Raw genomic sequence first — 138,280 nt, forward strand, 5'->3', positions numbered from 1 at the left:
TTCTCCTCCCTTACACTGCAATCATTGATTTGTAGACACCAAAGTAATTTTTACTGTGTATTATCTTAATTTTCTAACGATTATGTAACTTTTATAAGCTTTGTTGGTCTATTTTTTTCTGATATTTTTGCAGTTCCAATTTCCCCTTAAAAGGCTTCAAAATGCAGAATTTTACATCATTTTTCCGAAATTTCTTCCGGAGGAGAAACCCTCGGGCTGTAATTTTAGAGTACTAGGGGGCTATCGCCCCCTGCTCGCTATCGCTCGCCAACCCCCGGAACTGCTTACGCAGTTCCCTGTGGATCGCTTCGCGATCCATGCTCGCTTCGCTCGCTCGCTGTATGCCAATACATTAGCCTAGCTAAAATTTTCCGTAAAAATTAAAGTTGGTAATTGCATTTAGGTCACCATCCATTTAACCAATATGAAAATTACGTTCATAATGTTAATTTGTCTGCTTTAGCCAGATTTTCGACAGTTTAACTTTGCTGTATGTAAGATGACTGCCTTGGCAATGTGCACAACTTTACCATTATAGATACAAAAGTGTCTGTCATTGCTTTGGAGAGATTGCACTTGTACCTGTTGGTCCGCGGAAGGTATTTTATTTCCCTTCTACCACCCATTGGAAAACCAATGAAGGCATCCGCCACCTGGGGACGCGCCCTCTAGGGGTTACAGGCTCCCCCGAGGGATGTATTTTCATTATTTACACTCTTATATATTTACATATTTACACTCTTATATATTCTAATCTGAGAAAACTTCCTCATATACACAATTAAAAATGTCCCGTTTGGGAGCCACAACTGACACTGCATTCTTGATAATGCCACATAGAGCTGGCCATGACTAAAAACAGGCTCAGAGAGCACCAAACATATTTTCTCAAACGTTTGTCCTTCTTGTTGTTATTCTGAATCCTTGCCACGTCACGAACAAAAAATGGTTTAACTAAAAACGCGAAAACTCGCCAAGGCTACAATACTAAAACTACTATAACCCTAAACAAATTTGGCGAAACCTTTCAGCTGAGAATAAAAGGAATAAAGTAAATTATTCATTTTGAACTGAACTGTCGTACTGAAGCAGAGAATAGACGACGCTCAAAGCGCAAAACAACATTGCCGATGAACATGATTGTGGAGCAATGTGTGAAGAATGCGAATTTTGTGGTGCTCTTTATTGGCAGAAAGAGCGTAATACTGCAAATAAATATACTAAATGTTGCCATGACGGAAAGGTGCGGTTACCGGCATTGTGTGACGCACCTGATCTGTTGAAGGAACTGCTGACTGAAAATTCCCCAGCCGCTAAAAATTATCGGCAGCGAATCAGAGAATACAACTCTGGAAATGGCTCGTCTTAAATTGGATTCAAGAACGGTTTCCTGCCTTCTTTGAGCTTTTCTTTGCTGATTAAGGTTGAAATGGGCCACAGCCCGACTCAAACTCATCTCAAAAAAAAAAAAAGTTCGTTGAGTATTCTGTGATTCAAGATTTCAAAACAACGTAGAAGTTTGTTTACATGATTTATCGGCGAAGTGTTGCCAACAGAGGTTTAGAAATTCACCCCTTCATTTGCCGGCACGTAAGAGAATTATATATATAGATTACATATCTCACTTAAAGGGAAACCCTGTACTACTCTCCTAATAAAGACCATTCCCCCTCTTAAGGTCAATAAAACATAAAAAAAATTAAAAAAAAAAAGATCGCAGGCAAAACATTGGAATCAGAAGAACGCGGACTCCCCCCCCCCTCCGAAAATATCCCCAAAACACCCAAATAACAATTTTAATGCCCCTCTCATGGGATCACCCATGCAAGAAATTTTGTAATTAGTAATGAGCATGAAAATATTTTCACCCTCGCAACCTCCTTGTTGTATACATCTACAATGGGTAAATAAGTACAGAAATATCTCGCGCCCCTCTGAATTTTCAAGGTTTACGCCCCTCTGAGGGGTCCAGTCCGGCCCTGGTCACATACATACATCCAGACAAACTTTCTGTTTTTTTATTATTAGAGATTTTTCTGTTCTCGTTTGATTTTGGTTGGCGTTTTGCTTTCCGATCTGTCTGAGTGATTTTTTTTTTTTTTTTTTTTTTTTTCAACTGCAGACGAAAATGTTTCCATAAGTATTCTGGATCCCATCCAGTATAATACATGCTCCGTAACCATGAAGAGCACATCCCATTTTTCCAGCCACCCCCTCCACCACCCAAAGAATAACATAAACAAGCGAAGACGTTCGAAACAAAGCCTAATCGCCATTTTCTTGCGATTCAATCTCTCCAAATGGAATTTAAAGCCGCGATCATTTCCGTGTTTCCCTTCCAAACGGCGTGTTCCCCTCTCCCTCTCCCCATTGGTCGGGCGGCGCGGAGGGGCGTGGCTCCCGGGCCCCGCCCACCGGAAGAAAGAAAAAGAGAGTGTCATGGCGGACGGAACGCGGTCTTTTAACCATTACGGACGAGCGGCCACAGATTTATGGGCCTTTTCGCGTGCTGGAAGCACTCTTCCGTTTCTTCGAATTGGAACACATTTATGGAAGGGCCGCCGTGGAATGTTTTCGGGCCATGACACGTTTGTGGAGGAACATTACTCATCCCCGCGCGTGATTTGGATGCGGAGAAAGAACGAAAATCCAGATCCGTTGGAAATGAAAGCCACAAATGAAGGGATCCGATCCCGAAGAATTCAGTGAAACTCCGATTTTACGTTTCTTGAGGGATTGGATTTGAAAAACGTAAAACCCGGGAAGTACATAGAAAGCAAAAATCGAATAAAACAATAAAGGTAGTTTAGATAGCTCTTATGAAATGTTACGCTATGTTATTCAGGAATGAGGTTGTTTCGTTCAGTCTACTACTTTTAGTCACTGAAATTGATTAGAATAAACTTAAAAAAAAAAATTAATTTGAATTTTGACATCTTGAATTCAAATTATGTTTTTTGCAATCACGAGTGTGTGTATGTAGGCGTGTGTGTTTGTGTGTAGGGGGTATGTGTATGTGTGTGTAGGCATGTGTGTTTGTGTCTGTGTGCTGGCATAAGTGTGTGGGTAGGTGTGTGTATGAAAGAGTGTGTGTGTGTGGGGGGGTATGTGTATGTGTGTGTAGTCATATGTGTTCGTGTCTGTGTGCAGGCATGAATGTGTGGGTAGTTGTGTGTATGTGTGTGTGTGTATGTAGGTATCTGTATGTATGCATGAATGTTTGAGTAGTTGTGTGTATGTATGTGTGTATGTTTTTGTGTGTGTATATGTGAGGTGTCTGTATGTATGCGTGTGTGTATGTGTGTATAGGTGTGTGTATGTGTGCGTTGTGTGTGTAGTGTATGTATGCGCGTGTGTGTAGGACATGGATACAACCTGGAGACGGTTTCGCTAGAGGTGCAGCATCGTGAGGAGCCGGTCGACGGCTGCAGAGGGTAGCGGTGGGAAAATAAAATCAAAGGAACGCCAAAAACAGTCAAGTGAGAACAATAAGCAATCGTGATTGCTCAAAAAAAAAACATGGATCGCCAGGTAAAACTTTTTCTTCCAATAAATAATTTTTGTGAAATTTTTTTTAAATGTCCGATTTCGGAAATAAGGCGTGGTCTTCATGACGTCAGAAGTGATGTACTTCGGCGTGCTACTCCATTGGTGAACTGAAAGTTAACGCATTGTTTAAAAAAAAGGTTGCCACTAAACAGGTAATATTAATACCAATCACAATGAGAATTTTGAATGAAGGCTTTTCTGAAGCAAACATGAAATTCTTAGTATTATTGCACTATAACAGAGTTTTCAAACTGAGTGCCGCGGCACCCTGGTGTGCCGTAAGGAAGAGGCGAAGGGGTGCCGCGAAGTGTTCATGTTGTATCAATAAACATGTTAGGTGAGTTGTCAAATAAGGTTAGGTTTTATGGGTAATTTGGTGAAAATGCAAAAGCTGGATTGATATTAATTAGGTTATCTCCTTATCTTAAGAAAGACATTAATGTATTGGAAAGAGTTCAAAGGCGGGATACAAGGCTAATAAATGGACTTTCTCACTTAGGCTACGATTCCAGGCTCTGAAGGCTAAAAATGTACAGTCTTGAGCAAAAGAAGAGACCGAGGGGACATGATTCAGCTGTTTAAACTTACTAAAACGAAAGATGTTACGGGGCTGAAGTTTAGCACTGAAAACAGGACAAGGGGTCATTGTTTTAAGCTATTTAAATCTCAGGCTAACATGGATATTAGGAAAAATGATTATTTTAGCAGGGTAGTGGAACCTCGGAACAGCTTACCGGAAGAGGTGGTCATGAGCAAGAGAGTAGATAGTTTTAAGAGGGCCATTGATCTTCACTGGGGATTGTAAATGGACTAGGACCAGTCTAGCTGGGCCCGGAGCCTGTTGCTGGTCGTCACTTTTGTATTTGTATTAAACTTTAAAGTAGCCTTATTTGGTACAGTTACGCACTTATCTCAAATACTGGAGATGAGGTAGGGTGCCGTAAAAAATCCCAATTCTTCAAAGGGTGCAGCAAGTGGGAAAAGTTTGAGAAGGGAAATTTCCCCATTTTGGGGAAATCTTGTGCTCTCTGGGGAAATTTTGGGAAAATAATTTTGAGGGGAATTCTTTGGGGTCTCGGTTATTTCTTATCTCTCGATCCGCCGCTTGTATTTTTAAAGAAAAAAAAAGAAGAAAAATCAAAAAAGGGGGAGGGGAATTTTATAAGAAAATTTGGTTTTTTTTTTTTCAAGAGACAAAAATATCACAGGAAGTCGATTCATTTTATGCAAATATTAGTGGAAAAATTCTTTTTGAATTTGGGGAATTTTGATAGAAAACATCGCTTTTTGGGGAAAAGTTGGAAGGGAAGTGGGGAAATCTGTATATTTGACCATCTGGCAACACTGTAGAACCCCTGCACTATAATATTTTACCTTTATCTAATGCCAAAATATTGCGCTCTGCGCTGATGGCATCAGTGAATGGCAATTCATCACTTGTGATGTCACGAGCTGAAGCGTGAAAAATAAAATTGAATCTGCGTGCTGATTATAAAATATTTTTTTTTTTTTTAAATACTAAACTTGTCTATACTAAACTTGTTAAATCCATGTTTTTAAGCATGTTCTTTCAGAAAATAAAATACTCCTAAAATTTCAGAAACAACCCAATTGATGAGAAATATACAAGGGAGGGCGATCACCCCTTCCTTGAGGGATCCTGCATTGGAAATTTTTTCGAAATTCAAGTCCTAAAACGCAAGCGTAAGTCATCGTAGATGACGGTGAGGAAAGAAATGGGGTTCAATCTACCCCCCGGAAACTTTTTGGAATTGAAGTCTCAAAAAGGCAATTTTAGATGACCTTTTCCGATGTTCACAGAAATAGTTTGGAGGTCACACCCCGAGCATTTTGCAAAATTTGAGTCTTAAAGACGCGATTCTCGACATCTGAAGTGTTAGAGGAAAGAATGCGTTCAGTGACCTTTTCCTCCGGTAATTTTTCGAAACTGCAGCTCAAAAAGCAGAACTTCAAGACGACTTTCGATGATCTTAAGGAGAGGGAAGGATTTTTGAAACATTCTCCCCAATAATAGAATACCTCTTTCAACGGCAAAGGAAAAGAATAGGTTTGGGGACCTCCTTGGTTAAATCCTGTGTATTTCAGTTGTTTTAGACAAAAATGCGGTGACACCCCCCCCCCCGCAATATGCATAAATCAGCTACAAAGTTAGAAGTAAATACAAATATCAACCTCCCAGGGCGCCCATAAGGGGGGGGGGCAAAGGGGGGCTCAAGCCCCCCCTTAGAATTTAGAACTTCCTTGCTTTTAATACATTTTTCTTTGCAAAAATGTAAAAAAATTTCGTCTTCTGCCGTTAATGAACAAGTTATTAAAAACATCAAATTTTAATAACTCTGATCTGCACAGAAGTTGGTTTCTATGGGGAAAATATCCTGCTAAACCATGGAGAAAATATCTGAGCCCCCCCCCCCTTACAATTTTGCATATGGGCGCTCTTGTCAACCGCCCCCTCCTTGAAAGATTTGAGCCATTGGTTTAAAAATAAATGAAAATTCTAATATTATGCATATAAAAGGGCTGTTTTGATCAAGAAACCCCTTCAGAAGGTATTTTTGATCAAAAATCCTCTTCAGAAGGTATTTTTTATCAACCCCCCCCCCCAGAAGTTTTTTTTGATCAAAACTCCTCCAGAAGGTTTTTTTTAAATCAAAACTCTCCAGAAGGTATTTTTGATCAAAAATCCTCTTCAGAAGGTATTTTTCATCAAAAAAAAACCCCTCCAGAAGGTTTTTTTGATCAAAAACCCTCTTCAGAAGGTATTTTTCATCAAAAAAAAAAACCCTTCAGAAGGTATTTTTGATCAAAAATCCTCTTCGTAAGGTATTTTTCATCAACCCCCCCCCCCCCCAGAAGGTTTTTTTGATCAAAACTCTTCCAGAAGGTTTTTTTTAAATCAAAACACTCTCCAGATGGTATTTTTGATCAAAAATCCTCTTCAGAAGGTATTTTTCATCAAAAAACCCCCCTCCAGAAGATTTTTTTGATCAAAAATCCTCTTCAGAAGGTATTTTTCATCAAACCCCCCCCCCCCTCAGAAGGTATTTTTGATCAAAAATCCTCTTCGTAAGGTATTTTTCATCAAAAAACCCCCTCCAGAAGGTTTTTCTTGATCAAAAATCCTCTTCAGAAGGAATTTTTCCTCAAAAAAAAAAAAAAAAAAAAAAAAAACTAAACCCCTTCAGAAGGTATTTTTGATTAAAAATCCTCTTCGTAAGGTATTTTTCATCAAAAAACCCCTCCAGAAGGTATTTTTGATCAAAAACCTCTTCAGAAGGTATTTTTCATCAAAAAACCCCTCCAGAAGGTTTTTCTTGATCAAAAACCCCCCTCCAGAAGATATTTCTGGCTGCGCTATTGGTATTGATGAAAGCTTTTGGATTCATCTCATTTCACGTAACATAATTGCTGTGAAAATATTATTAACTCACGTGGTCCGCCTGGGATTCGGAAGGGTACCGAGGGGTCCTCAGTAGCGGGGGCAGGTTAAGGCACGGGCACATGATGGGGCACAGGCCCAGGGCACCAATATTCGAGGGGCGACCCATGGCGCTAAAGCTGAAATAAAATGGAGAATTGCACTGTAGCTAGATGCACAAATAAGTCTGGAAAAAATATTTTCTCTTGAAAATTTTGAGTTCTGTCGCAAACCCCCAGATACACCACGATATTATTACATTCAAAAGTTGTATATAGCAGATACTTTTGATATCTGCGTTTCATTGCGATCAGGAAAAATGATCGGCACACCTCACTCATGTATATTTATTGTATACTAGCGGCACCCGCACGGCTTTGCTCGTAGTAGAAAATTAAAAGGTCATTTGGGTCGTCTGCATATTTACAAATAATGGATGATGAATTTTTTGCCAATTTCTATGTTTATTTGCTCGCCCATGTTATGGTAATTCGCTCGGTATTGCTATACTGATGAATTAAATCCACCGATGGTGGCTTAAAATTGGAATAGAAAAAGAACAAAATCGAATGTTCGAAAAATCGCTTCAAGGTGCTCACTCCTATGCTTCGAACTAACTCTGTGCCAAATTTAAAGAAAGTCAGCCGAATGCGGTCTAGGCGCTATGCGTTTAACAGACAAACAGAGATCCAGACTTGCAGCTTTATTATTAGTAACTAGTGATACCCGCACGGCTTTGCCCGTAATAGAAAAATCAAAAGGTCTTTTGGTTCGCCTGTATATTTACAAATAATGTATGGTGAATTTTCTCGGCAGTTGACTTGTACCCATCTTACGGTTCCACGTTATGATCATTTCGTATCTCGCCGATTAGCTTGTGCCCATGTTACGGTTCCACGTTATGATCATTTCGTAATTTACTCGTCCATCTTATGATATTTTTTGTCTTAAAATTGGAATAGAAAAAGAACCACATCGAATTTTCGAAACATCGCTTCGAGGTGCACACCCCCATGCTACATGCTAACTTTGTGCCAAATTTCATGAAAATCGGCCGAACGGTCTAGGCGCTATGCGCGTCACAGACATCCTCCAGACATCCTACAGACATCCTCCGGACAGAGAGACTTTCAGTTTTATTATTAGTAAAGAAGATAAAGAAGATCGCTCGAACACGACCAAATTCAACGTGGTAGTGTTAAATGCGTAAGTATCAAAATATTTCATAACTTTTCGTGGAGACGGGGTGGGGGGGGGGGGGGGAGCAAGTAACGAAGCTAGTATTCAGTAAGTTACCGCCCTATAGCCAGGGCTAAGGCAAAAATACATGAAATATGTGCTGTTTCTGTGTTAGCTACCAGTTTGTTTGGCACTCTTGGCTTCCTTAAGAGGTTTTCCACCTCCAGCTCAGTTAGTCCTATGCCGGGCTGATGAGTGCTAATAAGCACGAAACTGCAGTCCTCGGCTGGAATTGACTGAGCTGGCGGTGTGTTTCATGTAACGAAGCTCGTGCTCAGTGTCCTCCTCAGCCTAGTCAGTACCATAGACTAATAATAAGAGTAGACCGAGCTTCCCCAGACTTGCTAATGAATAAAATGGGTTCATGGATACATCATGTGACTGGTGGAAGGCTCGGCGAAAACTTTGGCGGCATGGTTGCCAGCTGGCAGGATTATCTATAGTTTGGCACTCGGCATGTATTTTAAGACGTAATGTGATTATATTATAATTTTTTCCCCAGGTGCAGAGATGATTGAACTGTTTTTCTTTTAGTTATGCATTATTTTGACATTAGTCATTAGCTTTTGTTCGCAGTTTTCAGTAACTTTATTTTCATTCGGAACTACTACATCAGCGTTTTGGAGTAAACGTAATGGCGTAAACGTTTTGCGTTAACGCAAAAATGTACTCATCGGTATCTCAAATTGAAATTGTAGGTAAAAATCTTACCGTTTGCCGATTCTTCTTGGTCGCTTGCATCTTTTATTGCTTAGAGAGTTATTGAAATTGACTAAAGAAAATGCACAATACTATCTAAACGAAAAACTCACTATATTAACAAAATCTTTACAACTTAGAATAACACATTTACAAATCGGATTCCATAAAAGATCATTCTTCCGTGTTTTCCATTAATTCTATTTATTTTATTTCTCGTGGATGTTGATCGTCTGCTACGATCAACGCCCGCTGTTGCTAGGATATCCACCAGTCACATGGTTTGGTTTATGAGCAGCAAAAGGGTTGCCATAGCTCAGTCTACTCTTATTATTAGTCTATGGTCAGTACCGAAAAGGTTAAGAACCATTGCATTCTACAGTAGAGCCACGGGGTGATTCCTCACCACGAGGAATCTCGAAACATCCTTCCGGATCTCGCCTGAATGAACCGTTTTTGCGCTTCCTGCGAAGAGGGGCTTCGATCGGGTGTGGGGGGAGGGGGCTCATAAATTAAAAATCAATTTCTTCGCGAGGCCATAACGGGGAGTAGGAGCACAGATTATGGCCGCCTTTTGTTTCTCCTCCTATAATGAACCGCTAAGTATTGAGTTAGAGCGCCTCTAATGAGCATCCGCACACCCCCGGTCCGATCCTGCACAGCGCCATTGCGGGCTCTCTCTCTCTCACCATTCTATAACCCCCCCCCCCCCATGCGGACGGATGGATAGAAAGAAAGAAGTGGCTTCCAAATATATTGTAATGCAGGATTCCAAGTACAGTAGACCCTCGTTTTACGCGGGGATTCCTCGTTTTTCCGTTCCACGGAAATGCCGCGTAAATTGAGACCTAATAATAGTGTTACAATTGGAGTTAGGTTCCGTAGATATAAAAAAAATACTTCATTTTAGTGATGACCAGTGGCGCACACAGGAATTTTGCAAGGGGAGGGTCCAAGATCGAAAGTCTCATTTTCATATTATGACCCAATACGTCGTTAAACATATCGACTTGATTTTGTCGATTCGCGTGAACGGAAAACAGTAAACTATTGAATAAATAATTAGCATTTTGTAATGAAATATACTTAAACAAATTACCAGAAAGTGAAATAATTTTACGCTTTTACTTTTCTTATAGTTAAAAAATTGAAGCAGCAAAGCAAATTCATCGTTGTAGAAGCACCAGAAGTTCATAGAATCTCATTTTAATCTATAAATACAAAACTAAAAACATCGTTATTATAATGTGTTCATTTATAATCACCATTCTGCTTCTTTTAGGTCTTTTGTTATACAAAAAGTGCGTAATATTTTTAAAAATCTTTTAGCATAAGGATTTTATTTTGTCATTTATTAAAACTGAAATTATTGTTCGCTTTGTTTGGAAATATTTGACGTACAAAATACATAGAATCGTAATCAATCGGGGAAAAACAACAAGAAATGGGAGGGGTCCGGACCCCCTGGACCCCTCCCTTGTGTGCGCCACTGGTAGGCGCCGCTTAATGTGATTACGGTTAATGTTATCATTCGCTTAATGTTATCAGAATCACGAAGTCCCGGAACACTTGTATGTCAACACACGCTAAAAAAGTCGGATATTGTAATCGGCGTCTTCGTTTATTGTTATCACTTTTTTATAAACTTTCAATTTTTTCCCCCGTTTTTATTCCCCAATTAACAGAAATACATAAGCAAACCCTGACGAGACTAACTTTCTGTGTAGCATTTTGTGGTTTTCAATAGCAGTTCAAATTTTTTCTAGGAATGAAGCTACAGAAAGTTCGCCCCCAGTGACCACAGACTCCCCCTAAGAAAACTTTCTTTTGCACCTAAAAAAAATTCAGTCGCTGGACATGTTGCAGGCATTGATGTAGGACCTCCATTTTTGCCATTGCTTTGTAAACTGTTAAAGAATTGTGTCGAGATTGAAAACAAAGCGCAGTTAAATTAAAATTTAAACATCAAGCAAAACCATGCTGGAAAAGATAGAAAAGCTGAATGTACTTTGAAACTGGTTTACGAATGTGAGGGAAAACGGTCCTATTTTACTTCACCTATTACTATGTGATTAAAAATTGCATAATTTAGCTTTAACTTTTTATAATTCAGATATTTCCATTCTGTTAATTTAATAATTTATAATTTGAAGCTGCGTTCAGTTGAGTCATTGTGATTTTAATTTGAGGTTGCCAAAATAAATGCACCTTAATTGTAAAAAAAAACATTATTTTGTGTCTCCTGGATTCTTTTCGATTATTGTTATCAAATTGTATTTGTCCCAAAGTGATCACATTAAGCGACGCCTACTGTATTATAATGCAGGATTTCTAAGTACAGTAGATCCTCGTTTTACGCGGGGGTTATGTTCTGTACGCTTTTACTGTCAAAGCGAAAACTAAAACAAGAAATAAATATGCAGTCCATTTTTTCAGAAGATACGATGGATGCAGGGGCGAAACAAGAGGGGCCCATGGCCCCTCCCAAAACCTTGTGAGAGTAGGATTTTTTTAAAGAAGAAAACATTAATTTTTAATTGATTTTTTAAACAGCCTTTTCTACATGAAAAATGAAATTTAGGGCTTCGAACTTGGCACGGTTGGAAAGCTCGTGAAAAGTACTTTGAAACACGTTTAACCCGGTTTTACCGTTCGAAAACGCAAACCCGCTAAATTGACTAGAAAAAGCGCTAGAAGCAATTAAAGTTAGTGAGAATTCATTTTTATTTGCTTTTTCACGCGACATAGTTAGCGTGAAGTAATTTCTGGATAATATTATGTGTTGCTATTTCTCTCGTTTAAGCGTAAAGAAATGAAATTCTTGCATTTGTTTTTATTATTGAGGCTTTTTGGGTAACTACGGGCATTTAAAATATTTTCATTTTGATTCTGTTTTTGCGGTTTTAATATTTAAATAAATCATTTTACGGATTGAGGGAGGACTTTCAGTTTCAAAAAAATTACCTTCTTCTCACAATAATACCTGCATTTTCTGTCGCCAGCTACAAATCTCAAGGTGAAACTTTTAATAAAATTGGCGCATTATTACGACGTCCAGTGCTTTCGCATATGCTGCCGCCAGTAGACTTCGTTCATTTCACTGTTGGAAATTTTATATTTAATGGCAAAGGTCATGCCTACTTTTACAAAGAATATTGTTTATATAGAAGTTTTACGTATTAAAAGAATTTTGCCATATCATTTCAACCAGGAAGACTTTCATAATTGTGAAATTGGCGAACTTTATCGAATGGTGTCAAATTTTTGGCGCCAATACCAGCGTGAGAAATATTTTTCGTTTTCATTTGTAAAAATAGAGTAGAGAAATATCTATTTGCAAGGAGCTGACTACGAATGAAGTCCCTCTTTAAGGTGGGGTCATTAAATTAACTGTTCGTGACAAGGGGGAAGAAATAAATGACAAGAGAGACATACAATGGGCAAAATGTGACATCAAGCCTTGTTTTGATAAGAACGTTTATGGGGCATTCCGTGGTATTTTTGACATTATGTAGAGTCCGTAACGTGACCTTTTTTTGCCATAACTTTTTAATTTACCGTTTGATTTGCAAATTATTTTAATTTGCGCTGGTGTGTTGTTAGGAAAAGATCAAAATAAAATAATATGCTAATCAAACAGTAAATTAAAAAGTTATGGCAAAAAAGGTCACGTTACGGACTCTACATAAATGTCAAAAATACCTTGGAATGCCCCTTATTAAAAACAGTATGACATGTGGAAAAGGGAACAGGGGGTACGGTGAAGTGCGAAACTTTGTGACAAAAGGGAGAGGGATCAAAAATTCTGAAAAGCGCGTTAGTCAGTTATCACCTGACTAATGCACTTTTGACACAAACGCGACACAAATCACAAACACGATTATTTAAATAAAATTGCACTATTATTGCTAGGTCCAGTGTTTTTGAATGGACAATTTTTAATGTAGCAAGTAGGATTCGTTCATTTGACTGTTTGAAATTTTATATTTCTAACGGAAGAGGTCAAGGCAACTTACTCAATAATATTAAACTTTTTAGAAGAAATGTTGTTCATGCAGAAGTTTTACGTATAATCTGAGTTTTGCAGCATCATTTCATTCGGGAAGATTTCGATAATTCGAAATTGGCGATCTTTATCCATTGGCGTCAATCTTTTGGCTCCAATACCAGCGCGAAAAAAGTTTTTCCTTTGCGTATGTAAACAAAAGTAGAGAAATATATAGTTTAGGGTTATCAGGGGGCAACATGGTATCCAAAATGAAATTATTCCCGCCAAAAATTTGACGGCCACGCCAATGTCCCAATAACCGAAATATCCCCTTTCTTCATTTATTTTGACATTAACGTACGAAAAGTTTCGATCCTATTGGTTACTTCATATGTTACTCTTATGTTTTTAAACATGCTCTTTCTGAAAAAAAAATACTTTTAAAATTTTGGAAACGACCCCATTATCGGTTGAAACATTCTCCGAGTTTCATTCTGTGACTTAGAAAAACGGGACATTTCAGTGTCCCGTAACTATATGCGCGGGGACAACGGGTCGGGACAGGCTACCCGAAAACTCGATCGTCTGAAACGGGTACATAGGATGGTTACCTTGCATCACTAGCGCAGTCAGAAATACCTTCTGGAGGGGATTTTTGATCAAAATTACTTTCTGTAGGGTGTTTGTGATCAAAATTACCCATTGGAAGGTTTTTTTTTGATCAAAATTACTTTCTGGAGGTTTTTTTTTTTAAATCAAAATTACTGTCTGGAAGGGTTTCTTTTGATCAAAATTACTTTCTGGAGGTTTTTTTTTTAAATCAAAATTACCTTCTGGAAGGGTTTTGTTTGATCAAAATTACCTTCTGGAGGGGTTTTCTTGATCAAAAATAGCTTCTAGAAGGGTTTTTTGATCAAAATTACCTTCTGAAGGGTTTTTGTGATCAAAATTACTCACTGGAAGATTTTTTTGATCAAAATTACTTTCTGTAGTTTTTTTTTAAATCAAAATTACCTTCTGCAGGGGTTTTCTTGATCAAAAATAGCTTCTAGAAGGGTTTTTTGTTCAAAATTACCTTCTGGGGAGTTTTTTTTTTGATCAAAAATAGCTTTTAGAGAGGTTTTTTTGATCAAAAATGCCTTCTGAAAGAGGTTTTTTGATCAAAACAACCCTTTTATATGCAGAAACTACTGTAGTTGAATTTGCATTTATGTTAAAGGCAATGCCTCTGGGGTGATGTTTTCACCCCCAAACTCCCCCCCCCCTTTCGCTGCTCCACCGCCTTGCATCAATCGCCCTTTATAGGATGCAGTGGGTTCTCAGGCTATCGATCCCTCGTGGTCCAAGATGGCGGCGCCGGTAGCGCGTCTTCCGGAGTCCTAAAGCGCCAGAGAGAACATTCGGTATTGAATGATGGGGCCATTTCGATCGCGCTAGATAGGGGGGCTCTGTCAACACATAATGGATCGAGGCGCTCGGGCCGCTGTTTCCTGACACATTAGCGCTACGGGGGGCGGGGCCAGAGCGGGGGGCGGGGCGACCCTCCCCTCCCCCGAGCGACAGAAGAGAGAGAGAGAGAGAGCGTGCGGTTTTCCCTCGGACGAGTGTATCAACGGTTTTAACGCAGGCGACATTAGCCGGATTGATCGCGGGCAGCCAACAAAGGACCGACACCTCGCGCTGACACAGACTGGGAGATTATCACGCAGACCGGTTTTCGCGTTCGAGTTTCAGGGCCGTGCTATCTCCGAGGAGAAAATCTCGTGTTTCGTTCGGCTGAAGATCTTCCGGATCCCTAAGGACTCTAAACAGTGTCGACGAATCACCACCAGAACGTTCTGGGGAGCACGGTAACTGTCAGTTCGAAATTAACCCCGTCCGATTCTGTCGAGGTAAGCAATCCCTATTTTTTTTTCTTCTCGCTGATGTCAGGACGATTCATTAAATCAAGAAAATGCTACTGTCGCATTCTCTCACCCCTTCTTCGACACCAGGTGAGGTTGAACTAGACTGTTGATGGACTGTTAGCAGAACTACAAGCGAGAGCATTTCGAACAGATCATAAAAGTATTATTCCCTTTGTATTGTTTGGTGGTCGACTAGACTTTCTTCGTGCGCACCGGTGTCGATTAAATACTCGACTCGACTTTCTTCGTGCGCACCGGTGTCGATTAAATACTCGACTCGACTTTCTTCGTGCGCACTGGTGTCGATTAAATACTCGACTCGACTTTCTTCGTGCGCACCGGTGTCGATAGAATACTCGACTCGACTTTCTTCGTGCGCACCGGTGTCGATTCGGTAACTCGACTGAGTTTTATGCGTAAACGAAATGAGTGAATCTATCCACGATGAGTGATTGACAGCTTTCGATATTCACAAATTGTATAATTTACGGAGAAGATTCTTTTTTCGGGAGGAACGAAAACACCAACAAGCTCAAGGCATCTGAATAAGCTGGACATAAATCATTTCTTTTTCAGCGAAATGTTCTGAAAGAGCAAAGCGTTATTGATATCTATCTGTTTTTCTTGTTTCGACACCATTAATAGTTCATTGCTTCGGAATGTTAGACTTCGTATCTTCGAGAGTGGATTCGGTTGGACTGCTTTCGACGTGTAGAAGGTTCAAGAGATACATTTCGTTCACCTCGTGAGTTCACAAAATTTGTCATTTTTAAATTAAATTGGCCCTGTTGGACAGAAGTGCAAATGGTGTGTCGTGAAATGAACTGTCAAAAAAGAATGGAACACCTATCGGGAGTAATCTTGCATTTATTAGTAATATGAAAAACTGACATAGCGCTCACAGCCATTTGTGGAAAAAACAAGTGCCTGCTGCATAAACATATACTGAAAAATGGTATCTTCATCGAATGTGTGAATCATAGTCGAGTATTCTACCAAAAATCACCGTCGATTCGTGAACTTGATTCATTAAAAAAAAAAACTTCTCGATCGTTTTGGACAGTTTGGGGAAAGAAGTAACATGCTTCCTACCCTATGAATTCGCTCAGAAAAGAATGAGACGTCTTGTGAAATAATTGGACATTGAAACATTAATACCACTCACTGAAAGTAACCAAAATACACTAAAGTCGAATCGTTTTCGAATCTGTGACTGTTTCGTGAATTCCCTCAGTCTTGTGAAATGATTCGTCGATGAAACATTAGTATAGCTCACAGAAAGTGCACGAACATACACCAAGGTCGAATCTTCTGGTCGGACGAGTACCGGTTTAGTCTACCACTCGCTGACCGGTCGCCATTTTCGGCTTCGGTTCCGCCCGCCCCATGCCGCCGATGGCCGGCGCGAGGGCCGCCGACTCCAAGTCCTTCTGCATCGAGGCCCTGCTGGCCCCCAGGGGGTCCCCCAGGGGCTCGCCGGTGGCCCCCCAGCCCCCGCCCCTGGCCCTTCCCGTCTTTGCGCACCACCCCCTGTACGGGGGCTACGCCGCCGCCCCGGGGCCGCCCGGATTCCACCTGAGCAGCGCCTTTCACCAGCCCCTGGCCGAGGCAGGACTCAAGGCCGGACACTTCGAGTGGCTCGCCCGGACGGGCATGTTCTATCCCCGACCCGGAGACGGAGCAGGTGAGTTTTCTGATAACTCTGCTTTTAATATTTTCGTTAGTCGGAACTCCAGATAATAAGAGCGGGTTTTTTCTTAAAATGAGAAAAAAAAAAAGCAAGTTTTTTCTTTTATTTACCAGATCCAGGGTAAACAATTTTGGCTAATTTTAGCCGTTTTGGCTGTTTTTGATCACACTTGGCTACAAAACATTCAAAAGCGTTTGCCAAACCGATTTATATTTCATTTAATGGTTCTCTCTCTTTCTCTCATACATATATATTGATCAGAAAATTTAAAAAAGAAATTTAAAACAATTTATTATGCGATATCAATAGGTTTTGAAAAATATTAAATAATTTATAGAACAAATAAATAGTGCGCATAAAACACGCGAAATGTTTCATAACTATTTTAGTATGGTTGAAAATTTCCAATACAGTGACCGTCGCTTATTAGAATCAGATTCGTTCTCAGGACATTTGATTTCATATAGCGGATTATTTTATAAACCGGGATACCTATATTTAATAACAGAACTAAAAAAAAAAAAAAAAACTAAGCACTTTTCATAATGCACTCAAAAGGACAAAATAACTTTTCTGAGTAGGAAAGGATATTTTAAGTATTCCTGTTGTTTTCAATTATTCCAAGAAAATGACACCACAAACGAAGAAAAGTGCAGCTCAAGTCATGTAGATAATTTCTTATCATTATCTAGCTTTCAATCATAATTTTGAGTGTTGAAACATGCGTAGTTTTCTGGGAAAGTTTGGTTTGATATGACTTGAGTCGCACTTTTCTTCGTTTGCGGTGTCATTTTCTTGGGATAATTGAAAACTACAGGAATACTTAAAATATCATTTCTGACCCAGAAAAGTTATTTTGTCCTTTTGAGTGCATTATGAAAAGTGCTTAGTATTTTTTTTAAAAAAATCTGTTATTTTATTCTTATTAGTGGAAATATATTTCAGAAATATAATAATGTTACAATGACGAAACTTCACCTTATTTTTTCTCATAAATCCTCCGTACTAAAAGGGAAAAAAACCAATCTATGTGTTTAAAACTTTAAGCGCAGTTGGCACTAACAATTAATCCTTGTTCCTCTCAGGGATTCGTTTTTGTACTAATTGGTGTACTGTAACCATTTAAATATTAAAGGTTTCTCAAACTAATTTATGTTTCAAAACATACAAGTTATTCATCCAATATGTCTCTTTACTTAGCCCTATTATCGATTATTTTCATAGATGAGAGTATTTCATGTTTGCTCCAGAGAAGCCTTGATTCAAAATTTTCATAATGATTACTATTAACATTACTGTTGCAAGGCAACGAAATTTGTACCTATGGGTTTTATATTTAAACATTTAATGAGGAAATGACATGAAATTTTCTGTTTTGAATCCTAACCGAAATAATAGTTTTATTTTAGAACTAGTGGTACCCGCACTGCTTTGCCCGTAATAGAAAATTAAAAGGTCTTTTGGTTCGCCTGTAAATTTACAAATAATGCATGGTGAATTTTCTCGCCAATTGGCTTGTGCCCATGTTACGGTCCCCCGTTATGATCATTTCGTAATTTACTCGTCCGTCTTATGATAATTTTGTACATAAAATTGGAATAGAAAAAGAACCACATCGAATTTTCGAAACATCGCTTCGAGGTGCACACCATCATGCTACAAACTAACTTTGTGCCAAATTTCATGAAAATCGGCTGAACGGTCTAGGCGCTATGCGCGTCACAGAGATCCGGACAGAGAGACTTTCAGCTTTATTATTAGTAAAGATTTTAATTTTTCAGCGTTAAGTTGTACCTTAAGATGAAGCAAATCATTTAGTGAAATCCCGAAGTCTCTGAGTGGTCTAGTTTCTGAGATATAAGCAAAAGCAGGCCTCAGATTTATCCATGATGACAATCAGGCCAAGTATAATAAAAGTGCTTAAAAAACAAAGTTTTCATACGTATTTTGATCAGAAAATTTAAAAAAGAAAATTAAAGCAATTTACTACGCGATATCAATAGGTTTAGAAAAATATTAAATCATTTATAGAAGAAACTAGCAAAAATACCCAGCGTTGTCTGGGTCAGTAATAATTGTGAGAAACAACCGCTACTTTCTTTCGTTTTCTGTTTTAACTGAAAGAACTCAAAACACACCGCTTTGACGTGATTAAGAATCGAGCTTCTTCCTTTCACATAAAGGTAAAATATCAAAAAGTATAAAGAACCAACGAATATTCATTTAAAAAGGAAAGCACGAATTGAAGCACATAAAAATTTGAAGAAATTCCAATATATGAACTAACAAAAACAAAGATCACTAAAAAACAGTGCACTTTATTTAATTAAATAGTACACACGTACAGAAAGGAAAAAAAATTCTCTACTATGTTTCCCTAAGGGTGCAAAAAGTAGAGTTTCCAAATGTTTAAATGACTTTAGACTCATGTTTGCTCCGGAGAAGCCTTGATTCAAAATTTACATTATGATTACTTGTAATATTGCTGTTGTAAGACAACGAATTTTCGAAAAAAATGGTTTAATCTTTAATCATTTGATGTGAAAATGACATGACATTTACTGGTTTCGATCACGACGTTTTTTAACTAAGTTTTTTAGCAATAAATTATAACCTAAGTTGTTCCCTGATAATGTAGCAATCTATGGTGAAAAAATAATTAAAATCCGTCCAGTAGTTTTAAGGTTTACCCCGGACATCCGGACAGAAGTAGCCCTTTATGTATAAAGATAAGGATGCAATTCCTAAGAAAGCAATAAATGTCATGCTTGCTCCAGAGAGGCCTTGATTCAAAATTTACATTATGATTACTTTTAATGTTGCTGTCGTTAGGCAACGAATTTTCGAAACAATGGGTTTAATCTTTAATCATTTGATGTGGAAATGACATGACATTTACTGTTTTCGATCACGACGTTTTTAAACTAAGATTTTTAGCAATAAATTATAGCCTAAGTTGCTCCCTGGTAATGTAGCTATCAATGGCGGAAAAAATGGTTAAAATTCGTCCAGTAGTTTTGAAGTTTACCCCGGACATCCGGACAGGAGTAGCCCTTTATGTATAAAGATAAATGGTGCACATAAAACACCCGAGATGTTTCATAACTATTTTAGTATGGTTTCAGTTGAAGATTTTCAATACAGTGACCGTCGCTTATTAGAATCAGATTCGTTCTCAGGACATTTTATTTCATACTAGTGGCACCCACACGGCTTCGCCCGTAATAGAAAAATTAAAGGTCTTTTGGTTCGCTTGTATATTTACAAATAATGTATGGTGAATTTTCTCGCCAATTGGCTTGTACCGACGTTACGGTTCCACGCTATGATAATTTCGTATCTCGCCAATTGGCTTGTGCCCATGTTACGGTTCCACGTTATGATGATTTCGTAATTTATGATAGTTTTTTTTTTCTTAAAATTTGAATAAAAAAAGAACCACATCGAATTTTCGAAAAATCGCTTCGAGGTGCACACCCCCATGCTACATACTAACTTTGTGCCAAATTTCATGAAAATCGGCCGAACGGTTTAAGCGCTATGCGCGTCACAGACATCCTACGGACATCCTACAGACATCCTACAGACATCCTACAGACATCCTCCGGACAGAGAGACTTACTGCTTTATTATTAGTAAAGAAGATAGTGGATGATTTTATAAACCGGGATACCTACATTTAAAAAAGTGAAAGGTTTTGAAGTTTAAATACTTTAAAAAACGAAATTAATTACGTCAGTTATTTTTGTTTTAAGTATTTCAAATTACAGTTGTTATTTTAACTAAACATGAGTTTTTTTTTTTCTTTTTATAAAACGACGATAGTGATTTTATTAAAGGACGCTTTCAACATGTTTTGGTACTGCAATAGTTCTGTTCTTCCAGATTTGATTTTAAAAAAAAGGCTGGTTTTATAATCCACAGATTTTATTAGTGGTGGGTACTGTATATATAGAGAAAGAGGAACGGCTTTCTTTCGTCTTGGCTATATTTGGCAGGTTTCACAAATCAGTTTGGCTATTTTCGAAGCACCGGTTAGTGAGGGACGATTTTTCAACAAAGGGGAGCTCCATGGAAATGACAACTTTTACAAAAATTCGAGCTTAACTTATAAAATAAAATAAATGAATAAAAAAAAATAATAATATAGCGATTATTCGGTCATTTTATATGAGCTATGCACATTATCTTAATATATAAAAATCTTCTGTGCGGACGTTTGTCACCATAAGGTTTTTAAAGGACTGGACCGATTTTGATCAAACTTTGTGTGTAATTAAGCTGTGGCAATCTTGGCTTCGAAGCGCGATGGATCAAATCGGAAACGTTTTTGTTAATTAATTAGTTAATTTAAACATTGGATGGTCATATCTTCCAAATGATTAATATTTATTTTAACCTATTGTTGAACGAGAATTGAACTAAATATTTAACTCGTTGTCAAAGGACAATAGGAAAGCCAGCTCTGCTTTTTCTAATGAAATTTCTTACTGTGATAATGCCGATTGAGAATAGATAAAACGTAGAGAGAGAGAGAGAGAGTGTGTGAAGCCTTCACACACACACACACACACACACACACACACATACACACACACACACACACACACACATTTCTTGAAAGCGACGATTTTAGGTTCCCGAGATATATTTTAAACTAGTGGTACCCGCACGGCTTTGCCCGTAATAGAAAAATCAAAAGGTCTTTTGGTTCGCCTGCATATTTACAAATAATGTATGGTGAATTTTCTCGCCAGTTGGCTCGTACCCATCTTACGGTTCCACGTTATGATCATTTCGTATCTCGCCAATTGGCTTCTGCCCATGTTACGGTTCCACGTTATGATCATTTCGTAATTTACTCGTCCTTCTTATGATATTTTTTTCTTAAAATTGGAATAGAAAAAGAACCACATCGAATTTTTCAAAAAATCGCGTCGAGGTGCACACCCCCATGCTATATACTAACTTTGTGCGAAATTTCATGAAAATCGGCAGAACGGTCTAGGCGCTATGCGCGTCACAGACATCCTACAGACATCCTCCGGACAGAGAGACTTTCAGCTTTATTATTAGTAACTAGTGGTACCCGCACGGCTTCGCCCGTAATAGAAAAATTAAAAGGTCTGTTGGTTCGCCTGTATTTACAAATAATGTATTGTGAATTTTCTCGCCCATTGGCTTGTGCCCATGTTACGGTTACACGTTATGATAATTTCGTAATTTATGATAGTTTTTTTTTCTTAAAATTGGAATAAAAAAAGAACCACATCGCATTTTCGAAAAATCGCTTCGAGGTGCACACCCCCATGCTACATACTAACTTTGTGTTAAATTTCCTGAAAATCGGCCGAACGGTCTAGGCGCTATGCGCGTCACAGACATCCTACAGACATCCTCCGGACAGAGAGACTTTCAGCTTTATTATTAGTAAAGAAGTACTGGAAGGTTCACGCAAAACGCGTGTTCTGTCGTCGTGGTTGAATCATGTGACCGGATCGGTTCTTTAGGTTTTCCTAACCAAATGATCAGAAAGTACCGCACCTAGCAACATTTGTTTCTCGAATGTTCTCGAATGTTGAGTTTTTTTTTTTTTTTTTTTTTTTTGACCCCGACCACACGAGGATATAAGTGCCTACGAACGTACAAACACCCGAAATATCCATTTTGACATTCCCCCCGAGTCAATTACAACGATAAAGTAAGACAAAACAACGTTAGAAGAAGCACAAATTTGTAAACAAATTTGTTTTGTTTACAAATTTGTGCTTCTTCTAACGTTGTTTTGTCTTACTTTACTGTTCAGCACAAAGGTATTTATTTATCTTAATTACAACGAGTTTTCTCGTGACGTCTGTACGTACGTACGTTTGTGCGTATGTCGCATAACTCAAGAACGGTATGTCCTAGAAAGTTGAAATTCGGTACGTAGACTCTTAGTGGGTTCTAGTTGTGCACCTCCCCTTTTGATTGCATTCGGGTGTTTCTAAAGGGGTCTTTTGCCCCTTTTTGGGGGGAAATCATTGTTAATTTCGATGGATACTCAAGTGGTGTTATCATTTGGCTGACACTTGGCGATATATTGCCAGTCTTTTGGTCGCCAAGTTTTGTCGCCAAGTTGGCGACAAATTTGGTGATTTTTTAAAAAAAAATCTGATTTTAATTTGGCCACTGTTGGTGATATTTAGAGAGTAAACTATTTAATCACATTAAAATTGCCAATAATGGGGAAATGACTTTTAATTGGTTTAAAAGGAAGTCACGTGATGCACACATCAGCTCGTTCTTTTTTGAAAAAAGAAAAAAAGAAAAATTAATTTGAATTTTGACATCTTGAATTCAAATTATGTTTTTCGCAATCACAAGTGTGTGTATGTAGGCGTGTGTGTTTGTGTGTGTGCTGGCATAAGTGTGTGGGTAGTTGTGTATATGAATGTGTGTATGTGTGTGTGTGGGGGGGGGCGGGTATGTGTATGTGTGTGTAGGCATATGTGTTTGTGTCAGTGTGCAGGCATGAATGTGTGGGTAGTTGTGTGTATGTGTGTGTAGGTGTTTGTGTGTGTAGGCATGTGTGTTTGTCTGTGTGCTGGCATAAGTGTGTGGGTAGTTGTGTATATGAATGTGTGTATGTGTGTGGGGGGGGGGGGGCGGGTATGTGTATGTGTGTGTAGGCATATGTGTTTGTGTCAGTGTGCAGGCATGAATGTGTGGGTAGTTGTGTGTATGTGTGTGTAGGTGTTTGTGTGTGTGTGTGTGTAGTTGTGTATGTATGCGCGTGTGTGTAGGACATGGATGCAACCTGGAGACGGCTTTCGCTATAGGAGCAGCATCGTAAGGAGCCGGTCGGCGGTGGTGCTGCGGAGGGTGGCGGTGGGAAAATAAAACGATAGGACATCAAAACAGTCAAATGATAACAATAAGCAATCGTGATTGCTCAAAAATCTAGTTGCACTGTTTACAAGGGAATGATAATACTCAACCTTAAAGATGAAGTATCAAATTTGCCTATTAAAACGTTCAATTCATAATTTTAGATGCATAAATGTTCAATCAAATGTACCTTAATAAATTACCAGTGGTATACAGTGCTTGACGCATAAAAACTAAAAACAGCTCAAGGGAGAGTGTTGTACCCTGAGACACTTTTCACATTTTAATTTTTAACGTCAATTTTTTGAATGAAATTTAAAATCTAAAAGTCACATTAAAATACCCCAACATATTTCTCTGCTTTATATTTCTTACTAGTGGCACCCGCACGACTTCGCCCGTAATAGAAAAATTAAAGGTCTTTTGGTTCGCTTGTATATTTACAAATAATGAATGGTGAATGTTCTCGCCAATTGGCTTGTACCGACGTTACAGTTCCACGTTATGATCATTTCGTAATTTATGATAGTTTTTTTTTCTTAAAATTGGAATAAAAAAAGAACCACATCGAATTTTCGAAAAATCGCTTCGAGGTGCACACCCCCATGCTACATACTAACTTTGTGCCAAATTTCATGAAAATCGGCCGAACGGTTTAGGCGCTATGCGCGTCACAGACATCCAGCCATCCTCCGGACAGAGAGACTTTCAGCTTTATTATTAGTAACTAGTGATACCCGCACGGCTTTGCCCGTAATAGTAAAATCAAAAGGTCTTTTGGTTCGCCTGTACATTTACAAATAATGTATGGTGAATTTTCTCGCCAGTTGGCTTGTACCGACGTTACGGTTCCACGTTTTGATCATTTCGTATCTCGCCAATTGGCTTCTGCCCATGTTACGGTTCCACGTTATGATAATTTCGTAATTTACTCGTCCATCTTATGATATTTTTTTTTCTTAAAATTGGAATAAAAAAAGAACCACATCGAATTTTCGAAACATCGCTTCGAGGTGCACACCCCCATGCTACATACTAACTTTGTGCCAAATTTCATGAAAATCGGCCGAACGGTTTAGGCGCTATGCGCGTCACAGACATCCAGCCATCCTCCGGACAGAGAGACTTTCAGCTTTATTATTAGTAACTAGTGATACCCGCACGGCTTTGCCCGTAATAGTAAAATCAAAAGGTCTTTTGGTTCGCCTGTACATTTACAAATAATGTATGGTGAATTTTCTCGCCAGTTGGCTTGTACCGACGTTACGGTTCCACGTTTTGATCATTTCGTATCTCGCCAATTGGCTTCTGCCCATGTTACGGTTCCACGTTATGATAATTTCGTAATTTACTCGTCCATCTTATGATATTTTTTTTTCTTAAAATTGGAATAAAAAAAGAACCACATCGAATTTTCGAAACATCGCTTCGAGGTGCACACCCCCATGCTACATACTAACTTTGTGCCAAATTTCATGAAAATCGGCCGAACGGTTTAGGCGCTATGCGCGTCACAGACATCCAGCCATCCTCCGGACAGAGAGACTTTCAGCTTTATTATTAGTAACTAGTGATACCCGCACGGCTTTGCCCGTAATAGTAAAATCAAAAGGTCTTTTGGTTCGCCTGTACATTTACAAATAATGTATGGTGAATTTTCTCGCCAGTTGGCTTGTACCGACGTTACGGTTCCACGTTTTGATCATTTCGTATCTCGCCAATTGGCTTCTGCCCATGTTACGGTTCCACGTTATGATAATTTCGTAATTTACTCGTCCATCTTATGATATTTTTTTTTCTTAAAATTGGAATAAAAAAAGAACCACATCGAATTTTCGAAACATCGTTTCGAGGTGCACATCCCCATGCTACATACTAACTTTGTGCCAAATTTCATGAAAATCGGCAGAACGGTTTAGGCGCTATGCGCGTCACAGACATCCAGCCATCCTCCGGACAGAGAGACTTTCAGCTTTATTATTAGTAACTAGTGATACCCGCACGGCTTTGCCCGTAATAGTAAAATCAAAAGGTCTTTTGGTTCGCCTGTACATTTACAAATAATGTATGGTGAATTTTCTCGCCAGTTGGCTTGTACCGACGTTACGGTTCCACGTTTTGATCATTTCGTATCTCGCCAATTGGCTTCTGCCCATGTTACGGTTCCACGTTATGATAATTTCGTAATTTACTCGTCCATCTTATGATATTTTTTTTTCTTAAAATTGGAATAAAAAAAGAACCACATCGAATTTTCGAAACATCGCTTCGAGGTGCACACCCCCATGCTACATACTAACTTTGTGCCAAATTTCATGAAAATCGGCCGAACGGTTTAGGCGATATGCGCGTCACAGACATCCTACAGACATCCTACAGACATCCAGACATCCAGACATCCTCCGGACAGAGAGACTTTCAGCTTTATTATTAGTAAAGAAGATTCAGACAATTTGAAAATAAAGCCATTTAAAGTATAGACAGCCATTTAAATGGCTGTCTTAAACGATGTAAAAGTCAGCCATATAAAGTAAGAGTTCTAAACTGTACCACGGTACAACAACCTGTTTGTACCTTGGGACATATCCTGTCTTACGATGGAAACACATCATGATTCAGGAAATATCCCTATAGTTGAACCAATTTTTTTTTAATAGTAATGAATTCTATGATGAATAAGGAGTAATGAATATTGAAAGAATGAATTATTATCTAACATTAAATGTGTTTTAAAGACTAAACCAGATTAGAACATTGTTCCATGTTCCTAAACATATTTTAATTATTAAGAACTAGTGGTACCCGCACGGCTTTGCCCGTAATAGAAAAATTAAAAGGTCTTTTGATTCGCCTGTATATTTACAAATAATGTATGATGAATTTTCTTGCCAACTGGCTTGTACCCACGTTACGGTTCCACGTTATGATCATTTCGTAATTTACTCGTGCATCTTATGATAGTTTTGTTTTTAAAATTGAAATAGAAAAAGAACTACATCGAATTTTCGAAAAATCACTTCGAGATGCACACCCCCATGCTGCAAACTAACTTTGTGTGAAATTTCATGAAAATGGGTCGAATGGTCTAGGCGCTATGCGCGTCACAGACTTCCTACAGACATCCTCCGGACAGAGAGACTTTGAGCTTTATTATTAGTAACTAGTGATACCCGCACGGCTTTGCCCCTAATAGAAAAATCAAAAGGTCTTTTGGCTCGCCTGTATATTTACAAATAATGTATGGTGAATTTTCTCGCCAGTTGGCTTGTACCCATCTTACGGTTCCACGTTATGATCATTTCGTATCTCGCCAATTGGCTTCTGCCCATGTTACGGTTCCACGTTATGATCATTTTGTAATTGACTCGTCCATCGTATGATTTTTTTTTCTTAAAATTGGAATAGAAAAAGAACCACATCGAATTTTCGAAAAATCGCTCAGAGGTGCACACCCCCATGCTACATACTAACTTTGTGCCAAATTTCATGAAAATCGGCCGAACGGTTTAGGCGCTATGCGCGTCACAGACATCCTACAGACATCCAGACATCCTCCGGACAGAGAGACTTTCAGCTTTATTATTAGTAAAGAAGATAAAGAAGAAGACTACACAATCTTTCTCTATGACAGTAACTTATAATACTTTGATGGACAACTAGCTTCGTCACAAGGGCGATTTTAATGTAGTACTTAATTTCGTGCATTTATTTTTTTCATGAAGCTGTGGTTTACAAATTGATCATAGTTAAGTCATAAAAGTTGAAGGTGAAAATTTTATTAGAAAACTAAAACGTGCTTAAACGGTGCTTGGCTATTTTTTCAAGTTTAATGATTATTGTTTTTCCCTCCACCACACTCTCAGCAGCAAAAGTCAGGTTTTGTCTAATATTTAAATATTTAAAACTGCATAAGTAGATGTAATATATTAAGTGATTGCGTTAAAAAAACAATTGTTTAGTAAACCGAAGCTATGATGTTGTAAAACGGGTCATCCACAAGGGATGTCATGCCTTGAGGAGGAGACGGGCTCATGAAATTATGACAAAGGGAAGAGAGAGGGTGACAGAAAGTGACATCAGACAGTTATTGTGACAATATGCTTATAAGATGTGACATGTGACAAGAGGAGGAGTTAGGTGAAGTGTGACACATTGTGACGAAGGGTGAAGGGGTCAAATATGTTGGGGAAAAAGTGTGACAGCCCATTAGTACTCCTTCAAAACCTCATTTCACTCCTTCAAACCTCCTCCAAAACTCCATTTTATTTCTGAAATTGAGTACGAACCCTGTAAACATATCTTAATTATTAAGGATCATGCACATGTTGTACCTTGGAACGTGTCCTAAGGTACAAAATGTTGGGCTGTCCCGAGGAACAATGACCAAGTGGTTTAAGAAAAACCAAAATGGTGGTCAATCTTAGACGCACTATCATTATTTTCTCATAACCAAAATGTATAAAGTACTTCTCTTTTATAATAAAATAAAATTCAGTTGATTAGTTTTACAATTACAAGGATCGAAAAGGAAATGAAAATGAAGAAAATATTTACTTTGGAGTCATGAAATTTCTTTTCTCTCTCAAAATCGTCAATTTTACTCATTTGATGATGGCACCATTTATGGCTGCTAAAAATAGATTCTTAGAAATTAGCAGTAATCCACTCTCCCCTACACAATAACTCGTAACAAAATAAAAAAATAATTTGAATTTTGACATCTTGAATTCAAATTATGTTTTTCTAAATCACGAGTGTGTGTGTATGTAGGCGTGTGTGTGTGTGGGGGGGGGGTATATGTGTTTGTGTGCAGTGGGTATGTGTGTTTGTGTGCAGGGGTATGTGTGTGTAGGCATTTGTGTTTGTGTGTAGGGGGTATGTGTATGTGTGTAGGCATGCGTGTTTGTGCCTGCGTGCAGGTATGAATGTGTGGGTAGTTGTGTGTATGTTTTTGTGTGTGGGGGGAGGGGGAATGAGTATGTGTGTGTGTAGGCATGAGTGTGTGGGTAGTTGTGTGTAAGTGTGTGTGTATGTGTAGGTGTCTGTATGTGTGTGTATGTGTTTGAGTGTGTGTATGTGTTTGTGTCTGTGCGCAGGCATGAGTGTATGCATGTGTGTGTAGGCGTGTGTGTGTGTATGCGTGTGTGTGTAGGATATGGACGCAACCTGGAGACGGTTTTTGCTAGAGGAGCAGCATCGTGAGGCGGCCGATCGACGGCGGTGCTGCAGAGGGTGCTGGTGGGAAAATAAAATGATAGCACATCAAAACAGTCAAATGAAAGCAATAAACAATCGTGATTGCTCAAAAAAAAAAAAAAAAAAAAAATGAAAATAGTTTTCTTATGGTTATAAGAACTTAGTAATCACTTTAAAATAATAAAGAATTGCAAACACTTGATTACCCACCATGAAACTTACTCTTAAACTTATTATGTTTTTTTCTTTTTTGGGTCAATTTTAAAACCAGAAAAGCTTTTCTTATGACAAAATAAAATTCCGTCAATAAAAATAACTCATTTGGCAAAGACAAGAAGTAAATTGCACTAATAAGATTCTTCGTTTTCATAGCGTGCATTCGAATTCGGGTTTCACATTGCATTTGGTGCGGAACTGCAACTGCCGTGTGAGCTGTGCATGCGTCAACATTTAACACTTCCTACTTTCTGGTTAAACGGATAAGATTTTTGATCAGAGCAGGAAACTGCTGTCGACGGGAGGAATCTGTATATGCAGGAAAGTTTTCCTTTATAAAAAGAAACGTTTCTAAGATTTTTTTAGTGGACATACTACTATGTTAAAATAAAGTTTTTTTTTTCTGATTTCAATGCAACAACACAACTGTGATTTTGAATCAGGCCCCTAAAGAGTTAAGATGATATATTTATGGAAATTCGGTTCAGAATTTAGAGGAGGAAAATGAGTCACTCAAAAACTACATTTTCTGACCTATGAGATGATCGACTCCATGACTTTCACGTTATTAGCAGAACGCTCTTACCAACTGAGTTACTGAGCCTCAAGGGCGCCCATATGTAAAATTGTAAAGGGGCGGGCTCAGATATTTTCCTCATGAATTAGGAGGGTATTTTCTGAATGGAAACCGATTTCAAGACAGATTAGAGGCATTAAAATGTTTAATTTTTAATAACTTATTCATTAATGGCTGGAGAATAAATGTTTTTACATTTTTGCAAAGAAAAAATTACCAAAAGCAAGGAAGTTCTAATTTCAAAGGGGGGGGGGGACGAGCCCCCCTTACCCCCCTATATGGGTGCCCTTCCTGAGCCTCCTTCTTGGGATGCTATGCATCAAACAGAGATGTTATACACTAAAATATTTTTAAAAAGTTATACTGCGACTACCTTGCTGAAATTAATGCCTTATTTCCCGATTTTAAGTACAACAGAACAGTTCAAGGATGGATATAATGGAGGGGCGATGGGGGCGATCGTCCCCTCCTTGAGCCGAGAAGCAAGAAATTTCTTCATGTATATTTTCAATACTGACGTTTTAAAACCGGAATTGAAGTCTTTTAAACGCAATCGTAGCACATCTCTTATTACTCTGGTGGATGGACTGAATTTTCTACGGGAATTTTTTCGAAATTGAAGTTTTGATATCTCAATTTTAGACGATCTTAGATGATATTAGGGATGGGTAAGCGCGAGGGGTTCAGTACACTCTTTCGAAAACTTTTTAGAAACTGGAGTTCCAAAACCGGAATTGAAGTCTTTTAAACGCAATCGTAGCACATCTCTTCTTACTCTGGGGATAGGGACCGGAATTTTCTAAGGGAATTTTTTCGAAATTGAAGTTTTGATATCTGAATTTTAGACGATCTTAGATGATACTAGGGATGAGTAAGCGCGAGGGGTTCAGTACCCTCCTTCGAAAGTTTTTAGAAATTGAAGTTCCAAAGAGTAAAGGGTGAAAAACAATCACCCCCTCCTTGAACATTTTCTGGATCCGCCCTTGGAACAGTTGCTCAAAATTCTGCAATGAGTTTGGATTATTCGTGGAAATGTGGATCGGAATTCTGCGAAGAAGAGAAGTCATTGAAGCGGTCTTTTCTGGCTTAATGGGAATCGAACTCACTACCCTTCACGTTATTAGCACGGCGCTCTAACCAACAGAGCGAGAAGGAATTCGTTTCGGAACGCCATGGATTGAAGCAATGTGTAATAAAAAAAACAGGACAGATCTTTTTTTTTAAAACAAAACAAACAAAATGTGAATCGTCTCTTTATTTTTCGCCGAAAGCGGCGGGGGGGGGGGAGGGGGAACCCTCTCTATAAAATGACAGTTTATTCTTATTAAGTTTGATAAAGTTAGTAATTTATTTCCTATCATTTTTTTAGAGGTTATTTGCAGTGCATTTATGAGTGTAAAACGGTTACTTAATAGGAGTTTTTTTTTTCTTCTTCAAAAATTTATACTGAGCGAAAGATACTCAAACTTACTTTTTAAATTAAAGTAACAGTTTAACCGCTTCAAGTATATTTTATATAAGGTTATAAAATCTTTCTTTCAATCAAAAAAAAAGCATTCAAGAATTAAAAAAAAATCCCCCCCTCCCCCCAAAGGGGAAGGTGGAAAGGTCGAAAATGCATCAAACATAAAAACAAACATTTTTGCACCATTTTTACTGACTGATTTGAATGAAAAAGCATAGTTTACTGACCTTTAGTGACCTGCATGCCGAGGCTTGGGTGTGTATTGTCACTTCCTTGCGAGATCATGTGGCCTGAGAACATAAAACAATGCAATTATAATTCGGAAAAGATATGCCTACTACATTGAAAGATATTAAATCAAATCGAGGTGTATAAGATGGTTGAACGAGCAGAAAAGTATCACATGAAATATTCCACAGTGTTTCGATTAGTGCTAGGTGGACAAAAGTTATATTCAAAATTCTAAACTTTGGTATTGGGATAATGTAAACAATAAACCAAAACATGATACTTAGTTATCTGTTTATGTCAAACTACCTTCTGTCACGTGAGTAATAAGGTTCAGAGGTACGTATCCGTTTGTAATAGAGTAAATCAGTCGAGTTTGAGGCATCATTTCATCACACAAAATTAACTAATTTAATTAATCTACCTGATGGTTAAAGAATGTTAAAAACTTTTTAAAAGATGAACGAAGGATTTTTCGCCTGTTTCAAACCTTTCAAGTGATGATAATGACTTGTACCCATTTGTACCCGGGCTAAATTTTCTGTATATAGTAGCTGTAGCTTTCCCATTATTAATAAGACATACACTGTTAAAAATTTTCCGGAAAATTTACGGTAATTGTTACTGGCATCCATGTTGCCAGTAACTATTACCGTAAAAATCAAATGTTACTGTAAAATTTTACGGTTTCCTCGGTAGACCACAGCAACCAATTGGCGCTGGGATCGCTTATTTTTCAGGTATAAATTACCGTAAAAATCAGCGATGCGTTAAGTCCGCCAGTTTACAGTAACAATTACCAGAAAATCTTCCTGAATTTTTAACAGTGTATCACAGTCAACGCATTCGAGTACAACAGATTTTTTTTTTTACCCAAAGCTTTGGGTGTTTCAATCATTCTTCAAAACAATCCCTACTCGAAAGAAAGTACTACTCTAGAGAAAAAAAATATGTTGTACTCGAGTGTGCTGACTATAAGAAAATTAAGCCCGGGTACAAACGGGTAAAATCATTACCATCACTTGAAAGGTTTTAAATGAGCAAAAACTCCTTCTTTTAGCTTAATTTTTTTTAAAAATATTGTTTAATTATCAGATAGAGCAATTAAATTAGGGAAAAAAAGCACTTACCCGTATAAATAATATCCACCTTGAACAATAAAATCATTTGAAATTAGGAACACTTTGATTTTGTGTGATGAACTTGGCTTTTGTCCAGCTAGCTCGTATTAATCGAAACGCTGTGCATTCGTATAAGATGATTAAATAGTATATCGATTCAATAATAATGAAATCGATTGAACTTGGGAAACCAGGACTCCGGAGGGAAAATGACAGACTCCGGGAATTCCGGGGCCGACGAGAGGCCATGTCAGTCTAGTCGGAAACGAGGGGTCCGGCCCTTGAAAATGCCCAGTTCGGAATTGGAGTGGCATACATTTTATACGTTTTACGCGGAGGGAGGGAGGCTCGCTGACCCATCTGACAAGGGGCTCTCGGCGGCCCTGCAACTCCCGAAATTTAAGTGTTAGACTCCCGACTCGACTCTTTTACCCCAAAATCAGTCAGACTCATAAACTGAAGATCATGGGGGCTACTACAGGTGTCACATGCGGTCTGTGACACCTGTCCAGACCAGCAAATCTGGTTGCCAGCAAATCTCAACCAACAAATCTGGTTCGCTCTTAACTGCCCCTCAGAAGCCGGCCATGAGTTCAGAAACGTGATCGACGCACCTTTTACGAGCAGTGTCACGGGTTCGAGGCCAGCCGGTCGAAGATCCTCCGTGTTCGCTCATGGCGGCTGGGGCACGTTAAACGTACTAAGCCCTCTCAATCCAAATCAAAACCTGGATCAGGGGTTGCTCGTCTCCTGGTCTAGATTAAAAAAAAAAGATGCAGCTGTCTCTCGGGCCACACCCAACCGGTTCAACCGTTGGGAAAACTATTAAACCTTTTTTCAGCCGCTTTACGGAAAGTAGATGGCTCCGCCCCCTGTGCGCTTCGCTCCGAGCACATCATCCCGATCATTAGACGAAAAGATATGAACGAAAAAGGTTTTCGAAAAGCACGAAGTCACAACAGAAACTTTCAAGGACAAAGCTTGACCTTGAAAGAAGTATGGCTGTCTAGCGGCGAAGCAGCGGAAGCGAGTCTAACGAAATACCAAGCGTAGGAAATAATTAAAGCTACTCTTTTTATAGTAAGAAAGTTTCAATTCATTGGTTAGAACCAACTACAGTAGATCTTAAAAAAATCCGAAGGCACGACTATGAAGTTTTAATAAACTGCTCGACAATGGCTGAAGATCTAGATACAATTCTTGCAACAAATAATGACATACAATGACTAAATAAGAGATATTAACTAAGTACATTTATTTTTCACTAGTGGTACCCGCACGGCTTCGCCCGTAATAGCAAATTAAGAGGTCTTTTGGTTCGCCTGTATATTTACAAATGATGTGTAGTGAATTTTCTCGCCAATTGGCTTGTGCCCACGTTACGGTTCCACGTTATGATAATTTCGTATCTCGCCAATGGGCTTGTGCCCATGTTACGGTTCCACGTTATGATAATTTCGTAATTTATTCGTTCATCTTATGATATTTTTTTTTTCTTAAAATTGGAATAGAAAAAGAACCACGTCGAATTTTCGAAAAATCGCTTCGAGGTGCACACCCCCATGCTACATACTAACTTTGTGCCAAATTTCATGAAAATCGGCCGAACGGTCTAGGCGCTATGCGCGTCACAGACATCCTACAGACATCCAGACATCCTCCGGACAGAGAGACTTTCAGCTTTATTATTAGTAAAGATAGAGACGTAGTTTACCACGCAAAATGGTAGGCATTAAAGAGAGTAGGGTAAGAAAAGAATTTCAAAGCAGTGATTTTTTTTAACTAAGTTTTAAATCATTTTCTTCACAGTAATGAATTCAACTTCCGTTGTCTGAAATCGGCGCGCTTTTATGATGTTCATTCCATTTTCCTTGTTCGATGAGTGTACAATACTTCTTTACGGATGCCATACGGTAGTATGAATGTTTTCCTTTCATGTCCGGTAAACAATCAGTTATTAAAGTAAGACAAAACAACGTCAGAAGAAGCACAAATTTGTAAATTACAGCAGACACGTGTTTCGGCCCTTTCATATTTTGAGGAACTATTCTAACTTAGTTAACGATCTCAGTGCCATATTTTTCTAACATTTGGCTCCCATATCTTTAATACTGTCCTTTCCCCATTCCCCCCCCCTTTTTTTTCCTATTCATTTTTATCGATCTTCCTTTGTTTATATTTACCTTTTTGTCTTGATTGACACTCCCCCCCAGTGGCGTAGCTAGACCCGACTTTCGGGGGGGGGGGTTACTTCTTTTATATATATATATATATATATATATATATATATATATATATATATATATATATTATATATAATATATATATATATATATGTATATATATATGTGTGTAATCGCTTGGAATTTTTCCCCTTTCTTCTTTTTTTTTTCTTTCTCTTTTCTTTTTCTCTTTTTTTTGAGACTAACTTTTCGGGGGGGGGGGGGTTTGTCCCCAAAACCCCCCCTTAGCTACGCCCCTGCTCCCCCCCTAATTTTCTTCTATTTATTTTTATTTTTCCTTTTTTCGAATATTTTTTGTTTCTGTTTATTTTATTTCATGGTTTTCCATTCAGCTTTTCCTTTCTTGCGGTTCACGGTTACTGACAATTTCTTTTCTTTTTGTTTAAGCTTCGGCTTAATCTTTGTCCAATGAATTCTTTCCTTCTGGGTTCGTACCTAAGAGAAAGCTCTTGGCCTTTGCTTGCATTCCTATTGGTTCCTGATCGGTTTATAACTTTGTCATTGGTGTTTGGCTAATCCGCTGTTTTTTATCTTTTAAGCTGCATGCTTATCTGTTCTTGGCTTTTGTCGGATGTCTTTTCATCCATAAGCTCATTATTTTTTGCATTGAAAAAGGCGTTCCCTGTAACGCCGAAACACGTGTCTGCTGTAACTTACAAATTTGTGCTTCTTCTAACGTTGTTTTGTCTTACTTTACTGTTCAGCACAAAGGTATTTATTTATCTTAATCAGTTATTACTTCCTTTTACAAACGAGCTGATGTGTGCATCACATGACTTCCTTTTACAAACGAGCTGATGTGTGCATCCACATGACTTCCTTTTACTCCAATTTAATGTCATATTTTCCATTATTGGCAGTTTTAATGTGATTCAATAGTTTACTCTCTAAATATCACCAACAGCGGCCAAATTAAAACCAGATTTAAAAAAAAAATTGCCAAATTTGTCGCCAAGTTGGCGACAAAACTTGGCGACCAAAAAAAAAACGGGCGATATATCGCCAAATCTTCTCCAAATTATAACACCACTTGAGTTTACATCGAAATTAACAATGATTTCCCCCCAAAAAAGGGACAAAAGACCCCCCTTAGGAGCATCCGAATGCAACCAAAAAAAGAGGTGCACAACGAGACCCCACTAGGAGTCTAAGTACCAAATTTCAATTTTCTAGGACATTCCGTTCTTGAGTTATGCGACATACATACGCACATACATACAGACGTAACGAGAAAACGCGTTGTAATTAACTCGGGGGATCGTCAAAATGGATATTTCGGGTGTCTGTACGGTCCTAGGCATATATCCACGTGTGGTCGGGTCGAAAAATAAACTCAACATTCATTCGGGGGTGAGCAAAATGGAAATGAAGGCCGATTTTTGAGTGAAAATTTTTTCGCGAATACATCGAAGTATGAATGTATTCATACTTCGGTACATTCATACCGAATATGTACAAAATAATACTATTCGGTAAACTAATTAATTCACAAAGGGGAGGCATCGCCTCGGCGGCAGAGCATAGGGAGGGGGGGAGGTGCTATGTGGGGGGCTGAACTCCTTCCACGACGATGAAAACTGACGCATGCCACTCGTGACTATACACAAGGTTGTTCAAATGAAAAGGCACCAAACGATACTGTGGGTCCAGAGGAGGACGCATATGTACAAGATTGTACAGTACAGATGTTCTGTACTGTATACATCTTACAGTCGGATCCCGACCTACGCGAGTGATGCGTTCCAAGACTGCTCGCGTAAGTCGAAATTTCGCGTTATAGGAAATTGTTGTGTACATGATTTTTTAATTAACATCCCCAATCACTCTAGACATTTTTAAACACCTTTTAAACTGTTTTAGGCAATTTTTCAACTATTACCGCTATATTACCGTTTCTTACATAAAGAGCTGAATTTTTTTAATGCAATTTAAAAAAAAAAACCCTGCATTATTCAGCATAAAATACTGCTACGATGCACAGAACCAATGATCAATGAGAAAGAGAAACAGAAAAATAAAAAACAATACGGTACGTAAAGTATGTAGTAATAATAAAACACTGCACTGTTAGAGTAGATACAATAAGTTACATTTATAACTTAAAAATTGAAGATGATGATTTATGCTGCGCAATCTGATCGTTATTCTAATATATTGTAACGGATCCGGCGCGACTTCACCTTTCTTGAAATGAAGACACAGTTCTTGATAAAAACACAGGAGCTTTATTTACACTATGTACAGGAGAAATCGTTAACAACTGCTAAAATAATCATCAGCAATTGAGCAAATATCACTCAACACCGTAAACTCAACGGTTACACACGTATTTATTTCCAAGTACGAAAACAACACAGCGAAATGCCTCGCAATAAACAGAGCAAATACGCTCTCAGTTCGAAATCTCAATCGAAACTAAACTCTTTATCCAGCGTAACGGTTTATATACACACCGAAAAGAAATCTCTCAAATATTCCACACGCTTCTGGAAAATAGTAGACCGTTATCAAATTTTATCAATGAACAAAAAGGAAATAGGGGATCGTATACTTTAGCCATATGAAAAGGGGTTGTATATTCATTACGGGAAACTATTTACAGGTTACGTTACTACAATATTTACTATTTACAGGATTTGTAACAATATTTTTAAATACAATAGCTTCGCATTTACTTTTATGACATTTACATCTATGATAACACCCCTCTTTCAGGGTCTCTATAATCTACAATACAAGAGCAGATTCCAATTTCATATTGTTTGCATTTTGCTTAAACATTACTCTGCGAGCTTCATAATAAAACTAAGGCCTGGACTTATACGGATTGCCTTCTCTTGACTTTTAATAATATGTAGGAAAGATTTACTCAAACCTAATAGGGAAGTTGCAACCTATCAAATGTTCATATTTTGGCTATTGGATATTGTTAATTGACCCTCAAAACTAAAAAATTCACCATCGCCGAATTTTAAAACACCGTGCTTGATTTTTAATGAATTTTTAAAAATCCACACGCAAAAGTGCGCGCTTCTGAAACGTCACCAGCCTACGTCACAGGGCGCGAATGGGCAGCCTTCCGCCGAACATCCCTTGTTTTCGCTAGGGACATTTTGAGCGCGCTGATATTTTTATTTTTTAGAAATTCAATCATCCTTTCGAACACACTATGGAGGCCGGATTCGTTGAAGCACAATCTAAGTAATCTTCCTCAAGTAACACCAATGAGATATTCGAATATTTTCGAGAGGATGAGAGGTTTAATGTTCCAGAAACGCGAGGAGTTAAATGCGAGGAGAAAGCCTTTTACGTTTCGTCTTCGAAGTCGAATGCGTGACCTTCGCTTCTCCCCTATCAGAAGAGGGGATGACGTCACTTCCTATGCCATTTGACGTCACAAGAGCTTGAACTTTAAAAATTAATTTTAAAAAAACTACTTATCGTATCGCAAAACTTTTTTCACCTATGGTGTTCATACATGTTACTCTATCATATAAAAATAAAATTGAAAAATCGAAAACTTCCCTATTGTCGTGCTACCTTTGACCCATTTTCTAGTTGTTCAAGTGTATCAAGAATGTTTACCTTTTCTTAAATTGTCGCAATTTTCCCACTACCTTTCACTTTTGGAATAAATAAATGAAAAATGAGGAGTGGTGATATATACACACTAATAAAGCTATGTTTATAGTGTGGTGCGTGGTAACTTGCGTAGTCAGGGATGCTGAAAGCATGAAAGTACATTCACGAACACCGAAATAGTCAATGACAAAACCGAAACGCTTTGTTATTGATTACTAAACATTGCATCACACTCCTTTCCAAATATTTTCGTGCTGGGAGCGAGAAATTCGCTTTAGCTCTAAAATTTGTTGCTCCTGAAAAAGTCGCGTTATAGCCTTTTCGCGTAAATCGGATCGCGTTGTAGCGGGAGTCGACTGTACTTCCTTTTTTGTAAAAGGAAGTAAAAAGGAAGTACTCAACCATCAAACTTCCACCAAACAGGCAATGGCTTCGTTCAAATGTAAAAGCAATTTGCACCCGTCTTACCTAGACGGGCGATTTTCTAGTTTTAAATATTTAGCAAACGAATCTTGATTGTTAATCACAAAATAGTGTCATTTTTTTTCTAAGCGCTTTCAGGGTTGTAGACTTTGAGGGAAAATGATCGACTCTTACTCTTGGAGTTTTATATCTCGGACTCCCGACTCCAACGCCTTGATTTTTCTTTTCACCTCTTCCAACCTGTCGTCTTTTCCATTTTTTTTGAGCAATCACGATTGCTTATTGCTCTCACTTGACTGCAGCTCCTCTGCAGCATCACCGTCGATAGGCTCCTCACGATGCTGCTCCTCTAGCGAAAACCGTGTCCAGGTTGCGTCCATATCCTACACACACACACGCATACATGCACACACCTACACACACATACACACACTCATGCCGGCACACAAACACAAAGCCTACATACACACACACGAACGCCTACACACACACACACACACACACACGAACGCCTACACGCACAGCACTGCATACACAACACTCACACACATGCATACATACACTCACACACACGCACCCACACACATGCGCCTACACAAACACACACGCGCATACATACACACACACACACGCTCGTGATTGCGAAAAAAATAATTTGAATTCAAGATGCCAAAAATTCAAATTAATATAATTTTTTCTGTTTTTAATTTCCGTTTCTTCTCTCTTTGCTTTTGTGTTCGAAGGCGCGTACGAAAACCAAAATTGGAGCTACAGAGCGGTACAGATTTTCAAGGCTACACCAGCTAAAGGGGAAGGGGGGGGGCGCACGTTTCTGCGAAGAGGAAGATGTCTCTGAAAAGAAGGGCTCTCGAGGCAGCAGATTTTTTTTTTTATGCCGTTCGGAGAACCCGTTTCATCGTCAGGTGTAGTGAAGAAAAAAAGGTCACTGATGGGTTTTTAATTCGGGCTCTGGCATCGAGAGGGTCAAAGGGCCTCGTGCGAACACGTGACAGCCATTTTTGGGCACGAAGGGGAGGCATCGCCTCGGCGGCAGGGCATAGGGAGGAGGGGGGGAGGTGCTACGTGGAGGGTCGAACTCCTTCCACGACGATGAAAACTGACGCATGCCACACGTGACTATACAAGGTTGTTCGAATGAAAAGGCACCAAACGATACTGTGGGTCCAGTGGCACACACAGAAATTTTGCAAGGGGAGGGTCCATAGTTAAAAGTCCCATTTTCATATCATACCACAATATGCCGTCAAACATATTGACTTGATTTTATTGATTCTTGAGAACAAAAACAGTAAAAAAGAAATTATTGAATAAATAATTAGCACTAATTAATAAAAAAATATTAATAACATACTTAAATTACCAGAAAGCAAACGAATTTATGCAATGTATTTACTTTTATCATTGTTCATAAATGAAAACAGATGCCCAAATTCAAGTATAAGAAGCATCAAGTCTGAAGAACAAGAAAAATATCATTTTAACCTGTAATTACAAAGCTAAAAACATTATTATTACTCTGTTTTCCTTTACAGCCACCCATAGTTTGCCTCTTTAGGTTTACAAAACACCGTAGAATAAAATTTAGTTTTCTAGTTCATTTTTCGATTTTATTTATAACTTCCGCAGTGTGTGATGGTGACATTGCTTGAATTCTGCAGTACAAAAACACATTAAACGTTCAATATACATAGTACTATTTAAGTATGTTTTTAGCCTTCTCAAAGTCGAGAAAGATCTCTCGCTTGTGCAATTCGTTACAAAAAATGTACACATTTTCTAAAAAAATCTTTTAACAAGAGGATTTTTTTCCCTATTATTAGAACTGAAATTCTTGTTTTCTTTGTTTGGAAATATTTTGTGCATAAAGTACATAGAATCATAATCAGTTGAAATAAGAAAAATGCAAGAGCTATGGGAGGGGTCCGGACCCCCTGGACCCCTACCTTGTGTGCGCCACTGTGTGGGTCCAAAGGAGGACTTGATTCAAACCACGATCCCACTGATTGACTCACCGAAGGTCAGGGTCCGACTAACTAAATGTGAGTCCCAAGGCCCACAATGCTTTGGAGGCCCCCCCCTCTATTCTATTACCTTACTAGTGATACCCGCACGGCTTTGCCCGTAATAGAAAAATCAAAAGGTCTTTTGGTTCGCCCGTATATTTGTATGGTGAATTTTCTCGCCAGTTGGCTTGTACCCATCTTACGGTTCCACGTTATGATCATTTCGTATCTCGCCAATTGGCTTCTGCCCATGTTACGGTTCCACGGTATGATCATTTCGTAATTTACTCGTCCATCTTATGGTATTTTTTTGTTCTTAAAATTGGAATAGAAAAAGAACCACATCGAATTTTCGAAAAATCGCTTCGAGGTGCACACCCCCATGCTACATACTAACTTTGTGCCAAATTTCATGAAAATCGTCCGAACGGTTTAGGCGCTATGCGCGTCACAGACATCCAGACATCCTCCGGACAGAGAGACTTTCAGCTTTATTATTAGTAACTAGGGGTGAAATTTAGGGGTAAACAATATCGAAAGGGGGCTCGGAAACGTTAGTTGTGACGGGCCGCAAAATTTCTGTGAACGTCCCTGCTCATATCATGGGCTGGGTGGTTACAGTATATTTGAAAGTCCCAAATTATTGACCAACATTATAGTCCCAAAGTGATATACTTTGAGGTTACTTCTCAGTTTCGGAAAGGAGGAAAAAGTCACAACTCAGGTGAATAAGGGGACGAATGAGCCACTTTCTTCCAAGAATGCCTTAAACCACAGAAACTTCCGGGCTGTTGAAAAAATACTGTCTCCGTAGGGGTGTTTAAGTTTAAAAAAAAATCCATTTTACTTTGTCCACATCTGAAGTTAAGTCTGAAGGCGCAACATTGTTCAAAATTACTGTGACTCATTTTAAAACGCACTAGACTAAAGAAAAGCAGTTTTACGAAGCCCACCATTGAGAACAAAAAAAAAAAAAAAACTCTGGTATGGTGGAACTCGTACTGAAGATGAATTACATATTAAACCTTCTTCTTTTAGGTGCATATTGCACAGGTTTGTAGGATGAGGATTACAACCAGGGGCGGACTGGATTCTCCAAGAGGGCGCCAACCTTGCCTCGAAAAGGCACACAGGTTCGAGGGCAACTCCCCCCCCCCAAAAAAAAACAACGCAGACGCAAAGGTTTGAGGAGAGGGAAAAAAATAGGTGCACAGGTTTGAGAGCACGAAAAAAAAGAAAAAATAATAAATTAAATAAGATTAAAAATAATGACAAAAAATTGAAGGTGCACAGGTTCGAGGGCGCACAAGCGGGAGGACCCTTCGACATGCGGGCCGATGGGTCGGCGGGCCAGTCCGCCACTGACTACAACTTCGGAATTTCTCCTCCCTTACATATGATATATTTTATTCCATACTAGTGGCACCCGCACGGCTTCGCCCGTAATAGAAAAATTAAAGGTCTTTTGGTTCGCTTGTATATTTACAAATAATGTATGGTGAATTTTCTCGCCAATTGGCTTGTACCGACGTTACAGTTCCACGTTATGATAATTTCGTATCTCGCCAATTGGCTTGTGCCCATGTTACGGTTCCACGTTATGATAATTTCGTAATTTATGATAGTTTTTTTTCTTAAAATTGGAATAAAAAAAGAACCACATCGAATTTTCGAAAAATCGCTTCGAGGTGCACACCCCCATGCTACATGCTAACTTTGTGCCAAATTTCATGAAAATCGGCCGAACGGTTTAAGCGCTATGCGCGTCACAGACATCCTACGGACATCCTCCGGACAGAGAGACTTACTGCTTTATTATTAGTAAAGAAGATAAAGAAGTCAATGCAAAATAATGTTTAACAATATTTTAGAGGTATGTTTTCAATTAATAAATCATTAATTTTCATTATTTTTACAAAAATGCATGATTTTTTAATGCTATGTGATATAAGTTTTTAAAAAATCGGGGCCCCTGAAGATGATGGGGCCCTAGGTCTAGTAGGCCTGCGGTAATCAGGCCCTGCCGAAGGTTTCCTTGTTCCAAGAACTTTTGTGGGTGTGATTTCAAAGTCCTTGAGTTCGCCGTCCGAGTTAAAGTGCTTGACCTTTCTGATCCTTTTTCAAAGGACCAAGCATATGGAAATCGCAGGCAGGCCCGTTATTTAGGGGGGTCAGGAGGGGGCAGTAGACACTCTCTGGTTTTGAGAATTTTATGTAATTACATAAAATTGTTGGAAGTTGGCACGGCTGTTGTTGTTTCTCGATATAATTTCCATTAATTCAATACCATCCCCCCCCCCCCCGATGGAAAAAGCGAAATGATGAGCCTGAACGCAGAGCGACATGTCCGGGCTGCAGGGTGGATGGTCAAGCTGCTAAGTTTTTGAACTTGGCCAGTGCCACATGGGTGACCGTGGAGATGTGCGGACGCGCGTTATCATGGAGCAGAACCACAACCTCAGGCTGTGTTCGGAAACGCCTTCTCAGTCGCACCGCGCGGTGGGGCGGTTATGATAACGATGGAATTTTTCTGGTGAGCCCGTTAGAACATTTGTGTTTCCGAACAATCGTGGCAGTTGTAGTTCGGCAGCAGACGATGCTCCAATCACAAAGAGTGCAAATCTGGAAACAGGATCGGATTGGCCAAGAAATACCACGCGATCTCTCTAACCACGCCGAGACAGCGGTGGGAGCGGTTGCAACTGGGTCGACCGCAGAAGCCGCGTTTACGACACACTTTTCTACTCCGTAAATCCCCGCTACGGCTCCGCAAAAAAACGGATTGAAAAATAGGGAAGTTTTCGATTTTTCAATTCTATTTTTATATGATAGAGTAACATGTATGAACATCATAGGTGAAAAAAATTTTGCGATACGATAAGTAGTTTTTTTTAAATTAATTTTTAAAGTTCAAGCGCTTGTGACGTCAACTGGCATAGGAAGTGACGTCATGCGCTCTTCCGATAGGGGAGAAGCCGAAGGCCACGCATTCGACTTCGAAGACGGAACGTAAAAGGCTTATCTCCTCGCATTTAACTCCTCGCGTTTCTGGAACATTAAACCTCTCATCCTCTCGGAAATGTTCGAATATCATCATTGATGTTACATGAGAAAGATTATTTAGATTGTGCTTTAACGAATCCGGTCTCCATAGTGTGTTCAAAAGGATTATTGAATTTCTAAAAAATAAAAATATCAGCGAGCTCAAAATGTCCGTAGCGAAAACAAGGGATCTTCGGCGGAAGGCTGCCCATTCGCGCCCCGTGACGTAGGCTCGTGACGTTTCGGAAGCGCGTACTTTTGCGCGTGGATTTTTAAAAATTCATTAAAAATCAACCACGGTGTTTTAAAATTCGGCGATGGTGAATTTTTTAGTTTTGAGGGTCAATTAACAATATCCAATAGCCAAAATATGAACATTTAATAGGTTGCAACTTCCCTATAAACCCTTCATTTTCGTAATCATCTGATTTCATATATGCTATCTCGGTGCTAAGGTTAATGGGTTAGGAAAACAGTACTGTATTTTTTACGAAGTATTTTTAATGCACAAAAACATGTTAGTTATTTGTTGCCAGATTATTATACTGTAATTAGAAAGTCGCCCCTCAGGGTATGACGGGTGAAAACGGCTTCTACATTTGTACGAAACTATTTCCTGTTTAGTGATAGTTTGATAGTTGACTTTTTAACCCTAACACCTCGAATTAACCCTGAACTCCAGTAGATAGCGTCAATTTCCTACATGCAATACTTTACCAAAGTACATTATCAAATGATCATGCCGTGGAGCGGAGTTTCATTGTTAAAACTCGCGCGTTACTCGATCATTGGCTATTATATATATGAGGATATACGTGTTGGTAGTGTTACTACATTTAACAAATTGTACAAAATGACAGAAAAATAGATGCTTAAGATAACAGCGCGCATGAATTAACAATACAATATTAATGCGAGGGGTCGGCTTGTTTCTTAGCGCGCATTTTCTTTAATCGTGGTGTCGTTGAATATATATATATATATATATATATATATATATATATATATATATATATATATATATATATATATATATATTATTTCTAATGGGGCTGCGTCAAATGCCTCAGCCTTTTTTTTTAGACCTAGTGCGATTCCTCGATATGGCATCCAGTCTTTCACGTGCCACCACTAAGGCGCGGATGTCAATGGCTCAGTTTCCACCAGATGGAGGCACTTGTGCTCTCTTCGATGCGAAACTGCACTAGGGATGTCACTGAAAATATATCGCTGCTCTATGTATGACGTTTTGCCGATTCTTTTCTTCTGTCAGCAACTTGTCTTCCTTTTTTTGGTCAAAAGTTCTCGCAACAGTTGCGTGTCCCCTTCTCACAAAAATAATATTCGATAAGCCCCCACACATTGGAAACCACCACTTTAAGGAGTATAACTGGGGCTGAGGAGTCGAACTGATTTTAAGGGGAAGGAGTCGGGAAAGTCGAAGGTTTAAAATTTCAAGAGTCGAAGTCGGGGTCATTATAACTCCTACTCCGCAGCCTTGGTATGCATACACACACCACTAGCACAGCCAGAGATACCTTCTGGAGGGGGTTTTTTGATCAAAAATACCTTCTGGAGGGGGTTTTTTGATCAAAAATACCTTCTGGAGGGTTCTTTTAAATCAAAAATATCTTCTGAAGGGATTTTTTTGATCAAAAAACCTTCTGCAGGGTTTTTTTTGATGAAAAATTCCTTTTGGAGGGTTTTTTTTTAAAGATAAAAATACCTTCTGGAGGGGGTTTTTGATCTAAAAACCATCTGAAAGGGATTATTTGATCAGAAATACCTTCTGAAGGGGATTTTTTGATTGAATATACATTCTGGAGGGTTTTTTTTAAAACAAAAATACCTTTTGGAGGTTCTTTTTTTTAAATACAAATACCTTCTGGAGGTGGTTTTTGATCTAAAAACCATCTGAAAGGGATTATTTGATCAGAAATACCTTCTGAAGGGGATTTTTTGATTGAATATACATTCTGGAGGGGTTTTTTTTTTTTTGATCAAACATACCTTCTGGAGGGTTTTTTAAAATCAAAAACACCTTCTGGAGGGGGTTTTTGATCCAAAAACCATCTGAAGGGGATTATTTAATCAAAAATCCTTTCTGAAGCGAATTTTTTGATCAAAAATACCTTGTGAATGGATTTTTTTGACCAAAAATACCTTCTGGAGGGGGTTTTTTGATGAAAAATTCCTTCTGGAGGTTTTTTTTTTTAAATAAAAATACCTTCTGGAGGGGGTTTTTGATCTAAGAACCATCTGAAGGGGATTATTTGATCAAAAATACCTTCTAAAGGGGATTTTTTGTTTGATAATACATTCTGGAGGGAGTTTTTTGATCAAAAATACCTTCTGAAGGGATTTTTTTTCATCAAAACAGCCCTTTCATATGCATAAACTACTGTATTAGAATTTGCATTTTATCTTAAAACCGATGGCTCTGTGGTGTGTTTCCACCCCCCAAAACCCCATCTGAAGGGATCGGTGGAGCACTTTCTCCCAAAGAGCGACTCCAGGATTATTCTGAAGTTAGAACAGATCCGAACGAACCTACTTTTCCGTATTCCGACCATGATAATACAACGGTAATGAAGGCGTGTCAACAAATGAAAGAAACACGGAAATGAAGGGGTAGATATAATCTGACTCTTCCAACCGGATCCGAGTGAAAGTCTTCCCTCCAGAAAGGTCAAGGCGTCCGTTAGAGAAAGGTCAGCTACCAGACACAGGTTGGTGTTCCGTTAGATGCCGAGAACTCAGACTCGGGGATAAGATAACCCAGACTGTTGGGACCGCCATTTTTGGGATCACTTTCAACCTGATGGGACATTTCACCGTGACTTGCGTGACGGTGAATTATCAGTCACACCAGTTTCACCGACAAGATGTTGGTGAAAGGATAGTCAGACTCTGTCATTTCACCAACATCTTGTTTAGACCTTAAGGGGGTCTAAGGACCCTTAACCTTCAAAAGTTTTGACTTTCTGGAAAAAATAAATGTTATGCATTATTCAATTTTGAACAGTTTGATATCTTATTTATTGCCACACGCAAAAAAACTTTTCAAGCTATCCAAAAAAAATGCGTAAACATTCCCCATTGAGATTTATGTTAACAGCAGCTGTTTAAGCCTCATTTTCTCAGGTTGCGTTTTTTCAGGTTTCTCATTTTGCGTGCGTGATATCTCAAAAAGTTTCTAATATATTTCCGTAAAACTTTTAAGACATGTTTGTCTGTTTTATTTTTATGATCTGAACCTAAATTTATATATATATTTTAAAATTTTAATTTATTTTGAAATTTTATAAGTTAATGTCAACATTTTCCAAAATTTTGGGTGAAAAAATATATATATTTTTAATATTAACTTTAATTTTTTAGTTACAATTTAGGTTCAGATCATAAAGATAAATCAGACAAATATGCATGAAAAGTTTTATGGAAATACATAAGAAACACGCACGCAAAACGAGAAACCGCACCTGAGAAAAAGGTAAATCTCTATGGGGAAAGTTTACGCATTTTTAGGATAACTTGAAAAGCTTTTGACGTATGGTAATAAATAAGGTATCAATCACATTGTTCATAATTAAACTATGCATGACATACAGTGGCTCCCAAAAGTGTTCGTACAATTTGAAATTTTTTAGTAAAACCAAAATAACGCGAAACTGAATTCAAATATGAAGTCCAATATTTTTTTACATCATTCCTATGTCATTCTCAATAAAACACTGCAGTTTTTTTTTTAAATACTGACGGATCTTCTTTTTGAAATGAGTCAAAAAACGAAAAGACAGAGGAATAATACGCCACAAAAGTCATCGTACACTCAAATATTTTCGAATGAATTCGTGATTAAAACTATCATATGTCATTTTTTAAAATTATTTTTGCATTGTGTTGACCCTTAAAAATCATTTGGCTTGAATTTTTTGTTAATTTATTCCTTAATATTGTGCTTATTACTTTAAAATGGCTGGTATTCGTAAACAACCACAAACATCATTCGAAATTTGAATTTCTTCCTCATAGTAACGCTAAATTGGTTTGAAATGTCTCTAAATTAGTTATTTTATTCCATTCTATATAGTAAAGTGCTTGATAAAATGCTTTAAAGAAAAGAATTGGACCGAAAATAAGGTAAGAAAAGGTCAATCGGCAAAGTGGACAAAGCGTGATAGGAGATATACAGTTAAAAATTTTATGAAAAATACACATTTGAGTACTGTAAAACTTTCTGCACAGTTGAATGAAAATTTTTACATTTAATTTTCCCCTAAAATTGTCAGCCAAGTTCTCTGATTAGCTCGATTAAATGGGACCACTTCCTACAGAAATTTTCTTGGCCGTGAGAAAAACCTTACGTTTTTCGTCACAAAATCAATGATAAATAAGCTCGAAATGTTGGAAATTACGTCTTACTTTCAGATAAAAATAAATTCAACATTTTTGGTAAAATTATTGTGTAATTGTAAGTAGAAGAAAAAATTAGGAACTTAATCTTAAGAACTTAGTTGGACCGGTTAATCAGGACGGTGATGGTGTTCTTGTGCGAGGGTGCATATCAGCATTAGGACTTGGTAGTTCGGAATTTTTTGATGAAATAATGATCAATGTTATTCGTTTAAATGTTTTAAAAACCAATTTTAAACTATTAGCCAAAAATTTGGTTATCGGAAACAACTTTGTTTTTTTTATCAAGATAACGATAAGAAGCACACGGTTTTCAACGTTTGCGTCTAGTGCCTCAAAAATTGTCCTAAAGTTTAGAAAATATCCCCTCAATCTCCAGATTTGAACTTAATGTAACATATTTAGAAATATCTGAAGTCTAGATTACGAAAATATGGCTTTGAAACGAAAATAAAGCTAGAAACAGTAAAACTCGAAGTGTGGTTGAACACTTACTCAGAAATTACGCAAAAAAAAAAAAAAAAAAAAAAAAAAAAGACACAAAAAAAAAAAAATCAAATATATTCCAAGACGTTTAAAAGGTGTTGTTGATACTGCATGATATTCTACTAAATGGTAACTTAATCAAAAGTTAGATTATTCAATAATATATAGACATTTTTTAAAGTGTACGAAGACTTTTGTGACATAAAATTTCCGACAGTTTTTGGTTTTTTATTTAAAAAAAATTAAGTTTTAATATTTTTTTAAAAAAATGTCACGTAGTTTTGTTGAAAATTGATCATAGATCTTATAATTAAATACCTATTCCGAAATATTAATTCTAACCAATGGAGTGGGTCCTATTTCAGTGAAAGTCGTAGGTGTACGAACACTTTTGGGAGCCACTGTACATTATTTCCAGAAAGTCGAAAATTTTGAAGGTAAAGGGTCCTTAGACCCCTTAATATTTCAATGAAACATGAGTGAGCCCATTTCTACTCCTTACGTTTGGTGCAGAGGTACTCCTGAAGCAGTTATATTTCTCCTGAATAAGTTTGTAAAAATGTAACTTTTTTTTTTTGCATGTGTGTCACGTGCGGTACATCTGAAGTCGACCTCTTGTCTTTGCTGTATTTATGAGTCAATGTTTTTGTTCTATTAATACAGCATTGTCGACGATTTAATTAAAAGTAATACATTTTAAAAAGTAATGAACACATTTTTTGCTTAAGAAACCACGATTACGTTTTTGATTCCTTAAGCAACAAGATAGTGTTCATTACCCTTTTAAATTGATGTTGTGGATTAAATATATGAGGAATCACGTGCGGTACAAAATGACCGTTTTCCGTGAAATAAACCTATATATGTCTGCTTAATACATGTTTTCGCGATCTTTTCTTTTTCTTTTTTTTTTTTGCTTCCATTTACGAAAAAGGAAGTATATTGTATTATAAAAAATTTTCACTGAAAAATCGACCTCAATTTCCATTTTGCTCGCCCCCGAATGAATGTTGAGTTTCTTTTCAACCCGACCACACGTGGATAAGTACCTAAGAACGTATAGACACCCGAAATATCCATTTTGACGACCTCCGAGTTAATTACAACGAGTTTTTCCGTGACGTTCGCATGTATGTGCGTATGCATGTCGCATAACTCAAGAACGGTATGGCCTGGAAAGTTGAAATTTGGCACGTAAACTCCTAGTGAGGTCTAGTTGTGCACCTCTCATTTTGGTTGCATTCGGATGTTTCTAAAGGGGGCTTTTGCCCCTTTTTGGGTAGAAATCATTGTTAATTTCGACGTAAACTCAAGTGGTGCTATAATTTGGCGGACACTTGGCGACATATTGCCAATCTTTTGGTCGCCAAGTTTTGTCGCCAACTTGGTGACAAATTTGGCAATTTTTTTAAAAAATTTGGTTTCAATTTGGCCACTGTTGGTGATATTTAGAGAGTAAACAATTGAATCGCATTAAAATTGCCAATAATGGGGAAATGACATTAAACTGGAGTAAAAGGAAGTCATGTGATGCACAAATCAGCTCGTTTTCCTTCGTTATAACGTCATTCGTGGACCTCCATGGTAAGGAAGAAACTGTAGTCTCTTTATAACGCAGCCGGCTGAAGGCTCGTAGCTATGTTCTGTTGCTCTCTCCATCAGAATAAGCCTCCCCGCGTTCACTGGACGCAGACATATCTCATCCGAAGGTGTCTCTCTATTTATGCATAAAAAACGGCTTTTTTTACTTTCTTCTATATCTAATATATAGAAGAAAGTATTGGATTCGTGCAAATTTTCGAATTTCGAATTTTGACGGATTCGAACGTTTTGAGGTGTGCTGAGTCCATTTCGACTATTTTTGGAAAATGTCTGTCTGTCTGTCTGTGTGTGTGTGTGTGTGTGTCACGTCTGTGTGTGACCAGTTTTTTGTGGCCGCTCTACAGCAAAAACTACCACATGAAACCGAACGAAATTTGGTACACATATGTGCCCCTATGTGAACTTGTGCCCATTGGTTTTTGGCGCGAATCCCTCCAAGGGGGGTGGAGCAATGGGACGTTTTTTGAGTTGCGCGTGCTTGCTATTCCCCAGGAAGTAACTGGCGGAATCAAACAAAATTTGGTCCATGTGTTGCCATTAACAGGAACAGGTGCTGATTCAATTTTGGTGTCAATAACTCAAACGGGGGTTGAGCTATAGAACGTTTTTTGTCGTCCATTGTGACTGCTGTATCTCCAGAAATAATGAACGGAATGAAAGAAAAATTTATCGGCAAGTAGCCCTTAGTGGGTATAAGAGCTGATTTTTTTTCCCTCGGTTTCCTCACACCAAAAAATAAATAAAACAAGCGTCTCGCATAAACCAGTCATTTCCATTACTCGCGATGGGATGTCCGGACAAGTCTGCAGACGAACTCTCTTCGGGGGGGGGGGGGGAGGAGAGAAGAGCAGCGCCAGGGATGGAACAGCGAAACAGGAATGGGAGAAAAAGCGGGGAAAAAAAAAACCAATAACACGCGTATCAGTTTTTTGTAATCGTGGAAGAGACGGGTTTTTCCAATACGCCCACTTTAAAATGGGAAAAGAGAGCTTCATTCCTTCTTCCTTCGGATGGGGGGGGGGGGGGGAGGGGGGTGAATCCATCGATCAGAGACAAGCAAATCAGGACCCGGGTTTGAACACAACAAATGTAACCTGTCCGCTTGTTGGTTCTACCCCGGCATTGACCCGAATAACCGATCAGTTTCGATCCACCTCGCCCAACCAACTTCTTCAAAACGACATTTTGGTGTTCACGCACGCCAAACTTTGACCACTAGCCCTGCATATATATATTAGTGATGTTTCGGATATCCGGAGGAAAATAAAGATCTGTATCCGTATCCGTTACTTTTTTTGACGGATCTTAAACGGATCTTTTCTATTCTAAAATTTTTTTATATAATTGAATAAAAGGCTCTTAACTTCCGTTTAAATTAGGTTTTATTCCCTATTTAAATTTTAAGGTATCATTTCAAAAGCCAACGGCCCCTCTGAGACTTTTTTTTTTAATTTTTAGTTTATTATTAGTTTTTGTTATTGATATGGGGTTTCTGTTTTTCTTCATTTTGGTTTTTCTCGGCATCCTTCAAAAAAAAAGTGAGACAAAAGTCTCTATTTAGTGTTTGTAAAGGTGTTCCCGGCTCTGTTATTCCGTCGGTCGGAGTAATTTGGGTGGAATGGGTCAGCGCTGCATTTATGCTGGAATAAAAGGCGAAAATGCGAAAATTTATTTCTAGCCTATCCAGTAGCAGCTTTACATTCTTGCTCCTGTATCCTGCATCTACCGAGCAAACTAGAAATAATTTTCCACATTCTATCTAAGCATTAATGCTGCGCTAACCCGTTCCTTCCAACCCTCCCTCAATTTTAACGGAGATTTCTTCAAAGAGTAAATCATAGTCTTTATTATATTTTCGCCGTAGATTACATTTTTTTTGTTGAAGAAACAGTGTTATTATAGTAACGGGAATACCTTCCGTAATAAATTTTACATTGGGTAGTTGAATTGGGCAAAAACATTTTGAGATCCGGATCCGTATCCGCGGATCTACTTTTTGGATCTACTTTTTTAACGATCCGGCACATCACTAATATATATATATATATGTTATGTATATATATAAATCCGAAATATGGTAAATGTTGACTCTGGCCGGATAATATCAACATTCACACACCCAAGATATCAGGATGAGTCATCAGTGAAAGTCGACATGCTCCGATTTCGCACGGCGATCTGTGTTAACCGGGGTGGTGCTTTGTGGTACCTCCTCCCCACGTTAAAAGAATTTTTAATGTTTAATGTTAACAAGAAAATCATGCAATTTTCAGAAACAAACTTTTTTTTTATGTTGGGTAACGAAGTTTACGTTAAAATCTTATATAAATAAAAACTGAGCGTATGTATCTATGTATGTAGGTCCAAGCTTCTTCCCCCGACCACCAGTAAACTGACCGTCGAACCAGGTATCGATGGATTCCTCATCTTCCCGTCTTCATGTCTGGCTATTTAACATAATCCGCCGATAAAAATTAGCGAAGATATCAATTAAAAACTATTAATTATGAAGCTTAGATTACGACATATAATCCCTATTTTTGAAGGCTTTCCTCCCTTCAAATTATTATTCAGTTTTTCATCTCAACTTTCTGTAACAATGCGTTCATTATAATTTCTAACGTGAAGAATATCATTGAGTAAAAGATCTGTTGCTAAATATTTTATGGGTCCATGTTATTTTTTTTTTCGCTCATTCTATCAATTTCAATGACTAAAAATAGTTTTTTTGACTGAAGGAAACCACCCCATTGTTGGAGAATTCTATACAACTATGAAATTTACAAAAAATATGGCGAGAGCTATAAAAGCCTCAAGTATTAGGTGGCTAAGACATCTGTATAGATACGCCGATACTTTCCTTACCAAAAGAGTGACTTTCTACAGCAGGAATTCCCAACCTGTGGGTCGCGACTCCCTAGGGGGTCGTGAAGCATTTCTTAGGGGTCGTGAGGTCATCCGTATAGAGTTATAAATTTTCATTGCATAGTTCAAAAATTAAAATACGCAGTTAAAAAGTAGTATTATTTTAGAGCAGCATCAATACTTGAATGGGGTGGCGAATCCAGAAGAGGGGCAATGGAGTTGCAGCGTACCCCACCCCCCATACCAGAAACCAGAGTACATGATCCCCCAACTTCCTTTAAGATTATCTTGTATTTTGGTTTAGGGACTTCCATTCCTATAAACTTTCGCGAAAGAGTCCCGAATTTACCTCAATCTAACATCATCCAAAAACGTCTAAAATTTCGTTTTTGGAACTTTAATTTCGATGAGAGATTCTCTAAAGTCAAAACCTCAATCCTTATCCTGAAAGATGTCCTGTGATTGCGTTTTTAGGACTTAATTTTAGAAATATTCCGGGAAGAGCCCCGAACCAGTTTTGCGAGAAGATTTGACAGACGGGGGAGGGGACATTTCCTATTTCGCGTCATCATGAGTTATACACGCTGTTTATATAGTTGTGCTGTAGTTGACTTAAGTTCGCGCATTTTTGCCGAAGGTCAAGCACATGTAGCTTTCAGCGGAGTTAGGTCCCTAGAGGTAATTATCAATAGTTTAGACCACCGCAAGTTACTTAATAGACCTCACGATACAAACAAACTCTCTCAATGAAATGACAAGGTTGCGAAATGTACCGTATCATAATCATAATAACTAAGTCAATGATAATTAACTAAAAAGTGTCAAATAAAAAATTATTAAACAAAAACAAGAAACCCGACTGCGTAAAAACCAAAAAAACTAGAAAGAAAAATGTATAAGCCCAGTAGTTTAGAATGTTATTAAGTACTACTGAATAACCACACCGTTGAAATAGTTTTATAACCGTACACAGGTAAGACAAATCATAAGTTCAAAAGCAGAATAGAAGGATCAACAGTCGGGGCCCATTCAAATTTTACGGGGTTCCTTGAATCAGAAGGAATGGGCCCCGACTGTTGATCCTTCTATTCTGCTTTTGAACTTATGATTTGTCTTATCTGTGTATGGTTATAAAACTATTTCAACGGTGTAGTTATTCAGTAGTACTTAATAACATTCTAAACTACTGGGCTTATACATTTTTCTTTCTAGTTTTTTTGTCTCAAGCACATTGAGTTAGTATGTAAAATAGCCGCACGCACACACACGCATATATGTATCTGGGGGACACATAGGTTGTTGATTTTGTGAAAAAGGGGTCGCGACGTGAAAAAGGTTAGGAACCATTGTTCTAGAAAATCGAAGGTTGGACGATGTTGAAAAAGACCTCAAGTTAATGGGAGGCAACCGATGGAGGGCCGTGCTGACTAATAGGGTCAGAGTCAGCCTTGGCCTGCAAAAGGCTGTTGTGTTTTTGGAGAAGAAGCTACTAAAACTGAAAGCTATTTCAGATTTTAGTTAAAGTTAGTTCAGAAGTTAGGTTTTCATGTTCCTCTAGTAGTAATGAAAGCCTGTCAAAACGGTTCGATGGTAGAGACGTGAAATGCTGGAGACGCTACGCATGAAAAATATTAATATCGAGCACAAAAAAAACTTCATTTCAAATTAGGATGCTACTTAGGGAACATTGTAAAAATCTGTTCAAAGATACAGTTTTCTTTTGTTGTCCTGGAAGAACGTTAAAGACAGAAATTCTCCCTGGGAACAGAGAATGATAATGACATTCAAGTTCTAATATGAAGCCTCCACATAAATACGTAGTATTTAGCACTGTTTAATATATGTTATTTTATTCTTATTGTATTATATTACCGGGATGTTAGAAGGTGAAGAAATAAATAATCTTCTTTACTAATAATAAAGCACAAAGTTTCTCTGTCTGGATGTGTGTAGGATGTTTGTGACGCGCATAGCGCCTAGACCGTTCGGCCGATTTTCATGAAATTTGGCACAAAGTTAGTTTGTAGCATGAGGGTGTGCACCTTGAAGCGATGTTTCAAAGATTCGATGTGGTTCTTTTTCTATTCCAATTTTAAGAGCGCTTCCCGAGCAAAATTATCATGAGATGGACGAGTAAATTACGGAATTATCATGACGTGGAATGGGAGAGCGAATGAACATACCCAATTGGCGAGAAATTCGTCGTCCATTATTTTTAAATATACAGGCGAACCGAATGATCTTTTAATTTTCAACTACGGGCAAAGCCGTGCGGGTACCACTAGTATATAAATAAAACAAAGAATAGATATGTGTGTATGTTTCTTATACAAATCCAGTTTATGTCGGATCTCGGTCAAAGTTGGCCGTTAGGTACTCGAGCACCGGAGAAGGAACGTAGGGGAATTTTCGAACACCAAAAGTACCGAACAGTTCGAGTTTTAATTTTACGACCCGAAAATGGCCTTTTTTTTCAATTTGAGGGCGAAAAAATGTTTGCAAAAAGTAGAATAAAATATCCATAGAGATCCCTCATTTTTCTGCATCAGATAAAATTTGTTTCAATGTTCCAAGTTAATTAGAACGCAATTTATAACTGTTTTTAACTAATCTCGCGCTAAAATGTAAGTAAGCCTTTAATTAAAAATACATTGTTGATCACGGTCATTGTAGAACAGTGCTTTTGTTAAAATTTGTAACGTGAAGAAAATCGTTGAGTAGAAAGATCAGTTGCCATTTCTTTCTCTCCACTATATATACAAACAAAATTCTGGCTTTTGTTTAGAAGTTTTTCCTACAATCGGGGAATTGAAAAAAATTTCCTTTCTGGTTATTTTACCGTAATTAGTCGGGAAATTTTAGATATTTTTTTTTCGTTCGAGCCTGATTGTTGAACACCCACCACTTGACATAACTTTTGTTTTCGAGGTAGATCAAGCAAAGCCGGGCGACACAGCTATTAATAATAACAATAATAAGGAGAAATAGAAAACGCTTTTCTGAGGTTACAATGAGCCTGGAACAAGGAATTGCACTACAAGGAGTTGCCCGCATAGACGGATATTTGTGTACGAAACTAAACAAAACTCCCTCCATGAAAAATTTCTCGCCACGCCTTTGCGCCAAATGGCGATAAAAACTCTATCCTCGCCAGAAACAACTGATTTTCAAAAGGAGTAACGTTTTTCGGTTAAAGAATAGGAGAATAATTAATTTCGCGTTCTCTCTCTTTTCTTTTTCTTTTTTTTTTTTTTTTCCCAGAGTCGTCTCCCGACATAAAAAAGGTCAGAACAGAGTGGGGATAATTGATTAAGAGGGTTCATTTTTCTTTCTAATTGATTCCAAATTCATTCGAACTTGATTCACGACGTTGAGATCGAGTCACCAGTTTCCCGCCCTTTGTTTCACCCACCCCTCACCCCTCGCATTCTTCGATTGATAAATTAAAACAATTTTTTCGTCTGCATTTTTTTTCTTCTTCTGCTGCACAGACAGACATCGAATATGCAGCCGGGATGTTATTAAAAAGAAGAAATGACAAATAAAAATCTTCAATTGAAGAGAGTTTTTAGGCATTATTTCTTCGATTAAAACCGGTTTATGTTTTGGAATCTGTAAAAAACATTTCTTCGAGGGAAAAGCTTTTTTTTTCATTCTTTATTTTGAAAGGAAAAGAAATTCTATCCTTCACAATGCCCCCCCCCCCCTCCACGACGCGTCTTCGAAGGGTCGAAATGATGTCAAAGATTCGAATCCGCAGAATGGAAGTCAATTGTAATTCTTTATTTTGGCGCCACAAATGAATACATTTGGACAAATCCACTCAGAGGTTTCGTGGGGGGAAGCACCTCCCTTAGAATGCTTGGTTTTAAACCATACACAACGCTAACCCACCCCCATGCGGTGGATAAGACCGCATTAAAAAAAATGGCCCAAAACTTCAAGAGCAGCCATAAAAAAATAGACTTCACAATAAAATTAAAAAATTATATATTTTTTGGATAGGATCCGCAAAAAAAAAAAAAAAAAAAAGAAAAATTAATTTGAATTTTGTCACCTTGAATTCAAACTATGTACTTCGCAATCACGAGTGTGTGTATGTAGGCGTGTGTGATTGTGTGTGAGGGTATGTGTGTTTGTGTGTAGGGGTATGTGTATGTGTGTAGGCATGTGTCTTTGTGTATGTGTGTAGGCATGTGTGTTTTTGTCTGTGTGCAGGCATAAGTGTGTGAGTAGTTGTGTGTATGAATGTGTGTATGTGTGGGGGGTATGTGTATGCGTGTGTAGGCATATGTGTCTGTGTGCAGGCATGAATGTGTGGGTAGTTGTGTGTATGTGTAGGTGTCTGTGTATGCGTGTCTGTATGTATTTGTGTATGTGTGTGTAGGTTTATGCGTGTGTATGTGTGTGTGTAGTTGTGTATGTATGCGCGTGTGTGTAGGACATGAATGCAACCTGGAGAAGGCTTTCGCTATAGGAGCGGCATCGTGAGGAGCCGGTCGACGGTGACGAGGGTGCTGGTGGGAAAATAAAATGATAGCAAGCCAAAACAGTCAAATAAAAGCAATAAGCAATCGTGATTGCTCAAAAAAAAAAAAAAAAAAAAAATCTAACGTTGAAAATTACATTGAAACCTTAGAAAACCATTTTTATTTTTTATCATGTGTGGATTAAAATGGTAGAAAGATTACAGAACTCGATAAGTTTAGGTAGATCAATTAGAAAGAAAACTACCACCATATATCCGTGAGAATTTTATTGATGATTTGCATAGCATGACAAAATTAAATCATAATTCAAAAATTAGAAATGTACAAAGTAGAAAAAAAAATAATAAAATTAACCGATTGGGCAATTTGAGAAATAACTCAGCTACAAATAAACCATGAGCACTTCTAGTCAAACAAAACAAAGAAGTATCATCTTCCTCTTTTGATAACACTGGTAAACAAAGGATTTGTTACCTGAAATATTTATAGTGTTCATATGGCCACAATGAAATAGCAGTTCCATCGAGAATTCATAAATTTCGAATTCAACATCGTGGAACGGAATTCCACGATGTTTCTGATTTTTGTTAAGCCGTTGTAGATTATTTATGCTGCTGTCATCCAAAAAGCTACGAAAAAAGGTGGTGTGAAAAAAAATTTCTTTACATTTGTCTTATTTTCATGTGGAGAAATAAAATGGATTTTTATAAACCAAATATTTTGAAGAATAACGTCCCCCCCCCTCACTTTGTGGCGTCATATCTTCTTTGCTAATAATAAAGCTGAAAGTCTCTCTGTCCGGATCTCTATGTCAAGATCTCTGTGACACGCATAGCGCCTAGACCGTTCTGCCGATTTTCCTGAAATTTGGCACAGAATTAGTGTGCACCTCGAAGCGATTTCCTTAAAATTCGATTTTGTTCTTTTTCTATTCCAATTTTAAGAACATTTTCCCGAGCAAAATTACCATAAGATGGACGAGTCAATGACGAAGTTATCATAACGTGGAACCGTAACATGGACAAGCCAATTCGGCGAGAAAACTCACCATCCATTATTTGTAAATATACAGGCGAACCAAAAGACCTTTTAATTTTCTACTACGTGCAAAGCCGTGCGGGTGCCACTAATCCATAATAAATGCATATTCTAGTAATAATACTCTATCCGCCGCCCGGCCCCAACCCTCTACCGCCTATGGGAAATGTCCAAGGACTGTTTCATCCGGCTTCTCTCCCGGACTGTCCGGTCGCCAACCTTCTCTTCCGGCAACCCTTGGCCAGGTTAAGCGGCCATTGGTTGCCGTTGCTATGGCGTTAATGTCCGCGGACAGATCGTTATGCGGAAGGGCAAACACGGGAGAGGGCAATCGGGGATGGAAGGGCTGACCACGTGGCTGCCCTTTCGCCCCCCGTTGGCGGGATTCCCGCGCGCGAAATAGTTCGTGCAGTGGGAAGGAAATGCAGAATAACTAAATACAGAATAACTTTCTTTCAGCTGTCGGTGATTTGTTGGTGGCATAACCAGAAGACCACTACTTGAAGTTCAGTATGACATTTGATGCATATCTTAACCCAAAACAGTTGATTCTCTTCCTCAATCTCCTTTTTACTTCCTTTTACAAAAAAAGGAAGTATTGTATTCGCGAAAAAATTGTTCACTCAAAAATCGGCCTTCATTTCCATTTTGCTCACCCCCGAATGAATGTTGAGTTTTTTTTTCAACCCGACCACACGTGGATATGTGCCTAGGAACGTACAGACACCTGAAGAATCCATTTTGACGATCTCCGAGTTAATTACGACGAGTTTCCTCGTGACGTCTGTATGTACGTATGTATGTGTGTATGTATGTCGCATAACTCAAGAACGGAATGTCCCAGAAAGTTGACATTTGGTACGTAGACTCCTAGTGGGGTCTAGTTGTGCACCTTCCCTTTTGGTTGCATTCGGATGTTTCAAAAGGGGTTTTTCGGCCTTTTTCGGGGGAAATCATTGTTAATCTCGATGCAAACACAAGTGGTGTTATAATTTGGCGGACACTTGGCGATATATTGCCAGTCTTTTGGTCGCCAAGTTTTGTCGCCAACTTAACGATAAATTTGGCGATTTTTTTTTTAAATCTGTTTTCAATTTGGCCACTGTTGGTGATATTTAGAGAGTAAACTATTGAATCACATTAAAACTGCCAATAATGAGAAAATGACATTAAATTGGAGTAAAAGGAAGTCATGTGATGCACAAATCAGCTCGTTTTTTTTTAACCTTCCAATTGCAAAGTTTAAGCGAGGGTTGATTTCAAGCTGACAGGTGAATAAACATTTAAGGGGTTACATTACCTCAAAAATGATGAAACGATCAAAAAAATTTTTATTGCTTATTTCAAAACTAAAAACTATTCTGAACACAGGGAAAAAGTTTCATCGCTTTAGTTCAAATATTTAAAAAGTTATGAGTGGTTTCAGGCCGTGCTCGCTATGTGTTCTTATGCAAAAGAAAAACTTTAAACTGCTTTTTCTCGATGATGGTTTTTTTGTGTTTTCATGTCATTAGAATCCCTAAGGGTTTTTTTCTATTAAAGATACAGCTATAAAGTAATACTTTTTGCAATTGGGATAACATATTTGACAAAACTGTGCTTTGGAGGAGCATTTCATAAATTACTCAAATGTTTAGAGCATCTTAAACCTTTAAAAACCAAATTGTTTTTTTAAAAAAACTTCGATTTTTTACATAATTAATCACAGAAAATTTTCTAATAAACCCATAAGCAAATGAATGCACAGATTTTTAGAGATGATTATAGTGATCGTTTAGCAAAAAACTTTTTTTAAATTGGTGCAAAAATAAAAAAACCTTAGGGATTTTAAAAAATTGAAATTTTCCTCATTTTTTTGAGTTTTTTAAAAAAAAGTAGGCAATATTTTTAAATTTTGAAAACAAATTATTGATTACGAAATAAGTATGTATGTTATGATTTCAAAGAAATATAAAATTTACTTAAATTAAAAAAAAAATGTTTGAAATTTACTGTGGCCCCTTAAACACTAATTTAATTTTCGGAAATTCATTCGTGTCCTTCGGTTGCGTTCGGAAACAGTTTACCGGCGACACCGCGTGATTGGCCTAGAGCCGCCATATATACAGGCCGACGCATCAGCTTAAGTTTAGCCATTTTGGATCGGATTTTTCATTGTTGCGCTGCTAGGGTTACCACAGCAAAGTTTCGGATTTCGCCAAATTTGCCGAAAATAATATTTGTTTAATAAGCGTTTCACGTGCCGCTATTAATCGATCGCAGTGAACAATCGCCAAACGCGATTACTCGCCAGAAAAGACAACCGCTCAAACACGCGCTCCGATCCAAAATGGTTGATCTTAAGCTGATGCGGCGGCTCGTATATATATAGGGGCCTTAGGTTGGCCTAAGGCCCCTATATACTTTTGCAAAACTTTTGCAAAATAATTAAGCATTCTCGAAACAAAACTTAATTTGAATCATAGAGTAATGAAATATACATAGAGAGGCCCCGTCTATGGTAAAAAGGAAACGAAATTGAAGCCGGAATGATGGGATACAGCAGTGCAATGACGAGCGGGGTTATGATAACATGATCGCTTCGCCAGAATAGATTAAACCAATCTCGCAAAGGATCCGTAATAAAGTAGCTGGCGATTGGTTTGCATTTTAATTCATGTTTTAATGCAATTTCAAAAGCGTGCTTCATGAACTTGCAACGATATCTAAATTTAAATTAACAACCAATTAAGATACAGTAATGGAGTGTTTTGAATCAAGATGTATCTCAAGAAGCTAAGGATCTTGGGATACAGCGGTGCAACTTCTGGCTTCAATTTCTTAGTATAGCGTGGCCTCTCTATGTAATTTCTTTACTCTATGATTTGAATACAGTAAGATCAAATTTTTTTTTGTTGTTACGGGAATTTCGACTTAATGCAATGCAACGTATGCCAAGCAACGTGGTGACAACTAAATCGGGACTCAACGTTTATGTCGTCGAAATGAGTGTTTAGTCGTACTATTATTCGTTATAACAGGAATTCACTATATTGCTATACTATTACACAATGCAAATATGTATCACTTGTCCGTCCAAACATTAAGAAAAATGCACGCAAGGGTACGAACTCAGCCGAATTGAAACTTAAGAAAAACCTAAGTGAGCTCTGTAAATATCGTTTCTCTACCAGTGGGGTATCATTGCAGAGAAAACTACCTTTCACGCTATGCTCCTGTCCGCCTTTGATGTTCGTAAATTTCTGATTGCATATTAAAAAAATCTATTCGGAACTCCAGCGCTCGAATACGCTACCTTGCGGTGATTTACAAAACTGCAAATGAAGCGTTCCACGTGTGTCTGTTGACGTAAACACAGGCAGTTTGTTCTGAGTATTTATTAACGCAATCGATGTGTCTTAGTTTGCTTTCAGCTACAGAAATTAATTCGTCACTTAGTAGTATTCTCGAGCTTCTCAAAATAATGTTAGTTTTCATTATTTCCTTAATAATTGGTAAAAGCGAAAATACTGGATTAACAAACTTGGATAACGTTATACAAAGTAAAAATTTTTATTGTTTTGTATGAATTCGTAAGAATATGGGTTTTTTTTTAATCTTAAATTAATTAAACTTACCATATTTTACAGCAGCATTTAGTTGGAATGGACAGTATGCAAAATATTTTCTTGAATATATTATCGTAGAACAAAATGAATAACCGAGAAAGAATTTACTTTATTCCTTTTATTCTCAGCTGAAAGGTATCGCCAAATTTGTTTAGGGTTATATAGTTTTGGTATTGTGCGAGCAAAGTAGCCTTGGCGAGATTTCGCGTTTTTAGTTAAACCATTTTTAATTTTTATCATGAGTGGAATAAAATGGTAGTAAGATTACAGAATTCGATAAGTGAAAGGAAATAATGGTCAATCAACTGAAAAGAAAACTACCACCATATATCCTTGAGAATTTTGTTGATGATTTGCATAACATGACACAATTAAATCGTACTCAGAAATTAGAAAAATCGAAACAGAAAATTTTTAAATGAACCGATTCGGGAATTCAAGAGAAATAACTCAGCTACAAATGGAAAACAAGTGCTAGCCAAAGCAAAGCAAAGAAGTATCATCTTCTTTTGGTAATAATTTGTAATGTCATATTAAATTTTCTAGCATTAATTGTTATTCTTGTCAAGCCACAATTATTATTTAGTTTTATCAAGAATTGATAAATATCGAATTCAACATCGTGGAAATAGCTGCTTAGAACTATGAACTACGTACTTTGCATTAATGTTTGACGTTTAGTAATGCTTCTTGAATTCTCATTTCTTTCTACGTGGGCCAGAATATCCACAAGACTTTGAAAATTAATTTAAAAAGAATAAAGCGAAAAAATCATACGTACGAACAAAAATCACAACACTTTTAGCATTTTCTTCGTTACCATGTGCGTTTGTTTTAGTTTTCAATTCCGCCATTAGACAGTGACTTCAGTGCCCCCTATAGTTCGTTGGAGTTGCGAATATACGTGTCTGAAACTGTAAGCAGTTGGCACTTAAATTTAATTCTTGTTCCTCTCTAGGATTTATGCTTGCTCATTTCATCTTTGCTTCAGAGAAGCCTTGATTCAAAATCTTCATTATAATTGGTTTTAACATTGCTGTTGCAAGGCAACAAAATTTGTAACAATGGGTTTTATATTCAAACATTTAATAGGGAAATGACATGAAATTTGATGTTTTCCATCCTAACCGAAATAATATTTTTTTTTTAGAATTTTAATTTTTCAGCGCGAAGTTGTACCTTAAGGGGGTCCGAGACACATTTTGAAATATTTTTTATTATATACTTTTGAGTTTTGAAATTTTTTGCACTGATTTACCATTTATTTAATAAGCAAAATCATAACATAAATATGAAAAAAAAATTTATTTAAATTTAATTAGTTTTTTTTTTAAATGGGGTTGCTTTAAATTGCTATAACTCAAAATATTCTTGATCAATTTTCAATTTTTTAAAGTAAATTACGCACAAATATCTAAACTTTAATTTTTATTCGGCGATTTTAAAAATAATGTTTCAATAAAAGTAAAAAATATTTGAAGAAAAATTCAAAGATACTTTTTTAAAAAAAAATCATAATTTTTGCAGTAAACGTTTTTTTCAAATTCGCCGAATAAAATTTAAAGTAAACTGTTTGAAAAAGATATGCTGCAAGTTTCATTACTTTATCGGTTCCTGGCTTATAAGAGTTTGAATGCAAGAAATCGGGAAAAATTGCATCATGGAGAAAAACGCGTTTAAAGTTTTAAAGTTAAGTACACATTAGTTAGGTGCATGCAACAAAAACAATTATATCTTTCGTTCTATTTAAGATAGAAACAAGATTCAAAAATCCTCTTAAGCGTAAAAAAACGAAGTGATTTTTCATATGATAAAAAAAAAAAAAAAAAAAAAAAAAAATGCAAAATTTGACGATTTTTGTGTCTCGGATAAGATTAAGATTAAGCAAATCATGTAGCGAAATCTCGAAGTCTCTAAGTGATCAAGTTGCTGAAATATAAGCAAAACCCTAGCCTCAGATTTCTCCGTGACAATCAAGCCAAGTGCTTAAAAAAAAAAAAAAAAAAAAAAAAAAAAAAAAAAAAAAAAAAAAAAAAAAAACTTTTGTTGAGGTAAATCCTGACAGCGTCGTCGTGCTGCGATTAGGGCCTGCGTGGCCTTCACAATGCTGCCAGGTTAGGTTTGTCCCAACTATGGGCGTGCAAGGAATGCTTTAAGCAAGAAAACGTGAAGTTGCGAGTTTTTCAAGCTGGTCTGTCGTTGACGAAACACGGAGTGTGGTGTAAAAACGACCGAACTTTTTCGCGATCGAATAAAATAAGAGTGACAATGTGTTCCGAAGCTCATATTCATTCAAAATGGGATCCATTTAGCTCGATACAACGTCAACCCGTTTTCCAATGGACTTTTTAAATTCGGTTTTGGGACTGCTCTTCAGCACCTGTTCGAACATCATCGAGAAAAACCTTTTTTTTTTGAGCAATCACGATTGCTTATTGTTCTCACTTGACAGTTTTGAATTCCTATGATTTTATTCCCCCCCCACCTCCCTCCGCACCATCACCGTCGACCGGCTCCTCACGATGCTGCTCCTCTAGCGAAAGCCGTCTCCAGGTTGCATCCAAGTCCTACACACACGCGCATACATATACAACTACACACACGCACACAAACACATACACAAACACTTACACACACACAAACACATACACACACCTACACCTACACACACATGCACACACATACACCTACACACACAAACATATACACACCCCTACACCTACACACACATACACCTACACACACATACACCTACACACACACAAACACACACACAAACACCTACACACACGCACACACATACACACACCTACACCTACACACACATGCACACACATACACCTACACACATACACAAACACATACACACACACAACTACCCACACATTCATGCCTGCACACAGACACAAACACATGTGCCTACACACACATACACATTCCCCCCCCCCCAACACACAAACACTCATACACACAACTACCCACACACTTATGCCTGCACACAGACACAAACACACATGCCTACATACACATATCCCCTACACACAAACACCCCCCCCACACACACAAACACACACGCCTACATACACACACTCGTGAGTGCGAAAAACATAACTTGAATTCAAGATGTCAAAATTCAAATTATTATTATTTTTTTTATCGCAGTTTTCAGTTCAGGAACAGAAACGAGTCTCACGGTGACAGATCAATAGATTACGGAGGGGGATCGAGGATACACATCTATTTTCTGCTCCCGAAACTGCAACGAAAAGCGCTTTTTACGAGGATGTATCCGGCCGCTGGTGTTAAAGAACTTTTCTAAAACCGAACTAAAAAAGTCTATGATGGGTAAATGGGTTGACCCGTTCAAAGCGTTGTATTGAGCTAAGTCAGTGGTGCCCGACCTACTGCCCGCGGGTCGCGTGTGTGGTCCACGAAGGTGATCCATACGTCTCGTTGTTGAGTTCAATATGACGCATCGGAAACTGGGTAAACCCCCAAAACAACCGATGATCTTCATTTGGCAGTAAGAATACAGTCGGACCTCCATATATCGAAGTAGCAAATTGCCGGGAAAAAATTCGAGATATGGAAATTTCGATACATAGAAATGATCTTATTTTATCATAAAAATCTCCTAAAACATCAAAATTAAAGCTAATTTTCGTGCATGAAACCCAATTTCTAATTTATACCAGCATCGGATTAAACGAAAGTTAATAACTGAAAAATTAACAAGAATACATTTTTGTGCCTTCATATACAACTTCCTTCTTCGGCATGCACTTGATTTGCAACATGAGGGGGATTTTTGTTTTGACAATGCAATCGAGAGAAAAGTAAAAAAATTAATCTACTTAACTTGAATGATTTTTACTGAAGCTAAAAAGACTAGGAATGATAATCAACAGACAAAACGGATAACTTGAAACTGATTTTACAGTGTTACTGGTTACAACTAAGATTTGAAACAAGCTTGAGGGAATTTAAGAACTCCAGAACGGAGCAACGACCTATCTACACACCCTTCAACCCCAGATTCCTTATGAGTTTCTTAGCAACCTTTAGTAAACATAATTTTCTCCCCTAACCTTCATTTTTCACGAGACAAATAGTCTAAAGTAGAAAAAAAAATCAACGAATGTCTCGAAAAAAATTTCGATTATATAGAGATTTTTTCGACATATAGAAACAATTTTTCTGTGTAATGAACATGGAAATTTGCTGGTATTTCGATATATAGAAAATTTCGATGCGTGGAAGTTCGACATATGGAGGCTCGACTGTAATTCCTGCCAATGGGGTTGTTTCCTTCAGTCAAAAGTACAACTTTTAGTCACTGAAGTTGACAGAATGAGCAACAAAAATAACATGGAGCGAGGAAAATCTTGAATTTTCCCAATAGTTATTTTTTAATTCATTTTTTTAAATGTCCGATTTTTCAAACAAGGCGTGGTCTTTATGACGTCACAAATGACGAACTTAGCCGCGTATTCCACTGGCGCGCTGAATGCTTACGCTTGCTGTCTAACACGTTTCCACGTTACGATAACTCAAAAGCGAATTAAATATTGTGCTCTACGCTTGTTATCACCATTATCGTTGCCATTGCACGAGAATAAAGAAGTGAATTAAATATTGTTCTCTTCGCTAATGGCAACAGTGAAAGGCAGTTCATCATTCGTGATGTCATGCGCAGAAGCGTAAAAAATAAAATTGAGTCTGCGCACCGGTTTAATTTTTTTTTTTTTTAAATATTAAACTTAGTCAAATTATTTTAAAAATGGTCAGATCCTATGTTTTTAAGCATGCTCTTTCAGAAATTTTTTTTTTTTAAATATTGGAAACGACCCCATTTGGAGCCAAACGGTTGGAAAACAGTTTCAGATGGAAACTTCGTATTGAGAAAATAAGCAAATAGTAGTGAGATGACAATAACCGCTTGGTTTATCATTTTTCTTTCTTTTCTATACTTTCCTATGTTATGTCGAAGGAAAAAAAATCTAGCAGATTTAAATTCAGCGTGCTCTCAGATTTGCGAGAGTGATCTTAATACGAGCTGCGGCTCTCGGTTGAAAAAGGGTTGAGCACCACCGAGGTAAATACATCCTATTTTGAATGAATGCAGTGGGGCAGCGAAGGAGGGGGGGGGGGGGGGTTGTGAACCCCCGCCCAGAACCTTTGGTTTTAACATAAATGCGAATTCTAATACAGTAGTTTATGCATATGATAGGGCTGTTTCGATCGAAAAAACCCTTCAGAAGGTATTTTTGATCAAAAAATCCCCTTCAGAAGGTAATTTTCATTCAAAAAAACCTTCTGGAGGGTTTTTTTTTTTGAATCTAAAACCCCTTCCAAAAGGTATTTTGGATCAAAAAATCCCCTTCAGAAGATAATTTTCATCAAAACACTCTCCAGAAGGTATTTTTGATCAAAAAATCCCTTCAGAAGGTATTTTTGATCGAAAAATCCCTTCAGAAGGTATTTTTGATCGAAAAATCCCTTCAGAAGGTATTTTTGATTGAAAAATCCCCTTCAGAATGTAATTTTCATTAAAAAAAACCCTCCAAAAGTTTTTTTTTTTGATCTAAAATCCCCTTCAGAAGGTATTTTTGATCAAAAAAACCCCTTCAGAAGGTAATTTTCATCAAAAAACTCCTCCAGAAGGTTTTTTTTTTTAATCAAAACACCCTCCAGAAGGTATTTTTGACCAAAAAACCCCTTCAGGAGATATTTCTGGCTGCGCTAGTGAATGAATGTAACCTTTAAAACATAGTACCACGCGTATTTTGTCGTAGATCGCAGTCAATCCACGGCGACTCTTATTCCGCCTGTAAAACGAAACATAATTCTCGAAGGAAAAAAACCAAACTCCTGAGGATTGAAAGAAAAAGCTTTGTTTACAGGGAACTACAGTTCCCGAATAGCACTCGATGCAAAAAGTTGGGGGCTGAATGGAGGAATGCTCTTAATCGGGGCTCCCGGATAAATGTTAACTACGTTTGGGAGGGAGGGAAAAAGGAATCCAATCTCCGCTAATCAGGGGAAGTAGTGTTGACGGACGGAAGGCAGCCAGCTGGGTGCTTCCGGGTAATGGGATTTGGGGGTGCAGGTGGAACCTTTTAATCTCCCCATAAGGTGGCAACACACAAAAACGCTCCAACACACTCCAGCTTCTGTTATCCGGCCGTTTAGCCGGCGGTCGACCCTCGCCGGTGGCCGCCATTTTCGGTCACGAGCGTTTTGCCCATAACGGGCAGTGGCGGATTTACTAGGGGGGCGGTGGCGGACGACCGCCCCCCTCCGTGACCGTTGTTTTCTAAAACCAATAATGTAGAATTGAAGGAATTACTGGCAATCGCTACTAATTTCACTCAAGTACATTCCACAAATTTGCTTTAAATTAATTTTACAGTTAGTGTAGTCGAGGATGGACAGCGTTACCCACTTTTTAATTTGAACCTAAGCTCGCCCCTCCCCTCTTTTTTGAACTTTAATGATTTTTATGTTTCTATATGTGTCTTCCAACATTTTTCTTCCATGGACTACACGAAACTGACATGATAATATACATTGCTATGACTTAGAACAGTGGTTTCCAACCCTGAGGGGTGATAGTCCCCAAAAAGGGGAGATTTGACAATTCAAGGGGGCGATAAGTTCGTGATAGGCGGCGATTAATATTTAAAAAACAGAATAAAGGGGGGGGGGTGCAATTTACTTACTCACTGCCCCCCTACATGACGGGTTTGGGGGAGTAATGGCTTTAACGGTTTTCAACCTCCACCCCCTTGAATAGACTGTAAATCCGCCTATGATAACGGGGGGGGGGGGGGGGAGAGCAACCACCCAGAATCCAGGGCTTCGAACCGAAAACAGTTATCTTCGTAGGAGTGAAAACCAGAACTGCACCAGAAGAAAATTTTGGTTTTTTTCGATTCGATATAAAGTAGAACCTTTTAATAACACCAAGGGGACCAGACATTTTGTCCCTTAAATAGAGATGTCCTTTATTTCGAGGTGCGTGAATTGATGCATGCCGTTTACTTAGTAGTATAATATCTCAAAAAACATTAACTATTCACACTTATGATTAAATACTGAAAATGTCTCATATATGCTAAATAAAATTCGCAATTATTCAAATTTCTAGGTTTATATTATTTTATTAGCTAAAATTTAATCAAATATTTTGTAATGACAAAGTTTTGTAGCATACAGAAATAATTTTGAAGTAATTCATTACATGTATTTGCTTTAAGTCATGTAATTTACAATGTAATACTATGTGAATTACGATTAATGTTGAAATTTTAAGTTTTATGTACGAAGCTAATTAGATGCTGTGCACTCTACGTCGGCTTTGAACCTTCCTGAAATAGGTTGTTGAGAGGGCAAATCATGCATTTTAATTTCAGCAAAATTTTTTAAAAGTACATTCCTGGTTTCTTTCATATATGTGTATGTCAAACTTACCTCAAATAATTTTTAGAAAAATAGTGAATCTTGAAATTAAGTAAATTCACTATTTCTTATGTACTTATACATTATTTTTTTGCATTTTTTGTTCTTTGTAACTGCCCCTTAAACAGAGTGTCCCTTAATTAGAGGTAAATACATGGAAGTCCCCATTCAAAGGGACTTCCCCCCTTTGAATAGGGACCCCTATTTAAGGGACCAGAAAAAATGTCCCTTAAATAGAGGTGTCCCTTAATTAGAGGTAAATACATGGAGGTCCCTATTAAAAGGGACTGGTACCAGAAAAAATGTCCCTTAAATAGAGGTGTCCCTTAACTAGAGGTAAATACATGGAAGTCCCTATTCAAAGGGACTGGGACCAGAAAAAAGTCCCTTAAATAGAGGTGTCCCTTAATTAGAGGTAAATACATGGAAGTCCTTATTCAATGTGACTTGGGGCAGAAAAATGTCCTTTAAATAGAGGTGTCCCTTAATTAAAGGTAAATACATGAAAGTCTCTATTCAAAGAGACTGGGACCAGACAAAATGTCCCTTAAATAGAGGTGTCCCTTAATTAGAGGTAAATACATGGAAGTCCCTATTCAAAGGGACTGGGACCAGAAAAAATGCCCCTTAATTAGAGGTAAATACATGGAAGTCCCTATTCAATGGGACTGGGACCAGTCGGCACGTCTTTCTACCGCGATTCCACGTTATGATAATCAAGAAGCGAATTAAACATTGCGCTCTGCGTTTGCTATCAACCCTATCGTTGCCAATACACGTGAGTAAAGATACGAATTAAATATTGTGCTCTTCTGAATGGCAACAATGAATGGCATTTCATCATTTGTGATGTCATCGGCAGAAGCGTAAACAATGATAGTGCACTGATTAAGGTAATTTTTCAAAGATATTAAACTTAGTCAAATTATTTAAAAAAAATGATCAGAACCTATGTTTTTAGGCATGCTCTTTCAGAAAAAAATACTTTTAAAATTTTGGAAACGACCCAATTGTCTGATCTGACTAGCCAGTCACTAGAAAACGGTCAAACCAAAATAATAATCAAATCATCTATAGCGCACAACATTCGTTAAAAAAAAAAAAAAAAATAGCTTACCCGATAAATTTTAGAAACTTTTTTTCATCCTCTATTTCTGAATTTTAAGGAACTTCGAGTCACAACGATGGAGGGTTGTCATCGAACGAGGGGGATCGTTTCTCGCAGAAGTTGTCTTTAGAACAGCGGTTTCTATTCGCTCAAGAGCGCTCATATAGGGGGGCAAGGGGGGGGGGGCTCGAGCCCCCCCTTTGAAAGTAGAACTTTCTTGCTTTTGGTACTTTTTTCTTCGCAAAAATGTAAAAACATTTATTCTTCAGGCATTAATGAATAAGTTATTAAAAATGAAATATTTTAATGACTCTAATCCGTCCAGAAATCGGTTTCCATGGAGAAAATATCCTCCTAACCTATGGGGAAAATATCTGCCCCCCCCTTACAATTTTGCACAGTGGCGCACACAAGGGAATGGTCCAGGGGGTCCGGACCCCTCCCAAAGGTCTTGCTTTTTTCCCGATTGATGACGATTCTATGTATTTTGTACGTAAACTAATTTCAAACAAAGGTAACATTAATTTCAGTTCTAATAAGTGAAAAAAAATCCTCATGATAAAAGTTTTTTAAAAATATTGTTCACTTTTCCTATAACGAATTGCTCATAACAAGCAGACTGGTGATTATAAATGAATACACTAAAAAACCATGTTTTGTAATTACAGATTACATCAAATGAGATTCTATGAATTTCTATAATCATATGGTGCTTCTGCAGCGATGGATTTTGATTTGTTGAATCCATTTTTTAATTATGAGAAAAGTTAATGCGTATATTATTTTGCTTTCTGGTAATTCATTTAAGTATATTCAGGGGGTGATTGTGAGTTCATCAAAAAATACCTGAAAGTTTCAAAGCGAGAACAGGGGGGGGGGGGATCTTTGGTCCCTGTTACTTAAGTGCACCTTTGCCACAGTATTAAATAGTTCTGAGTCAAAATATTGTGTGTGCATTTGATTAAATTTTTAATGGGTTACAAAGTTACGAGTTGGTGTTATACAAATTATCTTGACATTTGTCCATCTTAAGGGATAGGTGTCCATCTTAAGGCACTTGCAGGTATATTTGATGAGTATTATGTAATTTTAAAAAAAATGTGGAGGTAGGGAGGTAAAAGCATAACAAAAAAAAAAAAAAAAAACATAATTCCGGTATTTTCGGACATAAAAAATACCGGAAATACGTCCGAAAATACCGGAAATTCGGTAAAATACCGGAACACAATCACCCCTGTATATTTTATTAAATAACGCTAATTATTTATTCAATAATTTATTTTTTAGTGTTTTTCGTTCTCGAGAATCGAAAAAATCAAGTCAATATGCTTGACGGCGCATTGGGGGTATGATATGAGAATGAGGCTTTCGATCTTGGACCCTCCCCTTGCAAAATTCCTGTGTGCGCCACTGATTTTGCATATGGGCGCCCTTGCATTCGCTTGTAAAGAATTTTCTTAAACATCACATCATGCGTGGCCAAACATGTCGGACCGTTCGACCCGCATCGGCGGAGCGACTCGACAAGATCGGATCCCAATCAAACGGAGAAAGGTGTCATAAAAGGCAAAAAAAAAAGGGGGCACTCGAGAAAAAAGGGCCGCCCTCTTATTAGCTAGCCCTTTACGGCCCCGAGGCGCGAGGCCCTTTTGAAAAGCTGCGGTTTTATCTGCGCCCGAGTCGTTTTTATTTACCTTTCCGAGCGAGTCTGCCATCTTTTAATCCTATTAGACACCGGGGCTGCCGGCACTTTTCTAAAACAACTCGAGGTCCCCGCGGATCAATAGAACCACCCCTTTGTGCCACTCCCCATTTAGAGACCTTCCGAATGACGGAGTCGGGCATTCCAAATGCGTGTTTCTACCCGATTGTTCCTTTCAGGCGGCCCACTTCCGAACGCGTTTCGAGCATGGGTGCACTCGTTTCGAACCCCCCCCCCCCCCTTTGTCGAATTTCCAATCCGTGAAGTACACGCTTCGAGTTAATGGCGACGACGATTCTCTGGGCTTTCTCTCTATGCAGGTTTTTTTTTTGTTCTCTCGCGGTCGAATCATTTTCGTTTTCTTCCGTAAATGCTCTGCCACTTCGATACGGGGAGGTTTCGAGTAAATGAGAGGGGTCATTCGCCTCGAGATGGGATAAAAAGGAACGTATAATCCATGCTTCGAGGTGATTCGTCGCTTTAGTGCCGAGAAACAGTCATTGTTTCGAGTCGCTGAAAAACGAAACTATGTTCGATGTCGGAATTGAAATGGAAGACCTCCATTCGTTTCACAAGCAGGCAACCTGTTGGAAAAATTTCCAACACAGCAGAGTTGCAGTTTCGTCGTTTAAAACAAACATCAAGCATTTATACAACACTAACATATTTATTAAAAACAACTACAACGTAAATAAAATGCAGCATACTATCAATTCAGAATTTCAATCCACAACAAAACACAGAAATGCCTCTTCTTATGTAATGAAACTAATTTGCATACATGAGGCAATAATGTTCTTCTTCTTGAAGATTTTAAACAATGCCCGAAAATAATATATATACCAACACAACCACTAATGAAGTCGACGTAACTCGGTTTTGCCCCCCTGAAGATTTTCAACTTTGGGTTTCTCAACCTGGGGGACGCGGAAGAATTTCAGAGGGAGGGGCGGGGAACGAGAATTTATTCCAAATCTAAAGTAAAACTTAGTATAATTAGGCCAATTTTTAACGGTTACATGGGAATTATTTTCGCATATACAGTGAAACTTCGATAAGTCGAAGTTGCAGAAAATGCGAAAAAAATCGAGTTATCGAACATTTGTCTTATCGAATACCGAAAACAAATACCACCACCGACACTCGCTAAATTTATAAAATGAGTAAAATAGTGATAGAATAATGTATTAAAGATAAAAAATCGTCAACTCAAAGCAACCGTATAGGATATCTTACTGTTATTCCTGGGATTAGATGTCTTACTGTTGTTCTGAGGTGATAATAGATACTTGACATAATTATTGTAGAATATGAATTCAAGAGTTTGAACAGGTTTGAAAACAAATTTATAACTTTATGTTGGATAAAACAATTTTTACTTACCAGGGAAAAAACATGTTTAAAAAAAATCTATCAAACATTGCTTTTTGCAGAAATTTGTTCTTTCGTTAAATAGTCCTAGGATACTTTTAAAGCATCAGAGAGGAAGGAAAAGCATCAAAGAGGGAGCAACGCCAATCGAAACGTTTTTTCGATTTTTTTAAATTGTTGATAACTTAGAGGCACATCAAACTTTAATGAAAAATTTCCTCTTTTTTTGATACGCTACAATCGAATAAATTCAACTTTTTCTTGGTAGCTTAGAATGTTAAATACAGTCGGACCTCCATATATCGAAGTAGCAAATTGCCGGAAAAAAATTCGATATATGGAAACGATCTTATTTTATCATAAAAGTCTCCTAAAACATTAAAATAAAAGCTGACTTTCGTGTTTGATACCCAATTTATAATTTATACGAGTATCGGATTAATTGAATGTTGATGATTAAAAAATTAACAGAAATGATATTTTTACGCCAACTATACATCTTCATATTCTTCGGCAATTCAACTTGATTGCAACATTAGGGGATTTTCGTTTTGACAAATGTGATCGAGAGAAAAGTAAAAAATTAATCTACTGACTGATTTTTACTGAAGCTAAGAAGACTAGAAATGGTAATCAACAAACAAAACGGATAATTTGAAACTGATTTTACAGTGTTACTGGTTACTGCTAAGTTTTGAAATAAACTTAAGGGAATTTAAGAACTTCAGAACGGAACAACGACGTAACTACACACCTTTCAACCCCAGATTTTTTATGAGTTCCGTAGTAACCTTTAGTGGACGTAATTTTCTCCTCTAACCTTCATTTTTCATGAGACAAACAGTCTAAAGTAGAAAAAAAAAATCAACGAATGTCTCGAAAACAAATTCGATATATAGGGATTTTTTCGATATATAGAAACTATTTTTCTATATGATGAACATAGAAATTTGCTGGGTTTTCGATATATAGAAAATTTCGATATGTGGAAGTTCGATATATGGAGGTTCGACTGTATTCTCTTCGTCTGTTTTAAATTTCAATTCTTTCAATGAAACGGCGCAGCAAACATTAACTTTCTATAACCGAAAAATCTCGAAAAATAGTTCATAACCCGTTTCCCCTAAAAGTGGAATTATTCCACAATCCCAAATATACGCTCCCCTCTTGATCATTTATTAAGTCGCATTTTCGGGCTGTCCTTAATAAAGGCCTTGGAGCCTATGAGCAGGTTTTTCTTTTCTCTGGAAGGAAATGAAGTAAACAATAATTAAAAAAAATAAAAAAAAAATAATTTGAATTTTGACATCTTGAATTCAAATTATGTTTTTCGCAATCACGAGTGTGTGTTTGTGTGTGGGGGTATGTGTTTGTATGTATGGGTTATGTGTATGTGTGTGTAGGCATGTGTGTTTGTGTCTGTGTGGGGGGAGTATGTGTATGTGTGTAGGCATATGTGTTTGTGTCTGTGTGCAGGCATGAATGTGTGGGTAGTTGTGTGTATGTGTGTATGTGTGGGAGTCTGTATGTATGCGTGTGTGTATGTGTTTGTGTATGTGTATGTGTGTGTGTAGTTGTGTATGCGCGTGTGTGTAGGACATGGATGCAACCTGGAGACGGCTTTCGCTATAGGTGCAGCATCGTGAGGAGCCGGTCGACGGTGATGATGCGGAGGGTGGCGGTGGGAAAAATCAAAGGAACGTCAAAAACTGTCAAGTGAGAACAATAAGCAATCGTGATTGAAAAAAAAAAAAAAAAAAAAAAAAAAAAAAAAAAAAAACCTTGCCAATTTATGCGCTAATAAACGCTTCAGAGCTTTATTTGATCCACTTTGTCTAGACGCCTTTTGATGCAATGGCGCTGATTTCTTTTTGTTCACACTTTCTGGGGAGAAGAAAAAAAAAAGAAAAGATTTCGACTTATAGAGTTACGTTAACAAGGAAACTTTGACAACAGTCAGGAAAGAAAATTTGACTTATAGAATATTTCGACACAACGAAATTCGTCTTATCGAAAATAAATAACATTAGTTCTTCACACAGCAAGACGGGAACAAATATTCACTTCGAATTGTCGAAGTTTTCGGCTCATCGAAGTTCGACTTACCGAATTTTCACTGTATTTGCAATTTATTCCAGGGAATGATATATTCCATCATTTGCATAGAACCATTATGAATCATAATATTATGAAATATTAACTTTATAAAATGTTTTCCTGTATTTAAAATACAATGCTTTGTATGTTGTGCGGGCGTGAACACGTACTAATCACTAGTTTTCAAACACATTTTTTCCCCCCCAAAGTAGCTGCTTCATAGGATACAAAATGAGGCCTTACATTCCAATACATCGCAATCAAAAGTCAAAGTTCGAAATTTCGGTAATAAAATAATAGTTTAAAAAACTAAAAAAACACGCTTTCGTAGCAAAATGAACTAAAAAGTGAAAAATAATCTTTGGATGATAGTAGTTGACCAATCACTTAATTTTAATGTAATACAAAAAACCGTGGGGTGCTGTCTATTTACATTTTTGCTTGGACAACAAATGGAAGAAATTCAAGACAACTGATAAGAAGCCCCCCACGCTTTTTTGTACTACATTAAAATTAAGTGATTGGTCAACTACTATCATCCAAAGATTATTTTTCACTTTTTAGTTCATTTTGCTACGAAAGCGTGTTTTTTTAGTTTTTTAAACTATTATTTTATTTTTCTGTTTTTTAGTCTTATGTTGGAGAATTATCAGGCAAAATTGCAATTATACTTCTTTTCGTAAAAGTCTTAGTTGGGACTTAATAGACGAAATTATTTATAAAACGAGTGCGAGGTAATATCTTAAAGTAAGACAAAGGCACCCCGATGGGAAGCTACTGTGAGTCATCGATGTATGTGTGCGGAAATCATATCTACATTACTTTGAAAATTTGAGATGCATTTGAATAAAAGTTTTGTTCAACAATGGTCTGATCAGCAATGAATTTCCAATTGAAGGCTCACCAAAATTCTGGCATGAAATGAGTTAAAAACAATTCTATTTCATGTTCTAATTACCTTGGAACATTGGAACACATTTTGTCTGATGCAGAAAAATTAAAAGGTTTTGGTAGATATTTTTAAATAATTTTTGTGAGCATTTTTTGATGTATTTTTTTAATTTTTCCTTTTTCACATTGTTGGATTTATGCCAAAATAGATTAAAATTGGAGGAAACTAACAATTAAAAGAGTTAATTAATTAATTTGATTACAGAATGTTGCATTGTCATCGGGTCTGAGGTCGCGTGCCAAATTTCAAAAGAATCCGATCGCAGGAAGTGGGCCAAATTTGAGCTGCAAGATTCCGTTACAAGATACATACATACATACATACAGGTGAAGCTAATAAAAGCGTGTTAATAATAAAATACGTAAAAATGCCCCATCCGGGGAAATGAATTTAGCAATACATCGGGTAACACCCCCAGTAATTGGCAGATCGCCAGTGATTGGCACTTTCAACAAAAATGTCCTAAAATAAGATTCGTATCCAATCTTCTAAAAGTAGAAGACCATATACCAACTGAACGTAGATTTACTTTAAAGATTACAATTTCAATTCATGTTACTAAATGGTAGCGGTGCATAGGAAAGAGAAAAAAATGTGGCTTGTGTCAAATCAGCCATTTTTGTTGCAAAAGCTTCTTCTCTGGCTTGAGGAAAGCCTGCGCATCAATCCATTAAAATCTCACCTAAAATATATTTTAAAATTTGGTTTTCAAAAGTTTTGTTTAGTTGAAAGGTGTACTCGACGTTAAATCCCGGTTATCACAAATTTGCCATTTCAACTGCGCTTGCGCGCGGACTTTACTGATTTCAAAACTCTTGCTCAAACTAATTGAAAACATTTTAAATTTGTTAATAAATATGAGTTAACAACAGATAAAAATTAGAAATTACAAAGCTTTCTTTGATTTAGTTTTTACGTTACAAAGATTGAGTTTTGCGTCTTAATTATTAATGGATTCGGAGTCTGATTTTTCTATCAAACAAAGGTCGTTTTCATGGCCAAATTTTTAACCTCAGAAGAGCGTACTCGCGTTGCAGCACCACTTCTAATACAAAGCCAAACCCTCAACCTAAATACAAATGTATAATATTAAGCTGTTAACGCCTAACGTAAAATATCCGCAAAAGACGGATATCTGTAATATTCCAATCATTTTTGAAGTACATAACGTGTTTTACGTTTACGTTAAATAAATACTTCAAAACCAATAAATATTGAAGTGTCATTTTTCTCTTTTCTTTATAAAGATTATCAGTTATTCATATCCGTAGTTTCATATAATCTATCACGAAGTCGCTGTGAAAATACTCTAATCGCATTCATTAATTTGTTGGGACTCTCGCTCAGCCTAAATATGAACAAGCAACATGAAATCTTAAAACAGAAAGCCCAAAAAGCTAAGTTCGCGCGCAAGCGCAGTTGAAATGGCAAATTTGTGATAACCGGGATTTAACGTCTACTGAAAGGTGTTACTTTGAATGGGTAGAAGTATATTTTTGTCCCTTTTTGGATTTTTGAAGCAATGATGGGCGCCATTTAGTGGTGCTTCAGTTTTGCTAGTCTCCAGTAATTGGCACATGTGCCTATAAATACTAATGTGTTGAGCAATGTGTCACTATATTCAGTAAATTACCGCCATTAGTCAGGGCTAAAGTAGAAATACATGAAATACTCCTGGCTGCTTTAGCCCTGGCTAATTGGCCGGTTACTTACTGAATATACCATGTCTTGCCTTCAATATTCGAGCTGAACCGAACCATTGCTTCGGCCACTCGTCTGGTCTGTGCTAATTATATTAGCTACCAGTTTGTTTGGCACTCTTGGCTTCCTTAAGAGGTTTTCCATCTCCAGCTCGGTCACTTTTCCTATGCCGGGCTGATGAGTGCTAATAAGCACGAAACTGCAGTCCTCGGCTGGAAATGACTGAGCTGGCGGAGTATTTCATAACTGTGTCACTAGTTTGATTTCTGATACTTTTGCAGCAACTACATTGAATAGGTTCTACTATTGATTAGAATCCTACGGAATATACTGTTAAATTTTTAAGAGAAGCAATAAAAAACAAATATGTTTGGCCATCAGTTAGATGTTGCGACAATAAAGAATTCGTTAATTTTTTACGGTCCCTTAGCATCATCGGGTTAATGTTCCTTTTTTCTGTGGAGACAGCTATCATTCGTAAAATCAAAACTGAATACCAACTGATGAAACCGCAATAATCTAGATATTTTTTTTCCATGCAACACTCCAAATTTATTTTTATTTCTCTAAAATACTTTTCAACGTCAAAAGATGTGCTTTAACATTAATTTATGTAAAATTACCTACTTTAAATTAACATTAAATACGTTTCTTACGATGATAAACTTTGTTTGTAATCTATAAGTGAAAAATAAAGTGATTTTCCAGTTTTATTAACATGTGCCAATCACTGGATCACAAGGTGTCGTACACTGGGGTATCGGGTGCCAATGACTGGTGATTTTGGTAACTTTTTATATAAATATTTGTATAAAAATATGAATGGAGTGGTTTCCTTCAATCAAAAGTACTACTTTTTGTCACGGAAATTGACAGAAAAAGCAAAATAAATAAATAAATAAAAAATAAAATAAAATAAAATAAAATAAAATAATAATAATAAATAAATAAATAAAAATAAAATAATATAAAATAATAATAATAGTAAATAAATAAAAATAAAATAAAATAAAATAATAATAATAATAAATAAATAAATAAATAAATAAATAACATGGACCCAGAAAATACTTTCAATTTCCCAACAGTTTTTTTATTTATTTTTTAAAATGTCTGAATTTTCAAACAAGGCGTGGTCTTGATGACGTCACAAATGATGCACTTTGCCGCATCTTTCTACTACGTTTCCGCGTTATGATAATCAAGCAGCGAATTAAACATTGCGCTCTACGCTTGCTATCAACCCTATCGTTGCCAGTACACGTGAGTAAAGATGCGAATTAAATATTTTGCACTGTGAATGGCAACACTAAATGGCATTTCATCATTTGTGATGTCATCGGCAGAAGCGTAAACAATGAAAGCGCACCGATTAAAGTAATTTTTTAAAATATTAAACTCAAACAAATTATTTTAAAAAAATGGTCAGATCCTATGTTTTTTAAGCATGCTCTTTCAGAAAAAAATACTTTTAAAAATTTGGAAACGACCCCATTATTGGATCACAAGGTGTCATACACTGGGGTATCGGGTGCCAATGACTGGTGATTTTGGTAACTTTTTATATAAATATATTTATAAAAATATGAATTCAAATATTTTTACTTTTTGTGAACTAAACAGGTGCACAGATGCGCATTCTTTGATACAAAATATTTGCAAGTAAATATTATTTTCTAAGTAATGAAAACAGAGGTAAGTTTATGGACAAACTCTCAAAGTGTCAATTACTGGGGTCGTCACCCTAGATATCTCTTCTCTACATAGTATAAAATGAAGTGTCCAAAAAGCGTCTGTTTGTTTGAACGCGCAAAACTCGAGAACTACCCGGCCGATTGCGCTGAAATTTTCACAGTTTGTTCCTTTAAGTCCTGAAAAGGTTTGCAGACCAGTTCGAAAACAATTCGATGAATAGTTCTCTTTTATTCCAATTTAGCCCAATTTTTACATAAATTCCCGAATATGGGGGTGAAACATTACTTGCACATATTAATATTACATATCGTTAGAAAGGGTAGAATTTTTCGCGTTCTACGCAATTTGTTTCAATGCTCTAACTTTATTACGCCGGGAGTTATTTGCGTTTTTAGCTGGAATTTTTTTAGGCTTAGCTGAAATTTAGGTATTACTTTCTTCATTAAATAAATCAATAAAAAGTGAAGGAATTGTCCCACAGCTTTCTTTTTGACGCCATTCGAAAAAGCGACCTTTTTTACTCCAGATCTAACTCGACCTATGGTCGAAAAAATAAGCTTTTATCTCGAAAGGAAAAAAAGTTACAAGCCTTTTCAAATCAAGTTTAAGAAATCTAGATTGCATTCAAGTTGTGAACCATTTTCTTTCGCATTTTAATTCCTTAAACTTATTTTATTTTGTTTCCATGGTTACGCATTTTAAATCCATCTTTCTGGATTTAATTTCTTAAGAGTATTTTAATATCTGTCGTCATTGTTTGGAAGGGAAATCATGTTTTTTATTCATTTTTTACGCCTGATTGTTGAATATACGTCACTTGACGCAATTTTTATTTTCAAGGTATACCGGGCAAAGCCGGGCAACGCAGCTAGTATAATCTATACAGTAAGCAAATCGAAATAAAGCGACTGGATTGAGTATTATGGCATTGGATGCTTGTTTGCGACGAAAACGTTTCGAATCCTCTCTTCTGTGGCGACCCACGGTTAGAGACACAGTCGCACTCCATTTTTTTGCCCTCTCCACGAGTCTAAAGGATTGCGGACAACTCACCTCTTCCCGCGTTTGCGCTCGGAGTGTCTTCGTTTTTTCCGCGAAACGCGCCGAGCGAAGAGGAAAAACGCGTTCGAAATCGAATTAGCGCCGCCAAACAAATCACTCTTATTTAAAGTAATAATCGGCGGGCGAAATCTTTGTTTAATATTTCGGACCAGATTGAATGGAGATGCGGCGCTAATTCGGTTAGGGCTTCATTAAGGCTGCTAATGCCTCCGCGCTTTTTGCCGCCATTTGCATAATGGGGCTTTTTGCCCCCAGATGGCGCTAATGAAGCCGCGATGCCGAGACAAAAGAAGCGAATGGGTTTTAATTACATCTTAAATGGAGGGGGAGGGAGGGGGGCGAAAAAGGGGGGTTCCTCTTCGAGACCGATTCCTTTTCTGATAATGAAATAATTCGAACATGTTGGCTACAACGCGGTATTTTTGGCTAAGGAGCATCCCAGTCTAACTGTTGGAAAAATTTACAACATAGCAGAGTTGCAGTTTCGTCGTTCAAAACAAACATCAAGCATTTATTCAACAGTAACATTTTTATTAAAAACTAGTGGCACCCGCACGACTTCGCCCGTAATAGAAAAATTAAAGGTCAAAAGACCTTTAATTTTTCGCTTGTATATTTACAAATAATGTATGGTGAATTTTCTCGCCAATTGGCTTGTACCGACGTTACAGTTCCACGTTATGATAATTTCGTATCTCGCCATTTGGTTTGTGCCCATGTTACGGTTCCACGTTATGATCATTTCGTAATTTACTTGTCCGTCTTATGATAGCTTTGTTCTTAAAATTGGAATAGAAAAAGAACCACATCGAATTTTCGAAAAATCGCTTCGAGGTGCACACCCCCATGCTACATACTAACTTTGTGCCAAATTTCATGAAAATCGGCCGAACGGTTTAGGCGCTATGCGCGTCACAGACATCCATACATCCTACAGACATCCAGACATCCTCCGGACAGAGAGACTTTCTGCTTCATTATTAGTAAAGACTACAGCGTAAATAAAAGGCAGCATGCTAGCAATTCAGAATCTCAATCCCAACAAAACACAGAAATGCCTCTTATATAATGAAACTAATTTGCATACAAGAGGCAATAATGTTCTTCTTCTTCTTGAAGATTTTAAACAATACCCGAAAATAATATACACCAACACTAACCTACAAAATCTGGCAACCGTCAGTCCCAGACGAATAGTTTCAGTTTCGAAAATTTTCGAAAATAATGAAAAGATGCGGTGATAAGATGTTTAAAAATTTGAAACGGGAAGAGGGGGGGGGGGGGAAGAGATTAGTGAAAAAATATGAAATCAAATTTTTTATATGGCTCCCAACTCCTCTACATTGAAATAATTTCCATGGAGAAATGATAGCAACACAAAAAATTTGAAACGTTTCATAAACTGAACCCTTATACACATACATAAACAAGCAAACGTAATGGGGTTTTTCCTTGAGTCAAAAGTAGTACTTTTTGTCATCGAAATAGATAGAAAAAGCAAAAAAAAAAACATGGACCCAGAAAATACTTTCATTTTAACAAAAGGTATTTTTTAATTCATTTTTTTAAGTGTCCGATTTTTCAAACAAGGCGTGGTCTTGATGACGTCACAAAGGATGCTCTTTGGCGCATCTTTCTTCCGCGTTTCCACGTTATGATAATCAAGCAGCGAATTAAAATTGCGCTCTACGCTTGCTATCAACCCTATCGTTGCCAATACACGTGAGTAAAGATGCGAATTAAATATTGTGCTTTTCTGAATGGCAACAGTGAATGGCATTTCATCATTTGTGATGTCATCGGCAGAAGCCGTAAACAATGAAAGTGCTCCGATTTAAGTAATTTTTTTAGAATATTAAACTTAAACAATTTTTTTTAAAAATGGTTAGATCCTATGTTTTTAAGCATTTTCTTTCAGAAAAAATACTTTTAGAATATTGGAAACGACCCATTAATAAATCGAAATATTTCAAATTTATCTTCGGTAATGAATAAATACAGTGGCTCCCAAAAGTGTTCGTACACCTACGACTATCAATGAAATAGGCCCATATCCATTGGTTAGAATTAATATTTCGGAATAGGTATCTTATTATAAGATCTATGATCTATTTTTAACAAAAATACATGAAAATTTTTAATAAAACATTAAAACTTAATTTTTTAAAAATCAAAAACCAAACAGTGCCGGAAATTTTATCTCACAAAAGTCTTCGTACACTTTGAAAAAAATGTCAAAAAATTAGTTAATAATCTAACTTTTTACTAAGTTGTTATTTAGTAGGATATCATGCAGTAACAACAACAGCTTTTAAACGTCTGGAAATAGATTTCATTGTTTTTTCTTTCTTTTTTTGTGCGATTTCTGAGTAAGTGTTCAGCCGCACTACGAGTCTTACTGTTTCTAGTTCGCTTTTCGTTTCAATGGTGTATTTTCGTAATCTAGCCACCAGATATCTCCAAACATGTTCCATTAAGTTTAAATCTAGCGATAGAGGAGATATTTCTAAGCTTAAGGACAAATTTTGAGGTACCAAACGCGAACGTGTGCTTCTTATCGTTATCTCGATAAAAACCAAAGTTGGTTCCGATTACCAAATTTTGGGGTAATAGTTTTAAATTGCTTTTTAAAATATTTAAATGAACAGCATAATTCATTATTTCATCAAAAATTTCCAAATTTCCAAGTCCTGATGCTGAGATGCACCCTTACACAAGAATACCTTCACCGTCCTGATTAACCGATCCAACTAAGTTCTTAAGATTAAATTCCTCATTTTTTTCTTTAATTTACAATTATACAACAATTTAACCCAACGTTTTGAGCTTATTTATCTTTGATTTTACGACGGAAAGTGTAATCTTACTGTTTTTCGTACGAACAAGAAAATTTCTGCGGGAAGAGGTCCCATTTAATCTAGCTAATCAGAGAACTTGGCGAAAAATTTTAGGTAAAAATTAAACGTAAAATGTTTCATTCAATTTTACAGAAACTTTTTCAGTTCTGAAATGTGTATTTTTCATATTTTTTTTAACTGTAAACCTCCGATTACGCTTTGTTAACTTTGCCAGTTGACCTTTTCTTACCTTGTTTTCGATCCGATTCTTGTCTTTAAAGCATTTTTTCAAGCCCTCCACTATAGAATGGTATAAATTAACCAATTTAGAGACATTTCAAACCAATTTACGGCTACTGTGATGGAAAAAATCAATTTTCGAATCGTGTTTGTTGTTTTTTACGCATACCTGTCATTTTAAAATATTAAGCAGAATATTATGGAATAAATAAACAAAAAATGAAAGGCAAATGACTTTACAGTATCATTACAATGCAAAAATAATAAAAAAAAACCACATATGATAATTTTAATCATGAATTTATTCGAAACTATTTCAGTGTACGATGACTTTTGTGGCGTATTTTTTCTCTGTCTCTTCGTTTTTTGACAAATTTCAAAAATAAAATCTGGCAATATTCTAAAAAAAACTACTGGGTTTTATTCAGAATAGCATAGGAATGGTGTGAAAAAAAAAATTGGACTTCATACTCGAATTCAGTTTTGCGTTACGTTGGCTTTACTACAAAATTTCAAGGTGTACGAACACTTTTGGGAGCCACTGTATATCTTTTGTGTACTTTTACATAATATCATTTTTGGAACTGAAACACTTCAAGTTATGAAATGGAAGTTAAGTTATTGAGGCCTGTGCACAGAAAATAAAACTGTTACGTCAGCTTCTTTGCACCTTTACTGCACGAGTGGTGAAAACATATTTACAGACATGAAGAAAGCAACTTCAGTTTTTTCTGCCCACTCACTGTTAAGGTGGCAAAGCCAGATTTACAGACTCGGGCGAAAGCTGTTTCGACGCAGAAGCCAACTGGTGGCAAATAAGAATTGCTGACACGCAGGGTTCGAAAATATCATGATATTTTTGAAAATATCAAAAATATCCGATATTTTGATATATATCCGATATTTTCAATGAGCACAAACTAAAGTCTTCAAAATAGTACATACATCCTTAAATCACTCTTTATTTTCTTGTATTATAATTGTATATGTAGACTTAAAATTAATGCTTCTTTCACTATTTATACCTAATATTTTGTTTTACATTTCTATCAATTTTAATGGAGTTCATTTAGCATTAGATGTTTTACTCATTTTTTTTTCTGTTAGCTACTTTTACACAGTTATGTGATTCAGAAATAAATAATATGCATCAGTCGATGCAGAGTCATAAGACATTTTCTTTTTTTCTGAGAAATGTTTAAAATTTAACTTGGCACTTTTAATATGAATTAAAATTGTTACATTACTAATCATTTTAGGAATATAAAATACAAGTAAAAAAGGAATATTATATTACTTTGTTATATTAATGATGTATTATCTTTACTAATAATAAAGCTGAAAGTCTGTCCGGATCTCTGTCTGTCTGGATCTCTGTGACGCGCATAGCGCCTAGACCGTTCGGCCGATTTTCATGAAATTTGGCACAAAGTTAGTTTGTAGCATGGGGCTGTGCACCTCGAAGCGATGTTTCGAAAATTCGATGTGGTTCTTTTTCTATTCCAATTTTAAGAACAAAATTCTCATTAGATGGACGAGAAAAAAACGAAATTATCATTACATGAACCGTAACCAAGCCAATTGGCGAGAAAATTCACCATACATTATATGTAAATATACAGGCGAACCAAAAAACCTTTTTAATTTTCCATTACGGGCAAAGCCGTGCGGGTACCACTAGTACATCATAAAAATATAGTACATAACTTTTTGGTTATTTTCAATAATAATTGAACAATATTACTATGAATAATATGCTTTTTACATTGAAAACACCATAACTGAAAAAAAATTATATATCGAAAATATCAAAATATCATGATATTTTCAAAATAAATACCGGCTATATATCGTGATATATATCATGATATATATCGACTGATATATATCGGCGAACCCTGCTGACACGTGTTTCCGGGATGCAAGGAAATTGTTTTTCAGTGCAGAATATGAGCTTGTGTGTGAAAACACATACGACAAAGCAGTTTTTTGGTTTTTATTGGGATGTATTTTTCATAAGTGCTATTATCGCTGTAGCTTCTCGCAGAAGAGAAAGAAAAAAAAATAATTTGATTTTTGTCATCTGGAATTAAATTATGTTTTTCGCAATCACAAGTGTGTGTGTGTAAGTATGTAGGCGTGTGTGGGGGGGAAGGGTATGTGTGTTTGTGTGTAGGGGGTATGTGTGTGTGTAGGCATGTGTGTTTGTGTCTGTGTGCAGGCATGCGTGTTGGTAGTTGTAGTTGTGTATGAGTGTTTGTGTGCGTGGGGGCGGGGTATGTGTATGTGTGTGTGTATGTGTAGGCATCTGTATGTATGCGTGTGTGTATGTGTTTGTGTGTGTATGTGTGCGTGTGTGTGTAGGATATGGACACAACTTGGAGACGGTTTTCGCTAGAGGAGCAGCATCGTGAGACGGCCGATAGACGGTGATGCTGCAGAGGGTGCTGGCGGGAAAATAAAATGATAGCACATCAAAACAGTCAAGTAAAAGCAATAAGCAATCGTGATTGCTCAAAAAAAAAAAAAAATCATTTGCAGGGTTCTCTCTGTTTATTCTACTTTAATTATTTCATTATTTTTAAAGCACTCACGAACTTATTACTTTTGTTTCTCATCTCGGAGTGATTTCAAGAGTTAAAATCATAAATACCCTTCGTAAAATTTCAGAGTAGTGATTTGACGTCTGGAAGAATGGGGTCGTTTCCAAAGTTTTAAAAGTATTTTTTTCTCAAAGAGCATGCTTAAAAACATTGGATCTGACCATTTTTTAAATAATTTGTTTAAGTTTGATATTTTAAAAAAATTACTTAAATCGGTTCGCTTTCATTGTTTACGCTTCTGCCGATGACATCACAAAGGATGAAATGACATTCAGTGTTGCCAATCACAAAGAATAATATTTAATACGCATCTTTACCCACGTGTATTGGCAGCGATTAGCTGATAGCAAGCATAGAGCTCAAAATAACTGATTCGCTTCTTGGTTATCATAACGTGGAAACGCGGTACAAAGATGCGCCAAAGAGCATCATTTGTGACGTCATCAAGACCACGTCTTGTTTGAAAAACCGCACATTTTAAAAAATTAATTTCAAATAACTGTTGGGAAAATGAAAGTATTTCCTGGGTTCATGTTATTATTGTTTTTAAAATCACGATTCCTTATTGTTCTCACTTGACCGTTTTTGATGTTTTGTTCCTCTTTCAACCCCACCGTCCTCTGCAGGCGCGACTCCCCCCGGTAGCCGCTTCTCCTGGTCGGTGCCGTCCATGTCCTACACACACACGAACGCTCATACACATACACACACGCACGTACACACCCGCGCCTTTACACACATACACACACGCCAACGTTCATTCGCACAGCTCTACGCACACACAAGCCTACACATACACATACACAACTATACACACGTAACCGCCCAAGAGGAGGGGCAGGCTTGGGGGGACAGGAGCCGTTTTTAGAATCAATAACTCCAATGAGAAGGGTCCTGTCGCAACTCGTGATTGCGAATTCAAAGTTTCAGAATTCAAATTAATTTCTATTTTGCTTATTCTATCAATTTCAGTGACAAAAAGTACTACTTTTGACTGAAGGAAACAACCCCATTATTGAAAAACGACTCTTTCAATGGTGAAAAGGCTGATGCCCATTAACATACAGGACTGTTTGCATTTTTATTTACTATGCGTGCACTGTAGAGAGTTTTTGAACGCAATCCTTAGTTCTATTTAAAAAAATAATAAATATTTAATCCGTTAACCTTCATTTTCGGACTGTTCAAACTTTAGTTCAATTTACAGCTGAAACTGTTAATCATTTTCATACAGATGTATATTTCAACCAAGAGTGGAACTTTTCAAAAAAGTGTTCTCCTAATCAATTTTGTAATGACGCAAAGGGGGAAAAAATCAAACGAATTTAGAAGATGTGATGTCAATCCATGTGATGATGTTAAGTCATAACATTGATTTAATATATTGTATATAAGTTATTTTTGAATAAAAAAGGAACCGACTTCACAAAAAAACAAATAGGAACTAAAAAGTAAAAAATAATCGGTCATACTTAAATGCGATTTCCTCCGAGATGAGCAATCCGAACCTATAAATAAAATTAATTTTACTATTCCAGTACCAAAAAAAAAAAAAAAAAAAACTAAGCTAAACACCCAATTATAAAATGAACACTGATTTTAATTACTGTACAATGAATTATTTTAAATATCTAACTAATTACAGGGGTGTTTGTGAGTTCATCAAAAAATACCTGAAAGTTTTAAAGCGAGAACGGGGGGGGGGGGTAATCTTTGGCCCCTATTACTTAAGTGCACCTTTGTCAAGTATTATATAGTTCTGAGTCAAAATATTGTGTGTACATTTGATTAAGTTTTTAATGGGTTACAAAATTACTTTTGGGGTGGTGTTATACAAATTATCTTGACATTTGTCCATCTTAAGGGATAGGTGTTCATCTTAAGGCTCTTGCAGGTATATTTGATGAGTATTATATAATTTTAAAAAATTGCGGAGGTAGGGAGATAAAAGCATAACCAGAAAAAAACATAATTCCGGTATTTTCGGACATAAAAATACCGGAAATACGCCCGAAAATACCGGAAATTCGGTAAAATACCGGAACACAATCAACCCTGTAATTACATACGATCTCTTAATTTTTAATAACCTTTTGAAGTCGGGGCCTCCTATAAGCTACTACCTAACGTAACTGAGTATGTTTAGTTTAAATACTAATTTCGCGTTTAGTTAAATTAGTGTTCAACTCAGGATTCGGTGGGTTGTCAGATACGTTAGGTAGTAGTTCATTAGTAACGTGGTTCCACTGCTGTTGATTCAGAGAAACTACGTTCCCGTCTCACAGTGTTTCGATTAGTACGAGCTAGGTGGACAAAAGTCAAGTTCAAAATTCTAAACTTTGGTGTTGGGATAATGTAAACAATAAACCAAAACATGATACTTAGTTATCTGTTTATGCCTAACTCCCTTCCGTCACGTGAGTAATGAGGTTCAAAGGTACGTACCCGTTTGTTGTAGAATAAATCAGTTGAGTTCCAGACATCATTTCATCACACAAAATTAAAATGTTCCTAATGCCATATGATTTTATTGTTCAAGACGGATATTATTTATACTAGTAAGTGCTTTTTTTTCAAAATTTAATTGATCTATCTCATAGTTAAACAATGTACAATTTTTCTTTAAAGATGAACGAAGGATTTTTTGCCTGTTTCAAAACTTTCAAGTGATGATAATGACTTGTACCCATTTGTACCCGGGCTAAATTTTCTGTATATAGTAGCTGCAGCTTTCCCATTATTAATAAGACGTATCACAGTCAACACACTCGAGTACAACAGATTTTTTTTTAACCCAAAGCTTTGGGTGCTTCAGTCATTCTTCAAAGCAATCCCTACTCGAGAGAAAGTACTACTCTAGAGGAAAAAAAATGTTGTACTTGAGTGTGCTGACTATAATACGCCTTATTAATAATGAGAAAAGTGCAGCTATTATGTACAGAAATTACATAACTAACCCCGGGTACAAACGGGTAAAATCATTAGCATCACTTGAAAGGTTTTAAACGAGCAAAAACTGCTTCGTTTATCTTAACTTTTTAAAAAATATTGTTTAATTATCAGATAGAGCAATTAAATTAGGGGAAAAAAGCACTTACCAGTATAAATAATGTCCATTTTGAACAATTAAATCATGGGAATTTAGGAACGCTTTGATTTTGTGTGATGAAATGATGAATTGAGGCCCCTAGTTTCAAAACCGGATACTTGTAGAAAACCAAATTTTACAGGAGACGTAAAAGTCCGGTTTTGAAACTGAAGCAGACCTTCCCGCCCCATTTCAAGGGGGAAAGAAGCGGTTTTTGAACCTAATATTGAGCAGGCAAATAGGCCTTATGATTCTCTACAAGATTAATAAAAAGAAAAAAAAGAAAATCGAATTTTTTGCAAGTATCCGGTTTTGAAACTAGGGGCCTCAATTCTGAACTTGACTTTGTCCAGCTAGCTTGTATTAATCGAAATACTGTGCGTCTTAGAGATCTGAACACTCCTGCTCTTGAAAGAGATTGATCTTGTTGACTGCAATGAATAACTGAATCTAGATATAAATGCCCATTTTAACTTAAAAAGTGCCAAATTTATTTGTAGGCATCCCTATTGCTTTCCCTCCCTCTCATTTCCAGTAAGATCAAAACTTTAAGGTCACCGAAACCTGACTAGCGGAAATGTGATTTTTAAATCGACACTACTTTCTACATACTTTAGATCTTACTAATTTTTGGTTCTACACCACTTAGTGCGTAAATCAGTTACTGAACCAGTCTTTAACCACTCCCCTTCCCTCTGTGTTTTTGGCGTTGCAGTTAATCTGCTTGCACGGTCTGCTCGCGTAAAATGAGTTATTTTTTTCTAGCTTTTAAATGCATTTTTACATACAATGTTATCGTTTTAACTATAGTTTAAATGAATGGGTCATTCTCCAGAATGTGTAACTTTTGAATGAAAATATTTTTCAATTTCAAAACCTTTCGTTTTCTTTTTTTTTTTTCAATCTTACATGAAAGTGTTACCTACTAGAAGTAACCGTAAACAAAGGTCCAGCTAAGTTCCAATTTTTTTACACATAAATTTTTTAAAAAAAAAAGGAAAGAAAAAAAAACTTGTTCACGGAAATAGGAAAAAAAAAGGGAAAAAACGTTTGGTGTTTCAAAACAGAGGTCAATTTAATATCAAAGTAGTCATTTTGTTAATTGTGCAAACAATGAGCAATTTTAATGATTAGTGAGAATCTAATATTAAGCTATCTTAATCAAAGTACGGCTTAAATCTTACGACCAAACGGCACGACCTTGAGGGTCACGGATTTGGACAAAATTCTAGCTATAGGTCCATTCCCACTCGATATAAGCGCAGGTAAAGCGGTGTGACTGCATAAGCCCCAGTTTCTTTGCAACGAGGGTCCAAATTTGCTAGTTTGGCCCCAGAAATGCAATGGTGTTTCCATTGGAATTTCAGAATTCGACACTATGTTCGATCTCCCAACACCTTTGGCATCTTTTGTTGGTAAATTGAGTACAAAGTAGAACACGTATTTATTTATGGGCATTATCTAAGTTATTTGAAAAGTCGAAACGATCTTGTATTTCTGTTCATTTGTGTGCCGTGTGCAATAAATCAGAGCTTTTTCTCTTCTCCCATTTTTTGCATCCATCTTTGATAGCAGACGATAAATATCCGGTTGAAGTAAATGTTTTCGTTGACAGACGGTGAATACTTTTTACTAGCAAACAATTAATATAAAATGAAAATAATTAGTTTCATTTGCAAACGATAACTATCCTGTTACTGTGTCATTTTGGCATTCAAATTATTGAAATTAAAAGTAGTTGCCAATTTGAATTTGAAAACCGCTTATTAAAAATTCGTATTCAACGTAATTAATTCAAAGATAAACATGAAAAAACGGATCATTCTGCAATGCAATATCAGAAAAAGCGGTAAAAACGGTAATTTTAATGGAATTTTGTCCAAAGCTGTGACCTTCAAGGTCGTGTCGTTTGGTAGTTAGTTATCCTTTTAATTCAGTTTTGTGTTAAAAATAGTACAGTATTAATATATTTCCAAATTATTAAATTTGAGAACATACTGGTAATTTATACTTTTGGTAAACTGCTTAAAATTGATGCACTTCCCCCTTCACCATTTATTCTCACCTCTGAAATACTGACATTGATAAACTAGTTAATATAATTCCAAATCTCGATGAGTTTAGTTATATCCCAAAATACTTGAAAAATGGTAAAAAGTGACATTTTGGTCCCTACAATAATTCCTTTTATTCAGCTTCTATCGGAGGTAGCGTGTTGTACTAGGTGTCATGTTAAAGCTATAAGAGCTTTTACTTGTCAATGGTAGGAGTAGAAATATTTCAAGGTCATGAAAATCATTTGACCATGAATATTTTCAAAAGTAGATTTTGATTAAATCTGAAAAGAACATTTGTTTTTGTTTATTACTGCGGTCTAATCGTGGTAAAAATTTCAGAATGGATCAGCAATGGTATCATAGTAAAAATTTATTATTAAATGCTTCGATGCAATTGTTCCCATTGGGAGGGGGGAGTCTCACATAAAAAACTAACGAACAAGAAAATTTAACCGAACCATTTTTTCCAAACATCCCAAATTTTTTTTCCAATCATCACATGGGTTGACTTAAACCTGTAAATTTTGAGGAAATCGATGGTGGCCAGGTTCAGAGGCTTGTTGATTCTGCTTGATTCCAAGCAGAATGATTCCAAGCAGAAGCAACAGATGGAATGCCTGACCCATAACTATTAAAGCTACTACTTTGTTACATAACTTTTGAAAATCTCCTAGTTATGCGTGGTTTTTTGTTCTTTTATTGCATGGTATTTCGTGCGAAAAAAAAAAAAAAATGGGATAAGATAGTCAGACATTCATACATAATGACAACTTTTAGAAACGGAGAAAACAAAAAATAAAATAAATTAAAAGCAATGTTTTCCTAACTGCCTCCAATCCTTGATTGCAAAAGAATTGGACTCATCTTTATTAATAATAAAGCTAAAAGTCTGTCTGTCTCTCAGGATCTCTGTGACGCGCATAGCGCCTATACCGTTCAGCAGATTTTCATGAAATTTGGCACGAAGTTAGTTTGTAGCACGAAAGTGTGCACCTCGAAGCGATTTTTCGAAAATTCAATTTTGTTCTTTTTCTATTCCAATTTTCATAACATTTTCCCGAGCAAAATTATGAAAAAATGGACGAGTCAATGACCAAGTTATCATAACGTGGAACCGTCACATAGGCACATGCCAATTGGCGAGAAAATTCACCAAATATTATTTGTAAATATACAGGCGAACCAAAAGACCTTTTAATTTTCCACTACGGGCAACGCCGTGCGGGTTCCACTAGTAAGAAATAAATTCGTTCTTATTATTTGTTTTCTTTTTCGCACGCGCTGACTTGAGAAAAGGCAATTTCCTCGCTATTCGAGAGTTGGTCGATTTTGGTTTGCCTGCACACACACTCTGAAGGCAGTGAAACCACATTTACAGACTCGTAGGGAGCTGGTTTCTTCGTGAATGGAAGGGAACTCTTTGGGTGTTCTAACTACGCGGCATTTCATTTTTCGTCACAGATGTAAGGGCACGGTTTCTTCTCCTTAGTTCAATAGTTTATACTAATTATTTTTACATATACACTAGCAGTACCCGCACAGCGATGTCTGTGCGAAAAATTTAAAGAAAATCCGTTGAATTTAAGCGAAACAAATTACATCAAAATTACATTTGCAGTAGATTTCAAATGAAAAAACTCCATAATTCTTTGCCAAATTCGCCAAGCGACTTTCTAATTAAAAAGAAAATCAATTAACATACGCACAATGAATCTTACTACTATTATATCTTACTACTATTATATATGCGAAAGTTTGTCTGTATGGATGTATGGATGTTTGTTACTCTTTCACGCAAAAACTACTGAATGGATTTTGATGTAACTTTACAATAATATAGCTTATGCATCAGAATAACACATAGGGTAGCTTTCGTCCCATTATGGGGGGCAAAACCCCCTTAGGGGGGCAATAAAACACAATTTTACAGACTCGCAGGGAGCCGGTTTCTTCGTGAATGGAAGGGAGCTCTTTTGGGGGTACTAACTACGCGGCATTTCATTTTTCGTCACAGATGTAAGGGCACAGTTTCTTCTCCTCGGTTCAATAATTTATACTAATTATTTTTACATATACACTAGCAGTACCCGCACAGCGATGCCTGTGCGAAAAATTTAAAGAAAATCCGTTGAATTTAAGCGAAACAAATTACATCAAAATTACATTTGCAGTAGATTTCAAATGAAAAAACTCCATGATTCTTTGCCAAATTCGCCAAGCGACTTTCTAATTAAAAAGAAAATCAATTAACATACGCACAATGAATCTTACTACTATTATATCTTACTACTATTATATATGCGAAAGTTTGTCTGTATGGATGTATGGATGTTCGTTACTCTTTCACGCAAAAACTACTGAATGGATTTTGATGAAACTTTACAATAATATAGCTTATGCATCAGAATAACACATAGGGTAGCTTTCGTCCCATTATGGGGGGCAAAACCCCCTTAGGGGGGCAATAAAACACAATTTTACAGACTCGCAGGGAGCCGGTTTCTTCGTGAATGGAAGGGAGCTCTTTTGGGGGTACTAACTACGCGGCATTTCATTTTTCGTCACAGATGTAAGGGCACAGTTTCTTCTCCTCGGTTCAATAATTTATACTAATTATTTTTACATATACACTAGCAGTACCCGCACAGCGATGCCTGTGCGAAAAATTTAAAGAAAATCCGTTGAATTTAAGCGAAACAAATTACATCAAAATTACATTTGCAGTAGATTTCAAATGAAAAAACTCCATGATTCTTTGCCAAATTCGCCAAGCGACTTTCTAATTAAAAAGAAAATCAATTAACATACGCACAATGAATCTTACTACTATTATATCTTACTACTATTATATATGCGAAAGTTTGTCTGTATGGATGTATGGATGTTCGTTACTCTTTCACGCAAAAACTACTGAATGGATTTTGATGAAACTTTACAATAATATAGCTTATGCATCAGAATAACACATAGGGTAGCTTTCGTCCCATTATGGGGGGCAAAACCCCCTTAGGGGGGCAATAAAACACAATTTTACAGACTCGCAGGGAGCCGGTTTCTTCGTGAATGGAAGGGAGTTCTTTGGGGGTACTAACTACGCGGCATTTCATTTTTCGTCACAGATGTGAGAGCACGGTTTCTTCTCCTCAGTTCAGATATTTATACTAATTATTTTTACATATACGCTAGCAGTACCCGCACAGCGATGCCTGTGCAAAAAATTTAAAGAAAATCCGTTGAATTTAAGCGAAACAAACTACATCAAAATTACATTTGCAGTAGATTTCAAATGAAAAAACTCCATAATTCTTTGCCGAATTCGCCAAGCGACTTTATAATTAAAAAGAAAATCAATTAACATACGCACAATGAATCTTACTACTATTATATCTTACTATTATATATGCGAAAGTTGGTCTGTATGGATGTATGGATGTTTGTTACTCTTTCACGCAAAAACTACTGAATGGATTTTGATGTAACTTTACAATAATATAGCTTATGCATCAGAATAACACATAGGGTAGCTTTCGTCCCATTATGGGGGGCAAAACCCCCTTAGGGGGGCAATAAAACACAATTTTACAGACTCGCAGGGAGCCGGTTTCTTCGTGAATGGAAGGGAGCTCTTTTGGGGGTACTAACTACGCGGCATTTCATTTTTCGTCACAGATGTAAGGGCACAGTTTCTTCTCCTCGGTTCAATAATTTATACTAATTATTTTTACATATACACTAGCAGTACCCGCACAGCGATGCCTGTGCGAAAAATTTAAAGAAAATCCGTTGAATTTAAGCGAAACAAATTACATCAAAATTACATTTGCAGTAGATTTCAAATGAAAAAACTCCATGATTCTTTGCCAAATTCGCCAAGCGACTTTCTAATTAAAAAGAAAATCAATTAACATACGCACAATGAATCTTACTACTATTATATCTTACTACTATTATATATGCGAAAGTTTGTCTGTATGGATGTATGGATGTTCGTTACTCTTTCACGCAAAAACTACTGAATGGATTTTGATGAAACTTTACAATAATATAGCTTATGCATCAGAATAACACATAGGGTAGCTTTCGTCCCATTATGGGGGGCAAAACCCCCTTAGGGGGGCAATAAAACACAATTTTACAGACTCGCAGGGAGCCGGTTTCTTCGTGAATGGAAGGGAGTTCTTTGGGGGTACTAACTACGCGGCATTTCATTTTTCGTCACAGATGTGAGAGCACGGTTTCTTCTCCTCAGTTCAGATATTTATACTAATTATTTTTACATATACGCTAGCAGTACCCGCACAGCGATGCCTGTGCAAAAAATTTAAAGAAAATCCGTTGAATTTAAGCGAAACAAACTACATCAAAATTACATTTGCAGTAGATTTCAAATGAAAAAACTCCATAATTCTTTGCCGAATTCGCCAAGCGACTTTATAATTAAAAAGAAAATCAATTAACATACGCACAATGAATCTTACTACTATTATATCTTACTATTATATATGCGAAAGTTGGTCTGTATGGATGTATGGATGTTTGTTACTCTTTCACGCAAAAACTACTGAATGGATTTTGATGAAACTTTACAATAATATAGCTTATGCATCAGAATAACACATAGGGTAGCTTTCGTCCCATTATGGGGGGCAAAACCCCCTTAGGGGGGCAATAAAACACAATTTTACAGACTCGCAGGGAGCCGGTTTCTTCGTGAATGGAAGGGAGTTCTTTGGGGGTACTAACTACGCGACATTTCATTTTTTGTCACAGATGTGAGGGCACGGTTTCTTCTCCTCAGTTGAGATATTTGTGCTAATTATTTTTATATATGCACTAGCAGTACCCGCACAGCGATGCCCGTGCTAAAAATTTAAAGAAAATCCGTTGAATTAAAGAAAAACAAATTACATCAAAATTACATTTGCAGTAGCTTTCAAATGAAAAAAAACTCCGTTATTCATCTCCAAATTCGCCAAGAGAATTTCTAATCAAAAAGAAAATCAATTAACATACGCACAATGAATCTTCTTTACTAATAATAAAGCAGAAAGTCTCTCTGTCCGTGGGATGTCTGGATGTCTGTAGGATGTCTGGATGTCTGTGACGCGCATAACGCCTAAACCGTTCGGCCGATTTTCATGAAATTTGGCACAAAGTTAGTATGTAGCATGGGGGTGTGCACCTCGAAGCGATTTTTCGAAAATTCGATGTGGTTCTTTTTTTATTCCAATTTTAAGAAAAAACTATCATAAATTAAGAAATTATCATAACGTGGAACCGTAACATGGGTACAAGCCAACTGGCGAGAAAATTCACCATACATTATTCATAAATATACAGGCGAACCAAAAGACCTTTAATTTTTCTATTACGGGCGAAGCCGTGCAGGTGCCACTAGTTAATAATAATAAAGCTGAAAGTCTCTCTGACCGGAGGATGTCTGTAGGATGTCGGGATCTCTGTGACGATCATAGCGCCTAGACCGTTCGGCCGATTTTCATGAAATTCGGCACAAATTTAGTTTGTAGCATGGGGGTGTGCACCTCGAAGCGATGTTTCAAAAATTCGATGTGGTTCTTTTTCTATTCCAATTTTAAGAAAAAAAATACCATAAGATGGACGAGTAAATTGCGAAATTATCATAACGCGGAACCGTAACATGGGCACAAGCCAATTGGCGAGATACGAAATTATCATAACGTGGAACCCGTAACAAGGGTACAAGCCAATTGGCGAGAAAATTCACCATACATTTGTAAATATACAGGCGAACCGAAAGACCTTTTAATTTTTCTATTACGGGCAAAGTCGTGCGGGTTCCACTATTTTAAAATAAAGTAATAACAGTAAAATATTCATAAGCAACAAAGGCAACTTCCTCCAAAATGTTTAAAAAGAAAGCCATTGAAAAATTGTCTGGAAAATGGACCTAGTGTTACAGTTGAAAATTGTCTGGAAAGCGGACTTAGTGTTATAGCAATTTCTCGAAAGGGAAGCCTAGAAAATTGGCTCAATTAGAATCGCTTATATCTCCTGTTCTGATTAGTTGAGAAAAATGGAACAAAAATCATCTTGTTTGGGAAGGAAAACCCTTTCCAACGATATATAACGTTAGGGGGTGGGGGATTTTTTACCCCCTAATTAGCCGAAATTTAGCTTAATTAGTTAATTAGAAAAAACTAATTCGAAATTTAAAATTTCGGCTTCTAGGTGCACGGGCCCGGGGTACGTTCGAATTTTTGTGCCAAGTTTCAGGGCTGTAGGTGCTATGAGGTCTTCTGGCCATCGGGCACAAACAAACAAAGAAACACCGTCACCTTTATATATATAGATTTTTTCTCAAAGGTGTTCATTTGTGTAAACGCCATTACTTCTTTAATTCGCAGCTCCAATAAACTACAGGGGGCGCTGCAGCCACTGTCTAATGGCGGATGAAAATGGTAAAACAAACACATGCCGTAACTTATAACTTGCATTGATGCTTAGTGAATGACAGTCATTTTTTCATCTTGTTTGTGGGAAGCTTTCTTTTTTATTCTTCTGAAAATACATTACGTCATAAACTCTCTGAAGCCTGTCATTTACCCCTAAGAAAACACGTGGAATGGAATGTTTTACCCACAGACTAATAATAAGAGTAGACCGAGCTTTCCCAGACTTGCTGATGAAAAAATGGGTTCATGGATACATCATGTGACTGGTGGGAGGCTTGGCGAAAACTTTGGCGGCATGGTTGCTAGACGGCAACATTATCTATAATTTGGCACTCGACATGTATTTCAAGACGGAATGTGTTTTCATCATAATTTTTTTTTTCAGGTGCAGAGATTGAACTGTTTTTCTTTTGGTTATGCATTATTTTTGCATTAGTTTTTGATCAAAGTTTTCAGTCACTTTTATTTCATTCGGAACTGCTACGTCAGCGTTGGCGTGAACGTAATGGCGTAAACGTTTTGCGTTAACGCAAAAATGTACTAATCGGTATCTTAAATTGAAATGGTAGGTAAAAATCTTACCTTTTGCCGATTCTTTTAGGGCGCTTGCATCTTTAATTGCTTAGAGAGTTATTGAAATTGAATAAAGAAAATGCACAGTACTATCTAAACGAAAAACTCACTATATTAACAAAATATTTACAACTTAGAATAACAAATTTACAAATCGGACTCCATAAAAAATTCCGTGTTTCATCAATTCTATTTATTGCAATTCTATTATCCCCGCTGTTGCTAGGATATCCACCAGTCACATGGTTTGGTTTATGAGCATCGAAAGGGTTGCCATAGCTCGGTCTACTCTTATTATTAGTCTATTGTTTTACCTTTTTCTTTAGTATTGTTAATCACCGCAAGGTAGCGTATTCGAGCTCTGATGTTGCGAATACTGTATCAAGTTTAATGAGTAAGCAGTGGCACACACAACAGGAGGGTTCGGACCCCTCCCACGATTTTTGAGTTTTTTAACTGACAATAATCCTATGTATGCAGTACGCAAAATAATTACGAGCAAAGGTATTAATTTCAGGTTTATAAATGAAAAAACAAAATTTATTTTCTCTCTTTTCTTCCCCCCACAAAATCGAACTGTATGTGAACATAAACTGTTCTAGAAAGATGATTTTGCTTCGCTGCTTCTGTTTTTACCACGAGAAAAGTTAATACATTTATTCTTGTGCTTTCTGTTATTTTAATGAAGTATTTGTAGAAACAAGTAATGTATAGAAACGAAAAGGAATCCGAATGTTCTTTTATTTGCCGTTGCCAAAAATAGAATAAAAAAAACTTATATTAATTTGAATTTTTGGCATCTTGAATTCAAATTATGTTTTTCGCACTCACGAGCGTGTGTGTGTATGAATGCGCGTGTGTGTTTGTGTAGGCGCATGTGTGTGGGTGCGCGTGTGTGTGTATGAATGCGCGTGTGTTTGTGTAGGCGCATGTGTGTGGGTGCGCGTGTGTGAGTATGAATGCGCGTGTGTGTTTGTGTAGGCGCATGTGTGTGGGTGCGCGCGTGTGTGTGTATGTATGTGTGTGCATGTTGTGTATGCAGTGCTGTGTGCGTAGGCGCGTGTGTGTGTGTAGGCGTTCGTGTGTATGTGGGTATATGTGTTTGTGTGCAGGCATGAGTGTGTGTTTGTGTCTGCGAGCAGGCATGAGTGTGTGTGTAGGCGTGTGTGTGTGTGTAAGATATTGACGCAACTTGGAGACGGCTTTCGCTATAGGAGCAGCATCGTGAGGACCCGGTTGACGGTGATGCTGCAGAGGGTGCTGGCGGAAAAATAAAATGATAGCACATCAAAAAAGTCAAATGAGAACAATAAGCAATCGTGATTGCTCAAAAAAAAAAAAAAAAAAAAGAAGTTTAGAATGAAAACAAATCCTACCAACCATCATAATTTCACAATAAAAAATCAAGGAGTTCAATGAATGTAACAAAGAACTGAAATGTAATTGTTGTACTCCTGAATGAAGAAATGTCCGTTTTTGCATTCGCGATCATTGCAAACAGAGACCGATGTTTGCCGCGTTTTGCAGATAACTGTTATAGTACTAACTAATAACCTTGGAAGAGCGTTTACAGATAGACGAGATGGAAACAACAAATCGCGAACCCGACGTGTTTCGCTTTCCTTCTTTATTATGTTTCGTCTCTTTTTTTCCCATTAGTGATTCAATTTAACAGGCGCTACTAAATCGCGAGTATATCCTGCATAGAGAGATATCTTCCGCGAGAATTATTCTATCAGGGACCCTGAGGTGTGAAACAACGTGTTGAAACAAAGAATCCACTTATAAGTGCGTGTTTTATATTTTTCTCATGTTATCTTTTATCTTCTTTATCTTTACTTCTTTATCTTCTTTACTAATAATAAAGCTGAAAGTCTCTCTGTCCGGAGGATGTCTGGATGTCTGTAGGATGTCTGTGACGCGCATAGCGCCTAAACCGTTCGGCCGATTTTCATGAAATTTGGCACGAAGTTAGTATGTAGCATGGGGGTGTGCACCTCGAAGCGATTTTTCGAAAATTCGATGTGGTTCTTTTTTAATTCCAATTTTAAGAGAAAACTATCATAAATTACGAAATTATCATAACGTGGAACCGTAACATGGGCACAAGCCAATTGGCGAGATACGAAATTATCATAACGTGGAACTGTAACGTCGGCACAAGCCAATTGGCGAGAAAATTCACCATACATTATTTGTAAATATACAGGCGAACCAAAAGACCTTCCAATTTTCTACTACGGGAAAAGCCGTGCGGGTGCCACTAGTAAGAAATAAATTCGTTCTTATTATTTTTCTTTTTCGCACGCGTAGAATTGAGAAAAGGCAATTTCCTCGCTATTCGAGAGTCGGTCGATTTTGGTTTGCCTGCACACACACTCTGACGGCAGTGAAACCAGATTTACAGACTCGTAGGGAGCCGGTTTCTTCGTGAATGGAAGGGAGCTCTTTGGGGGTACTAACTACGCGGCATTTCATTTTTTGTCACAGATGTGAGAGCACGGTTTCTGCTCCTCAGTTGAGATGTTTATACTAATTATTTTTATATATTCGCTAGCAGTACCCGCACAGCGATGCCCGTGCTAAAAATTTAAAGAAAATTCGTTGAATTAATGAAAAACAAATTGCATCAAAATTACATTTGCAGTAGTTTTCATATGTAAAAACTCCATATTTCATCGCGGAATTCGCCAAGCGACTTTCGAATTAAAAAGAAAATCATTTAACATACGCACAATGAATCTTTACTAATAATAAAGCTGAAAGTCTCTCTGTCCGGAGGATGTCTGTAGGATGTCTGGATCTCTGTGACGATCATAGCGCCTAGACCGTTCAGCCGATTTTCATGAAATTTGGCACAAAGTTAGTTTGTAGCATGGAGGTGTGCACCTCGAAGCGATGTTTCGAAAATTCGCTGTGGTTCTTTTTCTATTCCAATTTTAAGAACAAAAATATCATAAGATGGACGAGTCAATTGCGAAATTATCATAACGCGGAACCGTAACATGTGTACAAGCCAATTGGCGAGAAAATTCACCATACATTTGTAAATATGCAGGCGAACCGAAAGACCTTTTAATTTTTTCTATTACGGGCAAAGTCGTGCGGGTTCCACTATTTTAAAATAAAGTAATAACAGTAAAATATTCATAAGCAACAAAGGCAACTTCCTCCTAAATGTTTAAAAAGAAAGTCATTGAAAAAGTGTCTGGAAAATGGACCTAGTGTTGCGGTTGAAAATTGTCTGGAAAGTGGACCTAGTGTTATAGCAATTTCTCGAAAGAGAAGCCTTGAAAATTGGCTCAATTAGAACCGCTTATATCTCCTGTTCTAATGAATTGAGAAAAATGGAACAAACATCATCTTGTTTGGGAAGGATAACTCTTTCCAACGATATATAAGGTTTGGGGGTGGGGGGATTTTTTACTCCCTAATTAACCAAAATTTAACTTAATTAGTTAATTAGAAAAAAACTAATTCGAAGTTTAGAATTTCAGCTTCTAGGTGCACGGACCCGGGGTACGTTCGAATTTTTGTGCCAAGTTTCAGAGCTGTAGGTGCTATGGGGTCTTCTAGCCACCGAGTACAAAGAAACACCGTCACCTTTATATATATAGATTTTTTTCTCAAAGGTGTTCATTTGTGGAAACGGCATTACTTCTTTAATTCGCAGCTCCAATAAACTATAGGGGGCGCTGAAGCCACTGTCTAATGGCGGATGAAAAAGGTAAAACAAACACATGCCGTAACTTATAACTTGCTTTGACGCTTAGTGAATGGCAGTCATTTTTTATCGTGTTTGTGGGAAGCTTTCTTTTCTATTCTTCTGAAATTACATTACGTCATAAACTGTCTGAAGCCTGTAATTGACCCCTAAGAAAACACGTGGAATGGAATGTTTTACCTTTTTCTTTAGTATTGTTAATCACTGCTAGGTAGCGTATTCGAGTTCTGGAGTTGCGAATACTGTATCAAGTTTTATGAGTAAGCAGTGGTACACACAACAGGAGGGTTCGGACCCCTCCCACGATTGTTGAGTTTTATTGACTGACTATAATCCTACGTATGTAGTACGTAAAATAGTTACGAGCAAAGGTAATAATTTCAGGTTTATAAATGAAAAAACAAAATTTATTTTCTCTCTTTTCTTCCCCCCACAAAATCGAACTGTATGTGAACATAAACTGTTCTAGAAAGATGATTTTGCTTCGCTGCTTCTGTTTTTACCACGAGAAAAGTAAATACATTTATTCTTGTGCTTTCTGTTATTTTAATGAAGTATTTGTAGAAACAAGTAGTGTATAGAAACAAAAAGGAATCCGAATGTTCTTTTATTTGCCGTTGCCAAAAATAGAATTAAAAAAACTTATATTAATTTGAATTTTTGGCATCTTGAATTCAAATTATGTTTTTCGTAATCACGAGCGTGTGTGTGTATGAATGCGCGTGTGTGTTTGTGTATGCGCATGTGTGTGGCTGCGCGTGTGTGCGTATGAATGCGCGTGTGTGTTTGTGTAGGCGCATGTGTGTGGGTGCGCGTGTGTGTGTATGAATGCGCGTATGTGTTTGTGTAGGCGCATGTGTGTGGGTGCGCGCGTGTGTGTATGAATGCGTGTGTGTGTTTGTGTAGGCGCACGTGTGTGGGTGCGCGCGTGTGTGTATGAATGCGTGTGTGTGTTTGTGTAGGCGCACGTGTGTGGGTGCGCGCGTGTGTGTATGAATGCGCGTGTGTGTTTGTGTAGGCGCATGTGTTTGGGTGCGCGTGTGTGTGTATGAATGCGCGTGTGTGTTTGTGTAGGCGCATGTGTTTGGGTGCGCGTGTGTGTGTATGAATGCGCGTGTGTGTTTGTGTAGGCGCATGTGTGTGGGTGCGCGCGTGTGTGTGTATGTATGTATGTGTGTGCGTGTTGTGTATGCAGTGCTGTGTGCGTAGGCGCGTGTGTGTGTGTAGGCGTTCGTGTGTGTGTGTATGTGGGTATATGTGTTTGTGTGCAGGCATGAGTGTGTGTTTGTGTCTGCGAGCAGGCATGAGTGTGTGTGTAGGCGTGTGTGTGTGTGTGTAAGATATTGACGCAACTTGGAGACAGCTTTCGCTATAGGAGCAGCATCGTGAGGACCCGGTCGACGGTGATGCTGCAGAGGGTGCTGGCGGGAAAATAAAATGATAGCACATCAAAAAAGTCAAATGAGAACAATAAGCAATCGTTGATTGCTCAAAAAAAAAAGTTTAGAATGAAAACAAATCCTATCAACCACCATTATCTTTACTAATAATAAAGCTGAAAGTCTCTCTGTCCGGAGGATGTCTGGATGTCTGTAGGATGTGTGTGACGCGCATAGCGCCTAGACCGTTCGGCCGATTTTCATGAAATTTGGCACAAAGTTAGTATGTAGCATGGGGGTGTGCACCTCGAAGCGATTTTTCGAAAATTCGATTTTGTTCTTTTTCTATTCCAATTTTAAGACCAAAACTATCATAAGATGGACGAGTAAATTACGAAATTATCATAACGTGGAACCGTAACATGGGCACAAGCCAATTGGCGAGATACGAAATTATCATAACGTGGAACCGTAACGTGGGCACAAGCCAATTGGCGAGAAAATTCACTACCCATCATTTGTAAATATGCAGGCGAACCAAAAGACCTTTTAATTTGCTATTACGGGCGAAGCCGTGCGGGTACCACTAGTTTCACAATAAAAAATCAGGGAGTTCAATGAATGTAACAAAGAACTGAAATGTAATTATTGTCCTCCTGAATGAAGAATGGTCCGTTTTTGCATTCGCTATCGTTGGAAACAGAGACCGAGGTTTGCCGCGTTTTGCAGATAACTGTTATAGTACTAACTAATAACCTTGGAAGAGCGTTTACAGATAGACGAGATGGAAATAACAAATCGCGAACCCGACGTGTTTCGCTTTCTTTCTTTATTATGTTTCGTCTCTTTTTTTCCCCATTAGTCATTCAATTTAACAGCCGCTACTAAATCGCGAGTATATCCTGCATAGAGAGATATCTTCCGCGAGAATTATTCTATCAGGAACCCTGAGGTGTGAAACAAAGTGTTGAAACAAAGAATCCACCTATAAGTGCGGGTTTTATATTTTTCTCATGTTTTCTTTTATCTTCTTTATCTTTACTTCTTTATCTTTACTAATAATAAAGCTGAAAGTCTCTCCGTCCGGAGGATGTCTGGATCTCTATGACGCGCAGAGCGCCTAGACCGTTCGGCCGATTTTCATGCAATTTGGAACAAAGTTAGTTTGTAGCATGGGGGTGCGCACCTCGAAGCGATTTTTCGAAAATTCGATGTGGTTCTTCTATTCCAATATTAAGAACAAAATTATCATAAGACGGACGGGTAAATTACAAAATTATCATAGCGTGGAACCGTAACATGGGCACAAGCCAATTGGCCAGAAAATTCACCATACATTATTTGTAAATATACAGGCGAACCAAAAGACCTTTTGATTTTTCTATTACCAGCAAAGCCGTGCGGGTACCACTAGTTGATAATAAAGCGGAAAGTCTCTCTGTCTGGATGTCTGTAGGAGGTCTGTGACGCGCATAGCGCCTAGACCGTTCGGCCGATTTTCATGAAATTTGGCACAAAGTTGGTTTGTAGCATGGGGGTGTGCACCTCGAAGCGATGTTTCGAAGATTCGATTTTGTTCTTTTTTTATTTCAATTTTAAGAACATTTTCCCGACCAAAATTATCATAAAAGGGACGAGTAAATTACGAAATTATCATGACGTGGAATGGGAGAGCGAATGAACAAAGCGAAATGGCGAGAAATTCGTCATCCATCATATGTAAATATACAGGCGAACTGAATGACCTTTTAATTTTCCACTGCGGGCAAAGCCGTGCGGGTACCACTAGTTATTTTCATAAAACATAAAATGGAATAGTTGAATTGAAGTTCTGTCCCAATTTTTGAGAGATTAAATCAACAATGGTGTTAAAATTTAAAAAAAAGGCAAATTAAAATTTGAATTTTGACATCTGGAATTCAAATTATGTTTTTCGAAATCACGAGTGTGTGTATATAGACGTGTGTGTTTATGTGTGTGGGGGGGGGGTATGAGTGTTTGAGTGTAGGGGGTATGTGTATCTGTGTGTAGGCATGTGTGTTTGTGTCTGTGTGCAGGTATGAGTGTGTGGGTAGTTGTGTGTATGAGTGTTTGTGTGTGGTGGGGAATGTGTATGTGTGTGGGCATATGTGTTTGTGTGGTGCAGGCATGAGTGTGATGAATGTGTGGGTAGTTGTGTGTAGGCATGAGTGATGAGTGTGTGGGTAGTTATGTGTAGGCATGGGTGTGATGAGTGTGTGTAGGTGTGTGTGTATGTGTAGGTGTCTGTATGTATGTGTAGGTGTCTGCATGTATGCGTATGTATGTGTTTGTGTGTGTGTATATATGTGTGTAGGTGTTATTTGTGTGTGCGTGTGTAGTTGTGTATGTATGCGCGTGTGTGTAGGATATGGACGCAACCTGGAGACTGTTTTCGCTAGAGAAGTAGCATCGTGAGGAGCCGGTCGACGGTGATGCTGCAGAGGGTGCTGGTGGGAAAACAAAATGATAGCACATCAAAACAGTCAAGTGAGAACAATAAGCAATCGTGATTGCTCAAAAAAAAACCTCAATTGAAACCAAAACTCTGCCCCTCCCCCTTCTCTTTTGGTGCGCCAGTCGCTTATGGCAAGTGGATCGTGTTGTGTCAGGCGGCTAGAAAAAAAAAGTTACTCAAGTTGTGGTGGACTCGAATAAAGCTACTATGCCTCAAAAAGTTAACTGTTACTTCACATTTCAGACCGCAACCGAAAAGAAATTTGAAAGTAGCATCGCACGAAACAAACGTGGCGCTCTTTTTATGAAGCAACAGCAACCCAAAAACTGCAGACTCGTGGTACTCAAGAGTATGTTGATTCAATTCCCCGCGCTGCATCCGAAAACGGGGGGCATTTTGCGGAGAGAGAGACGACAATAATCAGCGACTCAGCAGCGGATAATAACCGCTCATCATGGCGAAGTCAGCAAGAAAATCCCCGCCCCCTCCTCCCGGCGCGGGCCAATCAGCGGCCGCATCGATCCAGGTGCCCGCGGGACGCCCAGCCGCTAATTAAAGGCGAACATCCTCCATTTGCATAATCTACTCAATTTGCAGAGAAACTCGCAGATTTTACGTTTCATAAGTTCCCACTTCTGATTGCCTCATCTGCATAGGAATATTTCCGGGATGGGGGGTCGGCCGTTGTTGCCGATCTTTTTTGCACATCCCCCCCCCCTCCCCCGCGCGTTTTTTTCTTTTCTTTTTTTTTTCTGATTAAAAAACAGCGTTCGAGTGTTGATGTTGGTTTCGGAAAAGTTCCTTTTGCCATCGATCCGCAGAAGAAACTGTCACAAACGCCTGGGATCAGGTGCGATTTCAATTAAAGAGAATGTTTGAGAAGTTCTTCTCCGAACGCGCGGTTTTCCGAACCGCGTTCATTGCGGAGGGCGGGAAAAAAAAAAGAACTTTTTCCGTCTCGCATCCATTCGCCAAGACCGAACGAACAATAATTAGCGCTTATTAGGTTTCAATGACTTAATGGATAATGGTGATTTATTCGAGGAATCTTTTGGACTCTATTAGAGCTTATTTAGACTTAATTAGAGCTTATTTTTATTTAGAGAGTATTTCTATCCGTTTTGACGTGCTATCATTTTATTTTCCCGCCAGCACCCTCTGCAGCATCACCGTCGACCAGCTCCTCACGATGCTGCTCCTCTAGCGAAAACCGTCTCCAGGTAGCATCCATGTCCTACACACACACTCATACATACACAACTACACACACACACACAAACACACAAATACAACTACACACATACACACACACAAGCACAGACATACACACACACACAAACACACACATACAACTACACACATACATACAGACACCTACACATACAAACACATACACACACAACTACCCAAACACTCATGCCTGCACACAGACACAAACACATATGCCTACACACACATACACATATCACGCCCCCCACGCATACAAACACTCATACACACAAGTACCAACACTCATGCCTGCACGCAGACACAAACACGCATGCCTACACACACACATACCCCTACACACAAACACACATGCCCCCCCCCCCACACACGCCTACATACACACACACTCGTGATTGTGAAAAACATAATTTGAATTCATGAGGTCAAAATTCAAACTAATTTTTAATTAATTTTTTTTGTTAAAAAATCATTTGTTGCGGCAGACTGAACTCGGCAGCGTCTTAATGCTCTTAGGATCAGCGCGCCTTCACAATCAGGACGGTGGAGTCGGAGGGAAATTACCGACTCCGACTCCGGGAATTTTAAAGCCTGCAACTCCGACTCTTTTACCCAAAACTGTAGCGTTTTTTGGCACGTAATCGTAAAAATATTTTTACCGATACATTGTAGCATTTTGAAAAACTGAACTCGTTCTGTTTCAAGTCTAGTGATGAAAAGTTATGTAACCGAGCCGATGAATTCGTCTCCCTGTGGTCCGAAAGTGCCCCCCCCCCTTTCGCCTTTCATTATCAACATTATATATCAACATCATTTTATTTTCAACATTTATTAGCCACTAGCTGCGTCGCCCGGCTTTGCACGGTCCACCTCGAAAATAAAAGTTCTGTCAAGTGACGCGACTTCAACACTCGGGCTTGAACCAAAAAAAAAAAGTCAGTGAAATTTTGCGGCAGATTGCGGAAAACCCCCAAAAAGTAAACATTTTAAATCCCCTGATTACAGGAAAAGCCTCAAAATAAAAACAAGAATTTTTACCTGTTCCTATTCGAGAGAAAAAAAATGGCAACAGATCTTTCGTCTCAATGATTTTCTTCACGCTATACATTTGAAATAAAAGCATTGTTGCGGAAAGTGGAGATGAAGCACTGAATAATCATTTGAATGGAGGAAAACCTTCGAAAAATAGGGATTTGATTTTGAAATCTAAAAGTGATAATGAATAGTTTTTAATGGATACCTCCGCTCATTATTATCGAAGAATCATGTCAAATAGCCAAACATGAAGACGGGAAGATAAGGAATCCATCGATACCTGGTTCGATGGTCAGTTCACTGCCGTTCGGGAGAAGAAGCTTGGACATACATACATACGCTCAGTTTTTAATTATGTAAGAGATAGTTCGAATGTTTCTTATACATAATTACCTTGCAGTCTATACCTTGAGTCATAAACATCGGCAGAACACCATCCATGTTGTGGCACAGCTGAATTCTGCGCCACGTTCTCGCAGATGTTTTAATGGAGTTTCGGGGAATCGGAGATGTTTTGGCGCCAAATATTGGCGAGAATTCATCTGTGTCCCGACATGGATGGTGTTCGAACGATGTTCATGTCTCTTGAGACTTGTAGTTAACCATGTACACAAACATTCTACCATAACTGACATAATTTTGAAAAAAAAAAAAAAAAACGGCGGGTACGGACTAAAGCTCTAGATTAGCGGTCGGCAGTAGTCAACGGGTGACCATCTCGTTGGAAATAGCTACCAAAAAAAATCGTGTCTTAGTCGCCAAAAGTGGCGACCATGTGTTTATTTTTAACTAGTGGTACCCGCACGACTTTGCCCGTAGTTGAAAATTAAAAGGTCATTCGGTTCGCCAGTATATTTACAAATACTGGATGACGAATTTCTCGCCAATTGGCTATGTTCATTCGCTCTCTCATTCCACGTCATGATAATTTCGTTACTTGTCCATCTTATGATAATTTTGCTCCGGAAAGTGTTCTTAAAATTGGAATAGAAAAAGAACCACATCGAATTTTCTAAAAATCGCTTCGAGGTGCACACCTCCATGCTACATACTAACTTTGTGCCAAATTTCATGAAAATTGGCCGAACGGACTAAGCGCTATGCGCGTCACAGACATCCAGACTTTGAGCTTTATTTTTAGTAAAGAAAAAGAAAAATCATATCGTATATTGCGAAGACAACACGCTTATAAACCTGAGATGCATCAGTCGACTTGGATTGTTCATAGAAAAAAAAGGCTACTAAAAGTCAAAAGTGGCTGCCATTTTTTGTGACTCTGGTAGCCAGTGGCTACTAATCAGAATTTCTAGTCTAGATCGAGCTTTTTGTACGGACCACCCTTCGTTTTTATTGTTTTTAACAATAACAGTAGTTGTTAATTGAACGCCAGACGTGTTTTGATTTTAACTGTTTCGTACTAAGTGTCAAGTGGTTGTGAACAGGCCAAAATGAATTAGTTTATTTAGCTGATTAGGACATTTTATTTATTCATTGATTTATTCATTCATTGATCATCAGTCAACATATATAGAAATTGTATTTTTTTTGGAAAAGAAAGTTTTGGATCGGCTTTGATACTGTTATACGTTTTACTTCTTCATGTGAGGGGTCAGAAACCCCTATCCAATAAGTTAAAGCACTGCATTGACTGTCGCTTTGAAGTACGTAAACTGTTTATTGTCGGGTTCATTCTCTTCTAAACGCCCGAATGGTGACGTAGAACTTCTGGGGCTCTCGAAGGAGGCCTTTAGAGGAGACTCCAAATAGGAGCGAATTCATACAGCTATATTCATTCAAACATATGAGGCCCCTAGTTTCAAAACCGGATACCTGCAAAAAATTCGATTTTCTTTCTTTTTTTTGTTAATCTTGTAGAGAATCATAATGCCTATTTGCCTGCTCAATATTACAGTGGCGTAGCTAGACCCGACTTTCGGGGGGGGGGGGGGGGTTACTTCTTTTATATATATATATACATATATATATATATATATATATATATATATATATATATATATATATATATATATATATATATATATATATGTATAATCGCTTGGAATGTTTTCCTTTTCTTCTTTTTTTTTCTTTCTCTTCTCTCTTCTTTTTCTCTTTTTTTTTGAGACTAACTTTTCGGGGGGGGGGGGGTTGTCCCCAAAACCCCCCCCCTTAGCTACGCCCCTGCAATATTAGGTTCAAAAACCGCTTCTTTCCCCCTTGAAATGGAGCGGGAAGGTCTGCCTCAGTTTCAAAACCGGACTTTTACGTCTCCTGTAAAATTTGGTTTTCTACAAGTGTCCGGTTTTGAAACTAGGGGCCTCATATGATAAATAATTATCAAATATGATATCTCTTTCTGATTTCATGCTATTTACTTCCAGGTGGCGGGCCCGTGCTGTGCGGGCAACAGTTGGGAGGTGGGGGCGGCGTCTTAGGTAAGACCCGCCGCCCGCGGACAGCGTTCACCAGCCAACAGCTCCTGGAACTAGAGAACCAGTTCAGGATGAACAAGTACCTCTCCAGGCCCAAGAGGTTCGAGGTCGCCACCAACCTCATGCTCACCGAGACGCAGGTCAGTTCTTTTCTACCCTCCCTCCCTTTCGGAATGGGGCTGTCCACAGCAGCTTCCCCCCAACCTATTTCATCCCCTCGTCACAACAGGTTCTGTCACTTCGGCTTCGATTCCAGGAGTTTCCGAACCTTCGACTCTGACCAGGGTTGCCAAGAAATTTTAGAATGGGATTTTTTTTAGGGGGGGTTTAAATTTTGGGTTTTATTAGGCAAAAATGTTTCTTTTTTTATCTCTGGAAATGCTATTGTTCGATTGTTTTATTATTGAGCAATCGCGATTGCTTTCATTTGACAGTTTTTGGCGTCCTATCATTTTATTTTCCCACCGCCACCCTCCGCACCATCACCGTCGACCGGCTCCTCACGATGCTGCTCCTATAGCGAAAGCCGTCTCCGGGTTGCATCCATGTCCTACACACACGCGCATACATACACAACTACACACACACACGCACGCATAGACACAAACACACACACACACACCTACACGCATACATACAGACACCTACATATACACACAACTACCCACACATTCATGCCTCCACACAGACACAAACACATATGCCTACACACACATACCCATACCCCCCACACACATTCACACACACAACCACCCACACATTCATGCCTGCACACAGACACAAACACATATGCCTACACACATACCCATAACCCCCCACACACACATTCACACACACAACTACCCACACACTTATGCCAGCACACAGACACAAACACACATGCCCCTTGACACAAACACTTATACCCCTACACACAAACACACACGCCTACATACACACACTCGTGATTGCGAAAAACATAATTTGAATTCAAGATGTCCAAAATTCAACTTAATTTTTCTTTTTCTTTGTTTTTTTTTAATTTTATGTATTTTGTGAGCCTTTATAACCATTGGTTCTGATCAGAAATGACGTAAAAATGATAAAAATGCCTGTACTCACTCAGCAACGAAAAATAGCAACGGTCACGTGACCTTTTTACCCCATGTGTGACGTCACAGTTAAAGAAAGGATCACGTGACTTTCTGACGTCATATTAATTTATCCAATCGCATTTAGGGGTTTTAGTAGTTGAGTTTAAGGGGAAACAATTTTAGGAGTTGGCAATCCTGACTCTGGCTTCTTTCCCCCGAAGTCGACCCGACTCCGCAGCACTGTACACTTCTCATAACCTATTCCCCCGCCTTTGTTATATGTCACACCAGGGCCCGGTTAAGATATCGAGGGTCCCCAGGCCAAATATTTTTTGGGGCCCCCTGTATTCAAACTTTATAACTTCAGCCGTTGACTGAAACAATTTTAGCCATAGACTAAAGAAATTTCAGCCATTTGGGGGCCCCTAAATATACGGGGTCCTAGGCCAGGGCCTAGTTGGCCTATTCAGTAATCAGGCCCTGTGTCACACTATTACTACATAAACATATCGTTCGTTAAAATGTTTCAATTTCCACCAGAAGGTGTGATGTCGCAATTCTTGGTTCATGCTTCTTCGCTCTCTTCACTGTCACACTTTCCAGGGCCCAATGAAGTCAAAGTCATGTGGGCCCTCAAGTCTGCGCACCACAATTTTAGGTGCACCAAAATAGGGTACATTTTTAACCGACTTCAAGAAAGGAGGTTCTGATTTCGTCATGCGGCTTTTTGTGTATTTTTTCAGATTATTCAAAGACTACTGGACCGATTTGAAAAATTATTTTTTTGTTTGGAAGGGTATACTTTCCAGATGGTCCCATAGTAATTTGGTTAGGATCTGATAAGGGGTCTCGGAGAAATCCAAGAAACTTTGAATTTCACACGTTGTGGGTACGTAATCCAGCTTACGTCAGCGGGCGGAATACGTCACAGGTCACGTGGTTTTTCCGTGACCGGTGTATTTTCATAGCAAAGGTTTTGCCTTCGTCTTGAACGAGAATTCTCGCGGCATATGATTGATTAATTTTCGCCGCCTGTTAATTTTATTCTTTCTTCCCCTTTTTGTGACGACTACGTTGAAAATGTGCAGATTTTCCACTGAGTAGGGCACGAAAATTTAACAAGATCTGCTCATCCTTTTGGCTTCATCGAGCCCTGACACTTGACCGTGAACCCCTGCTCCCCTCAAAGCGTGACATCATTTGTAGACGCCCCCCCCCCACGGAGCATCTCAGAAGAGATATTCTAGTAAAGGGAATGTCCCCTTTTTTGGAATGACGAGTAAGCCTCTGTGAAGGCCAGTCACTTGCTTCATTGCAAGCGAACACCGAACAGTTCGTCACAGAATCCAGAGCCTAAAAAATCGGCCTCATTTCGGGCTCGCAAAATATGTACCAATGAGACATACAGTAGAACCCCGACAATTCGGATTAATATGGATCCGACCCAATCCGGAATATCGAAAATCCGGATTATCCGTAGAATGAAAATAAGTGAATAAAATAAAACATACTTACTGAAAATCACCTTAAACGGAAACACATTGAATTACACCTAAACAGTAAACATGTTTACTTTGTTATTATAAATTCTGTAATCTTTATGTAAAGTCTGTAATCTGCTGTGACAGTTCAATTTTTTTTCCTCTGTGGAGGAAAAAAAAATATGATTCAAAAGTGGCATTGCGAAGAAAAGGGAACTTAATCAACGACATAACACGCTCTTGCCAGTGCGAGGGTTATATGAATTAATGTTGTGGAAATTTGACGATCGCCCCCAAATTAAAAAAAAAAAGCAATCAAATCGATCGATCCGGATTATTGGGATATCCGGACTAACGCGGTCCGAATGAGCGAGAAATAGGGAGAAACAGCAGTCTTTGGGTGATGAAACAAGATGTTCCGTATTTGCATGCAATTCTATTTTCAACATTACGTTACTTATACGGTTGAATGTTATACGCACAGTAGTTATCATAAAGTCTCAAGAGTCATAAATATCGGTATGAACACCATCTATGTCGTAACACTGCTGAGTTCTACAACATGTTCCAGCTCTTCACCAACTCCCTTTGCCTGGCCTCCAAAAGAGTTGACGAATCTGCTGCGTCTATCTGACGACCCCAGACAACGTTCTGTGGGGATTCATAAATCAGCAAGCAAAAAGCACACACGAGCAAGATATCTCACAGCGCGAGAGTGGTGCACAGTTGCAGTGGCGCAGCAAAAGGGGGGGGAGGGGGTTGGGGTGAACCCTCCCCCAGAGTCATTGGTTTTTAACATAAATGCAAATTTTAATACAGTAGTTTATGAATATGAAAGGGCTGTTTTTATCAAAAAACGCTCGACAGACGGTATTTTTGACCAAAAAACGCTCGTCAGAAGGTATTTTTGATCAAAAAACGCCCGTCAGAGGGTATTTTTGATCAAAAAACGCCCGTCAGAAGGTATTTTTGATCAAAGAACCCCATCCACATGGTATTTCTGGCTGCGCTAGTGCACAGGACTCCGGAGTAGCTCCGCAAGAGACCTGCGAGAACATGGCGCAGGATGCAGCAGTGTTACGACATGGGCTGTGTTCATACCGATGCTTATAATGAGGTTGTTTCCTTGAGTCAAAAGTAGTACTTTTTGTCACTGAAATTGACAGAATGAGCAACACAAAACAAACAAAAATAACATGGACCCAGAAAATACTTTCATTTTCCCAACAGTTACTTTTTAATTAATTTTTTTAAATGTCCGATTTTTAAACAAGGCGTGGTCTTGATGACGTCACAAATGATGCTCTCTGGCGCATCTTTCTATCTCGTTTCCACGTTATGATAATCAAGAAGCGAATTAAAATAGCGCTCTGCGTTTGCTACCAACCGTATCGTTGCCAATACACGTGAGTAAAGATGCGAATTAAATATTTTGTTCTGTGAATGGCAACACTGAATGGCATTTCATCATTTGTGATGTCATCGGCAGAAGCGTTAAACGATGAAAGAGCTACGAATTAATTTTTTTGAAAATATTAAATTTAAACAAATTATTTAAAAAAAATGGTCCGAAACTATGTTTTTAAGCATGCTCTTTCAGAAAAAAAAATACTTTTAAAATTTTGGAAACGACCTCATTCCTGAGACTTCATTGCAACTATGTACAGCACACATTCGACTGTAAATAACGTAATTCCGGATCTCTCTGCACACATAGGGCTGCCACTGAGTTCTGCTCAAAAGATAGTAGCTTCAGTAACCTGTAATATGCAAAATAGTCACCAGAAGCAAAAAATAGTTTCTGAAACAGGCTCCCTTAAAAAAAAAAGTGTCCTGTTAATGCAATGATACTTCAATAAATAGACATTAAAAAGTAAAAAATTTATTGACATTCATTCAGAATGCAAACGGTAAATAAAAAAATGGTAGCAGAAAAGAACTTATTGCAGAAACCGCGATCGTACGCAACTTTTTGCAAAAATAGGAGCATCACACATTTCTGATCTTGAATATGTATGTATATTTAATTTCATTAAAACTATTATTGTTCGTATTTTTTCACCCTGGGAAGAAAAAAAGAAAGAAGTTTTTGGGTATTTTATTCGCTATTTAACTAACAAAGATATTTTTTTTTTTGAGCAATCACGATTGCTTATTGTTCTCACTTGACTGTTTTTGACGTTCCTTTGATTTTTCCCACCAGCACCCTTCGCAGCATCAACGTCGACCGGGTCCTCACGATGCTGCTCCTCTAGCGAAAACCGTCTCCAGGTTGCATCCATGTCCTACACACACGCGCATACATACACAACTACACACACACGCGCGCGCGCACACACGCAAATACATACACCTACACACACACATACACCTACACACACATACATACACCTACACACATACATACACAAACACACCTACACACTCACATACACACAACTACCCACACACTCATGCCTGCACACAGACACAAACACATATGCCTACACACACATACACATACCCCCACACACACCTACACACAACTACCCACACAACTCATGCCTGCACACAGACACAAACACATATGCCTACACACACCTACACACATACACACAACTACCCACACACTCATGCCTGCACACAGACATAAACACACATGCCTACACACACACACACATACCCCCACACACAAACACACACGCTTACATATACACTCGTGATTGCGAAAAACATAATTTGAATTCAAAATGACAAAATTCATTTTTTTTTTTTTTTTTTTTTTACAGTTGGTAGCGAGATAGTCATTTTTGTTCATATTTTGCTCAAATAGTCGTCTTTGCTTCGTAAGAGTAGCTTTAGTTGCCTTTTTCGTCGCCAATAGCAGCTTTGTACAGTAAAAAAAGAAGAAAGGAAGAAAAGATTTCACGAACCTTTCTTAAAAAAATCGAAAATGCCATAAAAAATGATGACGACACTAAGTGTGAAGTTTTCCCGAAAACTGAAATCAAGGAAGCCTTCCCGTTTTCAGCCGGAATATAACTCGCTCTAGAATGGAGAGATATCCCGCTCCTAAAACACATAGAAAAAGCCGTTCGCGCAAAAAAAGAGCCAGCCCAAAATGGCGCTGATGAAAAAGATTCGGCAATAAACCGAGGTTGGCCGATCGTTTCCGATCCCCCCCGAGGCCATAACAAGGAGCGGAATCGTAATAAATCGGCCGTTTTCGGGTGCCTCGCTGATTAGGCTAACTGCGAGTAAATTAGGAAGATGGATTGTCGTGAAAAGGGCCGCATTCCGGAGTTGGTAATTAGCCCGGCGCCGCTTCATTTAATTAGCGGACGCCCATTCGGGGGGCCGCGCACCAAGTGCGGGAACGATCGCCGCAGATCCCTCTTCTTTCGCCCGACGCGGCAACCCAGCGTCAGGGTTGCCGAGTTGGCGACCGTATCGCATCGTCTGGGAGAATTGGATCTACAGAAGAGAATGAAAAGGGAAGTTCGGACAGGACATATTTCTTTTAGAGCTGAACGAGCCTACTTTTCGGTTCATTAGGCTTGTTTCTTTTTTTTCCGCCTTGTGGAATTTTAATAAATAAATGTATTTCTGTACTTAAACAAATATGTATAAAGGGTAACGAATAAATACCTTTGTACTGAAGATTCAAAAAACCAGTAATCCAACGTCATAAAGCACAAAAATTGCAAAATATTGCAGACACGTGTTTTGATGTTACAAGGAACACCTTCTTCAATGCAAGGAAGTGTGAGCTTTGACTTTTCATCCAGAAGCTCACACTTCCTTGCATTGAAGAAGGTGTTCCTTGTAACATCAAAACACGTGTCTGCAATATTTTGCAATTTTTGTGCTTTATGACGTTGGATTACTGGTTTTTTGAATGCATAAAGGGTGTTCGTTTTAACCTGCAAAACCTTTATTTTCGCAACCGTGAGTCCTAGAATTCATACTACCAATTGCAAAAATGTTCAAAATCACACGCGGAGTTAAGATATTGAAAAAGTTTGAATCAGAAATAAAGATAAGTCAAAAAATATAAAATTTAACTTTTTATACGGGCCGTATGTCCCCTAACTTATATTTAGAGAAATTATCTCCATCGAAAACTAATTCCAACACAAAAAGTTTGACATTTGTACGACTAATATTCACTGAGATATGAAACGCAGCGTTTTTTGAGACACCACTTTACACTCGCCGTCAATAACACCTTTTGGGGGAAAATATAGCTGTTAACAAGTGTTTAAAATTATATGTGAGCATAGAGTGTAGTTTTTCCAAATCGTTTGAGGTTTTGTTGTGTGTTTTTGCGTACCATGGCGTAACATTCGCATTTGTTTTTGAATAGCAATGAAAAATATAAATGCTTTGTTTTCTTACTTCGACAACCTGTCATTCTTCTCAAAGGGCGATAAGTTCCAATCTCATCTTATGTATAGTCCCTTAAAAATCTGAACTCAAATATCTCCTTCATTTTCAGCCGCACAGATGTCAAGTTTTTTGTGTTAGTAATATTTTTTAATGGAGAATCTATATATATAAAGGTGACGATCTGACGGTGTTTCTTTGTTTGTTTGTAGCGGATGGCCAGAAGACCCCATAGCACTTACAGTCCTTGGCACAAAAATTCGAACGTACCCCGGGGGGTCTGCACCTCGAAGCCCGAATTCTAAATTTCGAATTAGTTTTTTTCTAATTAACTGATTAAACTAAATTTCGGCTAACTAGGAGTAAAAAATCCCCCCACCCCCAAATATTATCTATCGTTGGAAAGGATTTTCCTTCCCAAACAAGATGATGTTTTTTCCATTTTTCTCACTTCATTAGAACAGGAGATCTAAGCGATTCTGATTGAGCCAATTTTAAAGTCTTCTCTTTCGAGAAATTGCCATAACACTAGGTCCAATTTCCAGACAATTTTCAACTAGAACACTAGGTCCATTTTCCAGACATTTTTTCAATTACTTTCTTTTTAAACGTTTCGGAGGAAATTGCCTTTGTTGCTTACGAATATTTTACTGTTATTACTTTATTTTAAATTCATTGTGCGTAAATTGATTTTCTTTTTAATTAGAAAGTCTCTTGGCAAATTTGGCGATGAATGATGGAGTTTTTTACATTTGAAAGCTATTGCAAATGTAATATTGATGTCATTTGTTTTTCTTTAATTCAACGGATTTTCTTTACATTTTTTGCACAGGCATCGCTGTGCGGGTACTGCTAGTATTTCTCTAAATATAAGTTAGAGAACCTAAAGCCCGTATAAAAAGTTAAATTTTGTATTTCTTGACTCATTTTTATTTTTGCTTCGAACTTTCAATATCTTAACTCTGCATCTGATTTTGAACATTTTTGCAATTGGAAGTGTGCATCTAGGACCAACGGTTGCGAAAATGAAGATCTTGCAGGTTGAAACGGAACACCCTGCATATATACTAGATGAAATGTAATTAGATAAAGACGTCAGAGTGCAAATTCAAAACGAAACTAAACTGCTGAAGAAAAAAGGGGGAAAGAGGCCAGGATTTTGTAAAACCGGACCATTAGGTACTTGAAACTAAACGAGCTGACGTGTTCCCCATTATTGGCAATTTTAATGTGATTCAATAGTTTACGCTCTAAATATCACCAACAGTGGCCAAATCGATACCAGATTTTTAAAAAAAATCGCCAAATTTGAAAACTTGGCGACCAAAAGACTGGCGATATATCGCCAAGTGTCCGCCAAATGATCACACCACTTGAGTTCACATCGAAATTAACAATGATTTCCCCCCAAAAAGGGACAAAAGACCCCTTTAGAAACACCCGAATGCAACCAAAAGAAAAGGTGCACAACGAGACCCCACTAGGAGTCCACGTACCAAATTTAAACTTTCTAGGACATACCGTTTTTGAGTTATGCGAGATACATACACACAGTACATACAGACGTCACGAGAAAAATCGTTGTAATTAACTCGGGGATAGTCAAAATGGATATTTCGGGTGTCTGTACGTTCCTAGGCATATATCCACGTGCGGTCGAGTCGGAAAAAAAACCCAACATTCATTCGGGGGTGAGCAAAATAGAAATGAAGGCCGATTTTTGAGTGAAAATTTTTTCGCGAATACAATACTTCCTTTTTTGTAAAAGGAAGTAAAAAGGAACTTTTAGGGGAAAAAAAAGGCTAGATGGGAGCCGATGCTATATATACGTTATAAGTCTTAGGATCTCTCTTTCTGATTTGATTTTAAGCTCCAAATCAACACAAAGATTGGCTAAAACACTTTTCTTAGAATGAAATATACATTTCTTTCATAGAAAAGAAGAATTTTTAATTATTACGAAAACAAATACCTTACATAAAATTATTTAGCCTTATAATTCAGCTCCACGTTTAAAGCCTGGTGGTTTTACTGAATCAACACACAGTTTCTTGTCACTGTTCACACAGTTATTTATTAATATGTCTAGTACACGATACATAGTACTATAACTAATGTGCAGAACTTGTAGCTGGTTTGTACTGCAATAACACACTTGTCTTCTAAGCTCAAACCTTTATTAAACACTAGCAGCACCCGCACGGCTTTGCCCGTAGTAGAAAATCAAAAGGTCATTTGGTTCGCCGGTATATTTACAAAAATTGGATGATGAATTTCTCGCCAATTGGCTATGTTCATTCGCTCTTCCCATGTTACGGTTCCACGTCATGATAATTTCGCAATTTACTCGTCCATCTCATGATAATTTTGCTACGGCAAATGTTCTTAAAATTGAAATAAATAGAGAACAAAATCGAATTTTCGAAAAATCACTTCGAGGTGCTCACCCCCATGATACAAACTAACTTTGTACCAAATTTCATGAAAATCGGCCGAACGGTCTAGGCGCTATGCGCGTCACAGAGATCCGGACAGAAATCCAGACAGACTTTCAGCTTTATTTTCAGTAGAGATCAAACAAACTTGTAGTAAATGTATTGAGTAAGTTTACATGATTACGAAATGTTCACGTAACATTTGTGGGGCAACATTTGAGGAGTCTCTTTCTCTTGTAAAGTCGGCACTGTTGTTGCATTGGTGATATGTTTATTTTAATAAATCTACCAAATCCTGGAAGGATTTATGACGCATCCCTGTGTAATAATAACCTCAAACAGTATTCCGTATGACCTCATATCAGAAATGTAGTAACGTTTATCTCTAACAGAAGCCGGTTCTGTACTAGGCACTGATTTTCTGCTCCTCTCTCCCGACAGGTCAAAATCTGGTTCCAGAACAGACGCATGAAGTGGAAGCGCAGCAAAAAGGCGCAGCAGGAGTCCAAGTCCCGGACGGACTCCGAGTCCAACAGCAAGAACTCCTCCGTTCGAGGTCCGGACGTAGTCCTGGAACATTCCAAGAGGACCTCCGACGAGGAAGAGGAACACGAAGAAGTCCCCTCCTCCCCTTTCTGCGACTCCTCGGACCACACCCACCACGCCCACCTGCCCGGCTGTCATGCGCAGATGGACATCAACGGGGACTGCGCCAGCGACACCAGCCCCTGCCCCTCCCCCAAAGACACCATATACAGGCCGTACATCGTCTAGCATCTCCTAACTGCGAGCTTGTCGGACTACCAACGGACTTGCTTCTAGAGCTGACGTCCTAAACTGGGAATCCTCCCACAAGGACTTGATGGATCCCAGAGACTTAATGTGTTTTAGGCTGGGAGTCCTCCAACAAGGACTTGATGGATCTTCAACTGGGAGTCCTCCAACAAGGACTTGATGGATCTTCAACTGGGAGTCCTCCAACAAGGACTTGATGGATCTTCAACTGGGAGTCCTCCAACAAGGACTTGATGGATCTTCAACTGGGAGTCCTCCAACAAGGACTTGATGGATCGTTTAACTGGGAGTCCTCCTGCAAGGACTTGATAGGTCCTTTACTGCGAATCCACCAGTAAGGACTCGATAGGTCCTAAACTAAGAATCCTTCTTCAAGGACTTGATGAGTCCTAAACAGGGAATCCTCCGGCGAAGATTTGGTGAGTCTTTTTGCTGGGAATCCTTCCGCAAGAACTTGATGGCACTCTTCCAAAACGCTGAATTGCGCACATTTCTTACGATGGAATCATTCGTTCATTGTCCTGTATGTGGTGGGACGAGGGGACATCCCTCATTTTCGAGCTTTGCTGAGTGTAAGCTTCTGGCCCCCTCGATTCGAGGCTTTCTTTCTTCACTATACAAACACTGAAGCCAGAAAAATGGACACACCTATCAATAATATCTGACTGAAGTCAGAGTCGTTCTTTCCAGCTGTTAAGAGCAATCGCAGGTATTCATGAGACATCATGACAGATAAACAAGCCCCTGGACGGCTTGATGGTGTAAAATTCAATTACTGCTGCAATAACAAATGTATCTTATAACATGATGTGCAATTGCGGATGTTCTTGCGGTGTGTCAAAAGAGCCAGCCCAAAAAATGTTCAGATGAATTCCGGATCCTGAATATCCTGGTGTTAAATTAACCTGCCACGTTGCTGTCGTCAGCTACACACCCGTAGCTTGCCAGACGATCCTGGTTTCAGATCACATACTCGCACTCAAATGGTTAAGGTACTCGATTTAAAAGCTTATCGTCAAAACATTTGGTGAGTTTAAAACTATCAATTCTTCATTACCGAAATTACCCTCAACAAAAATGCAAATGCGTTGGAGATTGCGACACAATTGGTCCGAATCCTTTTTTTTCTCTCTCAAGACTTCCACTTCGTGAATATGGCAAAATGAGACCGCTTCCCTTGCCGAGAACTCTTCCGATTGGATGTTCCGAGGAGCAGTTTAACATTTTAAACAAATTTCTGTTCGCTCGTGAACCAGATGTTGCTCGTGATCAAACGGTGATTGGAAGATAAAACCGGACTTGGTGTTTCCTTGGAAAGACTAGAATGATCTGTCTGAAACTGATCAGGGATAAAGCACTTGAGTGTTTCTAAAACCAGCTTTTTTTTTTTTTAAATGGTTTCCGTACAACTTTCTCCAATGCGAATAAGGAGAATCTCATACAAGGCGAAGGATTATTCATTATTCTGTGCAAGTTTTCCTAATAAGCTAAAAGTTTGGGGCATAGATCCACGATGAAAAGAGGTTTTCGTTATAGTCCAGCCCATTAAAAACGGATTTATTTTGCATAAGCATGTTAGAAAGCATTGACATTTACCAAGTGAAAAATGAATCATCGAAATTCATCAGAATTTATCGAAATGAGCATGACAATATCATGTTTCTTAAGAATCCTGTGTTAACATTTTGGGAAAATATTTCGAAAATTTCTATATGCAACTAAAGTAAGAAAAAAGAAAACGATCAAAATTGCATAAAGTGGATAAGCAAGCATCACACAGGGAAATATCTCCCAAACAGATCGTTGTCCAACCCAAATCGTTACGGTAAGGGCGAACAGCTTCGACTTTGGTATTATGCTTCGACAAAAAAAATATTTAAGATCAAATTTTTTTTCTTCCATCGACAAATAATAGGGAAAAATCGTGTCGACGGCTAAAACTAGAACAATCTGTACAGAAAGCTCTTTGCAAAACATTGCCCAGATATATCATTTTATAGCCTGATGAAACAAAAAAAAAAAAAAAATGATATCTTAAGCCTTGAGCGACGAAAGTATATTTAATAACCATGAAGTGAAAAGCAAAAACGATGAAAGAACTATAAATCTGTCAATTGAGGTTTGGATCCTTAATGTTGAAATATTTAATCAGAGCGTTTCGAAATGGTTTTAATACTTTTTCGATCTACACATTTTCTAGACGTTTATTTGATGACGTCATCATGATCTCACCAAATGGCGATACCAAACGAGCTTCCCGGCCATTCACGTAGTTCCTAAGGGCACTGGTTGCCTGATGTAAAATGGCGCAATGTACGACTGAAAGTTGTCGTGTTAACATTTTCTTTTCTAAGTCAATCTAAATGGAGACTAGTCACCGATGTTCAAGCAAATGCTTTTGTTCCTTGGTGTTCAGAATGCCGTAAGAGGCAACGTTGCAGGTGAAAAACCAAAGAATTGTTTCTTATCTTATGAAAAGAACAAGATGTTCAAGACGAACTGTCCCAGAACATTCCTGGATCTGGTCGAAGTTACTCTGAGTTAATCTGTTCTTAGCCGATTCAAAAACAATATTTACTTAATCCATCTGCACGGTTGTGCCCTTTATTTCAGGAATTTTAACTTATGGCTTTTAATTATGGTGTATTCAAATAGAAGGAGCCTTTATGTATCATAACATGAAGTACCAGGGTTCGAAAATATCGTGATACTTTCGAAAATATCCGATATTTTGATATATATCGGATATTTTGAACTAGACATTAAATCCCGGTTATCACAAATTTGCCATTTCAACTGCGCTTGCGCGCGGACTTAGCTTTTTGAGCTTTCTGTTTTAAGAATTCGTGTTGCTTGTTTATATTTAGGTTGAGCGAGAGTCCCAACAAGTTAATGAATGCGATTAGAATATTTTCACAGCGATTTCGTGATAGATTATATGAAACTACGAATATCAATAACTGATAGTGTTTATAATGCAAAGAGAAAAATGACGCTTCAATATTTTTTTGGTTTGGAAATATTTATTTAACACTAGCATTCCCGTACCCGGCATTGCTCGGGTAGGAATTAGCAGGGGTTAACAGTGCTTGGTGCACCTAGTTTCGAAAATCCCCTATAATAATTACTTATTACCTATAACTTTTTCTAATTTGGGGAGGATCCCGTGGCCCCTGAACTCCTTACATATATGCCTTTGTCCTTAACCGATCTTTGACTGTTATTAACGATCCTTTTAAAGTATTGATTATCTTTGCAAACACAGGCCATCCACATTTTATTGATATACCTATGTTTAAGCAAGAACTTCTTTGTATACAACATTTTTAGTTTTTTTTTCTGGTGCTAAAATTATTAAGCTGCTTGATGAACTGACTTTGGAGAAAGCTACATAACATTGGCCATGTGAAAAAAAGTCTTCTCTTAAATTGGTCCCTGCTACTTTTAATGTCTGTCCTTGTGATTTATTAATGGTTATTGCAAAGCAAACTTTAACAGGAAACTGTACTCTTCTAAATTCAAAAGGATAGTTCGCCTGTGATGATGTTCTTAAAAACTTCGTTTCTAGTTTTGAAGAAATGAAAGCAATAGACAGAAACATTATGATTTGACTTGAGAAAAGCCTCGAAGAACCACGTGAGAAACAAAAACAATATCAAATTTATAGTTCGCTATCGACCAAAAGTTGAGATGAAGTACTGAATAATGATTTGAATGGAGGAAAGCCTTCGAAAATAAGGGATTTGAATTCAATGACAGGTTTTAATTTCTCAGAAATTAAGAGGTTTTAATTAATTTCTCCCGAACTAATTCAGATTTCGAAAAATCCTTTCTTAGTGGTTACTTTCGTAATCATGCGGACATGCCTGCCAAATTTCAAGTCTGAAGCTTCAGCGGTTTCGGCTGTGCGTTGATATATATATATATGTATATATATATGTATATATATTATCTCAGGACATTGATTTTTATATATTAAGATAAACGTAAAACACGTTATGTACTTCAAAAATGATCGGAATATGAGTACAGATATCCGTCTTTTGCGGATATTTTACGTTAGGCGTAAACAGCTTAGTATTATACATTTTTATTTAGGTTGATGGTTCGGCTTTGCATTAGAAGTGATGCTGCAATTCTAGTACGCTCTTCTGATGTTAAAAATTTGGCCCTGAAAAGGGGCAGAAAAATCAGACACCGAATCCATTAATAATTAAGACGCAAAACTCAAGCTTTACCGAGGCCTAAAAACTAAATCAGAGAAAGCTTTGTGATTTCTAATTTTTATCTGTTGCTGTCTCATATTTATTAACAAATTTAAAATGTTTGTAATTAATTTTAGCAAGATTTTTGAAATCAGCTAAGTCCGCGCGCAAGCGCAGTTGTAATGGCAAATTTGTGATAACCGGGATTTAACGTCGAGTGTATTTTGATATATATATCCGATATTTTCAATCAGCACAAACTAAAGTCTTCTAAATAGTAAATGCATCCACAAATCACTCTTTATTTTCTTATATCGTTATGACAATATGCAGACTTAAAATTAAGGTTTCTTTAATTACCATATACATAACAATTCATTTTACATTTTTATCAATTTTAATGTGGTTAATTTAGCATTAGCTGTTTTACTCGTTTTCTTCTGTTAGCTACTTGTACACAGTTGTATAATTCAGAAATACAAAATATGCATTAGTTGCTGCACAGTCATAAGACATTTTTTTTTCTGACCAATGTCAGGAAAGTTAAATATTAAATTAGGCACTTTTTAATATGAATTCAAGTTATTACACCGTTAACAATTTTATGAACATAAAATTAAAAGGAATATTATATTACATAGTTACATTAATGATGCATTAATACATCATAAAAATATAGTACAGAACTCTGGTTACTTTTAATTATAAATTAACAAAATTACTATGAGTAATTTTTAGTTTTATATTGATAACTAGCTGTACCCGACGCGCGTTGCTACGCCAACAAAAAAAAAAAAAAAAAAAAAAAAAAAATACATCATTATACTGATTTTCATGACAATCGGTTGAACGGGGCAGAAGTTGCTACTCTGCAGTGCCACCTGCTGGCGAGTGGCTTCAATGAGCCTATTATGCACCTTCTCCGTGGAAAAATATATATCTATAGCAGTTTTCATAATAATCGGTCCAGGTATCCAGTGAAGTCGTGACTATACTCAAATTTTGTACTCACGCAGTTTGCAAGATCAATCCATCGCTAAAAATATCAAATAGAAAAAGTTTTAAATCCCCCCGTTGCGCAATAAAACAATAAAGAAAGAATTTATTTGTCCAAACTCAAGAAAAATGGCTTCTTATCAATGAGATCTTTCACGCGAATTCATTTCTGCAGCCGATCATTTTATTCGTATTTATCCAATGGATTGTGACTTAAATTGGAATAAAAAAGGAACGATCGATCGGATTTTTTTCGAACTGGTCTAGAAACATTTCCAGTACCAAAAATAACAAACGGTGAAAGTTTCAGTCAAATCTGCCCGGTAGTTCTTGAGTTCATGGATGACATACAGACAAACATTCATTTATATATGTATAGATATCTTAGTTGAAAAGATAAATATCGAAAACATCAAAATATCATGATATTTTTAAAATAAATATCGGATATATATCGGCGAACCCCGGTACCAACTTTGAAAAAAAAAAATTGTACTCGAAAAATAATGATTTGTACCGGGGTGTGACCCTACGGTTACGCCCGCTACACAAACAAGTTATAATTTTCTAATGATAAAAAAACTTTGCTGAAAATTGATACTTCACATTATGATACAGTACCTGGACGACCGAGCCTGGCTCGGCTTTAAAAGAATTATTTTTTGTCAACTCGTGTTTTTCTAAGGTTCGATACTTTTTCAAATATACTTGAAGAGCATCACGTTAACGAAATATTGAGGTTCTCGATGCTTCCGAGAAACGAGAGATATACATGTAAACACTTCATCCGCATTATAATCATTTCAGCTATAAGAAGCCAAAATAAAAAAAGATGGCCAAGCAATAGTTTTGATATAAAAGAAAAAGCCTTACATCGACTTATATAGTGCATTTGAATTTGTTTTTAGCCAAGTGTGATTGAAATGAGCCAAAGTGGCTAATATCAGCCAAGCCTGGCAACCCTAAGCAAGTTTAAAATTTTACAGCTAGAAAAAACAAATTTTCATTGTTATGGTTGCAAATCGTCTGCCTGATGTGTCAATTCACCATTTTTTCAAGGCTGAACTCAATTAGACTTTATATTAAAAAACTGTTTTTTGTAAAAAATCGCGTTTTTACAGAAAAAACGCTGATGTAGATGAACTTAGAATGCTAAACTACAATTAAATCCAAAATTTCATCAAAATCGTTAGAGCCGTTTTCGAGATACGAAATATATACATACATACAAGAATTGCTCGTTTAAAGATATAAGAAATGGCTCCTTCTATTCGAACATATCACAATTGAAAGCCAAAAGTTAAAATTCCGGAAGAACAAAAATGCGTAAAAATGTTCCAGTGCAGATTGATTAAGTATGTTATTTCTGCCTCAGCGAGACCGTCACTTGTAACTGGTCTCAAAACGAGGAATACCAAAGGATTCCATGTGTTGTCGTGTCTGTTCGAAAAAAGAATGTGTCGATCTAATGTCATAGAATTTTTCTAGAAGCAACGAGAGAGAGAGAGAGATCCACGTTTTACATTAGAAACCCACGACGTCAGCTTCGTTTTCGATACAGCGATGTAAATAGTGTACAAAAAGTGTTTTGAAATTAAATTCGAATGATTGAGACTTGTGCTGTTTTCTGTGTTTTTATCCGCTCGAGCTCACGGGGAATGCTGCCCTGCTGGGAAGGTAAACGGCAGTATCTGTAAATGTTTCCTTTTTCCATATTTTGAAATTTTTGACTTCAGTTTCACTCAAGCTTTATTGTACAAACTAGCTATGTCGCCCGGCTTTGCTCGGTCTACCTCGAAAATAAAAGTTACGTCAAGGGACGCGAGTTCAACACACTCAGGCTTGAACAACAACAACAACAAAAAAGGCAGTGAAATTTTGCGTCAGATTGTGGAAAACCCCCCAAAAAGTAAACATTTTAAATCCCCTGATAACAGGAAAAGCCTCAAAACAAAAATAAGAATTTTACCTGTTCATATTCGAGAAAAAAAATGGCAACAGATCTTACATCTCAATAATTTTCTTCACGCTATACATTTTAATAAAAGCATCGTTGCGGAAAGTGGAGATGAAGCACTGAATAATCATTTGAAGGGAGGAAAGCCTTCGAAAAATGGGGATTTTATGCCGAAATCCAAGCGTCATAATGAATAGTTTTAAATGGATATCTCCGCTAATTATTATCGGAGGATGATGTTAAACAGCCAAACATGAAGACGGGAAGATGAGGAATCCATCGATACCTGGCTCGATGGTCAGTTCACTCTCGTTCGGGAGAAGATAATTATATAAGATTTCTTAATTTGGTTTCCGATGATAATCGAACTCAAAAAGACAAATTCCAACCTTTTATAGTGTTCTCGCAGCACCAAAAGAATGTTTCCTCAAATATCTCAAAAGACCATTTTTGTCGATACTGCCATTTGCCTGCCCATGTCACATGACACAACATATGGAGTAAGGAAACTGCCTTTATACGAAAAGTTGAGATTGAATCTCAACGTGAGGGAATTTTTCGACGGTAAATTTCGGAGGATCTTTAGATAATCTTCATGGAATATTCAGGAAGCCTTAATGGAATATTTTGAGGAACATCAGGGAATCTTTAGAGACACTCCATCGAATGTTGAGAATTCGCTATGAGACCGGGTATAGGGAATCTTTAGATAGAAATCTTCAATGATTCTAAGAGGAATCTTTGCGGATTGTTTGAAATTCTCAAGATACGAGTCTTGGAAGAATCTTTGGCGAGATTCTAGGGTATTGTAGTTGGATCATTGGAGAATCTTCGGATTGATCTTCGAAAATAATAATGGAATATTAATAGAATCTTCAGGTATTATCAGATAATCTTTCGAGGGCCTTTAATAATTCTCTGAAGCAGGGCCTTCAAGGAATCTACCGATTCCTTTGAGTGAGGATTCTTTTGAGTGAGGTTCAAGGAATCATTAATGATTCTTTTTTGAACCTCACTCAAAAACAGAGATTGAATCTCAACGTGAAGGAATTTTTCGACGGTAAATTTCACAGGATCTTTAGATAATCTTCACGGAATATTCAGGAAGCCTTTATGGAATGTTTTGTGGAATATCAGAGAATCTTTAGAGACACTTCATCGAATGCTAGTTCGCTATGAGATTGGTATGGGGAATCTTTAGACAGAAATCTTCAAAGATTCTCCGAGGAATCTTTGAGGATTGTTTGAAATTCTCAAGATGCGAGTCTTGGAGGAATCTTTGGCGAGTTTCTAGGGTATTGTAGTTGGATCATTGGAGAATCTTCGGATTGATCTTCGAAAATAATAATGGAATATTAATAGAATCTTCAGGTATTATCAGATAATCTTTCGAGGGCCTTTAATAATTCTCTGAAGCAGGGCCTTCAAGGAATCTACCGATTCCTTTGAGTGAGGATTCTTTTGAGTGAGGTTCAAGGAATCATTAATGATTCTTTTTTGAACCTCACTCAAAAACAGAGATTGAATCTCAACGTGAAGGAATTTTTCGACGGTAAATTTCACAGGATCTTTAGATAATCTTCACGGAATATTCAGGAAGCCTTTATGGAATGTTTTGTGGAATATCAGAGAATCTTTAGAGACACTTCATCGAATGCTAGTTCGCTATGAGATTGGTATGGGGAATCTTTAGACAGAAATCTTCAAAGATTCTCCGAGGAATCTTTGAGGATTGTTTGAAATTCTCAAGATGCGAGTCTTGGAGGAATCTTTGGCGAGTTTCTAGGGTATTGTAGTTGGATCATTGGAGAATCTTCGGATTGATCTTCGAAAATAATAATGGAATATTAATAGAATCTTCAGGTATTATCAGATAATCTTTCGAGGGCTTTTAATAATTCTCTGAAGCAGGGCCTTCAAGGAATCTACCGATTCCTTTGAGTGAGGATTCTTTTGAGTGAGGTTCAAGGAATCATTAATGATTCTTTTTTGAACCTCACTCAAAAACAGAGATTGAATCTCAACGTGAGGGAATTTTTCGACGGTAAATTTCGGAGGATCTTTAGGTAATCTTCACGGAATATTCAGGAAGCCTTTATGGAATGTTTTGAGGAATATCAGGGAATCTTTAGAGACACTTCATCGAATGTTAATTCGCTATGAGACCGGGTATAGGGAATCTTTAGATAGAAATCTTCAAAGATTCTCCGAGGAATCTTTGAGGATTGTTTGAAATTCTCAAGATGCGAGTCTTGGAGGAATCTTTGGCGAGCTTCTAGGGTATTGTAGTTGGATCATTGGAGAAGCTTCGGATTGATCTTCGAAAATAATAATGGAATATTAATAGAATCTTCAGGTATTATCAGATAATCTTTCGAGGGCCTTTAATAATTCTTTGAAGTATGGCCTTCAAGGAATCTACCGATTCCTTTGAGTGAGGATTCTTTTGAGTGAGATTGAATCTCAGCGTGAGGGAATTTTTCGACGGTAAATTTCGGAGGATCTTTTGGTAATCTTCATGGAATATTCAGGAAGCCTTTATGGAATGTTTTGAGGAACATCAGGGAATCTTTAGGGACACTTCATCGAATGTTAATTCGCTATGAGACCGGGTATAGGGAATCTTTAGATAGAAATCTTCAAAGATTCTCCGAGGAATCTTTGAGGATTGTTTGAAATTCTCAAGATGCGAGTCTCGGAGGAATCTTTGGCGAGTTTCTAGGGTATTGTAGTTGGATCTTTGGAGAATCTTCGGATTGATCTTTGAAAATAATGATGGAATATTAATAGAATCTTCAGGTATTATCAGATAATCTTTCGAGGGCCTTTAATAATTCTCTGAAGCAGGGCCTTCAAGGAATCTACCGATTCCTTTGAGTGAGGATTCTTTTGAGTGAGGTTCAAGGAATCATTAATGATTCTTTTTTGAACCTCACTCAAAAACAGAGATTGAATCTTAACGTGAGGGAATTTTTCGACGGTAAATTTCGGAGGATCTTTAGGTAATCTTCACGGAATATTCAGGAAGCCTTTATGGAATGTTTTGAGGAATATCAGGGAATCTTTAGAGACACTTCATCGAATGTTAATTCGCTATGAGACCGGGTATAGGGAATCTTTAGATAGAAATCTTCAAAGATTCTCCGAGGAATCTTTGAGGATTGTTTGAAATTCTCAAGATGCGAGTCTTGGAGGAATCTTTGGCGAGTTTCTAGGGTATTGTAGTTGGATCTTTGGAGAATCTTCGGATTGATCTTTGAAAATGATAATGGAATATTAATAGAATCTTCAGGTATTATCAGATAATCTTTCGAGGACCTTTAATAATTCTCTGAAGTATGGCCTGCAAGGAATCTACCGATTCCTTTGAGTGAGAATTCTTCTGAGTGAGGTTCAAGGAATCATTAATGATTCCTTGAACCTCACTCTAAAACTGAGATTGAATCTCAACGTGAGGGAATTTTTCGACGGTAAATTTCAGAGGATCTTTAGATAACCTTCATGGAATATTCAGGAAACCTTTATGGAATATTTTGAGACACTTCATCGAATGTTAAGAATTCGCTATGAGACCGGTAAAGGGAATGTTTCGAAACAGTCGAAATTATGAAACAGTCGAAAATCTTCAGTCGAAATTATGAAATATTGGACCAAAAATGTTGAAATTTGGTACACAGTGTACTATTGTAAAGGGTATCTTATAGAAAAATTTTGAATTTGTAGGAGAAAAATTAAAAGAGCTATGGCATGTCCAATATTCCGCACTTATATTTTTGAAATCAATATTTCATATATAAAAAGGATAAAATACCGAACAAACTTCATTATAAAATGTTCTACAAACAATTATAAAACAAAATAGATGCGTTTGAAACGATTCATGAAAGATTATATATTTTTTAAAAAATCAGGAAAAAAACCTCGCTTTTCAGATGAAAATCCATGGTTGGAAAAATGAGCCACTCTTTATCTCTCAATCCTTATATGTCAGTGTTGTCAATCCCAAAACGAAAAATTATTTCACAGATTATAATAAATAGAATGTAAAGAGTCAACTACAAAAAAATCAACTAATTAAATCATTTATTAAATGATTAGCAGCTGTTTAAAGTGTATGTCCGGTATACCAGACACCAGGTCTGAAAGGGTTAAATAGAAATTTTCAAAGATTCTCCGAGGAATCTTCGAGAATTGTTTGAAATTCTCAAGATGCGAGTCTTGGAGAAATCTTTGGCGAGTTTCTACGGTATTGTAGTTGGATCTTTGGAGAATCTTCGGATTGATCTTTGAAAATAATAATGGAATATTAATAGAATTATCAGGTATTATCAGTTAATCTTTCGAGGGTCTTTAATGATTATCTGAAGTATGGCCTGCAAGGAATCGGTAGGGATTCTTTTGAGTGAGGTTCAAGGAATCATTAATCTTTTTTCAAACCTTAAAGAAATGAAATTAAAGTTTATTTAGAACTGAAATTCCGCATTCTTCACTAAAGAGTACTAAAGGAACGAATTCTTCCGTAACTTTCGCACTGTGAGTGAAATAAGATGACGTGATCTTATACAATGATTAAGACCCAATTAATATAATTATACAATGATTAAGGCCCCTATATATACGAGCCGACGCATCAGCTTAAGAGCAGCCATTTTGGATCGGAGCGCGTGTTTGAGTGGTTGTCTTTTCTGGCGAGTTATCGCGTTTGGTGATTGTTCACTGCAAGCGATTATTAGCGGCACGTTAATTGTTTATTGAATCAAGTATTATTTTCAGCAAATTTGGCGAAGCCCGGAATTTTGCTGTGGTAATCCTAGCAGTGCAACAATGAAAAATCTGATCCAAAATGGCTAAACTTAAGCTGATGCGTCGGTCTGTCTATATGGCGGCTCTAACAATGATGGTTTGCCGCGCGTAGTTTCGCAAAGCATTGACGCCATTGAATGCTTTTTCGATCAAAACTAGGAGGGTGTTTTCTTCAATTATTATTAGTATACGACGAGAGTCTCAATTTCTTAGCAAAAATATAAAATTAAAAATTTTAAAAACCCTGACTGAGTTGCAACTGTAGAATCAAGAGGGAAAATTGAAAATCCTTTTAAAAGTCTTATACTATTAAAAATCAATGTCAAGTATTTTATTTGCTAATAAATACTAGAAACTGGCAGAAGATAAAATTTTAAATCATTGAGTTTCATTTCTTTGTCGGTAAACAATGAATTCGGTGATTAATTGCGTGAATAAAGGCTTAGCCGTTATTAAAATCTGCTTTAAAAAGACGTTATAATTCGAATTCTATGTAACATGGAAGTTCCAAACACATTCTATCAGACGCGGGAAAATATTCTCTTTATTTTGGTTAAATTAAATAATTTTTTACTGTGTTTTCACTGCAAAAATCGCAAAAAACCTTTTACAGGTTTTTAATTAACATATTCGTTAATTAATGTCATCCAAAGGCGTAACCTATCTAAGAACATTCTCGATCCACTCTCCTTTCGAACAAAAAAAGTTTTCCAAAATCGGTCCATCCGTTTAGGCACTAGAGTGCCACAGACAGATACACAGACAAGTCAAACTTATAACCCCCTACCTTGGTGTGTCGGGGGTTAAGAAGGGAATTAAATGAAGCCGTTGAGAAATGAAATAATGAACCAAACAAATAAATTGAGCCATCAAAACCGATTACAGTGCTGAAAACCCCGGGTTGAATCCCAGTTTTGAGCAATCACGATTGCTTATTGCTTTCATTTGACTGTTTTTGGCGCGCTATCATTTTATTTTCCCACCGCCACCCTCCGCAGCATCACCGTCGACCGGTTTCTCACGATGCTGCTCCTCTAGCGAAAGCCGTCTCCAGGTTGCATCCATGTCCTACACACACGCGCATACATACACAACTGCACACACACACACGCACACACACACACACACGCACAAACACATACACACACGCATACATACAGACACCTACACATACACACACGCATACATAAAGACACCTACACATACACACACACACAAACATACACACATACATGCACACAACTACTCACACATTCATGCATACATACAGACAGACACCTACACATACACACACACACAAACATACACACACACAACTACTCACACATACACACACACACAAACATACACTCAACTACCCACACATTCATGCCTGCACACAGACACAAACACATATGCCTACACACATACACATACCCCCCCCACACACATTCATACACACAACTACCCACACACTTATGCCAGCACACAGACACAAACACACACCCTCTACACACAAACACACATAACCCCCACACACAAACACACACGCCTACATACACACACTCGTGATTGCGAAAAACATAATTTGAATTCAAGTCGTCAAAATTCAGATTTTTTTTTTTTCCGGGATATTGCTCTGAATGCTCGTGGATGCAAAACGAGTTCTAACGTCCATTCAGGGTTCAATTTCTAGTGAAAACGCGAAAGCGTCTTCCTATTCTTCGGAACACTTATTCTTGTCTGATAAGTCAGAAATGAGTCCGAATTCCTCCTCATTTGCATAACTTTACTCAAACAAAAAATGACAGACGATGAACTCACAGACAAACTAAGTTCAGAATAAGTTCAGAAGATTTAACAGTCCTCGAGAAACACCTGTTACTCCAAGATCGTTTGCTGGAAGAACTGAATATGCGTGCACGTAATTTGATTGAAGTGATGAGAAAATATGATCGTCAGTCACAAAATGCCGAGTAGTCTCAGTTAGTTGGAACGTAATTCATAGTCTTCGTTTATTGTTGTAGTTTAAACATTTACATTAAGATCTAAAAATATTTTAAAGAATAAAACCAAAATATTATAATACGATCACGATGACAATGTAGGTAAAATTCCAATTGAGTGACTAAGTCATCTGTAAAATTACTTCACTGGAATTGTTAACTAACTATAACAAACTAAGCCCCACGTTTACGTTAGTTTGTCTACGTCGTTTCTGTTATGACACGTTCAGTAACGTTGCCCCCATTTTCCTTGGACATTCCAAAATAATATCAACAAGTGCAGGGAGTGTGTATTATTGTTTTCCCCAAACGGGACAAAGCGCCCAGGTGGCATCTGCTCCAACGGCACCTGAGGGTAATAAGTTGGGCTATTTATGATTTCCTGAACCCAGGGTTGGCAAAAACCTGGGTTTTTTTAAAAGCCCATGGACCCAGGTTTTTTTTTTAAATAAACTCGAAAAAACCGAACTACAGCTGGGTTTTTAAAAAGAAATGTGTAATTTTTTGTCTTTTTTTAGGGAAAATGTGGGGTACTTGTAGTATATTGTAGCGTAAGTATATGGACAAAGCGGAAAAATTGTCTTGGGGTAAAAAAAGCTGGAAAACGAGTTAAAATTCAGGGTTTTGTGAAAAAAAGTGTAAAAGACAGCGAAACCCAAGAATGGTGAAGTTTCAGATTTTTTAGTTTCCATGATTTCCAACAGTTAAGGCAAAGTTACTTCTCGAGTGATAAAATCGCATTTTACTTTATTGTATTTCATTTTCTTATGCAAAACGACTGCAGAACCTCAAGTAGTTTAAATCCCTTTTTACTCAATTCCAGCTTAATCAAGACATTTCTTTGAATTTTATGTGACCTGTTTTTTTTTTTTCTTTCTGTGTACAGAATAAGAAATATTAAACTTTTTCGCAAGATAATGAAAATACTTTACATCCTATTCTGTTTTCTGTCCAACCATTTATAAAACCTGTTAATTTCTAAAAAATATACCTTGTCTATTCGAGATTTGTGACATGTTGTTTTGCAGAAATAATTCACATGAAAGCCTTTCAGCTAGAGTAGTTTCCTCTGTACAATCTACAAATATCGAGAAAATCAGACGTGACAGGACTTAGTCAAGATAATTTGAGTTATTTATTGACCAGTTAAAGAAAAAAATTAAATATATATTTTTAAAATCTTTGAAGTATTTTTTAATACCATTAAGAGTTAAGAAATACTATTAAAGTTCAAAATTCATTTTTTTTTGTCCGTCGTCTGTGGTGAAGAACAAATAAAAAAGAAGTTTAAATTGTGAAAGTATTTAAATTAATTTTTTAAAAACTCAGAAAAATTTAAAAAAAAACCAAAAGTGGGCTAAATAATGGGCTTTTTTAATTGGGTTTTTCAAAAAAAAAAAAAAAAAAACCCATTGGGTCCAATCCCTGCTTGAACCTCCCTCAAAAGAATCCCTACCGACTCCTTGAAGGATATCTCTGAGGATTATCACAGAATTATTAAAGGCCCTCGAAAGATTATCTGATAATACCAGAAATTGCAATAATTACCTTGACAATGTTTATCCCTTTTAGGGGGGCTCGTTGGAAATGGGACGCGTTATGGTACGGATTACAGTTGGAATACTTTTGCAACATTACACGAAACCTAATTCAGTTCAGCACCAACGACCCTCCCCTATCATCTCATAAACAGTTATGCATTGTCAAGGTCATGGTTCCATTTATTGGAGCCATTTGTGTAACACTAGTGGTACCCGCACGGCTTTGCCCGCAGTTGAAAATTAAAAGGTCAGTCGGTTCGCCTGTATATTTACAAATAATGGATGACGAATTTCTCGCCAATTGGCTATGTTCATTCGCTCTCCCATTCCACGTCATGCTAATTTCGTCATTTACTCGTCCATCTTATGATAATTTTGCTTCGGAAAATGTTCTTAAAATTGAAATAGAACAAAATCGAATTTTCGAAACATCGCTTCGAGGTGCACACCCCCATGATACAAACTAACTTTGTGCCAAATTTCATGAAAATCGGCAGAACGGTCTAGGCTCTATGCGTGTCACAGAGAACCTGACAGACAGAGAGAGATCCTGACAGAGAGACTTGCAGCCTTATTATTAGTAACTAGTGGTACCCGCACGGCTTTGCCCGTAATAGAAAAATTAAAAGGTCTTTTGGTTCGCCTGTATATTTACAAATAATGTATGGTGAGTTTTCTCGCCAATTGGCTTGTACCCATGTTACGGTTCCACGTTATGATAATTTCGTATCTCGCCAATTGGCTCGTGCCCATGTTACGGTTCCACGTTATGATAATTTCGTAATTTACTCGTCCATCTTATGATAGTTTTTTTCTTAAAACTGGAATAGAAAAAGAACCACATCGAATTTTCAAAAAATCGCTTCGAGGTGCACACCCCCATGCTACACACTAACTTTGTGCCAAATTTCATGAAAATCGGCCGAACGGTCTAGGCACTATGCGCGACTCAGACATCCTGCAGACATCCAAACAGAGAGACGTTGAGCTTTATTATTAGTAAAGAAGATGAAGAGAAACATGCATTCTCTCTGTTGAGAAGGAGCCTTAAAAACCACCTTCTCTGACTTAGCAAGAATTTCAAGGGGTGGAAATAGTCAATTCTGATACTCTGACACTTGAAAATGTAAATAGGAGCTGTCGGAGCTTGATTTTAGTTTACATAGTTACCAGGGCCGTATCCAAGGGGAGGGTTTTAGGGGTTAAACCCCTCCCATTGGGGAAAAAATTAATAAGCCAAATTAAGAAAATGTGTATTTGGTTTTTATTAACACAAATGTGAAAGTTAGTGTGCAGCGATATTAAAGAAAAAAAAAGAAAAGAAAAGAAAAAAAAAACTTTTAATTTGAAGTTATATGCAATTTACAACTGGGACTACTTTATCAAC

The 138,280-nt window shown here is 37.5% G+C and overlaps 1 protein-coding gene across 1 annotated transcript; it reads left to right on the forward strand.

The window, feature by feature from the left end:
• Nucleotides 1-16,207: 16,207 nt before the first annotated feature.
• LOC129232583 (motor neuron and pancreas homeobox 1-like) lies at nucleotides 16,208-121,385 on the forward strand. Its single transcript, XM_054866715.1, has 4 exons — nucleotides 16,208-16,509; nucleotides 28,301-28,314; nucleotides 111,243-111,397; nucleotides 121,053-121,385. Exons 1-4 carry the CDS (start codon nucleotides 16,208-16,210, stop codon nucleotides 121,383-121,385), a joined length of 804 nt encoding a protein of 267 aa, XP_054722690.1.
• Nucleotides 121,386-138,280: the final 16,895 nt, after the last annotated feature.

The sequence above is a fragment of the Uloborus diversus genome, unplaced genomic scaffold (genome assembly GCF_026930045.1).
Source record: "Uloborus diversus isolate 005 unplaced genomic scaffold, Udiv.v.3.1 scaffold_13, whole genome shotgun sequence".
Classification (NCBI taxonomy): domain Eukaryota; kingdom Metazoa; phylum Arthropoda; class Arachnida; order Araneae; family Uloboridae; genus Uloborus; species Uloborus diversus.

Excerpts from the sequence above, each read along its gene's own strand:
- LOC129232583 (XM_054866715.1), top strand. The coding sequence starts at position 16,208 with ATGCCGCCGATGGCCGGCGCGAGGGCCGCCGACTCCAAGTCCTTCTGC. Across the intron at positions 111,398-121,052 it reads TCATGCTCACCGAGACGCAG|GTCAAAATCTGGTTCCAGAA; the intron begins GTCAGTTCTTTT and ends CTCTCCCGACAG.